Genomic DNA, 143449 nt, shown 5'->3' with positions numbered 1-143449 from the left:
ATGGACCGCGTGGCGGTGAAGCTTGAGCAAGACTTGGCGCCGATGGACGATGCCAACGGTGAAGAGCAAGTAAAGTCAAGATCGATGAACCAATATGATCATGTGATGATATGAAGTGGATCATATCATTGTTGATCATGTTGGTGCATGTGTTGCATCGACATTGGAGGAGATGGAATGGAATACGCAAGGCAAAGGTATAACCTAGGGCATTTCATTTCACCGGTCATAGGTGTGTAGAGAAGTTTATGACCGGGCTTAGGATAGATGGCCGTACTATCAAGAGGGGCAAACTTGTTTGCATATCGGTCATCTAGTGCCACTCGAGTGATCTAACTTTGCATTGTCGCTAGGATCGAGTGGCGTGGCAAGTTGAGTGACTAACATCCTTTGGGAAATGAGTGTGAAAAGCTAACATACATACACATAGTGGTGTACACTTAGTGGTGTTAGCCTATTTTCTATTGCGCCGGATGCAAATTCTTGTGGTTAGCTCATTGGAGCAAGGGTGAAGAAGTTAGAAGTGAAAACAAGTTGATCGCGAAGATGCTGGCGTCGGTCAACTGACCAGACGCTGGATCTGAATGCACCGGACGCTGGTAGGCTGCGTCCGGTCAGGCTGACGTACGATGACGCAGAAGTTGGAGTGTGACCGGACGCTGGCTGCGTCCGATCAAGTGTGACCGGACGCGTCCGGTTGAGGTCGGTACCTTACTGAAAACGACAGACGCTGGGGGTTCAGCGTCCGGTCAGTTGAAAGCTGCTGCGTCCGGTCAAGTCAAGTGACCGTTGGAACCGGGACACGTAGCCGTCTGCGAGCGACCGGACGCTGAGGTCCAGCGTCCGGTCAACACGACCGGAGCGTCCAGTCGGCCCGACCGTTGCCTAGTAAAGGGGTAACGGCTAGTTTAGCCCTTGGGGCTACAAATAGAAGTGGCCTTCGGCCATGGCTGGTGTGGAGCACCTTGGGGGACTTTATGTCCATGCTTGAGAGTGCTTAGGAGCCCTCCATCTCACACATACTTGATAGCGATCATCCGATTATGTGAGTGAGCGATTCTAGTGCGATTGCATCATGAGGTTGCATCGAGTGGCACTAGGTGATCGAGTTGTAAGCCGATGGTGCTTGTTACTCTTGGAGGTTGCCACCTCCTAGACGGCTTGGTGGTGGTCTCCGTCGAAGCGTGCAAGAAGCTTATGCGACGCTCCGGAGAAGTGCTTGTGAGGGGCATTGTGCTCGCCCCGCGGGAGCCGCGAAGAGCAACTATAGTAAAGCGTGTCATTGAGCTACCCTCACTCAAGGGGTAGGTTCTTGCGGCGCCCGACGTGCGGGCTTAGCGGGTGATGCTAATTAGCCGCTGAACCACCAAGTGAGCGGTCGACACAATGGGGACTAGCGTGTTGGCAAACACGTGAACCTCGGAAGAAAAATCATCGTGTCAACCTTATTCTTCCCGTTGGTTTGCATCCCCGTTACACAAGCTTACAATTACTTTTATACATATTAAGCTTGTATAGCTTGCTAATTACCTTCTTACTTGTGTAGCATAGAAGTAGCTCCCTTGCGTGGCTAATTTGGTTTTAGTAACCTTGTTAGTCATATTGCTTAGTTTGTGTAGCTAAGTATTTGCGCTCTCTAATTAGGCATTGGTTGCCTTGTTATTGAGCATTGCTAGCTTAGTTAGCTTTGTGTTTTTGCTTACTAGCATGTGTAGGAGCTCCCTTGTTGCTTAAAGTACTAGTGGCATAGGTTTGTGTAACCTTGCTCCTAGAATTATTTAGGAGAGCTCTAGCTAGCTCGGCACCTTAGTTGCATAATTAGTATCTTTGCAAGGTGCTAGAGAACATAGATAGAGGGGTGTAGTCTTGGCTAGACCGATAGTTTTAATTCCGCATTTGTATCGGTTAGCCGACGCGATTAAGTTTTAGAAAAGACTATTCACCCCCCCTCTAGTCGCCATCTCGACCCTTCAGGAGGGCACTTGGCAGGAGTTAATATGGAACAGGTACCTAAAGAACGAGACTCTAAGTCAAATTAAAAAGAAAAATGTGTTTTCTCATTTTTGGAATGGTTCGTTGGGAGTCAATGTTTTCTTAAGCCTGGGGAAGTTAAAACTCACTCGAACTCAAATTAGATTTTGGGAAGATAAATGGTTGGGCTCCAAAGCCTTGAAAATCCAATACCTGAATTTATTTAATATAGTGCGCAAGAAACAAGCAACAATGGCTGATGTTCTTAATTCCACCCCTCTCAATGTGTCTTTTATAAGGGCGCTAGTTGGGAACAAGCTGTTGGAATGGCGAAGTATAGTTGCGAGAGTTGCTTTTATTAACTTAAATGAGGGTCATGATACTTTTATCTGGAACTTAAATAATGGCATAAATACCTAGTCAATAACAAATTAAGGTTACCCAGGAAATTTGATATATGAAAGTGCCCCTGAACATTAAGATTTTTCTTTGGTTCTTAGAGAAGGGGGTGATACTGACAAAAGACAATCTTGCTAAAAGAAATTAAAATGGTAGTAAGGCTTCTTGTTTTTAGCACATCTAAAACTATCCAACACTTGTTTTTTATTGCCATTATGTCAGTTTTCTTCAGTGTGCTGTGCTTGTTTTGTTTGGCATTAATCCTCTAAGAAACACGAACCATCTTTTCAACAGTTGGTCGAAGCTAAGAGGTTCCAATCATAATCATTTTTTATTGACTGGAGCTACGTCGTTTTGTTGTGTAATTTGGATCACAACGAATGATGTGGTTTTTTATAAAGGTCACCCAAAAACTTTTTTTGCAGGTTCTTTTCAGGGGACACACTGGTTACGACTTTGGGCTCTCTATTGCAGCGCTAGGATGACGACAAGGAACGGATTCTTGACGCTTACAAGCTAGTAGAATTGAGAGCCCAGGAGTTCTTCGCATCGCATGGATGGTCCTTTATGTACCGTCTTAAACTATAGTCCTGAACCTGTAATAAGTTTTAATTATGGGTGTGCTGCTGTAATAAGTTTGAACTGATGCTTCTTCTTCTTAGAAGAAGGCTGAAGCCAAAAAAATTTCCATTATCTAAAAAATGAGTTTACGGAGGTTATAGGATCATTGATGATTCATGTGTGAAAACCACACAACCAAACAGGATCTCTCAAAAAAAAGGCTATGTTGGTTTCGCTGAAATTTAGCTTACATTGATGCTTATGCTAGAGGAAAACACTATTTGTTGGATGAAAAATACTGCTGAAATAGTGCTGAAGAACATGGCGAAAATCTCAATTGCCTCTAAAAAAATCCCAGGTGCCCTAAAAATCCAAAACAACACTTAACATTAATAATTTCTGAAAATCATGGCAGCAAATAGGCACGTGAGATTTCACAAAAGCCTTGTCGTCATTGTTTATGGATCAAGTCAACACGACGGCGTGGTCGACGCTTGAGTTGAGAGGTGCTTCATTCACTTGGTGTGACAGTGAAATAGTTAAAGGTCCTTGTTTTTCCTGGTGTAGCAGCAGCCTACAGTGTAGAGATGCAAGCGAGTTAGCTCGTGAACCTGTATATATATGTTTAAATTTGTAGGTTATTATGAACAACCTACAAAAATTAAGTCTATATAGAAAAATCTGTAGGCTAGTCTACTTACATCCTTACGGCTACTCGATTAGCAAGGGCCTGTTTGGTAGGGCTTCTCTCCGGCTTCGGCTTCGGTTCTGGCTCCTCCAGAGAAGCTCTACCAAACGTTTTTGCTAGAGGGGTTATTTTTCAGTAAAAATCAGAGGATCTGGAGTCATTTTGGAGAAGCCACAAATTATGGCTCCTCCAAAACGACTCTGGCTCCTTCGGAGGAGCCCCTTCGGACCAAACACCCCCTAATTCTACACGGATGAAATTGAAACCGGCATTTGTCATTGATTCCTGAAATTTTAGGTAGCAAATTCTCATGTAACATTTTCATATACTTTTTGTTATTATCGTTTACGGCTCAAGAGGTACGTCAGAGGGATGGGTCCACTTGGATTCGACAGCGAAATAGTGAAAGGTTCTTTCTATGTTTGGCCTGGTTTAGTTCCACCCCAAAATCCAAAAAGTTGCTACAGTACCTGTCACATCGAATGTTTGCGGCTCGTGCATGGAGCATTAAATGTAGACGAAAAGAAAAACTAATTACACAGTTTGGTGGGAAATTGCGAGACGAACGTTTTAAGCCTAATTAGTCAATGTTTGGACACTATTTACCAAATAAAAACGAAGGTGCTACAGTAGTCCTAAAATCCAAATTTCGCGAACTAAACAAGGCCTTTGTTTTATATGATGGGTTACTGAGGCTGGGGATATATATATGCAGTGGCGGAGCCTGGTGGGAAGCGATGCTGGGCATTTTCCCCCTTGGTCTGCCTTCACGCTCCGCCACTGGATGTATGTATGTTATCCACATGTATGAGATGCCATAGAAGACGCTGTATGTGATTTTATACACATACAAGACGTTGTATATGTGTATAGTGGCTTCAATTTTGTGCAAGTGTGGTCACACAACAGTTGTTGTACCTTTACGCTATACACACATTCTAGTTTTTTAATAAATTTATTTGAAGATATAAATGTTGCACGTATTTTTTATCAATCATGTCAAACTTGCGGTACGCACACCAACGGTGACAATTATTTAGGGACGAAGGGAGTAGGATTAGGAGTTTGGTTAATTAATTTGGACGTTGATGTGAAATTGAAAGGCCGGCAAAAGTCTAGTATATCATCTGCTCCACACTACTGAAAAGATTGGTCGTTGAATAAATGAAAGTGACATGGCAATTGGCTCTATATGTGCCACGCGCTGACACGATCTCTTGCGCTACACACGGGTCCTGTTCGTTTCGTCGAAAAGTTAGGCTGCTGTTCACTAATTTATTACGAGAGAAAAATATTATACCATGTTAATAAGTCAGCTAGTACAAGCGAACGGGGCTATGTCCGTGGTCGTCGGCTTCCTACCGCCTGCACTTGACATTTCCTGGCAGCTGCAGAGACTGCAGTACGTGTGGGTTCTAGTTTCTACGGCTATCAGAGACGCGCGCGCACCGGTTCTTCCACGGCACCCGGCCGCGCCCCTCGCTCGCTAGTCACGGTCGCGCAAATCCATTGGTGTTTGCCTGTTTGGGTTGGTGATCATCAGTCAACCGCGTACACCTGTAGCTCCTATGCCGGCCGGCCCTTTTTGAGATGGACGCGCGAAGATGAAAACATGCAGCGCTCGCAACGCCGTTGTGCCTACGCTGCTTGCTCTGTGTTCGCCGGCCTTCAGGTGATCAGGTCAATCACAATCACAATCAGGCTGTAAATAGCTAGTCAGCAGGTGAAAGAATTCACGTTTCAGCATCAGCACCATTGCTTCAATTTGTTTGGTTCCTCCTCCATCACTTTGGGTCTTTGGCAGGCAGGCTTCGTATTCCTACCTACCTAAGAGCAAGTATTATGGAGCCAGCAAGGCCGGCGGGGAGCACAGTCACGTCAGAAAAATCACTGCTGGCGGAGAGAGAAAAGGAGAGAGAGAGTGGAGCGGGCGGCTAGCTAAACGTCGACTGAAAGCCGGCGGATGCGCGCGCATGCAGCTTCATTGGCTGCGCTACTGCTGCACTCACCGTTGGTTAGCTGCATGTGTTGTGTCAATGCTGCTGCTGCATTAAATGTTGTCCACGCTGGCGTTTATCCAGCCGGTAGCCGGCTGAACCATAATACTTGCTCTAAGTGCCTGGCCATCCAGGTTATTACCAACACAGTAATCATGCATGGGGACAGGCGCCGTAGCCCGGCAAGCACCACTACCAACTTCCTATAGTATATACAAATCTTCATCCACGTGCGTTTATAGCGTTGCGGGCTCAACGCAACTCAAGTAAAAGTGATCCACAGCGTTTCAAAAAGAAAAAGAAAAAAAAGTGATCCACAGGCCCCGGACCCGGACGACGCAATTTTGGCTTTACTAAAACATCTTTTAGAGACAATGACTGAATAAAAGGGCCATCTCGATGATGACAACTTAAAGCCTCGAGAGGGAATTGACAAACACGTCCCGTTGTCCTTCTTGACGAGAGATTAATATCTACTTCTGTTTTGTATTGTGCGACATTTCCTGTGGGCTGTGGCTTCCTTCTTGTGCCAGGACAAGTCTGGTGCTACAGCCCACTCGCTTCTCTAACCTGTTAGCCGGCCCAGCCTATACTCCATGAGGTCCATGACACGCTCCCGCGCTGTTGTCTAATAGAGTTGACCGTGGCAATGAACTTTGCTCTTTGTATCCTCACACTATCCTCGATTCCTCGTCAGTAGACGGGTCTTTAATTTGGTGCCGTCAAAGCAGAGATAGATTAGGGCCTTGTTTAGTTGGCGAAATTTTTTGAGAAACGGTACTGTAGCACTTTCGTTGTTATTTGGCAATTAATGTCCAATCATAGTATAATTAGGCTTAAAAGATTCGTCTCGTGAATTTCGTCTAAACTATGTAATTAGTTTTATTTTTTATTTATATTTAATACTTCATGTATGCGTCCAAAGATTCGATGTGACGGGAAATCTTGAAAAATTTTGGAAACTAAACAGGCACTAGGATAGTCTGTCCAGAGCTTGGTCCAGATTCAAGACAACAATGCTTGTCCTTGTAGCCTCTTTCAGCGAAAGCAGAGACAATAAAAGTGGTTGAATTTCCTGTGACAAGGATGATAAATACCCTGTTCATTGATTATTTACTGCTGGCTGGTTTGATGTGAGAGAAAAATACCATTTTAGTTTATAATTCACGATCGTATACGAACAAACGAACAAGTTAAAAAATAATAAGATTTTTTATAGCTCACAGGCATTTGATTTCAAGGACACGTTTGGATCGCAGCATGGGGCATAGCTCATAGACATTCGATTTCGAGCGCCTGGATCCAGATGCGAATGCCTAGGGAAGCGCCCCAGACTAGGGCTGCATTCAAACTCGTCCTCCGTGATATTGCAACCTGGCAACCCACAAACCAACCCAACAAAGAGAGGAGACACAAACAAGTGTTTTTTTAATACTTCGTTCGTTTCAAATTATTATAAGTAACTTTGACTTTTTTTATTCGTCTATTTTGCTATGTATCTGGACATATGAAAAAGATCCTCGGGGGGATCCTCCCTGTGGAAAAAGAGACCCCCTCCCGTGGGTGCGTCAATAAGCAGCCTGTTCGCTTGGTTGTATTCGGCTTATAAACTATGGCTTATCAGCCAACGAATAGTATTTTTCTCTTACACTAAATCAACCAATAGTACTTTTAATCATGGCTTATAAGCCAAACAAGCCCAAACAAACAGGACGAAGGCCGCTTTGTTGCTCCAACTTCCACCGCTTGGCCGCATTGTCCTCCATATGCCGCTACTGCAGGGAGGTAAGCAACAAATACAAAACAAATCACGAGTTCTACTGCAATAGGATAAGAACATAGGTGCTGTTTGGTTCAATGGTGGGTGTGGAAATGGTAATGGGATTACCTGCGGCGCTAACTATTACAAGGGAATTAAAAATGTTACTTGTTTGGTTCGGGAGTGCTTATTTCCATTTCCGTTAAGGCCCATTTGGATCCTTTGAATTAAATTTATTTTAATAATAATTATTTAGACACATATTATTTAAGCTAATATGATTATAAATGGATTATATTTGTATATTATTGTTGGCTATGCACGATAGATACTTATGTGTTGTATTTCTACTGTAGGAGATCGAGTTGAAGAGTGTGTTATAAGTTGTAAAATAGAAACATAGATGATCTATAGAATCAATTTCCTTCTCTCGCACTATAAATTTGAGATAAGTTTATATGTGAACTTTGAAAAATAGTGAAATGTTAAATTCCAAGCCAAATAGTCTAATTTATTAAGTAGATTTTAATTCCTCCAAATAAAACACCCTATGAATTTGAGATAGGTTTATATGTGAACTTTGAAAAATAGTGAAATATTAAATTCCAAGCTAAATAATCTAATTTATTAAGTAGATTTTAATTCCTCCAAATAAAAGGATCCAAATTGCCCTTACATCTTTTGGTTGGAAATAAACAAAACCATGCGATCCACGTAGACAACGAAGACATATTGTATTCTATGCTAGTGCCGAACACAAAACAAATATTTGAACAAATAGAACTGTCAGTGATGTGATGCCAGCTGATGAACAGTGAGCTATATGCTCCCATGCCCTCCTAGGGTAGAGCATCAGTGATGTGATGCCAGCTGATGAACAGTGAGCTATATGCTCCCATGCCCTCCTAGGTAGAGCATCGGTGCATCCGATGCCTAACCCTAGCCAGGGTATGCTTACACATAGCATATGGTCCGATAGTCACCATCGGCCCTGCAGTGTTTTGGTTTTTTTCTCCTTAGTCTATGTCACATCAAATATTTTACACTAATTTAAAATACTAAATATAGACTATTTATAAAACTAATTGCACATATATGTCCTAAAGAAGGGAAACCGATTGGTGGAGGCTATGGTGTTAGAGGAGTTCTTCAACAAGTTTGGGTGATGTTTTAAAAATTGGATCGATCCTAAATTATTTTTATGTCTTTGATATGTATGGATTCTTAATGATTTGTATCACCATATACAGTGGAGTGTGATGCAAGTGTCATTGATTTGTACTAAAACAGATATATTCATTTATCCGTGAATGTTCGTAGGCTGGAATATTTGTATTCCTTAATTAAAAAAGGAAAATTTATTGTTTGTCTGACTGGCGTAGTGAGCATATTTGGAAATGCACGAGTACGTTTTGCAGAAATTTCAGAGTGGGTGCAAGTGTCATTGATTATTAAAAAAGTAAGCCACTCAAATATGCCATTCAACAACTGAGATACATTCATCACCAACGTAGGCACTTCTTCCCATTGACACAGCTGGGATCTATCATTGAGATTTGGGAGGTTGTTTCTACTTCTAACAATAATTCAAACAAACCATATACACAGATACTCCCTCCATCCTGAAACATATGAATTAAATTTGTCTTAAGTCGAACTAGTCTAACTTTGATTATGTTTGTCGAAAAGGAAAATAATAATTACGGAATCAATTGAGTTTTATTAGATATGTATACTATGAAATGGATTTCCATGATTTACCTCTTCAATACACTAGATGTTAATACTCTTTTCTTTTTCTAAAAAAAATATAATGGTTTAACTTAGAGGACAACTGAAAATTCATTTTATTTTAGGGCAGAGGGAGTAGGTCCTATGATTTTTTATCCTCTAGGAAACTAAATAAAGGAACAAACATTATCTTGATTCTTCCACTCAAAAATAGGTCGTCGGAGCTTTCATTCAATAATTAATGATGATACTCAATCATGGTACTATAGGATAGTTTCCATACTCAATCATGGTACTATATATATGGACACTACATAAAAACTATATTCCCAATAAATAATTTCTACAAATTAAATTTACATTCTATCATCTATATTCTCTCTCCTATCAGATTATCTATCTATGACACATCTTTGAAAGGGGCCTGTTCGCTTGAACTTATCAGCCGGCTTATCGGTTAGAATCTACAGTATTTTCTCTCACAAAAAATCAGCTTCAGCCAAGCCGGTTTTAATACCAGCCGACATAGTGTCTTGTATATATACAAATAGCCATTTTCTTATACGTCCTCATTAATTCCAATGCCATATATATATCAGGCACACTTGGCATCCTAACTAATGCCAATGAAACAAACCATTGGGACTGCTCTTATATTGACACTAAGAGAGAGAGAGACAGGCTACCTTCCTCCAGATAGCCTTGTAATGGTAGTAGCCACCGAGGGGGGTGTTTCAAGGACTAGACTAGTATGTGTAATAGCAAGATAATCTGGCGAAAACTCCGTCGAGGTACTGCATGACGAGGCGCATGCCAGGCCTTGCGGCGGGCAGCGGGTGTGAGCACAACAAGCCAAGCTTGAGCATTAGCTCCGCCTCAGCGCAGCATCATAATCTTCCAAGTTCCAACCTTGGGTCCATGGTGTCGACGATAGAGCCAGAGGACGCCCATACCTGGCGCACCCAGTCGACGAGCACCAGCAGCAGCAGCTCGCCGCGGCATCGGCCGCCTCCCGCAGGCAACCTCCAGGACGAAAGCGCCGAAGAAATTGATTTGTTTTCTCTGGCCACGCGTCGACCATCTAGCCAGGGGGCGCACGGTGGCTCCATGGACCCATCGCCCACCCCATTTCCCTCCCCCCCCCCCCCCCCCCCCCCCCCCCCCCCCCCCCCCCTTTCATTACCATCACCAGACTCCGCTAAATCGTGGATGGCTTGCATATTTACAGGTAACGGGAGAGGGCCAGTCCAAGTATTTGATGATCTGCCTTTAGTAGCGACTGTAGTAGCCAGAGCCCAGAGAAATGGTATCAGCCTAAACGGAGAGCGAAATGGTACCAGCCTAAACCGTGAAGGAGTGGATTAAAACCTGCCATGTGTAACATTAACATGCTGCTGTTTGGAACACCTTATACAACAATAGGAGTTATATTACCAGCCACGATCAGCTTAGTACAGCAGAAGGCCACAGCCCTGGGACATGGCGAATCGATGAGCACCAAACACATCACAGCATGCATGTACCATGCCTCCTATAGTCCTATATTCATAAAAAAATGATCCACACAATGCATGATTTCGCCACACAATAATGTTCAATCCCCGAATAAAACAATTCTACAAAAGTTACAGTCAGATGTTGGAACGGCACCATTGCCCACCACCTGTCTACTACCAAACAACACGCTAAACTCTGAAACTGCAGAGAAAGACTGACGGCTTGCGCCCAGGCGGCCCCCCACCCCGCTCCTGCTTCACAAATCCTAAACCTCTGAAGCACGGATGCACGCGGTGCTTCAAATCCTTCCAGACCTCGGGCGCAAAATGGGCGTCAGAATGTTATTGGCGAAACGTTACGACTTGGCATACTTGCCAACATAAGCCTGCGTGCAATGCAACAAAGCCAGAATGAGGTTAGAGCGCACAATGGAGAAAGATATCAGAAGAGCAAAAGACTGATGATGGAGGGGCTGACTTCACCTGCACAAGTTTATTTAGTTTCTCCTTGGAGTAGGTCATGTAGATGTCAATCTTCTCTTTGGTCGGAGGGGTATTTTCTACAGTGCTTGTAACTTTGTCGACAACCTTCTTCACGATGGTTTTATGGACCTCCCTGCTCATCTGGCCATCTTTCCACGTTGGCTTCAGGGCTTCCTTCACAAAGTCTGCAAGTGCAACCTTGAACATCTTCAGTTGCTTAGAGTCCTTGCTCTTCTTATTATTATCACCATCTTCATGTGCCTCTGCGTCACTATTTTTCTTCTCTCCTTTCTTGCTTTCTGGAGGCACGGTTTCCTTCACCACCGAAGCAGCCGCAGCGGGACCAACCGGTGCACCTGCATTAGGTAACAGCATAGAGTTGCCATTACTGCTACCTACGGCGATTGGTGTCTGGAAGCTCTGGGGAGCCTGCTGCTGCTGCTGTTGAGGTGGAACGGGGAGACCAGGTTGGACTATGCCTGTTTGTTGCTGCGCCCAGTGCCACTGATTGGGTTGTACAGCTGGTGGTACAGCAGATGAAGTGGCCATCAGGCTTGCATTAATATTAGGCTGCGATGATTGTAATCCAACGGTGCCAGCGCCAAAAGTGGTATTTCCAAAGTATTGTGCCAAGGATGCAGTAACTCGGCTAACTTCTTCGCTTTTCACAGCATTGTGAGAAACAGGAACTCCAGTCATATCAGCTGAACTGGAAGTTGGCACAACGGGTAACCCCTGCAAGGATTGACTTTGCACATGTGGAGACATTGGCTGGATCTCCACGTTGTGTATGCTTTGAGGACCACTGTCTTGACCCAACCTTGGCATGTCAATTGTCGCCTGAGTCTGCCCAGCATGCACAGCTGTTGGAATATTTGGTGGAACTTGGCTGGCAACATTGAAATTATGCCCATTATGTGCGGAGAGATTTGGCAATGCCTGTGGCTCTAGACCATAGCCGCCATGTTGGCCGTGCCCCATATGAGAAGCAACTGGCTGGCCCTGCATGCTGGGAGTTGAATTATTTGCAGATGCCTGTGGAACTACAAACTGCTCTTGCCTGTTTTGATGTACAGGAAAGTTATTTTGTTGCACGTGGCTATTTGAAGGGAATGAGGATGTAACATTCTGCAATTGTGTGGTGACCGGAAGAGTTGGTTGCCCAGGAATATGAGGAATTGCATCATGCCTCTGAAGTATTTGACCCAGGTTTTGCTCTGCTATAATATTAGCACTATGCACCCCTGATTGCATGCTCAAATCTCCAATGCTTGAAGGAGCATTCTGACTGCCCATTTCAGATGCCTTCTCATTATGCATGCTATGCGCAGTAGTCTGGACAGGAGTCAATAACTGTGGCTGTTGTGAAATAGCAACTTCATGTTTCTTTTGCCCTTGTGAACCAAAATCTTCCTGAGGAATAATTTGGTACTGGTTCTTTCCAGCATCTTTTGAATGCCGATTTTCATAATCATTGCGAGAATCATTTCTGCCAATACTCTGAGAAATAGGATTTTCCCTGTCATCCCTGGATAAAATCTGAGAGGTTGCACGCACAGCATTATTTTGTTCACCCCAGTTTGAATAGTTTCCTCTTGCTGCATGCCCATCACTGTAATTCAAAGCCTCATCAGGTGCACTCACTCCTATCTGACTCTGGGGAGCTTCCTCATGGAGATATGGACAATTTTCACCACGGCGACAACGACCTTCAGCAAAAAACTTACAAGGGTTTTTATTTACCCTACGGTGCTCAGTCCTATTCCCATAGGATGAATCAGGGCCAACTCTATCATGGGCACTTTCCCTAGCCTCATCTCTCCATCTACCATGAGAAGCAGAATCACCATGCGCAAATAGGCAACTAGCACCTCTGATGCATTTCCCTTTGGCAAAATTAATGCATGGTGCAGGATACCGATAATCCCTTCGAGGTTCAGATCTTTCCCAAGGCCCATCATCATGACGATCTCGAGATTGCCTACTCCGCAGATAGTCATTTGGTTCTCTTGTATCCATAAACTCCTTGCTCTGATACCCATACCTTTCCCTTGGGTCGGCAGGATAATGGTCTTCAAATGGCCTGTGCTCACCATCTTCATGAAGGAACCTGCAATTTGAGCCTCTTCTGCACCTACCAGACATAAAATCCCTACAGGGCCGAACAGGTCCTCCAGATGTTCTGCCTCTCTCAACCCTCCACTCAGATCCACGGTCAGCAAAATATGGACTTCTGCTCCTGCCTCTGCCTCGCCCTATACTCCTGCTTCTGCTCCTACTTCTGTTTCTGCTTCTGCTTCTGCTTCTGGAACGACTCCTGTTCCTGTTGAAAGAAACACACATTGTAGAGAAAAGGTACTGCTAGTATACCAAGTCTTTCGATGACATTTCAAACAATGGAATTTTAGAAGTTGTGGCTGAATCTTAAGTTAATATACCATCTTTCAGATCAAGGTTGATTAGAGCAGGAGAGGTAGAGATTCTTTACAAGTAGAACATAAATTATCAAGAACCACATTTTTCAATTCCTTGCTCCTACTTCGTAGTGTCAGGAATACATTGTGTTGCTTGTGTGTTAATACAGGTGGCGAAACTTATGGACCTCAAGTTTAATATATTTTACAGAGTACTCGTAAAGTCCGTATTGGATACTTCCACTTCCATGATCAAAATTTGACACAAAATTTTGCATCTGAGTTGTTTACACACTATACGCAGGGACCACATAACCAAAGTGACAATATTTGTGCAGTCAATAAAATCAGTTGTTCAACCATACCTGCGTGATCTGTTCCAAACACCTCTTGGAGATAGACTTCGGCTGCGCTGCCTCCATGCATCTGGATCAGAAGGTGCCCTAGTAGAAGAATAACCACAACTAGGAGCTGTACCCCATCCATCACCACGTCTTCTGTCATCTGCATATCTGTTCGTGCCTTGGTTACCAGCTGCCTTGCTCCACTCATTATTATCACGCTCATCAGCCATTCTAAGAGGCTGTGATCTTTCAGAGGATGCCTTAGGTTGTATTTCCTTCATATCTTTATTGAACCCATCAGCCTGTTCCTTCTCATGTCCAGCACCTCCGTGGTGCATGGATGTGTCAGGTTTTGTGTGTAAATCGCCACCTTTACGGTGAACAACTGTCTTATCAGGAGACTCATCTTCACTGATCTCAACTACTTCATGAGATCCTTCTTTCGTGTCCCACTTGGAACGCTGTTTCCTAGTTTCACTAGTCATTCCAACCTCCTTTTGCTAACCTCTAAAAATACGGCTATCAAGTAGTTCCAAGTACAAGACCTCCCTTCTCCTTGCAAAAGTTCTTCTGAATCTCTGAAATAGCCAAGTGCTAATATGTATATAGTTACAATTAATCAAAGAACATACTTCTACAACAATAAAATTATCCTCTGAAGTCCCTAGATTCTAAATCTTCAAATCAAAAGTTCAAAACTGTAATGGAGTTTGTAAGTAGAAAACACTTTAAGCTAATAATTTAAAAATTATCAACTATGAACATCCCATTGGCAGGATGCGGCTAGCCAACTCCACAGGTATGCTCCCTACCACATGGCAGCTGTTTGTTGTCCAAAAATTTGGCAGTGGGGTCCAAAATTCTTCACGCCAAAATAAACCAGTCGGTGTCTAAAAATCCAATGACTCTAGCCCTAAAAGTCATCAACCAGAAATAGAAGAACTTTACCAATTAAGAAACTGCTGGGCAAGATTAAATACTGCTAAGCAAGACTAGAATATGCAGGATTCAGGAACGAAAAGATAGTGCAGTATCTAAGTCAGCACCACGGCCAGCACAATCAGGAGACCATCTACCATGCAATGGAGCAACTGCGGTAGCACAGATTGGAGGAAACACAAAGGGATGTGCAAAATCCACAGGAACATTTGTTCAGACTCAACAACAGCCATACACACTGTAATAGTGCCAAGCGCAAAATAGCACAAATGACACATGTGCACAGACATTTGTTTCGGCAATGCATTTTCATTTATTAGTTCTGTTGCTTAATTGATTGTATTTTCTCTCTCTTTATTTAGGACTACTGATTGCATCTTCTTTAATGTCATCAATGAAGGGGACAGCTGAATGGGCATCACAGCATTTTCGACGGAACAGGAACTATCTGACGCGAATATCGCTTAACGGCAAACCAAAGATTATCATCACAAACAATTCAATTTCATTCACCAGAGTATATAGCCTGATAAAGACACGTCAAAGAAATTTCTTTTGTGCAGCTTTTCTCATTACAATTATTTCCCAATCAAGACACGTCAAAGAAAAAAAAATACTTTTGTGAGCTTATCTCATTACAACTCAAATAGGCCATACAATCTTATCTTACAGGTAAAAAGAGGACTACAGTGCATGCTTTCTACACTCCGGCATCTACAAATTTGCCCTTCCTATCAAGAGACTATTTCAAGCAGCAACTGCAGAAATCTTGGGCCGTTCGGCTTGGGCACAAGTAGCATCAAAATTTTCTCCCTCAATTATTGAGTTGCAGAAGTTTTGCCAAACTTGGTGGCTACTTAAGGTTCAGTTGCTACTGGCTCTGATTGTCATGACCTGGGCACTGGTATTGTTAGCATTGCAATGAAGTTTCTCCCTCAACTGCTATTTTCCGGGAATTTTGCCAACTTGGTGGCAATTAACATTTCATTTGTTTCTTTAGATAATTGCTAGCTATAGTCTTGAGGACTAAACCAAAAGGCCAGAAACTCCAAAAAGTGGCATGTACAAAATCCTTCCTGCATATGAGAAAGATAATTCTATCAGCTCCCATGAATTCCTTCCGTTTACTTGCTACGACAACCATCTCTCAGTGACCTTTTTAGGCAAATGACGACCATAAGGTTAAATTGCCTAAAAAACTGTGTACCCACTGACCATAGTTAATTCCTCTTAACGAGATAAATAGGATTGCTAAGTTGGTAAGATTTTACAACAAATGTTTTTTTGTGTGCAATATTTACATTATCCACAGCAACAGTTAGGTCAATGCACAGGCAAACTTAAGAGACTGAACCACGCTTTCTTCGCATTTCCTAAGGGGAGATACTAGACGACCCATTCAGTCAATGATAATTAGAAATAAAGACTACAGAACCAAACAAATACCCTGGTCACAACAAAACTATAAAGGTGCACTGGATTCACTAGTCAATTACATGTTCTCCAGAAACAGCAGTAGTTCAATTTTCAGAGTGAGGGCTGCTTACAAAAAGTTTTAGGGTGTCCCATGGACCAAGTCAAGAAGCTACTAATCTAACCAGGAAATGAACAGACCACACGATTTGCTTGTTGAGAGAGGAAGAAAGAGACGAAAGAGTAGTATAAATACCAACCTGAGTTGTACTTGGCAGTGTCCCTGAGATGATGAGTCAGTCAGGTACCACAGCTCCGGATCTCCCAAAAGAAATCATGAGACCTGATAGCGCTTACTTTCCATCTGACAGATAAGGCACAGAGAAGAGCTTGTTAGAAACCACAAAAGACTTCAAATTGATCATCTACGCCAAACTTAACACCGAAAAACTTACAATAGAAAGCCTGACTAGGACCGATCAGGGACGAAATTCAGGCATATATCCATGGATGGCACTAATAAGATTGCATCATGTGCGTGTGAATCATTAGTCTAGTCTACAGGACTGAGTGCTCAAGACAATGGGGGAAAAGGGAGACTTTGGGATCAACCAAAACGAGAAATTCTTCACGCCGTGCAAAATACAGATGCCCAGCCTATAATAAGCAACAGAAAGGTGCGAGATTCAATAACACGTTCAAAATAAAGCACCTAGGCACAGTGGATTTACAACGAGGACGGCACAGAACGACGAAACTCAGCCTAGGGTACGCGACTCAAGCGCGCGCTCGGAGCAAAGGGAATTACTCGCATCAGCAGCAGCAAAAGCCCCCAACAGTAATGCAACCCTGCCGTTAGCAAACGAGGGGGAACGCGCGTAAACCCTAGGGGGCAAATCTCGGACACGGTTGGGGGCGCAAAAACCTCGACTTTGGATGCAAGAAATAGAGAACCAATTGGGGGGTGATAGCTTGGGAGAGACGGCAAGAGAATATTCCGACACTGGGTGCACGGACGAGGAATCCGTCGACGCAAAGCAAGGGGGGCTAGGGTTCCTTACCGCCTAGCGAAGGAAGCAGTCCGCGTGCGGGCGGATCTCCACGCGTCCGCGCCGCCGACCGGCCCACGCCACCCGGTAGCGGGAGGTGGGAAAGGAGTGCGGCCAATTGCGCGGAGGCGAAGGTAGTGGCGGCGTGAGGTGGAGGGGGTGGCGGCGTGGCGGCGGCGGTCAGGGGTCAGCTGGGGCAGGGGAACGGGGAGAGCGCTCGATTCGTTAGGGCAACAGAGTGGGGAGAGTTATTCCTTGTTTTTATATAAAAAAGGTATTCTTTTCTGCTCTTGCTTTGTTTTCGGGTTTCCAAAAAGTTTTTTCAAACATCCTGTTCACTGGTTGATTTTAGCCAGGCTTATTCAACCAGCCAATAATGTTTTCCTCTCACAACAAACCAGCACCAGCCAGCCCAAACCAGCCCAAAAATCAACCAGCGAACACGCCGAAAAAGTGGTAGCCATCACATCGAATCTTGCGATACGTGCATGGAGCATTAAATATAGACGAAAAAAACTAATTACACAGTTTGGTTGGAAATCGCGAGACAAACGTTTTAAGCCTAATTAGTCCATAACTGAATACTAATTATCAAATAAAAACAAAACTACTACCGTAACCAAATTCCTAAATTTCACCCACCTAGACGAGTCGTCAAACCAGAAATAACCGTTTGGCATATCAGCGTGCACGACGGCTGACGTGAGCTTCTTCCAAATTGGGACACCAGCAACAAAGTTTGAGAGACATTTACATCTTATAGTTTAATTTACAGTGAATTATTATGCGTGTTGTCTTCGCTGTTTTAAATTACAAGTTATTTTAATTTTATCTTATATAAGCCAAACTTTTTTTAGATTTAATCAAGTTTTATAGAAAAAATAGGTAAACATCTACAGCTTCAAACTAGATCTATTAGATACACTGTGACATATATTTCAATAGCGTATTTATTTGATTTTTTTAATAAATTTAGTCAAAATTAGATAAGTTTCATTCATTCGAACAAAGCTAAGATAGCTTATAGTTTGAAGTGGGTAGAATAAAAATTTAGAAAACAGATGTGTTTGCTAACAATGGAGTTCTACCCCCAACACCAACTAACACGGTAGTATATGTCACTAGGGCAGCAACAAACCGACAAGCCTATAAATACCCCTCCATCTAACCCATTTGATCCTAAGTCCAAAACCGACTCTCCCGACTCTCAAGCAACCAGAAGTAGCCAACCTCAACACGAGTACACACAGGGTTAGAGCCAAGGTCCGGTGGGTCCAGCCACCCTGGTCTGCTGGCTGTGCTCCCTTGCCACTGTCGATGCGGGACCCACGGGATACACCGCAAGGAAGAGAGGAGATCTAGTTTGATTAGGATTCCTTCCATGTAATCCTAGTAGTAATACTATCATGTAATCCTACTAGGACTCTACATTGTAAACCGACTAGGACTCTGGCCTCTTGACTATATAAAGGAGGGCAGTGCTCCTTAGATCGGGAGAGCAGAACAACGAAACACAACACTTTACAATCAATCCAACGCAAAGGCTAACGCCGATTGGACGTAGGGCTATAACTCGATCACGGTCGAGGGCCTGAACTAGGATAAATCGACTGTCTCTTGCGTTTACCGTCGAGTTCTGCATACGCTGAAGCCCGAACAAACTGCCTCAGGTACCCCCGTGGCAGGCTATCGGTGGTGAAACATCGACAGCTGGCGCGCCAGGTAGGGGGGTTAGTGAGCGAACCCAAACATCCCACGAAGAGGGCCCTCTACGTGGAAAGCTCAAGAAAAGGCTTTAACTTCGGCCTTATTCTTTTGGCCGAAGATTGGGCTGGGCCGATTAGTGACAATCGGCCGGCCTATAATTTCCTCTTCCGGCAACTGGGCCATTGGCCTTGCCTCTGTACCAACTCTTTTGCCCTCCAATTGGCTGGAGTTACAGACCCGGGTATATGCTCAGGAGCCCTTCAACGAAGAATCAGGGCGATTTCAAGAAAAGATCCTCCAGCTCCTTGTGCCAAACAGCAAGAGGCTCGGGGGCTACACCCAAATAGGAGTACTTTTTTCTTCAAAAAGGTACACACCACGCGAAGATCTCACAAAGCGCTGCACGGTTTCGCTCAAGAAAGCACTCGGAGCGAACCCAAACATCCCACGAAGAGGGCCCTCTGCGTGGAAAGCTCAAGAAAAGGCTTTAACTTCGGCCTTATTCTTTTGGCCGAAGATTGGGCTGGGCCGATTAGTGACAATCGGCCGGCCTATAATTTCCTCTTCCGGCAACTGGGCCATTGGCGTACCACCGATAGCCTGCCACGGGGGTACCCGAGGCAGTTTGTTCGGGCTTCAGTGTATGCAGAACTCGATGGTTAACGCAAGAGACAGTCGATTTATTTTGGTTCGGACCCTCGATCTTTGATCGAGTAATAGCCCTACGTCCAGTCGGCGTTAGCCTTTGCGTTGGATTGATTGCCAAGTGTTGTGTTGTAAAAATTCCCCCGTCCCTAGGAATCCTGCCCTCCTTTATATACTCAGGAGGTCAGAATCCTAGTCGGTTTACAATGAGAGTTCCTAGTAGGATTACAGAATAATACTACTACTGAGATTACAGGGGAAGAATCCTAGTTAGACTAGATCTTCACCCTTCCTTACAGGGTTTCACCACCGATAGCCTACCACAGGGGTACCCGGGGCAGTTTGTTCGGGCTTCAGCATATGTAGAACTCGACGGTTAACGCAAGAGACAGTTAATTTATCCTGGTTCGGACCCTCGATCTTTGATCGAGTAATAGCCCTATGTCCAGTCGGCGTTAGCCTTTGCGTTGGATTGATTGTCAAGTGTTGTGTTGTAAAAATTCCCCCGTCCCTAGGAATCCTACCCTCCTTTATATACTCAGGAGGTCAGAATCCTAGTCGATTTACAATGAGAGTTCCTAGTAGGATTACAGAATAATACTACTACTGAGATTACAGGAGAAGAATCCTAGTTAGACTAGATCTTCACCCTTCCTTGCGGGTGCCTTGTAAACAACTCGGTATATGTAGATTGATGTTTTGACATACTTTCTTGATTTGTCAAGTGCTTGTCTGGCTTTCGTCTGTGACTTGTAAACAACTCGGTATAGATCGTTGTCTCGACAAACTTTGTGTTTTTGTTAGTACCGAAAAGACTTAGGAGAAGATCTAGTCTAACTAGGATTCTTCCCCTGTAATCTTAGTAGTAGTATTATTCTATAATCCTACTAGGAACTCTTATTATAAACCGACTAGGATTCTGACCTCCTGACTATATAAAGAAGGGCAGAGTTCCTAGGGAAGGGAACAATGGTACAACACAACACTTGACAATCAATCCAACGCAAAGGCTAACGCCGACTGGACGTAGGGCTATTACTCGATCAAAGATCGAGGGTCTGAACCAGGATAAATTGACTGTCTCTTGCATTTACCATCGAGTTCTGCATACGCTGAAGCTCGAACATACTGCCCCGGGTACCCCCATGGTAGGCTATCGGTGGTCAAACATCGACAGCTGGTGGTACAACACAACACTTGACAATCAATCCAACGCAGAGGCTAACGCCGACTGGACGTAGGGCTATTACTCGATCAAAGATCGAGGGTCCGAACCAGGATAAATCGACTGTCTCTTGCGTTTACCGACGCGAAAAAATTTAATATGTATTTTATAATACTGGGATATACTTCCAACTTGATATCTTGTATATCAATTATTACATACTTTCGTATGATTACTTTGCAGGGAACCATTTTCTGGACCACGTCATCAAATAAGGAGCTCGCCCACCGCTGGCTGCCTTACTTGGCAAGATCCTACATATCCTCGAAAGAGGTTTTCAGTTCTTTGAACAACTCAGATTCAAAACCCTCCAACTTTTTGTTCCAAATAGCAAGAGGCTCGGGGACTACACTCAGTGAGTGCACTTTTTCTTCAAAAAAGCGCACATCACTCTCAAAAAAGCACACACCACCCGAAGATCCCAAGAAGCGCTACATGGTTTCACTCAAGAAAACACTCGGGCGACGCTTGTTCTTGCTCGGCAAGACCTAGAGGAACAAGACAAGGCTTCCGGAGTTCAACCATGAAGTGCTCGGGGGCTTGTCGATGCGGGACCCATGGGATACACCGCAAGGAAGAGAGGAGATCTAGTTTGATTAGGATTCATTCTATGTAATCCTAGTAGTAATACTATCCTGTAATCCTATTAGGACTCTACATTGTAAACCGACTAGGACTCTAGCCTAATGACTATATAAAGGAGGGTAGGGCTCCTTAGATCGGGAGAGCAGAACAACGAAACACAACACTTTACAATCAATCCAACGCAAAGGCTAACGTCGACTGGACGTAGGGCTATTACTCGATCACGGTCGAGGGCCCGAACCAGGATAAATCGACTGTCTCTTACGTTTACCGTCGAGTTCTGCATACGCTGAAGCCCGAACAAACTGCCCCGGGTACCCCCGTGGTAGGCTATCGGTGGTGAAACATCGACAGCCACTAACACCTTAGATCCAAGCGGGCCAACAAGGCTTAAAAATAGGAGTACTGGGGCATTACAAGAGCAATACCCTAAGCAACACATGCCCTTGAAAACTCATGGCTCCGCCATTGCACAACGACACACACCACATACACGCATCTAATAACCCCCCCTTCCCCCACGCGCCCATCCCCACACGCGCACACTTACAGCCTGTTCGTTTGGCTGTGGCTTGTCGTAAACGATCGTAAATTTCCAGCCGGAACATTATTTTTCTCTCACACAAACCAGCCAGCAGTACTTCTTCACGAACCAGCAACGATACGAACCAGCCAACCGAACAGGCTGTTAGAAATCGAACTGTATATAGCTTAAATTAAATGCACTAGTGGTTTGCGAATAATTTGCGGGGAGCTTGAGAAGAACTTGTAAATGTCTGAATCATAGGTTTGAGACCTTACTTACAGAATTCCTAAAATTAGGCTTTATCTATATATTTTGCAGCAATAGTTTAACCGTTTATTGTCCTATTATAGAGTCTTACATATTTCAATATGCTTATACTGTTTATGATGTTTGGCTTTGTTGAGATCTGAAGCATAGTGTTATATTTGGTATAGACTCCTTGATTTAATATTTAGTTAATCATAAAATTTAAAAGTATATATTGTTCTCCTGTTCGATTAGTCTCATAATTTGTAAACTCTCTCATTAACGTAGAGACTCCTTCAATTTTGAAGCTCTGAAGAAAATGGTTTAGTCTTTAGTGCACTCTTATTTTTTAAAGTAATTTTGTGTCTTATTATTTATCTTTTATACTATACTATCATTTGTTTTACTTGATATATATTAGAATTGAGGCACTCTTTTGAGTGTCTTTTGTCAAAGAGAAAGGCCGGGTAAGAACTTAAAAAAAACAACGAGCCGGAATATGAACCAAGCAACTACCACGGTGACTTTTTGCATTGAGTTGTGTAAAATCGACAAGTTTGCACATATGAGTAGCGTTGAACTATTTTGGCATTGATTGATTTATTATTTATTTATGTGTGTCCGCCTAATGAGTATTACGAGTGACCAGATTTTGCAGCCCAGTGTAGACACGTCACACGTAGTCACGTAGCAAGCCCAGGAATTAGGAAACCGCACTGTTTGGAGTCCTTTTTAAAACAATTAGGAATTAGGAAACGAAACTAGAGTTCTTGAAACATTCGATCATTCACAGTCAGTCATTTTTCATATAAAAATAAAAACTCCAATCATTTCAATACCATTTAAATTTAAATATTGAAATGTTCGCCAGTTTATGCGTGCTTCGTCGGATTAATGTGAGCAAAAATCCTGGATCGGAATCGCGAATAGGAATTGCGGCAGTTTTGTCCCTGTCCGCCGCTAGGCTGTCGATCGCCGTTCGCCGAGGCTTGCGGCGGAAGAAGCCAGCGCCACCCCCTCACGCTCGCGCCGACTAAACTGCAATTTACCGGTTGCTTAACTGTAGCTTCCTTTCCTTGCCGGCGAAGAAACACAGCTGTGAGGAAGCCAATCACGCCGCAGGCCCTCCAAAGTTAGCATGCTTGCGCCGCAATTACCTTTCGTTCGTGAATCTTGCTTGGAGAATTTCGTTAGTTCTTGTCCATTCTTGTCTGAATTTTGCAGCAACGACTCTGTTTAGGTTGTTACTCGTTTCATCATATTTTTCCTCTGAAATAACTTGCTTTTTGAGGAACATCACAAATAACCGACATCAAGAGAACTCTCTCGATGACCCGATTGGGTGTTTTAATCCAGAACAAACAATACAAACATAAGAATCTGTATGAAATTGACGGTTTCTTATGACACCCTTCTCTGATTCTTCCTTGGCAGGGACTGCTGACCAGCTGATTTTAAGCTGCCAAGGTATAAAGATCGATCACTTATTGCCGGCGCCAAGATCAGTTACCCGTACAATCATGTCAACAAGAAACGTGTGGTCTGTGCTGGTGATTTTGATCTGCATCTTGGTTTGCCCTGTGAGGATCCGTGGATTCTCATGGAACATCTCCTCCTCCTCCTCGTCTGCTACGGCCACGGGCGGCGACCGCGCTCCGGTGATGGAGCTCGACGGCGCGGTGGCCGACTTCGCCATGGACGGAGCCAACGACCCCAGAGGGCTCAAGTTGCTGGAGAACGCGCGGGACAAGCTCGCCGGGCCGAGGAACTGCTGGCAGGAGGCGTACCGAAAGCTCTTCGCCAGCTGCGGCGAGATCATGGCCGACAAGGAGAGGCAGTCGCGCCTGGCGTGGCACCTCACCAGCTGCTTCCAGGAGGACTCGGGGCGGCCGCCCTTCCCGTCCTGCGCATAGGGCTCCAAGATGGTGCACTGCCGCAAGCGTCTGAGTGAATCAGAAGGCAAGGTCTTCCTCGAGTTCTTCTTGGGCCCAGTTTAGCCCTTGTTTAGTTCCACTCCAACTTTCAAAAAGTTGTTACAGTATCTATCACATCGAATGTTTGCGGTTCGTGCATAGAGCATTAAATGTAGACGAAAAGAAAAACTAATTGCACAGTTTGGTGGGAAATTACGAGACGAACGTTTTGAGCCTAATTAGTCCATGTTTGAACACTATTTGCCAAATAAAAACGAACGTGCTACAGTAGCCCCAAAATCCAAATTCCTACAACTAAACACAGCCTTAGATGCAAATTTTTTTGCAAAATGAGTACTGTAGCATTTTGTTGTTATTTGACAATTAATGTCCAATCATAGTCTAATTAGGCTTAAAAGATTCGTCTCGTGGATTTCGTCTGAACTGTGTAATTAATTTTATTTTTTATTTATATTTAATGCTTCATGCATGCGTCCACAGATTCGATGTGACGGGGAATTTTGAAAAATTTGGCAAAACTAAGTGGAACTAAACAGGGCCTTGGAGACCAACACCCTGTGCCACCAATTGCAGTAAGTTTAGTGTTTAGTTCTCTCTCCTCGCATTCAAATTTGTACTAAACTTCACGCTATCTCCTAGCATTCAAATTCGTTCAGGGCTGAAGCCTTCAAGCACAGCACTGAGAGACTCATCAATGTGGAGACCAACACCCTGTGCCACCAATTGCAGTAAGTTTAGTGTTTAGTTCTCTCTCCTCGCATTCAAATTTGTACTAAACTTCACGCTATCTCCTAGCATTCAAATTCGTTCAGGGCTGAAGCCTTCAAGCACAGCACTGAGAGACTCATCAATGACCTCACAAGGACATCCAAGTCCGCGGAGGAGAAGCTTGAGGTGATTGAGGAGAGGTCAGATCAGATCATCAAAGAGTCCAGTAAAGCTAAGGACACACTGTCATGGATCGAAATGCAAGCAGACAACCTGGCAGAGGCGACAAAGCACGTCGGGGAGCAGATCAAAGATGCGCTGGTCCACTCGAAGTCCATCTTTGAGCAGTCTAAGGGTGTGTTTGGTTGAGCTGTGGCTGTGGGAAAAAGCTGCTGTGGACTGTGAGCTATGGAAAAGCTGCTGTGGGCTGTGAACTGTAGAAAAGCTGAAAACTGTTTGGTTAAATAAGTATAAAATATACCTTTTATCTTTATCTCTCTTGAAACAACTATGAAAGAGCTTTTTATTCCATCAATTTTAAAAAGCAGAAAGCCAAAAGCCAAAAGTAGGGTCAAACCAGCTTTCAAAAATGTACTACGGAAAAGCAGCTGCTTCTGAAAAAACAGCATCCAAAAACAGCCCCTTTGGTTGGGCTTTTGGCTTTTGGGGCCAAAAGCCAAAGTCAAAAGCCCAACCAAACGGACCCTAAGGAGATCGCTACCACTCAGGCAGAACTGAGTAAAGGGCAAACGGAGATGAAGGAGAAGATTGAGGCCGGTATGGTGCGCGTTCAGGAATCATATGAAAGACTAGGAAATGGGATGGATAAGCTAAAAGAAGAGACTGGATATGTGAAAAGGGAAATTAAAAATGTTGGTGAGTCAATGTCTTCAAAGATGCAGGATTTGCAGCGCACTGCTGATGACATTGGTGTTAGGTTGATCTCCATCGATTGGCCCAACTGGGCCCTTAATCCGTGCTCTGATCGAGGGCGCTCAGCCTTTCAACTGACTGATACCCTCCGTCGCGCAGCACCATGAAAGGACGGTGGGGGCTCGGGCACATGACACGAGGTTCACTGTAGCCACCAGCGCCCCACCGTGGTGTCCTAACCCCAATCCGATCTAGAAGGGGAAGCTGTAAGAGACGGAAAGCGCCATCGCCTTCGCCGCCACCACCAGCACCGCGCTCGCATTGCTGCAACCTACGACGACCTAGCGGGCGCGTATCTGCTTCCCCTACTACTACGACTCCAGTGGTCATGTCGCGGTGGCGTCGTGGCCATGGCTGCGCATGGTGAAGTACATCACCAAGTCTTCCATTAAGCTAAGTTTTACCCACTGATCTACGTCTAGAAGTGCTTTCAGTCCTATCAATGGTATTAGAGCCAGGTTGCTAGTTTGTAGATCTAGTTTGAGGTAGCAGCAATTATAAGGAGGTGAGAGATCCGATTCGGATCTAAGCAAAAGGGTTCGATGCGAACCCTAACCCTAATCGAGGTGAAGAAAAGAACAACAAAGGGGGTCTCGGTTTCGAGAATAACTCAAACCCTAACTCTAACACGCGAAGACAGACGGGGATGATGAACAGTAGGGCTATGTGACACCTCTGGTGTTACAAGCTCGCTTAGCACCTTAACTAAGGCCTAAAAGAAATTAATTAACCAAGCTATCGTGTTTTAAAGTTTTAAACTCACATAAAATGATAAAACGAATTATCCATGTTTGTATAGCTTGATGGTTCCCACGAGTACCTTGGTTTGATGTAGTTCGTAGGTTGGTTTGGCGCTGCGACGTTATCTCAAAAAGATCCCGAAGTCCCGTCGTAACGTACTAGAACTCGTCCTTGCTACTCGACCCGTCTACCTATTGCAGTTGACCACGCATAGGCGGACTTCTTTGGAGCTGTCCGTGCCAACCGACATGCTCTGTCGGCCACCTTGGGCTAAGCCAAATCCTCCCCATCCTTCTCCGCTCTGGACTGCAACATCACGTCACTGCCCCGCAGCACGTCGTGGTCGCTGGGCCACGGCCGGTACCGCCGCCTGTTGTTTCTTCCCTTTTCCCTTCGTGCTTGTGCGTCCTCTGTTCCCCGTGCTGGACGCAGCCCAGCTCTTGCTTTCTTTTTCCCTCTGCTCCTCCGCAGCTCCACCGCACGCCGCACTAGCTCTTCCTCGCACCCGAGCGCGCCCACGCCCTCGGTTCTGCGCCACCATCGGACGCGTCATGCTCGCATGCCGTGCCCGCAGCGTCGCCCCGACGCGAGCACCGGCGCCCCTCCTCGCTTCTCTCTCGCACTGCTCGCGCACGCTCCATTGCCGTGCTGCTCCTCCCGCATCCCGCTGCTGGCCACGCATGCGCGCCCGTGTCGCGCCGAGTCCGCGCGCATCTCCGCAGTCGCTGCCCTCCATTCGCGTTGCCCTGCAGCACCCGCCCGAGCACGTGCTGTCCGCCTGACGTTCCCCTCGCGTGCGCGCACGAGAGCACGGGTCCCCACGATCGTGCTGGAGCACCGTCCCTTCCGCGCTGCCGTGTACCATGTCCGAGCCGCAGCACACGCCAGGGCCAAGGCCGAGCCACCGGGCGCCGCGACCGCCTCCGTCTCTTGCAGGAATCCATCTACGCTAGTGATTTTCATTCCAATTGCTCGCAGCCGTGAATGCTCCTGGTTGTTATATAGCCCTGGACGAGACCTCGTTGCCATCCGTCAACGATACGTAACGAATTTTGGAATCATGTGCTCGCGGTCCGCCATGGTCGCCGGAGATGAAGCTCCACAATTGTGCTGCTCCGTTTCTTCTCGGCCCTGTTCAAGTCGAGTTTTAGCACCGCCTTAATACCTCCTGGGTTCCTTTTGTACAGCTTGGTCTGACGTTGCCGTTCGCCGGGAATGCCATCGACGAGGCAGCACTGCCGCCGCGGCTCTGCTCGCTGACGGCGTTGCCTACTCGCGTCCTGCGCACTGCCGCCTTCACTTCCTGGCCGTGCGGGCCTATGAAGCCCCCACGTGGCCGCCGCGCCTGCCGCTCGGGCCGGCATGCCGTCACCGGCCCGGGTTAGCGGGGCCGTCGCCGCCGGTCATCGCTCGGTTGCAAGCAGAGAAGGAGAGCAAGGTGAGAAATGGAAATAAGACTTTTCCTTGGATCCAGTCGCGTGACGTTAGACTCAAGTAAATAGTGTTGTTGGTTCTAGCTTCAAAAATATAGAATACCACAGGATCGTTTTGCAAAAAGACGCGTGGGCTAGCTCGTCTAGGCCGCTCGGGCCGTTACTGCGCGTCTCACCGTGGCTGGGCCACTGCCCACGGCATGCTCGCTGCCCCGCCCGGGCCGCTGGCCATGCATCGCGCCTGGGCCATCGCCCGCTTGCCGCTGGGCCACCGGTGGCGCTGGTCGCTGGGCCGGCTGGTGCTGCACCGCCTGGGCTAGCCTTGGGCCGCCACGGCCTGGGTTCCGCGTCGGGCTGGCCGGCCTTGTCCGGTTGGGCCTAATGCGGCCAGGAAGGCGTTTCTATTTTTCTGATAGATTTATTATTTGTTTGCAATGGCTGAAGTTTGTAAATCCGTGATAAATCAAATAAAAATCATAAAATGATGAAACTAGTTTTGTTGAGCTCCTAAAATCCTGCCCTACCTGCTAGTATAATTTGTTCACATAGTTGGATAATATTCTTAGGAAGCTATATAATTAATTAGAGATAATTAATATTGTAAAATATAAACTTGTAGGAATTTCCATGATAAGTTGGTAATATTGTTGAATCTAAAATTTGTATAGCAGGCTCCTAGCAATATTAGTTACTCACCGTAATTTTTGTAGCTCCGGAATAACTAGTTGCTAATTAGATAATGATGTCTTATTTCGAATAATGATTAAATCGATAGAATAAAATAAAGAAACACCTTGGTTTATATAACTAAAATTATTGTTGGGAAATAACGCCTTATCCGACAACGTGTATATGTGACCTAAGTCCGGTCGTCGTTAGAACTAGCCCGTTAGCTCGAGAGGCGTACGTCGTATGTTATGAGTCATGATTGCAGTTGATTAATTACATTTTTGCATTGCATTGCATGCATATCCTATAGGTACAATGATGGATCAACGGACCGATCGAAGGATGATTGGGAATCCGACGATGGTGTAATGGCATTCTCTCCAGGAGCTGATGCAATGGGCTTTCAATTCGGATGATGGTGGATGATCTGAAGATGCAGATACTAACTTTTTAATATATCTTACCCAGGCAAGCCCCGGTGCATAACCCCTACTTTTCTGCAGTCTAAATTATATTTGTGCATTAAGTTTTAAGGAGTTGAATGAAACCCACTTGCATATATATCTTTATCCTATGAGTCTTACTAGTATGACAGGATCGTGTAGAATACCATGCTACAGGACTCCGGTAGAAGTCGGGTGATTGCTTGTCACTCGCGAGATATAGGAAATATGTTACTATATGATTATCACTTGGAATATATAAAATGGTGGAAAGAAAAATGGTGACCGGGCAGGGATATGGTTTGGGTATTGGTGGGTGTAAGTTGTTGTCGGTGCGGGACCCATAGGGTACCACGCAAGGAAGAAAGAAGACCTAGTCTGATTAGGATCCTTCCCTTGTAATCTTAATAGCAGTATTACTCTGTAATCCTACTAGAAACTCTCATTATAAACCGACTAGGACTCTGGCCTCCTGACTATATAAAGGAGGACAGGGCTCCTTGGATCGAGAGTTCAGACAACAATTGTACAACACAACACTTGACAATCAATCCAACGCAAAGGCTAACGCCGACTAGACGCAGGGCTATTACTCGATCAAAGATCGAGGGCCCGAACCAGGATAAATCGACTGTTTCTTGCGTTAACCGTCGAGTTCTGCATACGCTGAAGCCCGAACATACTGCCCCGGGGACCCCCATGGCAGGCTATCGGTGGTCAAACATCGACAGCTGGTGCGCTAGGTAGGGGCTTTCGGCGACTTTGCATCCGAGAGCTCGATGGACCTCGATAACATGATCTTCTCGAAGGGATCAATCTTCATCTTCGGTTCATGGATCTGCGAGGCAGGCGATGATGGCAAGCTCCAAGGCCGTCTCCTCGAAGATTCAGATCATCTTCATGACTCTTTCAATTCGACGACAATGACAGATCAGCTTGCCGGAAGATTCACGCAGCTCGTAATGTCCAATCCAGCTCGGATTTCATGACTTCACGCATCCGATTCAGACTCAAGTTCCGTTTCCGAGACGAAGTCTTATCCGAGTTCTTTCGGGAAACTAAGTTCTTTTCTGACAGAGCTCCAGAACATGACGTCAACCTATCAAGAAGACTACTCGAAGTACACTCAGAGTACTTCAAAGAAGTCGGATCCTCTTCCGTTCGGACCCCACAACATGGCGACACCTTATCAGACATGGCGCGAAGGATCCACCTATCCCGTGCTTAGAATGCCACTGAAAGGAGCCCAGGAAGGTCTCGTTTTAACTATAACATCTCAAGACTGCATCGTTCACTGGCCAGATACCGTTCCTGAGGATGACGGCACCCAACTAGTTGACGATACGACAATAGTAACTTTACCCTACCAAGAAGGAGATTTGATCTATAACCTTGAAACCTCTATTGAAGTTATCAACAGCTCTGGCAGTACAGAAATCAACAACGATGACAGAACAACTCACGCTAGAGAAGTATTCATGATTTGCCATCCTCGATCACCATTGATTCCCCCAGAAGTGCCCGACGTAAGGTCTTCAGATGAATCCGAATCCAATATATCACCATTTATCCATGGGCACGATGGTGAGACTGAGAGTCAGAGGCAAGCGAGAGAAAGAAAGAACAAATTGAAGCAAGGACGTTAATGTCGTGCTAAGCAGCGAAAGGACACTTGGATCAAATATGAATCAGACCTAGCTGAGTACAATAGAAGAAAATCAGAACGAGAGGTCGAAGAAGGACGAGCAACGAATACACCCTACGATAAGATCCGAGAAGCACTAGAAGAACTCAGGGCGACCTCATATCCCAATGAAAAACAAGAACAGCTCCGAGACTTTCTCCAATCAACAGTCCTTAGGACACACGACGGAAGGGCAACATCTCATGAACAGGAAGATCAAAATCAAAGGAAGTCTGCTTTCGAAAGACTTGGACCAAGCGGAAGTCACAACGGAGAGAGCCGAAGAAATCATAGTCAAAACAACCGAGTCGAACAACCAAGAAAGGCCAGAAGCAAAGCACCTACTCGGATAGCTACGCAAAACTACTCTCACCAAGACGACAGTTGGCAAGAAGGGGGCACTGAATCGGAATACACAGAAGCCAGAACACACGATAGATTTCCCTATTTCGCAAACAGACTTGCTTCAATACGACTACCTCACAAGTTTAAGCTGTCCAACCACTCCAAATATGATGGCAAGATAGAACCAAAACAATGGCTCAGGATTTACTCACAATCAATTGAATTGGCCGGAGGAGACGATGACATCAAAACCTTGTTCTTTCCTATGGCCCTAGAAACCATACCACTTCAATGGTTTGACAAATTGAATCCAGGATCAATCAGAAATTAGGAGGACTTGCAAAGAGCTTTCTGTGAAAATTTCGCGGGTATTATTACACACCCAATTACCCACGCAGAGTTAAAAGGACTCAAGCAGAAAGGAGGTGAAAGTCTCAGAAATTACTATCGATGATTTGGCGAACTACGAGCTCAAGTACATGACATCACACAATGAGAAGTGATCGAAGCTTTCTCTCACGGAATCATGGCTAGATGGCAATTTCAAGACTTCTACAAAGAAAATCTAAGAAACAACGAAGAATTCAGACGGACAGTGGAAAAGATGATTACTGCAGAGGAGAAGACACAAGAAAGATTCCCGGATAGAAACAACAGAGACAATCTGGACAGGCAAAATCCTCGAAACAACAGACATCAGGAGAGAAAGCGAGGTCCAGACAACATAGTAGCAATGGCTGACAAATCAAAGAAATTTACCAGGCCCAGAAGATATGATGACATTGAGAACATACGTTGCCTCTTGCACTCCAATGGAAAGCACACCATCGGAAATTGCTACACCTTCAACGAAAGATACACTAGAAAAGATAACAAGGGAAACAATAAAGAAGATAATCAGAAAAAAAGGAGACAACCAGGAAGACAAGGGATTCCAAAAATCCAGAGGGACAGTGGCAGTAATCTTTGCCGGGGTTCTAGATTCTAGAAGCAAACATCAAGAAAAACTAGCGTTACGAAGCATCATGGCAGCAGAACCTGCTACACCAAGATATCTCAATTGGTCAGAGTATCCAATCCAATTTTCAAGAGAAGACCAATGGACTAGCATAGGAAACATAGGCCATTACCCACTGGTTCTAGATCCAACCATTACCGGTATGACTATTACGAAAGTACTAATCGACGGAGGAGCCGGACTCAACATTATTTTTTCAGAAACTCTAAGGAAGATGGGACTACAACTTGCCGGGATGATCACACCAACAAGCACACCTTTTTATGGCATAGTACCCGGCAAGGCAGTAATGCCAGTTGGACAAATCACTCTACTGATTACTTTTGGGACTCCCTCGAACTATCGCACAGAGTTCATCAAGTTTGAAGTCGTGGACTTCGATTCATCATATCACGCAATCCTCGGGCGCCCAGCACTAGCGAAATTCATGACAATACCGCATTATCCGTACCTGTTGCTTAAGATGCCAGGGCCTAACGGTGTTCTTTCTCTTCGGAGTGATTTAAAGCGCGTATTTGACTGTGATGTTCAGGCAATCCAAATTGCAGCAAAAGCACAGGCAAACGATGGAAGAAAAGAAATAGCCACTATCGCCACAAAAATAAGCCAAGAAGAACTAGAGATACCGGCTAAAAGACCAACCATCCTAGCACCACCAAAAGAAGCTAACGTCAAGCAAATCGACCTGGGCACAGGTGATCCCTCAAAAACAGCAACCATCAGTGCACACCTATCAGCAAAATAGGAACTCGCGCTCACCAACTTTCTTTGGGACAATAAGGATATCTTCGCTTGGAAGCCGGCCGACATGCTAGGGGTCCCAAGAGAGTTGGCTGTGCACAGAATTGATACCAATGAAGGCTCCAAGCCTGTGAAACAACGACTATGATGATTCTCTCCCGACAAGAAGGCTGCAATTAAAAAGGAAATTACAAAACTAATGGCAGCCAGATTCATCAGAGAAATCCTTCATCCAGATTGGCTAGCAAACCCAGTTCTAGTACAGAAAAAGAATACGGACGAGTGGCGCATGTGTGTCGACTACACAGATCTCAACAAACATTGTCCGAAAGATCCGTTCGGGCTACCACGCATTGATCAGATAGTTGATTTAACAGCAGGATCTGCCCTGTTATCCTTTCTTGATTGCTATTCTGGATATCACCAAATCGCATTAAAAGAACAGGACCAAAGCAAGACATTGTTCATCACTCCGTTCGGCACCTACTGCTACAAGACCATGTCGTTTGGACTCAAGAATGCTGGAGCTACTTACCAAAGAGCTATCCAAACATGCCTTAGTGATCAGATCGGCGAAAACGTAGAAGCATACGTGGATGACGTGGTTGTAAAAACAAAGAACCCAGATGCACTGATTGAAGACTTAAAACAAACCTTCGAAAATCTGAAAAGGTGGAGGTGGAAATTGAACCCAAACAAGTGTGTATTCGGAGTTCCTTCAGGACAACTACTCGGATTCTTGGTCAGTCATCGCGGAATCGAAGCAAGCGCCAAGCAAATTTGAGCCATAACAGAGATAGGCCCTCCTCGAAGCGTCAAAAATATACAAAAACTAACAGGCTGCATGGCGGCACTCAATCGTTTCATATCAAGACTCGGCAAAAAAGGGTTACCTTTCTTCAAAGTACTCAAGAAGACAGACAAGTTCGAGTGGACGGAAGAAGCCAATGAAGCTTTCAAGAGACTTAAGGCATACCTCACCTCCTCACCAGTCCTCACACCTCCAAAGAAAGATGAAGACATGATGCTTTACATTGCAGCAACCTCTACTGTAGTCAGCACGGCGATAGTAGTAGAAAGAAAAGAAGGGCGCGTGTATAAAGTACAACGCCCAGTATACTACATCAGCGAAGTACTGTCAGAATCAAAAATCTAGTACCCGCATGTGCAAAAACTACTCTACGCAGTACTGATCACTTCACGCAAGCTTCGTCACTATTTTGAAAGCCACAAGATTACCGTGGTGATAGATTTCTCACTCAGAGACATCTTACACAACAGAGACGCAACGGGGCGCATATTTAAGTGGGCGGTTGAACTCGGTGCTCTCAACATCGATTTCAACCTACGGAAAGCAATTAAATCTCAAGCCCTTGCTGATTTTGTTGCCGAATAGACAGAAATTCAACAACCCATGTCAAACACCATCCTTGATCATTAGAAGATGTACTTTGATGGATCACTCAAGCTAGGCGGAGCCGATGCAGGCGTCCTCCTAATTTCTCTGGATGGAAAACAACTCAAGTATGTCCTTTAGATATTATGGCAAGCTACCAACAATGAAGCAAAATACGAAGCTCTCATCCACGGGCTACGAGTGGCAATTACCCTTGGAATCAAGCGATTACTCGTATACGGCGATTCGGCAGTAGTCATCAACCAAGTCAACAAAGATTGGGATTGCACCAAAGAAAACATGGGTGCTTACTGTGCTGAAATCCAAAAACTTGAAAAACATTTCCAAGGAATAGAAATTCTACATGTCCTGCGGGATTCCAACATTGCAGCGGATGTCCTCGCCAAGCTCGGATCAGACAGGGCAAAGGTCCCACCCGGCGTATTCATAGAGGAGTTATTAGCTCCTTCTATCAAACAACCCGGTGAGACAACCCTAGAACTCACAGCCAAAGGCAACCAGATTCTGATAATCAACACTTCATGGACACAGGTTTTTATTGATTACATCAATGAGAATAAGTTGCCAGTGGAAAAACAGGAAGCCACACGAGTTGTTCACAGAAGCAGGAATTACGTCCTAGTAGGAGACAAGCTCTACATAAGAGACGCATCATCAGGAGTACTCCTAAAATGCGTCTCATTTGAAGAAGGCAAACAAATCCTAGATGAAATACACTCAGGTTGCTGTGGAAATCACGCCGCTTCAAGAACACTAGTCGGCAAATCATCCGCTGGAGTTTGGAGAACATCGGCAACTGAACGAAAGGATTTCCACAAAGCTTTCCAATTTTCAGTAGCCGTCGCCAACTTACCAGACAAGTCTTCAATAGTTTTTTGGGCCTGCACAAGATCTCTATCAGCTCCATGCCTAATCAACTTAGCAAGCGCATGTTCTTCCTCAGCATGAGTAATTACCTCCTCAGCCTTGTTGTGACTAGAACGAACAAGAGTCTTCATTTCATCAACACCCTCCGAGAGCTTCTGCTTTTCAACTCGGAGAGCTGGACAAGGCAACAAACAACAAGTCAGCACAAAGGAGAGTTTGAATGCAGAAGGAAACAAAAAGAACCCGCAATACCATTGCACTCCTTCTTCACAGCCTCCAAGTTCTTCATGACCTTCTAATTCTTTAAAGCCTCCTAGATAGCGGCATCCCTCTGCTTCTCGGCCTCAACAACCCAGGCACGAAGACCTTGTTCCTCCTTCTGATGCGTCTGATGCTCAGCCTCCATCTTGGCCTGGCAGAGATCCAGCTCTGCCTTCAGGGCACTCAACTCAAAAGACAACTTCTTCTTGTTTTTCGACGAGAAGAAGAAGCCAGTATGGTCCTGAGAGAAGGACTGAACAAAAAGAAAGAGAGAAAAAAGGCATAAGAATAGGAGAAAGATGAACATCCAAAGAAAGAACTTCAGAAAACTTACTTGGAGTTTTTCTCTAAAAGAAGTTGCAAAGGCTCCCCAAGAAGCGGTCAACTCTGACAACCGATGAGTGGCATCAAATTGATGAACCACATCTTCAGTAGAAAGAGGAGTGGAGGGAGAAGACGGCCGATGCGGAGAAGACAAGGTCAAGGACACATCATGGGAAGTCCTGGCTACCTCCCTAGATGAGTCCACTGCAATGGCCACGGTCACCTATGGAGCAACCAAGTTAGCAGCAGCGTCATCACCAGAAAGCCTTGCCGCCCCCACAACCACTTCACCGACAGTGCGATGTGAGTCCTGAGGCTCAGTACTCGGTGGCGCAACAGAGGGCTGGCAAGAAGTCGACGGAGGGACGAGAGAAGACGAAGGCCTGAAAGTTGGTAAAGAAACTCACCAATGAGAACAAGAGAAAAGGAGAACAGAAGCAAAGAGACGAAACCAGAATCCACTCACCCGGCTATATTTTTCTTCGTAAAACAAAAAGAAGACCTCGTAGGAGGAACCATGGCAGCAAAAACGTCCCCGCCACTCGGCGGCAGGAGCGGTGTAGCCGGTACCGGAGCCCCAGAAGAGCTCGGAACCAGAGCTACGGAAGAACTTGGCTCTAGAGCTATAGAAGAACCTGGAGCAGGAGCCTCAGAAGAGCTCATACCCGACGACCGCTTACTACAAAAAGATCAAAACCAAAGTCAAAACAAAAAGAAGGTTTCAAGTGCAGGGAAATATGAAAACAACTCACCGCCGCATGATAAGGGGCACATCATCATCCTCTTCTTCCTCAGTCTCGACCAAGGCCACCATGGCGCCAGCTGAAAAAAGAACAAAAGAACTCGGTTCAAGACAAAAACAAGAAGACAAAGGGACAGAGTGTATTAATATGCTCACCTAAGAGCATGCTAGCTACAACTGGAGTACCTAGATGAGTACTTGGCTGGTAAGACTTCTTAGAAGCAGGTAAACCAGATGAAGAACCATCCGCTCAGCCCCTCTTCGAGACACTACGAGGACCTTGAGGGATTGGACGAGGAACATATTCTTCATATACATCAACAACTCTGGAAGAAACTCCAGGAAACACAGTGGTGATTGGGAACTTACTGGTTATAGAAGCCCCAGCAAGGTTCTCCCCAGTATTCACCATGGTAGGGGGGCATCAAGAGGGATCGGGTCAACAAAGTTGCGCCCTAATTTCTACAAAAAGAATAAAACAACAAGACAAGGAAAATTAAGCAAAAATGGATACAGCAAAAGAAATACAGAAAGTACCCGCACGAAGAGAAAATGACTTATAGCTGGAGGTGGGTTGTTGGTAGAGAACTCAGAGACAGTAAGCGGGACAACGCTTGCTCCTTTCAGCATCTTCTAGAGATGCTCAAGAACCTCCTCGTCGGTTAGTTCAAGAGCAGGGACCATTCGCGAAGGATCCTCGGCCCCAGAGTACTCGAAGCCAAAGTTCTCTCGCTCCTTCAGAGGCTAGACACGACGGTGAAGAAAACTTGAGACGATTCCAAAACTGGTCAAGCCCTGCTGCTTCAGGGTGCTTATTCGCTCAAGGAATGGCTAGATCGCCTGGAGCTCGACTGGAGTTAGGGAGTTCTTTTCCCATCGGTCATTAACCGAGGGACCAGATCTAGAATGTATGGCAAGAGAAGGAATCAAATTGGCAGCATAGAACCAATCAGTGCGCCAATCCCTCACAGAATCAACCAAGTCATAGTAAAAGAACTTGCTTTTAAGACCCTGGTAAAACTGAATCCCACAGCCGCCAAGAACATTGGTGTCTTCACGGCGGGGTTGAGGCTTCAAACGAAAGAAGTGATGGAAAAGAGAAAGAGAAGGAGGAATTCCAAGGAAAGCTTTACAGAGATGTACGAAAACAGAAAGATGGAGGACGACATTGGGAGTTAGATGGTTCAAATTAACCCCAAAATAACCAAGAAATTGATGAAGGAAGGCGGAAGCAGGAAGGCAAAGACCGGCACGGATAAAGGAGACGAAAAGGATAATCTCACCAGGACCTAGAGGAAGGACCCGATGCTCGCCTGGGACTCTCCATTCAGCAATGGCCTTGCTCTGGATTAGACCATCGCCGGCAAGCTCGCGAAGCTAGTCTTCAGTTGTTGTCGGAGCCGGCCAAGCTTTCTGGGCAGCCCTCATGGCCATGAACTCCTGGTTCTCGATCACGGAAAGAGACGACTCCTCGTCGATGAAGGTTGCCTGGGACTTGCTCACAGTTTTCTTCCTACCCATGTACTAACGGAGGCAAGAAGGAACTAAGGGAAGAGAAGGCTTGGACGGCGGCGCTAAGATGGCGGCGGCAATGGCGATGGCGGATTTCTAAAAGCTAGGGTTTCAAGGCAAGAGAAGGGCAGTAAAGAAAAAGAAGATGAAGGGTCTTTAAATAGATTTTACAGCGATAAAAATAGCCCACCAGGCCTGTTAAAGCACAGTGTGAGAACGCAACGGTCCATTTACTGACACAGCTAAAATGACAGAGGGCACAAATCCACACAATGGTATAATTCAATAGGTAGATTTCAGACTTATCCATCCAGCACTACGGCAGAGTTGTCAGATTACTACAAAAAACGACCCGTCAACCATGAAGAAAAGAAGGGCTACCTCACAAGGAATATAAGAACTAGGTTCTTACGAAAAGAACTCGGGAACCTCATGAACAACCAGGACTATAGCAGAAAAATAAATGACAACTCAGAAGACAAGATTCTTTCCATTACAAGTGGCTTCAAAAATAGAAGATTACAAATCTTACAAGACCCAACGAACTCGGTACCACGAAGAGCAAAGTAGCAAAGAGGAACCCGGGCATGGCTAGGCTCTGGAATGACTACGTGTCCCAAATTGCTACTCAGAAGGACAAACCGCCCTCGGCTACACTATTTTCTTCAAAGGACGGATGCAGTGCACCCAGGGCGGAAATCAACAGCACGGCGGGACGACATGGAGCAGAGAAGGCCGGCAGGCATCTATCTACCCAAGACCGATGTGATGCTGGATATGGTATTGATCTACACCGGACAGTCTTAGGACAGGCAACGAGGATCAACCTAGAACTGCCAGATGAAGGAACGAAGCCCACATCACAAGACTTCCTCCAACTACCGCCACGTATATCCTGGTACATTGCTGCTGCGGGATTAGCCTACCTCTAATCCCTATCACAAGACTTCCTCCAGCTACGACAAGACACACAGGAACTACAAAACACGCTCGAGGGCTGCTCTACTTCACAAACTACCATATTCATGACTATGAAGGTTTCAACAGAATGTTCAATGGATGAAAACAAGCACTCCAGGAGGGTATTTATAGATCGAAGGAGTGGTGCACATGGACTAGGAGTACCAACGAAACAAGCCTAACAAAGGACACAGTGAAAAGACAGGGCTCAATAATGAAAGACTCAGGCGAGAGGGAACAGTACTCGAAGACAAGCATATTCGGAAGAATATACCAACACAGTACAACCCGTGAACAAAAGGCATTTACACTCAACCACCACCATACAACTACATCTGACAATAGCAGACTACCAGAGAATACACCAAGACCCTGCATCCAAGTTCTTCCTGAACAAAACAACCCGGATATATGCTTAGGGGCTGCAAAAGGGAAGGTATACAGTTCTTTCGAACAACTCAGATTCAAGACCCTCTAACTTTTTGTTCCAAATAGCAAGAGGCTAGGGGGATACACTCAGTGAGTGCACTTTTTCCTTCAAAAAAGCACACGTCACTCAGAACACTTCTTCAAGACAGACGACTTCAAGGCCATAAGATAAAAAGAACCCGGACATAGCTACATCCGAGCTCTTTCCAACAAAAAAAAACCCGAACATATCAAAATCAGAGCTCTTTTCGACAAAGAACCCGGGTATATGCTAGGGAGCCTTTCGACAAATAATCAAGACGATTTCAAGAAAAGACCCTCAAGCTCCTTGTGCCAAAAAGCAAGAGGCTCGGGGGCTACATCCAAATAGGAGTACTTTTTTCTTCAAAAAAGTACACGCCATGCAAAGATCTCACGAAGCGCTACACGGTTTCGCTCAAGAAAGCACTCGGACGACGCTTGTTCCTGCTCGACGAGACTTGAAGGAACAAAACGAGGCTTCCAGAACTCGACCATAAAGTGCTCGGGGGCTTGTCAGTGCGGGACCCACAGGGTACCACGCAAGGAAGGAAGAAGACCTAGTCTGATTAGGATCCTTCCCTTGTAATCTTAGTAGCAGTATTACTCTGTAATCCTACTAGGAACTCTCATTATAAACCGACTAGGACTTTGGCCTCCTGACTATATAAAGGAGGGCAGGGCTCCTTGGATTGAGAGTTCAGACCATAATTGTACAATACAACACTTGACAATCAATCCAACGCCAAGGCTAACGCCGACTGGACGTAGGGCTATTACTCGATCAAAGATCGACGGCCCAAATCAGGATAAATCGACTATCTCTTACGTTAACCGTCAAGTTCTGCATATGCTGAAGCCCAAACATACTGCCCCGGGGACCCCCGTGGTAGGCTATCGGTGGTCAAACATCGACAGTTGTGTCGCCGCGGATGAGGGTCATAGCTTGGTTACACCGTTTTTCCCTGTCTGGTCGGTTAAGGACCGATCGTTGCATAAGACTCTAGGTAGGTCATAGATTTATTATCCCGAGCACATACTTGTGTATGGGCGCTTGGAAGACTTGTTTCTCTCTTGTCGTGGATCCGGCTCTTTTCGGACCGACTGTTAGGGTTTTATTTTGGTGGAGGAGGTCCTTGCACCGCACTGAGTCCGGAACTCAGGGGCGGGGGCTTGGAGTCCCAGTTTGGACGGGGACCTAGACACTTGGGATAGGAGAGTGATGGGTTGGTCCTGCTTGTGTCTAGGGTACAAGTGGAGTGTGTGTTTTTGGGGTACCCAGCTGGGGGCATTGATTCGCAAATCGTCGGGCGATCCGGTACGGCTTGTCTACGGTTTAGCATCGTAGTAAGAACTGAAAGATGAAAGATGGAAGAGGGAAAAAGGGAAATCTGATTCCTTACCACCTGCTTGAAAGTAGCACATGTGCTTACATAGAATGGTTAGTTAATGAACCAATGCGGCTATTAATAAAATCAGAATATAAGGACGCACGTTTAGTAATGCTTCCTGCAATTGCAATAAACCCACAAGCCAGATAGCATTGCATATCCTTGGAGTCTTTTCTTTTCTCCTATCAGGTAAGTCTTGCGGAGTACAATTGAGTACTCAAGGTTTTGTTCCCCCTGTTGTAGGTAACACGTGGATGCTAGAGCTCACCTTTGTGTGTGGATACCTCCTGGTGGGCTCAGCGAGGATTCCTTTACGCTGCGATCGTAGTTGTTATTTATAACTCTCACCAAATGTTTTTTTATAAATGAAAGTTCATAACCTGGTGTAGTAGTATATATATCAATACTCCGTCATGTCATTAATAGATGTTTATTTCTGCTGTAATTCTGATCACATGTTATATTCCGCTGTATATTAAATTAATCATAACTCTGATAATATGATTACATTCCACTATTATAATAATAAATGTTATACTCTGGTGTATGTGTAAAGTGATGTAATAAATGGTTAAGAATGATGTAAGCTTTATTCTCTCATTTGTGATCCTGATGGCAAAAATGTGGATTTTTGGGTTCTCCCCTGGGGTGTGCCCGACGGAACTAAGTACTTTGGTGTGCTCCCTCGAGTGCTTAGTGTCTAATGGAAGACGAGCACTCCTAGGAGGCATTAGATTAGGCGGTTCTACCACGGGTGGTATCAGAGCATAAATGAGGAAATAAAGCTTCCAAATCCTTTTCTAAATTAAAATTTGACTACCTATTTTTGCAAATAGTTAGGATGTTTGCATGCAAAGTTATATAAGTAGCCCTATTACTATGGTTATGTATCCAGGATAGATGGCACTCTGCTGACTTAGATAGGATTAATCAAGTTTCTACAGGTACACTGACTCGTGCATAGTCCGATAGTATCGACTAGCTACAGGGAGAGAACGATGTGCCAAAAATTTTAGAACGGTTGCCCTATATGTTGGCAACAGTGAAAGGACGTATAGGACATGCATTCATGCATATCCTGTTTATGTATTATAGTGCCGTATTGCTAGTAGATACGCCATCCATAGGTGTCACGTGTGTCGTATTGTGCACGAATGACTCGTTCCAATTCTAGAGTTAGGTTTGCCCTGTGGCTTCATGCTCCGTGTTTGCCCATGGTTCGCGCCTATCGTGACCCACGTCTCCCCATACCCCTTTTCTGTGCTCTTGTCGGACCCTTGCCCTACAGTCGTACTAGTCAGTAATGGCATCGCACGTCGCTCGCCTCGAACGCATGGAATTTAGTCGATTCGCCATAGTGATCCCGTGCGGGAACCCTGGTGAACCGCGCCAGGACCACTGACCGCTTCGCCTTTATAAGCAGAGCCTGGTTTAGCCATTGGTACCACCACCCAGCGCACTTTAGCTCATTTAGCTTTTCCTTTGAGCCAGCCTTTCATTTCGCTCAGCCTTCCTTGCAACCATCGCTAGTGATGGCTGGAGCCTGGGTTAGTACCTACTGCCTGAACGTTGAGGGTTTTCTCAAAATCCTGCATGCCACCCTACAAAAGCTCGGAGTCAAAGATCATCCTGAGTATGAGGGCCGTGAGTATGAGGAGCATGGCACCGAGCAGTGTGAGGTTACCGTCTATATCAGGAAGAGTGAAGAGTTCCCCGACCTCACTGAAGCCTAGAGTGTGACTGCAACTGGGTTTTGCTTCGTCGACACCTACCAGGTTGTGGCCCGCAAAGCCTTGCGGTACCTCTGCTAGATCTATGAGGAGCCCATCGCCCATACCCCCATGCGGTTCTTTCCTCCTTTGGACAAGAATCGGCGGGCATGGAGGGCTCGCATGGAGGCTTTGCAAGGGCGAGATGCGCATGAGGATAGTCCCACCGTGGTGCACTTGACCACGTACCTACTCACTCTGGATGAGCAGTACGACCGTTAAGCTTTGGAACTGGGGGCGTGCCTTCGACGCGTCGAGGAAGCCGAGGTCTTCAACCAGATGCTCTAGGTGCAGCTCGCCAAAGCGCATGCCAGCGCTGCAGCTGCTAAGAGCCAGGAGGCTAGCATGGAGGAAGCCTTGAAGGAGGCTGAAGATCGGCATGTCCATCAGCTAGGTGAGGCCTATCTGTTCACTAGGGCCAGGCGGAGGTCGCTGGTTGATGGAAGGCAGGATGCCCCGATCTTGGAAGGGATCCCTATCCACCCGCCAGAAAGAAGAAGAACTGGTGTTGCAGAACCGCCAGCACCTCCACCATCGGAAGTGTTAGAAGCAGAACCCTTGGTTCCTCTCACTCAGCCATTGCCACAAGAAGATGTAGACTAGTTGTCTTGGGATGCTGTATCCGTAGCAGTAGTGTTTTTCATCGCTGTCCTTCGTATTGTACTCTTGCCGTTGTTGTCGTCCGTAGTTGTTGAGATCGTCCGACCGTAGGCGAATGCTGTGTCGTGAATGAGAGCCTGAATGCCTGTATGATGTACCCGCATAAGACCATTGGAACATGTATTTTATTTAGTTCACTGTGTTTATTGCGTTCATCTACCTTAAGTTCGTTAGATGTGCTTAAGAGTTTCATGGGTGATATTAAGTGGGTTACAAGAGAAGTTGACATTCAGATGCCGGTAGATTAGCCATGAATATAGGCCACTGTGTCGACTAATTATGGATGTCCGAATAGAACACTTGAATCGCTTTAAAACAAATCCGCCATTGGATTTGAATTTCTTATCCCTTGTTGTGAAGGGAACCTTTGTTGTTTGAATTTTTCCCTTGAAATACTCCCCTTACTCTGTGGTCTATGACCCCACCGCCTTCATGGCGTGTAAGTTGGTACTAGTTGCCTGGTTAATAGCTTATGGTGCCATGATGACACCGAGGGCTCCCTGTGGAACAGCTGCCACATGGTAAAGCTACTCGGCACGTGCTGGTATCAAGGTTGTTGACCAAGTACCTTTACCAAGTTACATCGCCGTACCGTTTTGTTTTAAAAATTTTCTCCTTAGAAATGTTCAGGTGTTCAAACGGGAAATCCATAATGGGTCGATGCAGAAGTGTTCTCTCAAGGTAAACAAGAGGTGGTTTTGGAGGAAGAAAGTAGGACATGATCTCAGTCTACATGAAAGACGGATGTGGTCCAGTAAAGGACAGAAAAGGAAGAGTAGTAAGGAAGGTTAGCCTCGGGTAGTCAGGAGTAATAGAAAAGCCTGAGTGAATGTCATGTCCCAAGCCCTGTGTTTAGTTGACCGCGCTACGCATGTTGGGTCATTTCGCTGCGTGCCCTACGAACGCTGTCTGTATCGGGTCCTTAGCTCCCCGTTTTCGCGTGGCCGCAGTATCGTGCCGCACTCGCCGTCCTTGTGCACTATGCGCTTTTCCTTTTTCCCAGCATCCGATCGGCTCTCGACTCTCGTGCCTCGTCCCTCGTACCAGACCCCCCCATTTCCTTCTTCTGGTGGACACGACTACCTGCACGCCTGCCTCGTCGAGCGGACCCCCCCTCTCATCTCCTTTATTTCCCCTTTGCCACCCGCGCAGGAAGCGCATCATAGTTGTGCTTATCCCCACAGCATGAACCATCTGTGTATCCCATCCACTCCGCCTCCACTTTTGGGTGTTGCTCCCCATCTCCATTCGCCACTATAAGTAACCTTTGGTCCTTGCTCTTCTTCTTCATCCCCATTTCCCCTCTCATTCAGAGTAGAGCTACGAAATCTAGTAGACGTTGTGAAGCTAAGTTCGTCAGTTTGAGGTGATGGTGTGATCTGAGAAGAAGAAGGGATCCGGTCCGTTGAAGAAGTTCAAGTTCCCTTTTTGGGTAGTCAATCTTAGGGTTCACAATGTTTTACTTCTCAGTCGACTATTTCTGGATCTGTTGGTGCTATGCCATGTTTTGGATAATCATCTTCTTGTTGATTCTCCATTGTCCTCATCTATCTTGACTTCTGGAGTAAGTCTCAGTTGTACCATGTTGCTCTTAACCATGTATCCCTAGATCCCCGCGTGGCTTAGTATTCAAAGTCGTGTAAACTTTCGTGTAATCCCTGATCTACGGAATGTAATCGTGTTTCCCCTCTTCTATTTCTTGCTTCGAATCTCGGGATGAGATTCTTTTTAAGGAGGGTTCGTTGTAACACCTCTGGTGTTACGAGCTCGCTTAGCACCTTAACTAAGGCCTAAAAGAAATTAATTAACCAAGCTCTCGTGTTTTAAAGTTTTAAACTCACATAAAATGATAAAACGAATTATCCATGTTTGTATAGCTTGATGGTTCCCGCGAGTACCTTGGTTTGATGTAGTTTGTAGGTTGGTTTGGCGCTGCGATGTTATCTAAAAAAGATCCCGAAGTCCCATCGTAACGTACTAGCACCCGTCCTTGCTACTCGACCCGTCTACCTACGTCGTCGCATTGCCGGCCGTGTCGCTATTGCAGTTGACCACACGCAGGCGCACTTCTTTGGAGCTGTCCGTGCCAACCGACATGCTCTGCCGGTCACCTTGGGCTAAGCCAAATGCTCCCATCCTTCTCTGCTCTAGACCGCAACATCACATCACTGTCCCGCAGCACGTCGTGGTCGCTGGGCCACGGCCGGTACCGCCGCCTATCGTTTCTTCCCTTTTCCCTCGTGCTTGCGCATCCTCTGTTCCCTGTGCTGGACATAGCCCCAGCTCTTGCTTTCTTTTTCCCTCTGCTCCTCCGTGGCTCCACCGCACGCCGCACTAGCTCTTCCTCGCACCTGAGCGCGCCCACGCCCTCAGCTCTGCGCTGCCCGTGCCGCGTTCCGCACACCACCATCGGACGCGTCACGCTCACACGCCGTGCCCACAGCGTCGCCCCAACACTAGCACACGCCGAGCCACCGGGCGCCGCGATTGCCCCCGTCTCTTGCAGGAATCCATCTATGCTAGTGATTTTCATTCCAATTCCTCGCAGCCATGAATGCTCCCAGTTGTTATATAGCCCTGGACGAGACCTCGTTGCCATCCGTCAACGGTACGTAACGAATTTTGGAATCCTATGCTCGCGGTCCGCCATGGTCACCGGAGATGAAGCTCCGCAATTGCGCTGCTCCGTTTCTTCTCGGCCCTGTTCAAGTCGAGTTTTAGCATCGCCTTAATACCTCTTGGGTTCCTTTTGTACAGCTTGGTCTAACGTTGCCGTTCGCTAGGAATGCCATCGATGAGGCAGCACTGCCACCGCGGCTCTGCTCGCTGACGGCGTTGCCCAGTCGCGTCCTGCGCACTACCGCCTTCACTTCCTGGCCATGCGGGCCTGCGAAGCCCCCACATGGCCGCCGCGCCTACTGCTCGGGCCAGCATGTCGTCACCGGCCCGGGTCAGCGGGGTCATCGCCGCCGATCGTCGCTCGGTTGCGAGCAGAGAAGGAGAGCAAGGTGAGAAACAAAAATAAGACTTTTCCTTGGATCCAGTCACGTGACGTTAGACTCAAGTAAATAGTGTTGTTGGATCTAGCTTGAAATATAGAATACCGCAGGGTCGTTTTGCATAAAGACGCGTGGGCCAGCTCATCTGGGCCGCTCGGGCCGTTATCGCGCGTCTCACCGTGGCTGGGCCGCTGCCCACGGCCTGCTCGCTACCCCGCCTGGGCCGCTGGCCATGCGCCACGCTTGGGCCATCGCCCGCTTGCCGCCGGTGGCGCTAGTCGCTGGGCCGGCTAGTGCTACACCGCCTGGGCTGGCCTTGGGCCACCACGGCCTGGGTTCCGCGTCGGGCTGGCCGGCCTTGTCCGGTTGGGCCTAATGCGGCCAGGAAGGCGTTTCTATTTTTCTGATAGATTTATTATTTGTTTGCAATGACTGAAGTTTGTAAATCCGTGATAAATCAAATAAAAATCATAAAATGATGAAACCAGTTTTGTTGAGCTCCTAAAATCCTGCCCTACCTGCTAGTATAATTTGTTCACATAGTTGGGTAATATTCTTAGAAAGCTATATAATTAATTAGAGATAATTAATATTGTAAAATATTAACTTGTAGGAATTTCCATGATAAGTTGGTAGTATTGTTGAATCTAAAATTTGTATAGTAGGCTCCTAGCAATATTAGTTACTCACCGTAATTTTTGTAGCCCCGGAATAACTAGTTGCTAATTAGATAATGATGTCTTATTTCGAATAATGATTAAATCGATAGAATAAAATAAAGAAACACCTTGGTTTATATAACTAAAATTGTTGTTGGGAAATAACGCCTTATCCGACAACGTGTATATGTGACCTAAGTCCGGTCGTCGTTAGAACTAGCCCATTAGCTCGAGAGGCGTACGTCGTATGTTATGAGTCACGATTGCAGTTGATTAATTACATTTTTGCATTGCATCGCATGCATATCCTATAGGTACGATGATGGATCAACGGACCGATCGAAGGATGATTGGGAATCCGACGATGGTGTAATGGCATTCTCTCCACGAGCTGATGCAATGGGCTTTCAATTTGGATGATGGTGGATGATCTAAAGATGCAGATACTAACTTTTTAATATATCTTACCTAGGCAAGCCCCGGTGCATAACCCCTACTTTTCTGCAGTCTAAATTATATTTGTGCATTAAGTTTTAAGGAGTTGACTGAAACCTACTTGCATATATATCTTTATCCTATGAGTCTTACTAGTATGACAGGATCGTGTAGAATGCCATGCTACAGGACTCCGGTAGAAGTCGGGTGATTGCCTATCACTCGCGAGATATAGGAAATATGTTACTATATGATTATCACTTTGAATAAATATAAAATGGTGGAAAGAAAAATGGTGACCAGGCAGGGATATGGTTTGGGTTTTGGTGGGTGTAAGTTGTGTCGCCGCGGATGCGGGTCATACCTTGGTTACACCGTTTTTTCCCTGTCTGGTCGGTTAAGGACCGATCATTGCATAAGACTCTAGGTAGGTCACAGACTTATTATCCCGAGCACATACTTGTGTATGGGCGCTTGGAAGACTTGTTTCTCTCTTGTCGCGGATCCGGCTCTTTCTGGACCGACTGTTAGGGTTTTATTTTGGTGGAGGAGGTCCTTGCACCGCACTGAGTTTGGGACTCAGGGGCGGGGGCTTGGAATCCCAGTTTGGACGGGGACCTGGACACCCAGGACAGGAGAGTGTTGGGTTGGTCCTACTTGTGCCTAGAGTATAAGTGGGGGTGTGTATTTTCGGGGTACCCAGCTAGGGGTATTGATTCACGAATCGCCGGGCGATCTGGTACGGCTTGTCTACGGTTTAGCATCGTAGTAAGAACTGAAAGATGAAAGATGGAAGAGGGAAAAAGGGAAATCTAATTACTTACCACCTACTTGAAAGTAGCACAGGTGCTTACATAGAATGGTTAGTTAATGAACCAATGCAGCTATTAATAAAAACAGAATATAAGGACGCACGTTTAGTAATGCTTCCTGCAATTACAATAAACCCACAAGCCAGATAGCCTTGCATATCCTTGGAGTCTTTTCTTTTCTCCTATCGGGTAAGTCTTGTGGAGTACAATTGAGTACTCAGGATTTTATTCCCCCTGTTGCAGGTAACAGGTGGATGCTAGAGCTGACCTTTGTGTGTGGATACCTCCTAGTGGGCTCAGCGAGGATTCCTTTACGCTACGATCGTAGTTGTTATTTATAACTCTCACCAAATGTTTTTATAAATAAAAGTTCATAACCTGTTGTAGTAGTTTATATATCAATACTCTGTCATGTCGTTAATAGATGTTTATTTCCGCTATAATTCTGATCACATGTTATATTCCGCTGTACATTAAATTATTCATAACTCTGATAATATGATTACATTCCGCTGTTATAATAATAAATGTTATACTCTGGTGTACGTGTAAAGTGATGTAAGAAATGGTTAAGAATGATGTAAGCTTTATTCTCTCATTTGTGATCCTGATGGCAAAAATGTGAATTTTCGGGTTCTCCCCTGGGGTGTGCCCGACGGAACCGAGTACTTTGGTGTGCTCCCTCAGGTGCTTAGTGTCTAATGGAAGACGAGCACTCCTAGGAGGCATTAGATTAGACGGTTCTACTATAGGCTAACCCTAACCCTAACCCTAACCCTAAATTAGACCAACTCTGAGAAGAAAAGAAAGAAGATCCAAACAAAGAAGATCAAGGGGAAAGGGGAAGGGCTAGGGAGGCAGCTTACCTCACCTGCCTCCACTCACCGGATCACCCCGGGAAGGGCCTTCGCATCGGTGTACTGCGGCTGTGCTAGGGCACCTTGGCTAGGCCGCTCGACGGCGACGCGCTCACCCGCTAGGGAGCGCACGCGCCGGTGAGGGGGCCAGCGACGGCGCCACCATCCCTCCACCCTGGGCTCACTCAGGTGGCTCTCTACGCTCACTCGCTTGGTGTTGAGCCGCTCAGAAAGAGAATGGGGAGAGAGGAGTGAGTTAGGGTTCGGGGAGTGGAACCGTGCGGAGTCAAGGGAACCGTCGCCTAGACCGCTCGACGATGGCGCACTCAGCCTCGGGCGAGCGAGTTCACCGGCGAGGGGACCGGTGGCGGCGGAACTATGTTGTGCCTCCCGCCTCTCCGCCGCGGCGCTGAGGAAGGAAGAGAGAGAAAGCAAAGTGACAAATGGACCTAGGGTTTCTACGGGAGCGGTCGCAGCGGGGGGTTTTACTCGGGCGAGAAGTGCGGACGACCGTCGGATGCAGATCAACAGCCAGCAACACTTGGGCTGGATTCAGCCTAGGCAGGCGAGTGATTTCCCAGCCCAGGCTCAGGTTGTGGCCTGCGCGCGGGGACAACGTGGCGTGCGCGGCTAGCTGGGCCGGCTTTCGCTGCTGAGCTACGACAGCGCACAGCGTGTGAGTGTTTTCGGCCCAAATGCACAGTGACGATTTTTGTTTTGTTGTATTATTTTTAGAAGCAAATTTTTGAAGATTTTTTTGTCTAGTTTGAATCTCTGTCAAAATTTGAACCAACGGAATAATTTTTTCGGAGAGTAGATGAGTAAAGTAAAATGCTTCTGAAAAGTAGATAAATAATTTTCTCATATTTCCGCTACAAAGTTTAATGTTGTTTATCTTCTAATTAAATTCGAACCAACGAGAGAATTTAATTTGAAGAGCAGTTATATTTAGTAAATTATGATTATGTTTATCCTCTAATTAAATTGGAACCAACAGGAAAATTTAAATTAGAGGAGTAGTCTGTTTTGTTTAAGTAAGATTATGGTATTATCATTTTCCGACCAACGTTGATGATGACAATATTATAACAAATTTAAGTTTGAAGTTTAAATCTCTGGAAAATTTTACACCAACATGGTAAAATTTTCAGAGAGTAGATAAGGACCAAGAAATGCTCATGAACTAAAAGAATATATTTCATTATTAAGTTTCCGCTGCAATGATGTTGATTATCTTCTAATTAAATTTGAATCAATGGGAGAATTTAATTTTGAAGAGTAGTTATATGTATTTCAAGTTGATTTTATGAGTTTTATGCATTAATTCTATTTTCTGCCCAACAATGATGTAGAATTGATGCAGAAGCACCTTATTTATTTTACCGACGAAATCACTCGGCTGCATGCCAACGGGCTGCAATGCTGGGCTATGTAAATGAAAAGGCTTGAGCCAAGCCAGTTCAGGACTGGTTTTTTGTTAGTGTAATAATTTTCTGATTAAATTAGAACCAACAGAAAGATTTAATTCGAAAATGAAGAAATAAGTGAATATTTTAGTCGTCATGACTAAGTTTTCGTTACAGTAAATTGTGTATAGATTTATTCCGTATGGGGAGAAGTTTTGACGTAGTACTTATGCTAGTCAATCCTGCATGGCGAGAAAAGTTTTATGATGATTCACATATTTTGTATCCCACATAGCGAGAGAAGTTTGGGTAGCTCTTATGCTGTCCTAGTATTGCCTGTGGCATAATAGAAATACATCGTCATGGTAAACACTAACCGAAAGATAAGAAAAGATGCAAGCATGACTTGCAAAAGTATTACTAATAAAAGACCTCATTGAGTTCTTGAAGTGAAATAAGAAAAGTGTACTCCTAAACGGATAAGAAATAACTTTGTTTATATGACATAATCCATGTGAATGAAGTAAGTTATAAGTGTCTCCTCATTCACAGGTTTTCTGAATAGTTCTCAAAATTATGACAGTAAAGTTCATGCCATATTTCGAGGGGGAGAATATTAAGATCAATTAAGAAAAATACTCTTCGTTAAGAGTGAGATAAAGATCAATTAAGAAAGATACTCTTTATTAAGAGTGAGATAAAGATTAATTAAGATGAATGCGACCATTGGAGGAGTAAAACGGTCACAACAATGATAACCCTAAGCAAAAAATAGCTAAATTTCTAGACCTTTTAAAGTTTCGACAGGAAGATAACGTAGTCAGCCTCAAAGAAGTTAAGGTGGTGCTTAAAGCGTCATATGAGGTTTTAACAGATTAAACCAAAAATAAGATATTTGAAGAGACACTATCTTTAGAAAAGATGAAAAGATCAGGGGGAGCATGATATGTAGAGGTATGTAGAGACCTAAGACTTGAAGAGAAGAGAGACTGCGTGCCCACTCCAGTGATGCAGGAGCAATAAGTTTCTCCATACCTGTTGATGTTGTATGACTAATACAACACATGTTGTTAGCTCTTCGAAGAAGATAAATAATGTAAACAAGGATCTTGTTATACATGAGCCTATAGAATCAATTGTCTCTTGGCAATGAAGAGCAACAACAGCCCCATATGAAAGTACCAGTAGCTGAGGCCCCAGAAGGTCTCAAAGAATCAGTTTCTGATGACTATAAAGTCTAAGTTAATAAAGAAATTCATTTGAAGAAGCCATGAGAAGCGTTCACTCGTTTAAATGGCAAGAAGCTATGGAAGTTGAAATGAATTCGACGAATACCAATGATGTTTGGGACTTAGAAGTAATTCTTAATGGAGCCAAAACAGTAGGCTGTTGATGGGTCTATAAGACAAAATGTGTCTCCAAAGAGAATGTAGAAAGATATAAAGCACAACTTGTAGCAAAAGGCTTTACGCAAAGAGGATGAATAGATTACGATGAGAGTTTTCTCTCTAAACTCATGCAAGGATTCTTTAGAATCAAAATGGTATTATTGACACATTACGATTTAGAGTTACATCATATGGATGTAAAGACGACATTCCTCAATGGGGATTTGTATGAAAACGTTTACATGGCATAACCCAAAGGTTTTGTCGTGGAAGAAAAAGAACGTATGAGATGCCACCTGTAGAAATCCATTTATAGGTTAAAATAAGTCACAAGACAATAGTATTTGAAGTTGATGAAAACAATAAGAAAGTTTGGGGGTTTTACAGAAAATGAGAAGGACAATAGTGTTTATGCGAAGTTCAAGAATGAAAAATTCATTTTTCAGATCATGTGAATAGATGACATTCTACTCACTAGTAGTGATGTTAATCTGTCATTGGAGAAGAAGTTCTGTCCTCAAGTTTCAATGTGAATGACCTTGGTAAAGCGTCATCGGTTCTAGGAATCAAAATTCACCGAGATAGAAGAAAATGGGGTATTAGGACTATCGCAAAGACATACTTAGAAAAGATTCTAAAGAAATAAAGTATGCATATGAGTAAACCTACGCCTGCTCCTATATTCAAGGGTAATAGATTTGGGGAACTTTAAGTGTTCCAGGAACCAATATGAGATCGATCAAATGAACATGTTTCCATATGCTTCAGCTGTTGGAAGCTTGATGAGTGTACAAGTACAAGTGAGAACTTACACTGACGTAGTTTATGTATCTGGGATATTTTGGTAGAAGTCCAGTCCAGATATAGATCACTGAAATAGAGTTGAGAATGTCTTGCAATTTTGCAAAGTATTATAGGCCTCATGCTGAGTAAGAAAGAACAAGTACTTTCAAATAGTTGAGGGTATAAATGTTAGGTCTTGGCGAGATGTGTAGTGAAATCCACAGCTGTTGTTGACACTCGCAGTTGGAGTATTATTGTGGAAAAGCTCCAAAGAAATAGTTGTGGTGTCATCAGTGATGTATATGGTATAGCTTGACATGAGGCTTAAGGAACAGGCAAAAGAAGGTTAAGGGAATCTGTACCCGGATTTAACAATTGTAGACAACAACAATAACCATTTAAAGTAAGTTAACTCCTAAAACAACAGGTCAAGTATGCTGTCAAATACATTGACACTAAGTTATATGTTGTAAAGGAGAAAATTCAGAATCATTTTGAAAGTATTGAGCACATAAGTACCGAGTAAGTACTTGCGGATCCGCTTACCAAAGGTTTTCCACCCAGTGCGTTCAGAGAACACACAGTCAACATGGGTTTACGGAAAAATCTATGATTTCTTGATACTAAGGACCTAGTTGAGTATCTGTTTCAAAATAGAGAGGTGCATCGTAGCTGATAAATCTAATGGCAACTGACCGTGACGATGAGGCACGCTCTATGCACTGATCTGTGATAGAATGGGAAAAAAATGAAGTTAAGTTTAAGTCATAAGGTGAGATCAAGGGGGAGAATGCCCGCCCTGATCCGTGGCGCTCAGCCTTTCTACTAGCTGATGGGCCCCGTCGCGCAGCACCATAAAAGGACGGTGGGGGCTGGGGCACACGACACGAGGTTCACTGTAGCCGCCAGCGCCCCACCGTGATGTCCTAACTCCAATCCGATCTAGAAGGGGAAGTTGTAAGCGACGGGAAGCGCCATCGCCTTCGCCGCCGTCACCAGCACCGCGCCCGCACTGTTGCTACCTACGACGACCTAGCGGGGGCGTCTCTGCTTCCCCTACTACTACGACTCCAGTGGCCATGTCGCGGTGGCGCCGTGGCCGTGGCTGCGCATGGTGAAGTACATCACCAAGTCTTCCATTAAGCTAAGTTTTACCCACTCATCTACGCCCAGAAGTGTTTTCAGTCCTATCAATTGGGAGTGTTGCTGGCAAATCAGTGGAGAACCAAAAGCAGCTACTGAATGGACAGAACCAGGCCATGGATGGACTGAATAAGCTCCACAGATTTCAAGCACAAGCTCTTGAAGAAAGCAGGTATTATGATATTCATATGTACCGTTCCTTTTGTATTGTTCTTGAATATTGACAAATGCTTGTGGCACGTCTAATAGAAAAAAAAGATATTGATTAAGTTATCAATGGCAGGGAAACAATTCAGAAATTTGCACAATTTGGCCAGCGTCAGCAAGAGGAGCTACTGTCCCGGCAAGAACAAATCCAGCAAGCTCATGAGCATCTCAATCAAAATTCTCACTCCATACTAGAAGCACAGGTTCATTCTTATATCTGATTTTGAAAATATGACTAACTTTACATGTTCGCTTATATTTACTGAACTTTTTTTCATATACACAGGAAGAGTTCAGAGCAAAGCAGGCTAACATTTTTGCTGCTCTGGACAAGCTGTACATCCTGCACAATGCCATTCTAGCTGAGTCTCGCTTCATCAAGGCCTTCTTCTTCTATTGCAGCATTGTGTTCCTCGTCTACATGCTCACCAGCGCAAAGCAAACGTTCGGCATCCGGGGCCAGCTCTACTTTGGTATGATTTCACTACAGAAATTGAAAACCTATCATCAATTAAATTTAATTTGAATGCTCATTTGGCTAACATTTTGCCCCCGGCAGGTCTGTGCATTACGCTTCTATTGGAGATTGGGTTGATCAAAGTCGGCGCCGACGACTTCGACAAGCAGTTCTGGGTCATGTCCAAGGTGTTCTTGGTCCGAATGGTGTTCCTCGGCGCTGCCACTGTTCAGATCCTGCACTCCGTATTCACCTACAGGTAAGTGGTAAACAAAGGCCTCTGCTACAATATTACACAGTGCACATCCACATGCTCAGTGATTGGCCTTCGCTGCAATTATAACTTCTTTTTATTTACCATTCAGGGACTACGAAGTGCTGAACCACGGGCTGCTCCAGACGCTGGTGGAGAAGGTCCGGGCGCTGGAGGAAAACGCCGGCGGGAGGGTGTTGTCGTACGGCTCGGAGTCGGAGGGGGAGGAAAGCCTGAGGGACTACTCGTGGGTCTTCGACGAGCTGGCAGACGAGGTGGACAGCAAGATGGACCCAACATACGTCCTGCCGCCGGCGGAGCGGTCGCCTCTAACCCGAAGGCGCAACGAAATCGTTGTGGCGGAGGAGATCGGCGAGAACTCCATCACGGCGTCTGTCTCCCGGAAATACAATCTGCGGCCACGGAAGTAGGCAGCGGTCTGGTTTTTTAGTTTGGAAAAAAGAGCTATTTTGAGTGCTGCGTCATATGGATGTACCCAGTGCAGAGAGCTTCCGCTCTATGCGGGGTCTGAGGAAGAATGTTAGTGGCAAGTCTTATCATCGTCTGTGCAGTGCGAGGAGACCACGACTCGTTGACGAAAATTTATTTACACATTTTGACGAAGCTACCATTTTCTGAAATAAAATTATGGTGGAGAAATCTTGTGTGGTATTTAGCATTTTGCAATTTTCCTGCTTCCATCCAAGGGGCTTCAGTGATGTTTTTTGTTTTGTTTTGTTTTAGACCGAAGAGGAAGATGTGTGTTATTATTGTTTTTCATTTTATATCTCCTACGACTAAAAAGAACAAAGTGTTGATATTTTTTTGATGCGACATTTATTTTGGTTCGTCCGTCTGCCTACGCCTGCGATCCCGCGGCGCCGGCAGGTGGGACGTCCTCCAAGCTTGGGATCCCGCGAGTCCCCCAACCCTCGCCCCGACGCCTCTCCGGCCCGCGCCCCCCCCCCTCCTGGTGCCCTCGCCCGCGATTGCCCCCCACGCGACTCCTCGGCCTTTGTGTAACCCTAGCCGCCGCCGGTTGACGCGAGGCCATTGTAGGCGCGCCGCCTCCAGGCGTTGGGAGGCCACGGCGGATGGGGCGCCGCCGGGCGACGTAAGGCCACGACAGGGCGCTCCCGACCGAGGACGACATGAGCCGCATCCTGGGCTCCGTCGGTGCCATGGTGGAGGACCGCCTCGACCTACTCTTCGCCCTCATGGAGGGCAAGGACACCACTAGGCTCATCGCCACGGGCAGGGAGCAGCTCACCGACGCTGCCTCTCCCTCCCTGCCCTCGGCCCTCGTGCACCGCGCCGCCTTCTGCTCATCTTCTAGGACAGCGAGACGCAGCGATACGTGGACGTCGTCCCCGCTGCGCACTCGTCAGGGTTGCCGTACCCGTCGTCTTCTTCCTCATGGTAGACGAGGGCATGAAGATCTATGACCCTAATGCCATCTTCTTCCTCGAGGTACCGCCATCTGCATCTCAGGTGATTGATTCCTCCCTTATCTTATTACTTGAGCCCGACATCTCTAGATCTGAGCGTCCGCGACGGCACGACGACCATGGCTGCTGTTGCTGCAACTTGGCCGGGGCCGATGTCTGCTACTGATGGCGACTTAGCTTCAGGTTCTGAGGAGGATGAGGGCGGAGGCAGAGGACCAAAGCACGAATCCGCCGGCGATGGCAGCTGCTTCAGCGCTTCCTCTCCAGCTACGAGCCTACGACACCATGTTCCAGACGAAGCAACAGGCAAGTTTCCTTGTGCAAATTTAGGCTCTGTTCTTGTGTGGTATTTTCAAGCCTTCAACAGCATAGAAGATTAGATAGATCTTGGAAACAAGGAATCACAGGTCTCTGTTCTTGTGTGCAAATTAGGTTGAGTTCATCTGTTCTCAATCTGAAGTACTGTACTTGTGAAAAAAGTTGAATAGGTGCTGCATCACCTGAATATTTATACAGAAATTACTGATAGTGTTTAGCCTGCATGACTTGCAAGTTAATATGATTCTGGTGTTACAGTATTCTGTTCTTGAAGTTTCAAAAAAAATACTCTGTTTTTTAAGGAAAAAAGTACTATGTTCTTGTGTAAATTAGATTGAATTCATAATGAGTAAAACTAAAGAACACTGCTCACTGCTCATAATCGCCACAGTATAGGGATACAGACCTAAAAGAGCATGTTCTGATTTTTTTTTCCATTACACAATCTTGCATGACTATTTGACAGGCCAGAACAAAGAAATTTGATACTCCTTCGCCCCTTCTGTTACTTGCTTAATCTTGGGGTGGCGAAGTCCACAAATCAGCAGCAAGTTTACGGCAACCCTAGCAGCCACAGGTTTGTTTCATTTCTCTCCCTTTTCCTTCCTATCTTGGATATGAGTTCTAATTTGGATTTCATATACAATTTTTTTTGTTAATCAAGGCAAAATAAGCTATACATGCATATTGGATTTTTAGGTTTTGCTTCTTGTGATAAATAATTGACCTTACAGGGCTGTATGCATTCTTTAGTAAGTGAATACATTCCTTTTCTATTTTAGTCATATTATGATAACCAAACAAAGACAATATAGCCTGCGTTCCAGTATAATATATAATTGATATAGATAGGTACCGAGTCATGCAAACGAACTGCACCAATTTTAGCATCATAGTTGCAATGTGATTACTCTCTATTTTATAATTCAATCTGATGCCTAAATATATGTTCAATGCATTCCATTAAAACCAGTCATGTAGCGTCGAACTTTTTATACGATTACTACTGGAAGGGTATGACTATCCCATTAGTATACCAACAAGTGTTACTGCAGTCTTTAGTTATGTCATTAGATGGCTTATGTTACACATAATGAACAGAGACATTAAAACCAGTCAGAGAATTATCTGTACACTGCAATCCTTAATTATTTCTAGCTGCAGCCAACTGCCAGATATCTCTATTAATAAACCAGTCACACTTATTTCATATTGTCATTTCAGCCACACTTATTTTTGACAAAGGAATATATGCAGGCAGCAATACTTTTGCACTACCAAGTGAGCAGGTCAGTACTTAACCACGCATTTGTTTGATTTTTGTTCTGTACATGTTGCTGCAAGTATGTCTGTATCTGCAGCAATACTTTTGCACTACCAAGTGAAGTTTATTTAATAGTTGTTTACTTTCTCGCAAAAATAGCTGTTTAATAACTGTTATGCACTGCTATCTGTGCTTATATGATGATGGCAACGTCAAAAACTAGCTGAAAGTCTGAAACTTCAAATCCATGAAGTTTCCTGAAGAAATTGCATATATATATACACCTATGAAAGCATATAAAGCCATGCATGCTTCAAAATATTTATGTCACTATTGCAACCCTCACTGTTTTGGAGAACATCTTTTCAAGCTTAATAAAGCATTTGGTACCTATCACGAAATATAAAGTAGTAATAAGTATGGTACAACATTATATTACAGCTTTGCTCCACCTAGCTAAGATAACCTTATATTATTTAGATTCATGATACAATATATTTTTATAATATACCTACTTAGTATCATAAATAATGTTGACACTTTTTCCTAGTAAATTGGTTAAATCTGAAAATTGTACGATTGATGACAAACTAGATTATGTTCTTTTTAGGACAGAGGCTGTAGATTAGAACTCTCAAGTAAGACTAGCGCTTGTGGTGAGTTCTAATCCATCTCCTACAACTAAAAAGAAAGAAAGTAAGACCACCGTTTCGTGCGACAATCGTCGCTCCGTCGGTCCGCCCCTCCCCCTTGCGATCCCACGAGCACAGATGGAAGTCTCCATGGCATGCAGATATTGGACTGCTTATTGTGTACTACATATTGTACCCTACTTAGCAACTAGGGATCTGTGTGGTTCCATTTTTATTAGCTTAGTTCATAATATATTAGCTTAGTTCCTAAATTGTTGCCAAGTTTCTGTCAGTTTTTGCAGGCTACTTGCTTTGCACATGCACATGCAATGCGATGGTTTCAGACCTCTGGTATGATCTCTTTGGCCCAGTGCCATGTTGATTGCACTCTATGTCAAGATGCTATTTTGTCCCTTAATTCTTAGTGCATTTTTTTTACTTGTAGTACTTTCTGAACTTCTCAGATATTCCAATAGCCACTAAGATTGCCATCCCTTATTCCGTATTTTACTTAAATCTCCTACAACTAAAAAGAACAAAGCGTGGACATTTTTTTGTGCGATATTTGTTTTGGTCTGCCTCTTCACCCCCCAAGCCTGCGATCCCACGGCACAGGTGGGTCCACCCAAGCCTACGATCGCGCGTCGGGGAAGAGAAAGGAAGGGAAGGGAAGGGAAGAGAGATTTCTAGACGCCACACTGCTGCCTATCGGACCCTGCGCCTGTGCCGCCACCACCGCATCGTCCTCTCCCCGCCCTCGGTTCGCCTGCTTCTTCTTAGGCTCGGACACGACGTCGTCGCTGGACGCCACCGGCGAGGCCGCCTCCGTCGTCAGCACCACCACCGACGCCGGGCGGCACGCTTCGCGACGGCCTCATCCCCATCGCCAGAAGCCGCTAGCTCTCATCACCGCCTCCCGTACGCCACGCATTTGCAGCGCCCGTTTCCAGCCGTCACCACCACCACCTAGTAAGTTGTGCATCTCGCTCCTCTCCCCTTCCATATCATCTTCCTCCTGCTCCGCCAACCCTGACATGCTTGCCCCACAGCGCCCGTCGCAACCAGCCGTCACGATCGCCCGCCCTCCACTCTATGGATCTTGGGGCGCCAGCCTTGACCTGGCCGCCCACCAAGAGAGCGCATAGGAGTCCGTGGACTTGTCGGTGACTACGGTCGCCGCCGGGAAGGCTGCCGTCGACTGCTCCGTGCAAGCCAGCTGGCGTCCGGTCCCCTCCAAGCTTACCACTGTCCGCAAGAGTTCCGCGCTGACTCCTCCATCTCCTGGCAGTGACGGTGATGCACGTCTTCCTCTCCCTCCCCTCTCAAATCTGTAGGCCTTGGCTACATCCTCTATCTAGGATAATGTATTTTGGTTTGATTGAATAGCCTCTACCAGTAGATAGGGCCATCACTGTGTGTTCTTAATCTACAAAGCTAGAGTTTACACACAAGGAATAAGACTTTGTTGTTTTATTAATTGGATTGCGAACAAATGATAAAGCTACAAAGAAAGGATTTTTTTAGATAGCGTAAATTCAGAACATATTTATGGGCATATCTTTTGTTCTTATATGTACACCTGAATTATTGGATTCTGGACATTGGTCCAATTATTATTTTATTTTCCTTGTGCATTGCCAGGTAGATTTTTCTGTAGAAAACCTATACTGATATTTTGGTGTATGCTGATTTCTAAGGGTTAGCCTTTTTTTAGCTTGTATATTTGGTATCCTGGATTTATAGATGCAATCTGTTTACTATATTTCTTTGGCATGACATAAAAGGTGTATTTATTTTATCTCCGCACTGCAAAATGTCTTGTGGATTGATCTTTGTTTATTTTTGAACAATCTGGTGTAGGCAGGCAAGGAAAAGAATGATAAATTTCTCACTGAAGTTAAACCTTGAAAAACAGGGAATGCAAGAACTTTTCTGCAGGTAATAAACTAAACTTGCCCTGAATTGTTGCAATTTTATTGTCATGGCTTATATTTGTAAACTCTACAGGATGAATCAATGGTTAGCATTGATACACTGATGTCATTTATCACAACAAACAGTTTAGTTTTCTGAGAATGTACATATGTGATTAGATTGGTTTAGTGGGGACTAGATAAAGTTCTCATCTTTTAAAAAAATGAAATTCATTCAACAATCTTGATATATTTAGCAAACAAATGCTGACCGTCTTGTGTTATCACACTTAGAACAAGAATTGTCCTGCGAGATTGCCATGTATTGTGGTCGTCATTATACTATAGGAGTATGTTGTATCATTAAGCTACTTTTTCATGATCCTCTTATTGTAAATAAATTAGTCAAAATTACTTTTCTTTACAAATATTATCTTGTTTTGTATTTTACCGTATGCAGCAAGTGATCAAAGCAGTGATAGTTTGATAGAGTAGTGGACCTGATATGTTAGCAGACTTGTGTGTTCAGAGAAAGTAGGCGGAGTCTGAATTTCATGAGAAGGCAGAGGCACTGTACTGCATTAGAGAGGAGAAATGGGCAGATTTAGTGTAGGTGGTTCAAGTAGTGCAATTCAGTAGATGCAAGTCGGAGAGTTTCCAGCTGAAGAAAAGAGTGTTGAAGAAAAGAGTGTTGCTGTGTTTACTTCCTTAGTAGTTGCAGTGCAGATGTGTGAGTGAAGGAGTGATAGAATTGGAGACCGGCATGTATGCAAATGGTGGTTGTCACAAGATCAATATTCAGAGGCTTTCATCAAAGAAGCCCTTTACATAATAGTATTCTGAAGAAGATTTCAAGAGCAATAGAAGTGGTAGAGTGGTGTCTGATCAGTTGTGAGACTGTCATGTTCAGTGAAAGCAAGTAAATTTAAGAGTTCGGAGAAAGAGAGATTTTGAGTCGCAGTTTGAGAGCCAAGAAGATTTAGTTGAGAAGAAATGATAGACTACAGTATATATAGCAAGCAAGTAGAGCCCTAGCATCTTAGGAGGGTGCACAACAGAGTTGTGACTGTAGTTTGATGTAGAAGGAGAAGTCAGATCCCAAGATACAGATGTGTGGGAGAAGATGATGGAGAGTAGGTGGCAGATTGCAGCTGTCTGAGGATGATTTTAGGCCCATGAGGTACATGATTACAAGGCGTTGATAAATGTATAGGCCATGTTCAGCTCATAAGAGAGCATGCACTTTCACTGATTGATGTCAGGAAAATAATTGGCTTCGGTAAAAGAGGGGAAGAAAGAAGAATGTGCAGATTGCAGGATTTACATGATACAAGTCATCAACAACAGTAGTGAGATTCATTGGCTGTCAGCATAATATTCATGAGATGCCATCGTGTGCTATAGCAGGCCAGGAGTTTTTCTTATCCTTTGTGCTATAACAAATCAGTGATGATGCACTGAAACTCCTGAAGAATGCAGTAGTTTAGTGCAGACAAGAAAGTAGCGTTCATGTGGTGATGCAGCCCTATAAATGTGCAGTGCAGTTTAGGCTTTATTGGTGAACAAAAAGGAGAGACCCTGAAACTCCATGCAACCAATAGTAGGGATGATGGCAAGTAGCACAGTTTAGAGGCAATAGCAAGCCCATGAGATCAGTGTTTAGCAGTAGATAGTGATCTTGAAAGCATATAGCTGATTAGTGTAGTGAAGTGGCCTAGACCATTTTTTATGCAGTAGTCTAAGACTGAACGTGTGATTTGGCCTGTCAAAAATTCGAAGTTATCTTATACATGAATCATATATGATGCAACGCTTCTCCGAATCATATGTAATGCTATCTGTTGATTCCATCTGGTAATTCGATGTTATATTACATCTGAACCATGTCATGCCCATTCATTCAAAAAATAAATGAAGAAAATTACATCTGTGCTCGAAGCCCCAGATGACATTAAGCTACATCCTATCTGAGTATACTGGGTTACAAGGTGCCCATTATGTCATAGATGAGTTCCGATCCATTGTTTTGGTTTGTTTGCAAGGTCATTGAGCTGTGAACACAAATATGGTTAAAGTGATTGCCTGAAGTTATGTGTCTTAATAAGTCAGTTTAGTGTCCTAATAAGTCCTCTTTCCATTTAACGATTCACTTGCACTGTTCAATGTTTTATCCTGTATAATCAACCACCACAGTTTTCAATGCAGTGCCCAACAAACCAAACATCTTGATTGCTTGTGTGCACAAGTGCCATCAGAGTCATACATAAGTAGCTATTTTTTTCTCTTATGATCATATTTTCTAGCTGCCGACATGGAACCTTACTGAAGTGCAAAAAAAGAAGAATAAGTTTTATCTTGAATTATTGCATCTCATACATGCTGAATCCCTAGACTGGATAATTTGTTTGCCTATGGTTGTATGCACTTGCAGTTCATGGTTGCCACGTGGTGTTGTCAGCATAACTGCACTGTTTCCATGCAGAACATGTTGAAGCTAGGGACCTTGCAGATCTATTTTTTTATTAGCTGCACTGGTTTGCCAGCAAAGTGAAAGAAAACCTGTTTCTAAAGCCTGTATATACATGTGTCTCAAACTTGTTTTTAGAATCAGGAGGAGCCAGTGGCTCCTACTGCAATTCTTTTTTTTTTTGCCGGTTTTAACAGAGACTATTTGTATTTTCTCCCTTAATGCATATTTGTTAGTTTGGAAGCTTAACTTTCTTTGACATATTACCATTTGCAGGGCTTTGGAGCAATAGCTATCAAACTCATACAGTTTATTCAAACATACGGTGTATCCTGTGGCCATTTAAATAGACCGTTTCGTCAAATACTGTTGATCAGCATGTAGGTTCATTTCAGACAAGCATGACCACTAGCGGCTCAGCAAAACTGCTCTAGTTTGTTTTAATTCTTAAGACAATTTAATTTTCAATTCTGGATTTATTATTATTATTTTCTAACTTGTTGGAGCTATGGACCTTGCGGATGTAATTTATCTATTGCATATGAACCTTGGTGGATGTAATTTGTAATCCATTTATTTAGGCATTGTTATGAGTAGGGGTGAAAACGGTACAGATATTTTTCGACCGTATCCGAGACCGAATCCGTTTAGAGGGTTTAGATCTATTCGTATCCGAGTCCAGATATTCAACATTGGTATTTATTGACGCACGAAAGAAATGAATATCGGAGATTTCTTCCGATCAATATGAAATATTATTTTAGCCACATCACGGAAAATATATATAAAGTAGAGTTTGTGAGCCTGCGACGCCACGCTCTTCGTGACTTGTGTTAATTTCACACACTTTGTTTTTTTGGATTAAATGTCACTTTAACATTAGTATTTAATTTTTATAGTATTATTATCTTATCGTGCGATCTGTGTGTTTTTAGTATAAAATGTTAGCTAGCCCGTAGCAACGCACGACCACGCTACCTAGTTAGAAAGAAGGTGCGGATAGTTAAGTCTAGAAGAAAGGAAAAATATGTCCAAGAAATGCCCGGACCAATATCTTTCTATGGTTCTGTTTGGCTTGCTGAAACTTGACTGAATTAGCTGAAAAATACTGTTCTGATTAAATTATTGTGAGTGAAAAATACTATTTTAACTGAAAAAACAAATTGAATAGTGTAGATTATAAAATAGGCGGAACGGGGCGACGTGGGGACTCGATTTGACGGTGTTCAGCTTGTTGGAACGGCCGAAAGCTGGAAAGGCCGCCGAAGCCCGAAGGGGCGCGGCGTCCATCAGTTGAAGCCGAGTTTCATCTGGGTCTGTTCTCTATTCCTAGAGAAAGGTCTATCATGTCGAGTTTTTTTTTCCTAATAAGAAAAAAGAAAAAAAACGAGGATTATTTGTCCTCTTCTTTATCCCTTCGTTCAAAACCAACAACTCGTTGACAACGAAGCGTATTATTATGACATTAATCAATACTAACAGCAATGAATCAAAGAATAATGCAAATGTGCCAATAAAATAATACAAAGAACCAACTAATGATGAATCGTCGATGAACGAACTCGACGACGGATCGAGCTAGAATCCATGCGTGGACAAGCTAAGCTAGTAGTCTGTCACTCTGTCCTCCTGGCCTTGTTGCTCTCGGCGGCGTTACCGGCGGCGCCGGCGCCGTCCGTCTCCCGCTGCTCCAGCGCCCTCTTGGTCTTGGCCCCCGGGCCCGCGTCGTCCTTAGCCGCCGCCGCGGCCTTCTTGGCCTGCAGCTCGCGGAGCACGACGGCCCTGAGCGCGTGGAGCTGCCTCTGGTGCGCGGCCACCTCCCGCGCGCCCATCGCTGACACGTCCCTGGCCACCGCCCGCCCGACCATGCCCCGCAGCCGCTCCTCCCGCGCGACGCCGATGAGCTCGTGCGCCACCGCGGTGCCGTCGGGGCGGAACGCGACCGTGCACACGGTGACGCCGTGCTCGCGCGCCACGGCCCGGGCCTCCGACAGAAGCTCCTCGTGCTTCGACGCGAACAGCGCCGCCTCTACCTGCTGCTGCTGCTGCCCGGTCACCACAGGGGCGGCTCCGGCGGCAGCCATGCCTCTTGTTGTTCTTGGCGCTTGTCGATGATGGGATTGCCGGCTTGCCGCGCTCTTGCTTCTCTCTCCTGCGTGATATACGATAATAATGACGAAAATCGAAGGATTATGCGCAGCCCATTATTAGGTATTAGGTATGTATATAAGCCACGATTAGTCCGCGTCGGACTAGTTAACCACAGCATTAACGAGTCGTAATTGATAACGTTTCCGGGTATAATTAGGACTAATTAATATTCGTAATTCAATTAAATATCACGATTTTTTTTAAAAGGCTCAACAATTTTTTATAGAGAAAAAACACACCAATCAGAACGGAAAGAGCCGGCCAGGCTCCAGAAATAAAGGGTGTGTTTGGTTTCCCGACCAACTTCTAGCCTAGCCCGAATTCTAGCCTGGATAATCTTAGTCTGCTTCCATCAAACCAATCTCTGGTTGTTTGGTTGGCTGTACTATGCTAGCCTGGCTAGCCTCGGAGTGTGTTTAGTTACCTGGTTTATTTTGATACAGACACATCTTCTCTAAATTGGTAAGGTTACCCCTTTAAGTCATTTCGTCGAACTAAGTGGTGGGGCTAAAACCAGCCATGCATTTGTGATTGCATGCTGAAACTAGCCATGTTCCTCTTAACTATCAGAAAACGGAGACAGTAGCACATACTGCCCTCTATCAGCGTTTGCATGAACAGAACAAGAGAGGGAATTGAACAGCAAGATTCAGGTAGCAAAATGAGCAGCATCGCAGTTACAGCGTTTTATTAAATAACACGACTAGGGCCTTGTTCACTTTGCAAATTTTTTGAACCTGATGAATAGTACCACTTTCGTTTTATTTGGCAAATATTGTCCAATCGTGGACCAACTAGGCTCAAAAGATTCATCTCGTGATTTCCAACTAAACTATGTAAGAGCATCTCCAACAGTTTGGCAAATGCCTTCCCCATCCATAATTTTTTGGCAAATTAAGGAAAAACCCTCTCCAACAGTTTGGCATCCCAATTCCCCATCTTTTCCAACTTGGCATATCTCCCTGTCTAGCGCGCAAATATACGCGCGGGTTCCGTGCTTGGCATCGGTCTTTCTCCGCGCCGCCGCCTCCTTCCCGCGCGCGCGAAGACTTTCTTCCTGTCTCCGTCCCACGCGAAGATATTGTTCCCGTCGCCGGTCTTCATCTTTTCCTCGACGCGAAGCCCAGATCATCGACGACGGCGGCTGCGCGCTAGGGTTCTCGCTAGGATTCAGGTACGATCTTCCCTCTATTTCCCATCGCCGATCTTGATCCTTCATCCACGACAGCGGCTGCGCGCTAGGGTTCTCGCTAGGATTGATCCACGTCGTCGGCTGCTAGGGTTCTATAGGGCCTGCTGGGCCGCCACTGGGTGCTACTCCGCTAGGATGAAAGGCTGCTGTTGCCTGCTTTCTGTCATCGCATTTGTCATATATGTCGAAGTACAATTTAGTTCAGTTCAGTTCTGTTATGTTCGTCAGATACCCAAATGTTTCTTCGTGGCTTGAATTCTGATACAACCAGCATATATATTCTTTCAAAAAGATTGCCAGGACGTGCATGGTACTGTTGTCGTGCATGCTACTGTACTCTGCTACCTGCTGCTCGTGGCCGGCAAATGGTATTGTTGTCTGCTGAATCATCGCATTTGTCATTTTTTTTTGTAGATTCATTCAAATGGAAGGTGGTGGAATCTGGATGAACATGATCAATGGAGATGATGCTGCTGTTGCTGGTTTGGACGACCTCACCTTTCCGATGACACAAGGCACTTATGATATTCATGACTTTTCTTCTGAAGTTCAACAAGTAGATGTGGAAGTGCAGCCAACTCAAGGTACTGAACGCCCTCGCAGTACAAAGGGTTTGTCTAAGAGGACAAAAAATTTTGATCCGAAGGAGGATCTAGTTGTATGCTCAGCTTGGTTGAACGTTAGCAAAGATCCCATTCACGGGGCCAATCAATCTCGTTCCACGTTTTGGAGTAGAGTTCATGCTTTTTTTGAGAAAAACAAGACAACTGCAGCTGTCAGGACAGAGAGTTCCATTATGCATAGGTGGCTGACAATTCAGTTTCAAGTGAACAAGTATTGTTCATGCTACGCGGCGATTGAGCGTAGGAATCAAAGTGGATTGACTATCCAAGACAAGGTTTGTTTTCCACGTTGGTTCATTTGTTTTTTTTTTGTATTTGTTCATTTGAAAAGATATATACATTGACAATTAACATGTACATATTTCAGACGCATGCGAGATGTACAAGGAATTAGACAAGGACAAGAAGACATTTACTCTTATACATTGTTGGAACAAATTGAAGGAACAAGACAAGTGGAAAGCCAAGATGGTGGAACTGGCCGAGCATGAGAAGCTAGCAGGCAAGAAAAAACAGAAGGTTAACATGGACTCGACGCCAAGGAATGTAGAAGCCACAAACACTGAAGATGTCACGGAGATTGCAGCTCCAGAATCCGAAGCAAGGAAAAGGCCACAGGGTGTGAAGAAGGCAAAAGCAGCTCTTAGGCAAGGAGGTGGCGAAACTTGCATGGAGGCTTTGGACAAAATGTGGGCAAAGAAGGAGGCTTTTGACATGGAGAGAGAGAAGAAGAAAGAGGAGAGGTTCCTGGCTTCACTTGAGCTAGAGAAGAAGCGACTCACATTAGAAGAAAAAAAAGCTGAAGCAGACTTGATCAAAGAGGAAAAAGAAATAATGTCAGTGGACATGAGCTCCCTCACTCCGCTGCAGAAGCAGTACTACGAGACGATGCAGCAGAAGATCATCGCTTCGCGTTTGGCAAATTAAATTTAGTTCATGTTATTTAATAATTTGAGGAATCAGTAAACATTTGTTTTTTTGTGTTTTCAGGGAACCTTTTATTTACATGTGATTGAGACAACCTTTTATTGTGGCATTGTGATTGAAAGAACCTTTTATTTATACATATATGCTTGCTATTGCATTCTTGTGTGGTAGAGAAGATTTTGTATTTCATGGGAACGTGCATGGTCCTGTAGATCTTGATGTGACAGAGAAGATTTTGTACTCTGCTGCTTTGTCACGTTAGCTGCTGCTCGTGGCCGGCAGATGATGCTGGATAGGACGTAGAAGATTGCGTGCTCTGCTCCTTGTCTCATAGGTGCTGGTACTCAATGTTTCTACTACATAAACACAGTGTGGGTCCACAATTTTGGGTTTTGGGAAACGCAATTTGCCAAACTGTTGGAGATTAGATCTTTTTTTCCTCCCCATATTATTTTGGGAGTTGGCAAACAACAAGATTTGGGAAACGAAAATTGCCAAACTGTTGGAGATGCTCTAATTAGTTATTTTTTTTACCTACATTTAATACTCCATGCAAGCGGCTAAAAATTGATGTGATGGAGAGAGAGTGAAAAAACTTGGAATTTGGATGGCATCTAAACAAGGCCTAACTAGCTAATTACTACACATTCATGGAGTTCTCTCAGGCGAGGCTTGTTGCAGGTCCCAGACTGAACCCTCTCTTCTGAGTTCATGGCTGCACGCGTGCGGTGTCAAATTTTGTCATCAGAAGCACATCACTCCATGAAGTTATACGAGGAACTCCACCCAGAAATCCAGCCAGTGTTGTGGCTCGTGCTAGGTAAGCCACCCCTCTGAGTACATCCTCTGCTCCAATGGCACTCGCTTCCTCCCTTTCAGCACCTCAAATGCCTCCTCTGTTCGTCCAGCCCGACACATCTCCTCTGGCTTCCTACCGCAATCCAACATATCTAGCAGCAAACCTTCGTTCCAATGCCAATGCTGACACAGCGATCATGTACACGCCTCCAGATGGCACAAATCCCTTCTCCCTCATCTCTGCAAAATACTCCATCCCCTTGTCCGACTTCATCTCTGCAAAATACTCCAAAATCACACGCTGTTCTTCTCCAGAGCTGGACCTTCCCCGCCGCCGCCGCCACCTGGTCCACCTCCTGTTAGTTGATCTCCACCGGCCTATTGGACCCTTGTCTTTGCTCCCAGATCGGAGGAGCCCAACCCTAATACGGTTGGTGGGCCCCTGTCGCACAGCACATATAAAAGGTAAGGTGGAGATCAGGGCTTGGGTTACGAGGTTCAACGGAGCCGTCGTACCCACCTACAGAGAAAACCTAAACCGATCTAAAGCAGTGCTGCCAGCGACGGGATGCCCCACCGTACCGCCGTGACCTCTGCCTCGCCTCTGCAGGCCACGGGATCACCACCGGACTTCGCCACCGAGCCGGAGCTGCCTCGACACCGGCGTCTACTCTGCTGCTACGCCACAAAGGGAAAGGGCGAGGAGGCTTACCCGGATCTACGGTTACACAGAAAGGCACACCAACGATCCTTACATTGGAGAGATCGGGGTGGCGGACGTCACTGTCTACCGGTCACCACTGCCACCGCACGGGGGGAAAAGATGCCGCACCGCCGTTCTCACCGGCGCACGGCAAGAACAGAACAGATCCAGTTCGGATCTAAGGAAAGAAGTACAGTGTTTCCCCAACCCTAACCCTAACTGGGTGAACAGGAAGGGCCCTCGGCTCACGAAGCCGAACCCTAACCGTGGGGAAGAACAACAGTGAACCCGATTCGGATGAACTAACCCATCCTCATCCCAATCGGAATCAAAATCGTGAAAAGAAATCAAAAGAAAAGTGCAAATCCCCATCTCGATCTCGAATCAAAACCGAATCGGGTTCTTGAGAACCCTAACCCTAACTCGCATGAAGAAGGGGAAGAGAATGATTTGGTATAAATAGAAAAGAAAAGAAATCAAAAGAAAAGCGAAACCCCAATGTTAGGATCGTTGTGTACCTTTCTGTGTAACCATAGATCCGTAGGAAGGCTCATTTGCCCTTCGGAGCTTCACCGCAGCGACGTGGACGCCGGTGTAGCAGGCGTCCTGCGCGATGAAGATGAAGTCCAGTGGCGCTGCAGTGGCGACGATGAGGTTGATGGGCTTGTTCTAGGGTTAGGGTTCGGAATCCGACCTTCCCCTTCTCTAATTTGCATTTGAATCTTCTTTCTTTTCTTTTTGAATCTGCTTCTTTCTACGGATTCAACCGATTGTGTTAGGTTTCATTTTCTTTTGATTTCTTTTTTTTCGGAGTTCATCCGAATGGCTTTCCCCTTTTCCCTTTCTCCATGTGAGTTAGGGTTTGGGTTCGGTTGGGAGACAAAAGAGAATGATGCCGATTAGGCAACTAAAGAAAGAGATTTTGAATCCCAAAAGATGTCCTATGACTTTGAGTATAGGAAGTGGGTCACTACCAACAAGAAATGTTTGACTGTGATAAAGAACACGATTGAGCCTGCAATTATGGGCTAAATCCCAGTGTGTGACACAGTCACCGAATACCTCAATAGAATAAAGAGTCAGTTCACTGCTCTTCAAAGACATATGCTACCCAGCTGATAAAGCAGCTGGTGATAAAGAGTCACTTTGAAAATGGTGGCATAAGAGAGCTCACAATGCGTCGTCGAAATTATGGCACTATCGTTTAGGCCATATTTCGAGGGGAGAATAGAAAGACAAGTTAAGAATGATATTCTTCCTCCATTAGAGCTCTCAGATTTAAAACAATGCAGAGAATGCATAAAAGGAAAGTATATATAAAGAAAAGTAAGAAAGATGATAAACGAAGCGCAGGAATTTTATAGATTATTCACACAGACATCTGTGGTCAGTTTCCTGTAAAGAGTGTGGATGGTAATGATTCGTTCATAACATTCACAGATGATTACTCCCGTTATGTCTACATTTATCCAATCAAAGAAACAACAGAAGCATTGGATAAATGTAGATATTTAAGGCAAAAGTTGAAATCCAACGTAATTTAAAGATAAAGATAGTCCGATCTGACTGTCAGGGAGTACTACGGTCGGCATACCCCATATGGCCAAGTTCCTAGACCTTATGCAGGGTTCTTATAGGAGAATGGCAAAGTAGCCCTGTATTCTATACCGGGCGAACTTCAGCATAATAGAGTAGCTGAAAGACACAATCGTACAATGAATGGATATGGTGCGCAGTATGATAAGTTACTCCACCTTACAGTTGAGCCTGTGAATAGAGGCGTTAAAACCGCCATTTATATTCTCAATAGAGTATCAAGAAAGTCGGTGCCCAAAACACCGTATGAGTTATGGACAGAAAGAGTACCCTCACTAAACCACTTGAGTGTGTGGGGGAGCACTGCTGAGGCTAAAGTATTTAACCAAAACATTAGGAAGTTAGATCCCAAAACAGTAAGTTGCCATTTGTTTGGCTATCCAGAAAAGTTAAAAGGTTTTCGTTTTCTACTGTCTAGAGAGACATAGAAAGTTTGAGGAAACGAGACACGCTGTCTTCCTAGAGGATGAATTGATGAGGGGGAGCATGGTAGCTCGAGAAATTGACCTTGAAGTGAAGCGGATGTAAGCGCCCACTCCAATGATTCATGAGCTATTTTTCTCACTACCTACTGTCGCTGCACCGACAGTGCAAGACACTATGGTGCCAGCACCTGTTGTTATCCCACCTGTGGCAACAATGAATGACGATGAGGAACCTGTTCTTCAGGATCCTATAGAACCTATTGCCACACATGAGGGGGAGCAACAACAGCCTCAAACAAAACATGTGCCAAATGTGAAGGCCCCTAGAAGGTCTCAAAGAGTTAGAAAATTAGCTATTCCTACTGATTATGAAGTGTACAACACTGAGGAATTTCAAATGGAGGATGATCCCACCTCATTTGAAGAAGCCATGAGAAGTGATCATTCATCAAAGTAGCTTGAGGCCATAGAAGATGAAATGAAATCAATGAATGCAAATAAAAACTAGGATTTGAAAATAATTCCTAAAGGAGCCAAAATAGTAGGCTGTAAATGGGTCTACAGATTAAAACTTGACTCTCAAGGGAATATAGAGAGATATAAAGCACGACTTATGGCAAAAGACTTTATGCAAAGAGAAGGGATTGATTACAATGAGACCTTTTCTCCAGTCTCGTGTAAAGATTCTTTCAGAATCATAATGGCATTAGTGGCACATTACGATTTAGAATTACATCAGATGGATGTAAAGACGGCATTTCTCAATGGAAACTTGGAGGAAAATGTTTACGTGGCACAACCGAAAGGTTTTGTCATGGAAGGAAAAGAGCAAATGGGATGCCGCCTAAAGAAATCCATTTATGGATTAAAACAAGCTTCAAGACAGTGGTACTTGAAGTTTGATTAGACAATAAAGAATTTTGGGTTTTAAAGAGAATGTAGAGGACAATTGTGTCTATGCAAAGTTTAAGAATGGGAAGTTTATCTTCATTGTCCTGTATGTGGATGATATCTTACTTGCTAGTAGTGATGTCAGTCTACTACAGGAGACAAAGAAGTTTTGTCCTCAAAACTTGATATGAAAGATCTTGGTGAAGTCTCGTTCGTTCTAGGGATCGAGATTCATCGAGATAGAAGAAAAGGGGTATTAGGACTGTCACAAAAGACATACATAGAAAGAATCTTAAAGAAATTCAGTATGCACAAATGTAGTCCCTCACCTGCTCCTATAGTCAAGGGCGTCAGATATGGGGATTTTCAATGCCCCAGGAACCAATATGAGCTCAATCAAATGAAAGTGGTTCCATATGCTTCAGCTGTCGGAAGCTTACAATATGCTCAAGTATGTACACGCCCTGACTTGGCATTTGTTACCGGGTTACTTGACAGATTCCAGAGCAATTCTGGAACAGAACAATGAAATTAGTAAAGAAAGTCTTGCATTATTTATAAGGAACGAAAGGCCTCATGATAACGTATAGAAGATCTGATTCACTCCACATAATAGAAAATTCAGATTCTGATTATGCGAGAGATGATAGAAAATCCACGACGGGATAGTATTCACTCTCGAAAAAGGGAGCTATTTCATGGAAAAGCTCAAATGCAAACCGTCACTACATCGTCCATAATGTATGACAGTTTGTAGCGTTATATGAGGCAACGGGGCAGATAAACTGACTAAAGAAGTTCATACCCGGTTTAAAGGTGGTTGACGACATCTATAGACCACTTAAGTTATACTACGATTATAATCTGACAGTACAGTATGCTCACAACATAAGTCAAGTGGTGCTGCCAAACACATTGACATAGAGTATTATGTTGTGATAGATAAAGTCCGGGGTCAAGTCATAAGTCTTAAGCATATAAGTACAGAAAAGATGCTCGCGGATCCGCTTACAAAAGGCTTACCACCCAACGTGTTCAGAGAACATGTAGCTAACATGGGTTTAAGGGAAAGCCTAAAATTCCTGGACAAAATAAGGCCCAAAGATAAGTATCTATTTTAGAACAGAGTAGTATGTTGTAGCTGTTAAATCTATCGGCAATGGACCGTGACGATGAGACATGCTCTATGTGCTAATCTGTAATAGAATGAACAAAAGTAAATGATATGAAATTGAAAGATGTAATAAGATCAAGGGGGAGAATGTTAGTTGATCTCCACCAATAGGCCCAACGGCCTATTGGGCCCTTGTCTTTGCTCCCTGATCGGAGGAGCCCAACTCTAATATGGTTGGTGGGCCCCTGTCGCACAGCACATATAAAAGGTAAGGTGGGCATCAGGACTCGGGTTACGAGGTTCAACGGAGCTGTCGTACCCACCTACAGAGAAAACCTAAACCGATCTAAAGCAGTGCTGCCAGCGACGAGATGCCCCACCGTACTGCCGTGACCTCTGCCTCGCCTCTGCAAGCCACGGGATCACCACTGGACTTCGCCACCGAGCCGGAGCTGCCTAACCGGATCTACGGTTACATAGAAAGGTACACCAACGATCCTTACACCTCCACCTCGACCCGCGCCACCACCACCACGTCCACATCCACCTAAGCTGCTGCCACCACCACCACGGCGGCCACCTGCTCGCTCCCGCGCCGCCGGCCCACCTCCACGACAACTAGCAGAGGCACCCGGCTCCCTTGCCCAGCACCTACCCGACTGCGGCGCCTGGGCAGCCGGAGCCGCCCCGCGCCGCCGTAAGAGAACGGAACGCCACAGGCTGCGAACGGAACGCCACCGCCGCGCTCGAATCCCCTTCCCCGCGGGCGGCCGAACACGCGGAGGAGCTCGCGGTCTTCTTCGGCATCCTCTTCCTCTGCCTGTGGGCGATGCGGTGAGGAACCGGAAGCAAGGGAGGTGGTGCGGTGGCGAATAGGACGGGAGGTGATGCGAACGAATCACGCGGCTGGCTCTGGCCTGGCCAGCCAAAAACGGCCGCCGCGGGCGTTCTCCCCGGGCCATGCTCCACGAGTAGGGTTGGCCAACCCAAGCCAGGCCCCAGCCCCTTTACGAGTAATCAAATAGAAGCCAGGCTAGAAACTGACAACCCAACCAAACACACCCAGAAAAGCCGGGCTGACCCAAGCAAGGCTCTTCGCTCGCCTGCAACATAACATGGAGCTCTATCAGCAGCTCACTACTCACTTGCTAGCTTTTTGCCCTTCACTTGTTTTTGCAGCATCGATCTGGCATGCCTAGGAGCCAGTCGATCAGCAAGCAAGCAGCCAGATGGCGACGCAGGTGGCTGTCCTCCTACTGCTCCTCATCGTCGTTGCACGTATGTTCGTCTAGCTATACAACATTATTATATACACAGGTGCAGAAGTGCATGACTGCACGTAGCACAAGCACAGCTGCTACGCAGTACAAGCAAACAAAAATATAACAGGCCCACAGCAACAGCCAAGCTTTGCATGAACTGATCATTTATTCATGTTCACTCGTCTATGTGCATTGTTATGATTAGACACGTTACATGTAATAATCTCAGCTTAAGTTTTCGCTTAGTGTTTGTTTCCGTCTATTTTCCAATCATATTTACCTGTTTTCGTATAACCGTATATCCCGCTACCATTTCCGCTCCTTGCTGTCCGACTCCTGCTCCCGTTTCCTAAAAAAATATAGAAACAAAACGGTAGAGGCGTTTTTCGTCCGTTTTCATCCGTAGTGCTAATGTCGTCCATGCCGAATTTAGACTTCTGTGGGCCATTCAATTTCTTCTCTTAAGTAAAAGGTCGATTTGTTACTAGTGTCATGACGTCCGGAGCAGATGAGCGTGTTCGGACGCCTCACGCATGTTGCTGTCCCAGCCCATCTGCCCACGCCTGCCGTTGCGCCGTATCGCTCCTGCACGCACACGTCCACCCCCCGTCTGCCTCGCCTAGCTCCCGTCTGCCTCACCCCGCCCTGCACGCGCAACCCGGCTGCGCCCGCCACTCCTTCCCCCTGACCCCCTCCTCTCTCCATGCAGGCAGGACCCGAGAGCGTGGATGAGGACGAGCACGCCCCGTCCGCGGGACCCCAGGCGTGTTGTGCACCCCATCTGCCAGCCCTCGGCTCATTGTGCCCCTTCTCCTGGCGCCCGGGCCGTGCCCCATGACTCTCTGAACATACCTTTGAAACACGAAACACTTGCAACATGAAACACTTGAATGCAACAAAAGTCTAAAGCAGATGAAACATTTAGAACATACACGTGCAACAATGTGTGAAACATATGCAACATCCAGATAAAACACTTGCAACATGAAAAAACTTACTGCAACATAAGAATGAAACAGCTAAAACATTTGGAACATACTCTTGCAATATATGTGTGAAACATATGCAACATACAGATCAAAACGCTTGCAACATACGCCTGAAATAGATAAAACACTTTGAACAAGCGCTTGCAATATGCCTATGAAACACTTGCAGCATATGCAACATCTCGATATATACTTTTACAACATCCATATGAAACACTTGCAATATACATCTAAAACATCTGAAATATACGTTTGCAACATGCGCTTTCAGCGCAACATCTCCTTGCTGCTTGGGAATAGAGGCTGGCGGGCGTATGGAGTTCACCGGTGTAGAGCTCGCCGGTGGCGTGGAGCTCGCTGCTCTGGTGGAAAAGGCTGCGGCGGGTCCATGCGCTAAAGAAGCCCGCGGCAGGCGGGCGGCGCGGTGGAGAGGGAGGAAAACGGGTTGTCTGGCTGCCGTGCTCTGGCGTGCAGGAGATGCCGGTCGCGCGGAGCGGAAGCGCAATGGAGAGGGAGGCGCGATGGTGAGGGAAGCGCGGTAGAGAGAGCCGTCGAGGCGCTACGGTGAGGTGAATTTTTTTAGAGCAATTGGATGAACAGATAAGATACGGTTGTTGGGCTGCGTTGCGGCCCACTGTCAGCGTTACCGTTAAAAATAACCTAACCCAGCTGATGTGTCACTTTTGAGCCTGTTCGCTTCAACTTATCAGTCGGCTTATCAGCTAGAATCTACATTATTTTTCTCTCACAACAAAACAGCTTCAGCCGGCTGATACCAGCCAAACAGTTCTTTTGTTCATAAAAAAAACTGATGCATATGCATTGACCGAGCTCGGGTCGACGAGAGAGATCGAGAGGGAGAGGCAAAGGAAGGCCACTGGGTCGCGCAGCCTTGCAGGCCACAGTGGCTATGGCAGTACTGGGCCTATCCCGGTTAAATTAGAAACAGGATAAAAACGGGATTATCCCAGACAAATACAGTATACCGCATATACGGACGGAAAAGTCTTCATCCGTTTTTTATCCCGATCCCGATGCTTCCCGTTCCGTTTCCGTATTTTCCCGAAAAAACGAAAACGGTCAGGATAAAACGGTAAACGGTTTCGGATGGAACAGGATCCATCCTGTCCGTTTTCAACCTTAATCGGCACACGCAGATGGCGGAGCAAAGCAGCTCGACGTGACGAGACGGCCATCGTCGCCGTCAACAAAGCGCACCCACCCCACCCGGCCACCCGCTCTTGATAAAATGAAATAGATAATCCCGTGATTCTGCAATCGCAATGTGCCACCCGAATGACACCGTGTTTAGTTTTAGGGAGTGAATTTTGGGCTACTGTAGTACTTTCGTTTTTATTTGACAATTAGTGTTTAAACATGGATTAATTAGGCTCAAAACGTTCGTCTCGCAATTTCCCACCAAACTGTGTAATTAGTTTTTTTTTCGTCTATATTTAATGCTCCATACACGGACCGCAAACATTCGATGTGATAGCTACTGTAGCATTTTTTGGGATTTTGGGTTGGAACTAAACATGGGCTGAAAATAGGGGTAGAAAATCTTAGACAAACATCAGTTTAAGCAAAGTGGGACCAACTGTAAGATTGACGTTGAAGTTGCACTGCTTAAATGGCAATGGAGCCCTAAACGGATGAAGCACTGCTAGCCTAAACTATACTAACCCTAAACTCTGACCATAGTACTAGTAGCCTGCTGGATCATAATAACTACAATCAAATCCCAGCTAGAGCACGCAACGCATGGCGTGGCATGGAATAATCAGATTTAATTAAGGACTGGAAATGTCCCAGTAATGACCATGGCTGGGCCCAGCACTAGCCTACTAAACATCCCTAATAGCTACCACCATGATGAGTCAAAGGTCAAGAGTGCAACAAGGAAGTGTTTAGATGGATGGATTGGGGTGTCCTGGTGCTTCTTCTGCAACAGCTTTGCAAAGCTCAAGTGTAACAGGGCAATGGTCACTTCCATAAAATCCTGCAAGAATGGAGGAAAATTAATTCTTGACATAAAAACACTCACAACTTTTTTAGACATCTGGTCGAAAATATTGGTACGATGGAAAAGTAACTACATGAATTTTCTTGACATGCTTTCTCTAATAATCATGTACTCATATAATAGTATCTCAGAACCAATAAGCATTTACTAAAGACACTGAACTGAAGCATTTTGTAAAAGTGGTAATATTTCCCCTAATAATTATGTACTCATAGATTTTCTTGACAGTCACACTTCGCTCTCGCTCCCTCCCCACCCAAAAACCTAGCTTGGAACTGTGGAATCAATCCAAGCCCAGCACCAATACCAGTTGGTACTTTTGGCACCAAGCAAGACTAAAAAGAGAGAAAACTAAGTGTTCGACCTATATTTTCAAACATTGGATAGTCTCATAGTTTTTGAAGTGTGAGGTTCCACTCCACACAGAAAATTCAAACATCTAGGAAGCCCAAGTTTTCATGCTCTAGCACTGATCATGTACAGATAATGATACGTACATAAACAAGAAAACTGAAAATTACTTTGAATGAGACCCTCCAAAGTTTCGTGTACCATATAAAAATGCCAATAAAGGTGGTAATATTTTAACTTCATACCATCTAATTCAATGCCACGGCCATGCATTTCGCATGAAATTATTCTGTCCTTTAACTGTTCCGAAACAAGGAAGTAGTCGATCCTCATTCTCTTTCCTCGGTACCTAGAGGAATATGCAGAGAAATTAATCTCACTAAAAAGATAAAAGATGCATTCAAGTATGCATGCAGTGTATTGGCACTTTGGCAGCTTGAATACTGGCTTGGATCCTTTAATCATCACATACTTTCAAAGATCATATTTTTGTTTAGAGCAACTCCAAGAGAGATGCTATTTTTTATTTTGAGCCCATTTTAGACAATCTATGATATAAAATAGTCTCCAACAACTATGCTATTCAGGTTTCCAAAATACCCAGTAGGCTATCCCATCTTTTTCGCTAGCTAGAAATAGCAAGCCTGGGGCGCTTGCCATTGGCTCTCTCGCCCTGATTTCATGGGGCTCTGGTGAACATTTAGTTGACGAGATTGGTGGAGCCAAAACAAACAGTAGATGACGTGGCAAGTTTTGACTATGAAACAGGAAATTTACCACGGCTGTTGGAGAATCCATGTTTCTTTTAGGAGATTTTATTTTAGAAGATGGCTAAATCATGGATATTGAAATCTATTTTTGGCTAATCTCTTGGAGTTGCTCTTACACCTTATGTTGAGGACTATGTATGTAAACAACATAATAATAAAACTGCCTTAAAGATAGTACTGGTTACAGCACATAAAAAAATACTAAACTGGTAGGACTTTTTTTAGCCTTGAGACATCTGCAAGAACTTAAGGGAATCAAATTCTAAATAAAAGAACCATATCTGCTGAACGTGTTCAGTTAAACGGTACTCCCTGCGTCCCAAATTATAGCTTGTTTTGGCTTTTCTAGGTATATAGCTTTTGCTAAGCACCTAGATATACGATATGTACACGTAATATAAAAGTTGTGTATATCTAGAAAAGCCAGAAAGAACTATAATTTGGAACGGAGGGAGTATATGCTAAAAATTCAGTCACCCATTGCTTAGCAAAAATGTAGGCTACAGGTCCTAAACATCCATTTAGTCAGCCCAAAAAGGCCCTTTAGCATTTATATGGCGTTTAATCAGCCTAAACACAATTGAACATAAATAAACAGCTTCAAGGTGTACTTTTCGGAAATTTCCAAAATGTAGATTAAGATTTAAGACTAGATGCCTTATGAAGCAACCATATGTATACAGAAGGAGAAAAGATTCCTCAAAGATGCAAATGAGAACAGCAGACAAGTCAGAATGAACATGATTCAGTGAGAAATTGAGAATCCAAAAAATATCTGAGGACCAAATGAAGCCCACTAGCACAGAACAGCCAAATGTTTCTTACTTGCCAATTGGATGACCGGACCAAGAGAAGCCACCGTCTATGTCCTTTTCTTTGTGCAGGTGCCTGTAAGCGTCTACCAGCTTTCCTCTGTATGTCCAAGCCATTCATTTGTAAGATATTAAAACTTCATAGCAACAAATATGAAACAAAACACTACAGTAATGCCACCCTAAAACCAAGCAAGTGGCATCTTGATTTATGTGTTGCTCATAATTTCTCGTCAAAAAAATCTTTGCCAAATACTTGCATCGACTTGAAAACATGTTTTCAACCATATGCCATGTGAGGCGTTGTTCGATTTATTTCTGTGCTGTTTAAACCTGCAACTGGACCTTGAAAAAAGTTCACAGAGAGCTGCGAGTACTAGTTTTTCCATGGTTTTAGGCTTTTAACTCAAATATAAGGTACAACAACCCCCAAGTTGGACCTGCCTAAAGAGAAGCTGATTTTCTATTAATAAAACCATTGTCTCCTCCCGAATTCTCAAATATACAACAACAATAATAACATAGCCTTTCAGTCCCAAGCAAGTTGGGATAGGCTAGAGTTGAAACCCACCAAGAGCCCCAAGTCACGGTTCAGCTGCTTTCCAAGTACTCCTATTCAAACATAGATCTCTAGGTATATCCCGAATTCTCAAATATAATCATAAATAACATGCTTCTAATCAAATATCTTCAGAGGTACTCATGGACACTATAACTTATCATGTTTCAATCTATCTTGTTGGAATTGTCAAATGTCCAAAAAGCCATCTGTTAGACAATCCAGAAATCTGCACATAAAGGCCACTCAGTGGTTTTTAACAACTCTGTTCTTACTTCTTAGCTCCAAACAAGGCCAGCATATAATAGCATCACCGTTTATAGCTCAAAAGTCAAAACGATTTAAGACAGTGTAAACAAGTAGTGTAAGCTAATAATTTTTTTGTGGCCTGATTCCTTAAATGGTACCATAATTAGCTATCATAGTTTGTTGACAGATATTTTTCTCATTAAAAATATTTCAGACTTGTGGCATATTTCCTTTTATTCTGGTTAAATATATTCATAGACTTTTGGCACACAGATATTCTAGTATGCTCAGGCCTATATCAATTTGACAGCCTCAGCAAATCCCCAAACAGGATGGCTGTGGTAGAATGAGTTCCGATACAAAATAGGGCTCATCTGAGTCATTTATTGAAGAGAAACTAACCAATACTGTTATGTATCTTTTGTTAAACATCCATAATAGGTGGTGCACAGACTGGTAACTACATTAAACATGAATTTTCGTTTTTATGAGACCAGTTAGATAAGAACATGATAGAACCTCACAAATTTATAACATCTTTTTTCTTCTCTCTTTTTTTGGTGGAAGAATTGGCTACTAATTTTAAATGCACCACCAGTGTATAGCTAGTTATAATTAGCCATGCATGGCAGAAGAAAAGGTGTTCCATGGTACAAATGTATTAGTTTCACCTACTGGAATAATATGTTGCCAAAGCGCCGCCTCTCTGCTGGGGTGAATCCTGGCTGCCCACAGTCCTGCAGATGCAGAATATAAAAAGACTTCATTGTGCTAATGCAATAGCCAAACATACACACCACCAAAAGGATACCAGAGGCCCAGTAGAACTAAAAGATCCAGTCAAATGTGAAACTTCACATGATGGAGCATACAATGTCCTTTGAAGTCTGAAAGTCTAGTCAGTCATTGTCAGGAACTCAATTCTGAACTTAATCAGAAATGCTCCAAGTCTCCTACAGAATTAGATTGTGTGATATAATAGTAAATGACCTCAGATCAACAAATATTTTTTACAGTATGTTACTGTTTACTTAGTTGGTTTGACACCTAATTATTGGTAATTGTCTGTTTTATTGTGATGCACAAGTTGGCTACAAATACATGGTTTGTAAAAATTATTATGCTCTATCGAACTATTCAGTAATATCAACTAACTGTTCAGTCATTCCACCATCAGTTGAACCATGTTGTATGTACACTGCTTTTTTTCTCAAACAAACAGAAGAGGGAGAGCTGTGTATTGGTGCATTAAGGAGAAAAGTGTGTAAAACTACAACACCCACACACACACACTCAAAAGAACATAGTATGATCACACCGAGTTAAGTTTATGCTACAATTGTAGTGGTGTCGGGTACCATAAAAAGGGGTCCCCTAAGCAACAACCGAAAAAATCGCTTAGACCCTGCCGAAATCAAAGCCAAGAGACAACTACTGGCTAAACCCTGGCCTCGTCCGAGGCCACATACTCTCCGCCTCGCTAGAGGCCTCGCACGAGGGGCCTCGGACGGGGAACCGATTCTCCGATTCGCCCGAGGCCCCGCCCGGAAGGCCTCGGACGAGTTACCGATTCTCCGCCTCGCTCAAGGCCGGCTCGGCAAACAACCCCGTCGCCTCCGCCTCGACCAACTTCTCGGACAAGATGTCACGTCCGACCAGCGCGTTCAACCGCTCCCGCGATATCGGCCGAACGACGGCTTGACACAGCGGAGTGGCCGACGAGACGTAAGTCACATCGGAGCCATGCCTTCCGAGACACGACATAGCAGGGGTTACCGGCCGCTGTGCCTAGCACTGTGCCCACGACCGGCGCCCATACTACACTGTGCTACCTAACCCCTGCTCTAGAAACAACGCGGCGTACGGAGTCAAATCCGGGTTACTATAGCCTCGGAATCAGGGTGCGGGACCAACTGCTCCCTCCGAGCCTCGGCAATCCACTTCAGGGTCTCGACAGCCTTGGGATTCACGCCCGCCGAGCCCCCCACAACGGTTCGGCCTCGGCACCAGCTGAGCCTCGGCTCTTTACGCTATCGACACACAGCAACCAGCACGACGCTTGTCAGGCCCTGCGTCAAGCTATCACTGGAGCTCCCACGTCGCATAGGATCGGATGTGACCGGCGCGTTGCTCCAGTACTTCAAGGGCAGGACCGCTCCATCGACCATGCCGTCACAGTAACAGGCTACAGGGCTCGGACAAGTCGCCTCTGTTCGCACGACGCCATGTAGCTAACACATGTATCACCCATGTCCCCGCTTCAACTATAAAAGGGAGAGACCGGGGCCGTTTCTAGGGGGGAAGTTGAGGAACCCGAGTTCACGAGGTAGACGAACACACACTCGACACTCTGTAACGCGCACGCTTCCCCGCTGCCTGAGATCAACATCTCAAGCAATTCACGCCGTCCCGCGCAGAGACCTGGGACCAGCTCCCTCTCTCGCCGTGCTTGTAACCCCCTACTACGAGCATTTCGGTGCAAGGAATACAAGATTAATCTCTCAGACTGGACGTAGGGCGCCCATTGCCCGAACCAGTATAAACCTTGTGTCTCTTTGCATCACCATCCGGGATTAGGGGCACGCAGTACATTTTTACTAGTTGGTTTCGGGCCTGCCGGTCCGAAACACCGACAAGTGGTTTATAGTGTTTACCGTATACTGTATGGCAGAGACACAAGAACAAATCAATTTTGAAATATAGTATAAACAAAAGCTTATGCGTGGAAAACAAACTCATTGACAAAAACACTTCTTGACTTGTAAATGGATCCTTTACCTAACCTTGCTCAGTAAGACTACCAAGGAATAGGGGCAATGATATCCTTGATTTTGGGGAGAGATAAATCCTTTACTAGCAAGGTTTGCCATGCACAACCTTGCCCACTACCAAAGGCACCCAAGGTAAGACAGAAAGAAAATAGAAATATCCACAACCATGCTTTTGGGGGAGAGCCACATCTTTTGCTAGCAAGATGTCTGTGGCCTGTGGGTTGCAGCATAAAACAAATATTACCTCTTGATTGGGTGGGGTGTATCCATTGAGCTTAGCACTGCTAAAGAAATCAGGATGGCTGACGTCGATTTCTTCATGACTGGAATATATTCAGATACAAGTGAAGTATAGGATGAAAAGTTTGTCTTTGAAAAATGTCATACTGATATAGCAAACATGAACTCCCTGGGCAAATAAATAAAACCAAAACTTCTCTCTGCACTATATATCATATTTTCTTTTAGAATGCAAGATTGCAGATTGCATATGGTTGTTTTGACCAAGTATTATGAGTCATATATGGTTGTTTTGACCAAGTTCTAAGTTGTTAACCAGGACAATACTTTATCTCCATGTTGAATTTAAATATTAAGAAAAGAGTTGCATGAAGTTTAATTTATATATGGTACAAGGAGCAGCATGGGAAGTATTTATTAATAATAAGGTCTATTTTCAATAAGGAGAAATTACTTTCTCGATTACCTGGCATTCAAGTCCCCGCACCAGATTAAGGGTTTGTCCACATGTTGAACAAATTCCAGCATCCTCCTGTCCCACTTACGTCTTCTTTGAAATGAATTTTCCTCCTCCTTCCATCCATTGTTTGGAGCATAAGTGTTTAGTAAGAGGAATGATTCAAATTCCGCAATTATAACGCGCCCATCGTTTTCATGCTTAGAAGCTGAAAAGTGCAGGGAAGTGAAATCTAAGAAAGAATTGTATTACAAGTAAAATTTAGTTATTAAAAGCAAACAACAATTCAATATGCCTATAGTTGTCAAAGAGCTTGCTGGCCTGGACCTTTTCATTCCTTAATTTTAGTTTTTATACACAAAAACGTGCATAGACATATCGAGAGAAGATGAACAGATACACAGAGGCATGCCTTGAGTTTTGTTTTGCAACATATTCTTGCAATGATTATCCTAATTCCAACACAATCTATGAAAGTGACCATAATCTTTTAGGACTTTATAAGTGCAAAATACACCCACATGCTCCTCTAGCCCATGGCATAAAAACATGAGAACTAGCTGTCACGATCAGTAAGATGTTTTGCTCTGTTATGATTTTCAACTAGTAGAATTTTCTTTCTTCTCAAAAAATTCTATATTAAAATATTCAGTAAGTTTGGACAGGTTTGTCATAGACTATGAATACCAAATTACAAGCAGTTACTAAACCAGATCTTGAAATACAATCATAAAACTATAATATGCAAAACAGAATGGCTGTGACATTAGAATAGAGAATAGAAAATTGTGTATGGAGAAAATTGTGTATAGAGCTAGGATATGAAATCATCTCCAAACATACATGTTCTATCCAAGTTGAAAGACACCTTCTTAGGCTCAAACTTTTTCTTTATAAACATAGCTGTCCCAGCATATTTTGAATCTGAAAGAGACCACCAGACACGGTAGTCTTTGAAGGGTGAAGTTGACAAAGCACGCAGAACAACCTGCTTGACATCAAGAAGTGTGACAGTAATGTAACAACTTTGTAGTCGAGCCACTGAATCCAATGTAACAAACGACACTGAGATATAAATCATAATCCAGGAGCTTCGCAGCTTGCTAGTATTAGGAAGTCATATAAGTCTGTAGTAGTTATGAATACTTTTCTGCTTGCACTGCTCACTAAATTTCTTATGTTTTGAATCTCTTGCCCGAAAAATGAAACGCATTCACATGCACAATCAACACATATAACAACAAAAGAGGGATGGCCAGACTGCATGGCTCAAAGGTGATCAGGATATTGGAAGATGGAGTTGCAATGCAAGACAGATTGTAACGGAGTATTAGGTCGGTTTCTGTATGTTTGTCCATGGCCTCAGGAGGAATACGTTTCACGATGTTTGTCCATTGAAAATACCAAGAGTGTAGTTATTGCAACGTTTTCACTACCTATTATCATCTGCAGTTCCAATTAAAGCCATACTGGCGAGGCCCACACGAACAGTAGCAGTTGCTATGCTATTGCATGAGCACATAAGTACTGTATCGCAATAGGAATTATGAGCACATAAGTACTGTATCGCTACAGAAATTCCTGTGGGACTGCTGATGCTAGTGGCGCCATGTCCACAACAGCCTAACTGGGTGCAACTGACATGAATAAAAGTGTGCAAGTTTCAAATATGTAGTATCCTCTAACATAATAAGAAAAAAAAATCAAGATGATAAAACACATTTTTTGTGGCTGCAAGTGATAGTAATTCCAGCTTAGCTGATGATCCAGTAATTTTGAGGAAACACATAACAAAAGTAGCTGTACATATTCACAGAGAGTACATTTATCTTTGCAAATGCCACAAAACCTGCTTTTCATCCCGTGAAGAGCTTGTGTCATCTTTTAGTTCACTGGGGTTTTTAGGTGCCCCTTTGGAACCAGCCGCTGGCATCCGCACTTCCTAACAAAGAAGTTTGGTTTATCTTTATCAGATATACATATATTAATAATCATGTAACTAAGAACAAGATGTGGCCAACTGAGTGAGGAGGCACTGAAAGGACTATGGACTTTTGTATAGCAGACCAATCTAAACCTCCAACTTACTAGGGACAGGATTCTTCTCTTAGAGATAATAAATTGCAAAGACAATAATAACAAGCTAAATAGATTAGAAAAAAATAGTGCTTCATGGATGCACACGTCAGGTAGATTGTGCACATAAAAACTTTTGGCAAATTGTCACTTTCAAGTGCAGCAACCATGGCCACAACCACAGTTCTAGGATGAGTTGTTTCACAAGGAGGGGAGAAGTTCTGAATTCTGATGCGCACAGACCAACCATATGAGCCCATGGACAAGCACCAACAGCAGCATTAGACCATTAGTTATGTAGTACAGCCTCCATCCCAAATTATAGGTCGTTTTGGCTTACGCTATGTCTATACATTAGTAAAAACTAAACTATGTCTCTAGAAAATCCAAAATAACCTATAATTTGGAACAGGGGTAACATTAGCAAGTGTTAACTTAAGAAAAAATAGAATCCAATGTCTCAGTGCTTTTACTTTGCCGGAGAATACGTGCAGGGATAATGACACTCACCACGAGCTGTAAGAGATAAAATCTAAAACCCTTGCTGACCATAAACATTGCACTAGTCTCTACCTAACTAAAGGGAGCACAAAACCGTACGCCCCCAACCTACTCGACAAAATGCCTGCATTGCAATGACACACGGTACGCCTCTGGGGGGGGGGGGGGGGGGGGGGGGGGGCGCCTGCAGGTGGTTCCGAAGAGCGGCTGGCCTTGCAGATTGAACCCCCTCGGGGTCGGGGAGGGACCAGATCGCTCACCTGGACGCAGATGACGTCGGGGTCGAGACGGGCGACGAGCTGCGAGAAAGCGGGCCAGTCGCTCTTCATCCGGAGGAGCAGGCTGTTGGCGTTCCACGTCAGGAACTTGCGCGGCTCCTCGGCGGGCCTCCCCTCTCCATCCCCGCCAGCGCCAGCGACGGCTGAGGCGGGTCCGTCGCCCGGTTCGGCGGCGGCCGCGTGCCGCTTCTTCGACGGGGAGCCGTCCTTGGGCACTGGCTGGAAGAAGCGCTTCATCGCCTGCGGGCTGCGGCGGCTGGTTACGAGGAGGGGGGTCCAAGTTCGAACTCACCAGCTGCGCCTTCTTCAGCAGTAAGGCAATAAAGGAAACTTGTTGGGATAAAAAATGGTAGACAAACTTATTGCCGTGCCTTCTTCAGCAGTAAGGCAATAAAGGAAACTTGTTGGGATAAAAATGGCGTATTGCACGCAGCTGAGCCGTCCAGTGCTGACGTGCCAAACCGCTATTCCCGACTCGAACCAAAAAAAACATTAAAAAAAAAGGAAAAGGAAAAAAAACCGTCACACCCCGTGGCTCCCCGCAGCCCTGGAAAAAAGGAAAATTATAATGAATATGATATTATGGAAGTTGTTAATGATCATTGGTTATCATTATTTGCTTAATCATATGCTTGCTCTAGTATAGGTGCAAATGTAGTCGACAGGTTAATAATAATTAACTTGACAATAATGCTTTTGGAAAGGTTCTTGAAATACTAAAAATGCCTCTTTTTGCAAATGAGTCAGCTACCCTACTATAAAGCCCTTCATAATTCTTGGTGTCACTTTATTTTTGGTTATGTCAGGTAAGTCTAGCTGAGTACCTTCTTATACTTAGGGTTTTATTCCCACTTGTTGCAGATGGGCATATGTATTACGGCTACTGTATCAACTGCCTTTATCCTATGATGGGTGATGCTTAGGACCATAGGCATGGTCATTCCTTACGTCTCGTCTGATGCTTTTGTTGGAGATGATCATTAGCTGGCACTGTATTTAAACTCCGTGTGAGTGTGTGTGGTTTTGAACAAATGGCTTCCGCTACTTCTATTTGAACTCGTTTTGTAATAACTATGTTTAAACTCTGATGTATCTGTGATGCGAACTTTTATGTAATATATGATGGTGACCGCTAAACTTATTATGATCTTGGCTGGTATGTGAGTTGGTTTGAAATCCTTCATGATTTCACGGACTACCGGGTTATACGGGCTTAAGTTCGCTAAATCATCTGCTTTGGCGGATGATTTTCTTACTTAATTTCGTATAATTGGTCGGTTCTATTACACAACGCCGTCGTCGCTGGTAGCCACGGTGCCACCGAAGCCGCGAAGCCTTTGTTCTGCCCTCGTTGGCTCCGATTTGCGATGCGCGCTCCACTCCTCCCTCTACCCAGCTCCGGTGGCCCGACCCTGTTCCGCGCTACCATAGGGGCACCAGCGAGGGCAAACCCTAGCGGTGCGGTTGAGGCCTCTGGTGTGACTAGGTCCTCCTCTACTCCTCTCTTCCCATACGTTGCACGGAGGAGGTACACACGAGCCCCGGCGTGTGGAGGCGCCGCAAAAGAGGCCAGACAGCTCGGCGCGTGACCCCGGTAGTGCGCAGCGTTGGCGGCATAGGAACACGCGAAATGGCACCTCTCCAACCACCTTGCCCCTATGGTCCTCCCTGATGAGCATGCGCTCGCGAAGTCTACCAAGCGCCACCTCGTGCAGCCCCGATGCCAGTGCCTATACCGTCAGAATTGAGCTGGAGGCGCGCACGGTCGGCGGCAACGTGCTCGTCGTGGCGTCGTCGACGCTCGTGGTAGGCTCCCAGCACTACAGTGCCGCCTACAGGTCTGGGGAGGTGCTGCATTGGGTTGTGGCTACCGCAATGCTGCGCTTGGAGATGGTGGATGAATTTGGGGGAGTGGAGGTCAAAATCCCTGTCTCAGCCTGATTCCTATTTTGGGAGTGGATGAATTTGCAGGTAGGTCTTTGGGGAATGCACTAGAGCCACCAAGAAGAGGGACCTCGAGATGCTTGGCATGAATGCTTCCATTTTTTATGCCACAAAGAGCAGGTGTGAATTCGTGCTGATTATCCTACCTCCTTTTCATTCTTACTTGTGTCTAGCCTGCTTTTTTTGGTGCTTAAACATTGATGGTTCATCAGACAAAAGCGTTTCTGAATAATGAATCAAATATAAGGGTAGAAACAACATAAATCATCAATTATTTGTTCAATTCACCTGTACGAACAAGTAAGCAGGTCGGAATCCCCTCCTATAGCCCACTTAGCGTTTCTAACTGATTATTCCCTTTATGATAGGAATCCCACTGGCATACTTGCCTTTTTTTATTTTGGGAGCATCCGGTAGGATTTGCACTATAGCCATTTAGACCATGTTAGCATGTGTCCAAACATTTTTAATACAATAGATACTCTTCTCTATTAAATGAACTTAGCAGTTTTGCACCAGTTAATATAGCTGCACAAAGAATCCAATGACAAAAATTCTTGTGATTGGCCGGTGAAAAAATCATTCGAAAAAAGAGAAGAAAAAATACACCAGAGGAATTCTTGTCAATGGATACTCATTCTTTGGTGTTCACTAGCTAATTAGAAATATATTGTAAGTAAGACTTACTGACCTGACCATGACAAGTTACCATTTGACCAACTTGTCCAATGTCAAGTACTCAAGCAACATGGTCACCTCGCTCCTGCATTTCCCACCATTTCTTGTCCATGTGATTCCTATCACCTTTCATGAATCAAAATGTCTAATAGATGACAGCTTAAAGAAATTATGTTTGGCGTGTCTGTTAGGACTATGGTAACTTATGTTCCTATGGATTTTTGACAAGTGATGTATTGAATTTTGACAGGTCGCAGCACCTCAGTTTCTCAGCGTCGACCAGCACACGCCGCTGCGGTCGGACGGGCCGCTAGGCTGTCTTCAAGTTCAGGGTGGTCGATCTATTAGGTTGTGGAGGCTTCATCCTTATGCTGCTGCTCAAAATTTCTTATTTTTGTCAGCTTATCTATTATGATTCATATGTATTCCCTTAGGGTTTAGGATCATCATGCTAGCGAGGATGAGGAATACGAGAACCTTAAGCAGGGAATCACATTGTTCTTCCTGGCAACATAAGAATTGGTTGTATGTTATTAAGTAAAAGCCTAGGGAAAGTATGAATTTTGTTTTCAGTGAATTGCCAACATATCTGGTTGTTGTCATTGTAGTTATGCTGATGGAGAGCCAACTGAAAATGCAGCGAGGCTTTATAAATGGTTCTCAGAGGTTGGACTACAAATTCATTTTTAATAATTTTTATGTATGCACATGTGTATGGGTCTTTTGTACTACATATTGATCGCCTCTTTTTTTTGTTTGGTTGCAGCCTGTAGAAGAACGGAGGGGAGGTTGAACGGGAGGAGTTGGTCACTGTATTCGAGTGAGAAAATAATGCTTCTGCTGTGTTCTAAAGAAGTGGATTTACTAATTTGAGATGGCCATATAAAACCCTTTTGTTATATTACATTTCCTTTTAGTATTGAAATTGAGTTACTATAGGAGATCAGATTGAGGTCTGAAATATAAATCATGAAAACTGAGACCTGAGATATACATCCCATCATCCTTTCCTGTAATCTGAACTGAGAACTGAAGTCATAATAACCTGCAACCTGATCATTGCAAGGTTTTTGATATTGGCCAATTTAGCTACTCTAGTGCTGGTTTTTTATCATTGCAATTTATTTTGGTATTGCTCAAGAGCTTTTATTCATTGGAAGGGTTTGTGCTTGTGGGTAAATCTGTTGATTTACCTAACCATTCACCCAAAATGAAAAAAGGACGTGAATTTTAAAAAAGATTCTTTTTAGTGAACTATAGAACCCGCTATCAAATTGAATTAGCTCATGGACTCATGCTATAATTTGTATATGTTTTTTTAGACACATGGCAAAAATTGTGATAAATGTATGCGACTGAGGTTACATTGGTGCTTTGACAGGTTCAAAGTGATGATCAAGGTCATATTTTCTGCAATTTTGGAACAGTTGCCTAAATCAGGTATGCACGTATCTATAACATGGAAGAGATATTTTCTAAAAAAATACTTAAATACAGAATTAAGCATCCTGTCAATTATTTCAGAGCCAATCTCAACCTATATCCTTTCAATTATTTCTCTAGACTCTATGTCTTACTGTTGCAGGAAATGAGAGAAGGTTGGAAATGTATAGCAACTTTTCGTTTGCCATCAGCACACACCTTGATTTGCTGGACACGTGTTTGATCCAATCTTGGTAGCATGTTTTTTATAACTATCTTGGTAGCATGTTGATATTTGGTTAAACTTCCATGTGCTTCCTTGATTTTGGAACGGATGGTTTGCAACATTTCATTTATTGCTGCCAATTTTTATTTTTAGGACTTTTCAGGCGGTGGGTAGTTGTTAATATAACCTATTTCTCAGGTTTGTGTTGTAATTTCTTCAGCCTTGATCTGGAAGGTAGTCATTCTACATGTGACTATTGTGATAACTTTTAGATGTAACAATATATATAGGCTAACTAATAATATTTTGAAAGTTTATACATTTGTGCCGAATCTTATGATTAGTCTTTTTTGGGGCAAAAGGAGTCTTATAATTAATTTGACTATGTTGACATGCCCATACCTTTTGGTGCCTTGATATTTGAGCATTGGTGCTGAAAGTTTTTTTTCACTGAAATAATGGCTCACTTGCATCAGTATTGATATTTCAGTTGACTCTAGGTGATTTTTGGGAATCAGTAGAACACATGTTCATATTTATATGATCGTCTGATCAGGATATTATTTTTTCCCGTTGCACTCAAACCATTTTGGTGTTCTTACAGTAATTTTCTTTTGTTTTCCCATATAGCGCTTGTGTGCTAAAGTGTAACACCTCGAGTGTTTAAATACTAAAACCTGACATGTCATCATACGCATTGCAAAGCATTTGGCAATTGGTGAAAACTTTGAGATGCATACACTAAAACAAGTTTATATTTATGTGATATGTGTTGAATTGTATTGTTTGACTCAAGTTCAAAGTTTGTTTGGATTTTGAATTTTTCGAGAAAACCTCGATTTTCAGCATTTAAATCCTACCCTGAAAATCCATTTCAAAATCTAAGCATATTTTGGGGTTGAGCCCAAAAGCAAAAGTGTAGAGCTTGGCAAGTTATACAAAGTTTGTTTTTGGAGTTTTTCAAGTTGTTTAGAAAAATTTTAAGTAATTCAAAAAGGCGTAATTCGTTAAATTTCCCTATTCAAATTCAAAAGTTCATTTCAAAATCTAGACCAAATTTGGAGATGGTTATAAAAGCAAAGTTGTAGAACTTTTGATTTTGAACAACTTTTGTTTTGGAGATTTTTGAGTTGTTATGAAAATTTGGGAGTAATTTGAGTTTCTAACTGGATGACAATTCTGTAATTAAGTGGAACAGTACTCGCCGCTCAAGCTACACCGCCGGCGACCTTCTTCGGCGTTCCAGGCGCGTCGTGGCCGTCCTTGGCGTCGTGCTGGCACGGAAACGGCTTCGTCGTGGCTTCCTTGAGCTTCTGAGTCGCGTTATAAGAACCGAGACGCCGTCGTCGTCGTTTTTCTTCCTCCTCTGTTTTTCCCGTCACCACCGCCGTAGCTCCGTCGAGCTCTCGCCGTCGACCTAGCGCCGTTGCCGTCTTGGCAAAGCCCGTCCCAGCTTCGCCTATTCCTTGCGCACCCAGCCAACCAACCTTGATTGCCTGTATTCGCCGAGAACTTGCTGTGCGTGCTCTTCTTCCTCGCGGCCGGCAACATCTCCGTCGTGGCTGCTCCGTCGTGGCCAGCACTCTATGGTGAGCTTCTGACTTCGGGAAGCATTGTTTCAGCTTCTCCGTGATGCCGTGGTGCTTTGTGCCCGGTTGATTGACCATTTTGTCCACCACAGTCGCCGGAACATCGCCGTCGTCGTTGCGTGCTCTGCCGTGGTTGCTGTGAACGTCGACCAGCGCCTCCGTTGATCATCCAGCTTGGCTCTTGGCTCCAACTCGTTCGGGGTGAGCTGCTGGTGCTTCCTGAGCCATCCGTTTAAGCTTTACATGTCTCACATCGCCGGCGTAGTGCAGCAGCGCCGTCGTGGCCGCCATGGTCGGCGTAGTGCTCGGTTCAGTCCGTAATTGGTCGCGTTAGTGCCATAAATCGATGCGCTGTGACGTAGTGATCATGTTAGTACCCTCGCCGTCGCTGTTGGTCTCACCGGCGGCAAGAATTCGCCGGTCAGCACGCATGCCGCCGTGGTCAACGTCGGAGGTTAGGGATGACAGGTGGGGTCGGGTTGTCAGTGACTCAACGTTCAAATGGAATTTTTCTATTTTTCAGATTTGAATGAATAGTGATGTAATTTGTTATTTTTGTGTAGATTTATTTAGAGCTCCAAAAATTATGAAAATTTTTATATGACCTCCCTATATATTATTTAAGAAAAATATGAAATATTGTTTTTCAGTACTTTTTGAATGTGATAAAAATTACTCAATTAATTAATAAATGGATTTACATGATTTTTCTAGGCTTATTTAGTTGTCCAAAAATTATGAAATTTGTTTTGCCACTTACTTATCATGTAATGAACATTTACTAAAATTTTGAGCTCAATTAGAATAAGTTGATTTATTACATAATTTTGAATTAAATAATTAATTCATAAAAAACAAATAGTAACCTTTAATGATTTAGGTTTTGTTTGAAATTGTGAATTGAGTGATGACCTTGGGTCATTAGTTGGTAATGATCCTTGGCAATTGATGTAAGTAATACGAAAAAGATTTGGTTAGTTTGACTTGCAACTGTACCGCGAAGGAAAGTTGTATTCAAATTCTTAATTTTTGCATCCATCATCGAGCATCATGTTTCGTATTCCGTATCATGTTAAACATGGCATTGTTACTACGTGTAGTGAACGAAGGTGAACACGTGATAGTTAATCAAGTTGTTGAGGAGGTTAATCCGTCTGTTGAGGTCGGATCGAATACTTGTGAAACGTCGCAGGAGCCGGACTTTTCCGTCAAGGAAGGCAAGCCTCGGATGCATACAAACCTACCTTATGTTTTACAAATTAATTTCGCTTTTGCTTTCTGTTACTGCATCAAGTGATTAGGAGTTAAGTAAGAACCTAATTGGTGCATTACCACCCTTGTTATTCCATATTTACCATATTACCAGTTTTAAATTCGTATATGCCTAGTTTTGCTTAGCTATGCGTAGAACGATGAAAGTCGGGTGATTACCTACCACCTGCAAGTTTTAAATGGAACCTTAGTTACTTATGTTATCATGTGATATGGGGATGTAGAGTAATAAATCTAGACTGGGCGGACTCGGTGTGTGTGAGCCACAAGACATGGAGGTCTTATGAGCAGGCTCTTTCCGCCTGTGTCGATTAAGGTCCATCCGTTGTTGAACTGTGTGCGGTGAGACTTTGTAGTACTAACCACATACTCTGGTAAGCCTTAACTTGGGGATTCTATTACGAGAATGGCTACTCGTGCACTTGGAGTGGAGAGATGGCGGGAATAGCATGTACCCACGTGGCAATGGGCTGGATTGGTGGAGTACTATATTCTCGGGTGGCGCGGACCCGTTCTTGTTTTAGAGGATCCGAGAGTAGGTTGGTATATGCAGGTCAGGGACCTGTATATGTCGTGTGGTCTGGAATTCCCAGCTGGGTTTAATCGGTTCAAATCGTCGTTGCTCCTCGGTTATGGAGACTCACTTCTCTGTTCATCATCGTAGTACTAATAACTAGAACTCGAATAAGGCCTGTGAAGGTGTTGGATATGAAGTTTCATGATCTCAACACGGATCGTGTCAACTTTGTATATGATTTTATGAAGTTTTCTATATAAAGAATTTTGTTAAAGAGCTTTTACGTAAAAGAACTGTGATTATTGTTAAAGCTATACCTTGAATCCCTGAGCCTGCATTCCTAAGTTTATCAGTTAATATTTCGGTTAAGTCTTGTTGAGTACTTTTGTACTCAGGGTTCGTTGACCCTTGTTGCAGGTGAGCCTCATGAGCAGATCTGTTTTGGATCGTGCTGCATGACAGTTGTTCCTTGTGATGACGATGAGAAGTAAATATGTGACCCTTGGGCAGGGCAGTTTTATTGTGTGTTTTGTATTATATTATAATGCCACTCCACTACTACTACGGTTGTAATAATTATCGAACTTAGTCTGTAAGGTTTGAAACAACTGGTTTGTAAACTAAGTTATCGTAAGACTTTCGCTGTTTTTACTCTGGTATTGATATTTGAATAAATGTTGTAATACGGCAATGACTCTGTAATGTAATCCTGCTCGGAAATCGTGGATGATTCGGGGTTCCCCGAGGACACCCGACAGACTTCTTAAGTTACCAGGAACATATGCCTAGTTGTCAAAGGTCGTTGGACAGTGACAAGTGCATGTGGGTCCTATAATTTAGGAGGTTCTGCCACATAAAGTCAAACAGGTCTGACTTCTGAGCTGCCTTGAAGCCAAATGCAGTTCTTGCTATTCTGCAAGTTTTGTATTTAGCAGAAGTGAAATAATGTTGTGACATCAGTGGCACCACTAGAAGCTTCAGTTCTAGCTGACACAGGTGAAAGCATTAAGCATTCATTATTTCTTTCCTCTTTTAAAGACAAGAAAATAATATGAATGTCGTGTTTTATGTTTTTAAGGTAGCAGAAAAAGAAGGGTTGAACAGAAACATGTGATGTTGAGCAGAGCAGGAGGTGTTCGGAATCAGTTTCATAGCTTGTCCTTTGACATGGCCAGAGATCAGGCAAAAGAGATTTCACACATAAAAAAACTTCAGTCAAGGTAGGCACCACTTGATAAGACTTATGCTCTTACATATAATTTCTATTCTCCATGCAAACTTGTTTTCATAGCTTCATGGTATTCTTTTCCAATTACCACCTCATGTAAAATGTAATCATTTCATATAGGATTTTTTGAGGAGGGGGGGGGGGGGGGTGAAAAACAATGTCTAGGTTGTAAGAGTTATATGGGCTATGCCATATGCCATTAAGTGAATGAAGGGGCATTTGGAATTGTAGTATATACTAACAAAGGGCTTCCTATATTGTCATCATCAATTTGAGGTATGAAGAAAAGGCCTTGTGTAAAAAGTAATCATTTTATCAAGGATTTTTTGAGGGGGGTGGGTGAAAAACAAAGTCTAAGTTGTAAGAGTTATATGGGCTATGCCATATGCCATTAAGTGAATCAAGGGGCATTTGGAATTGTAGTATATACTGACAAAGGGCTTCCTATATTGTCATCATCAATTTGAAGTATGAAGAAAAGGCCTTGTGATTTCATTTATAGAGTGAATTTTAATTTAGCTTGTGCGGATATTATTTATTGCAGTGATTATGAACATTTCATAGTTATAACATGATCTTCGTTGCTACGATGCATTTTTGACAGGATGCGGTTTCTGAGAATAACTTTCCCCAATAATGCTTATGGATGCTGTTGGGATGGATGAATGTGCCATTGGAACATGGCCTCAGCATACAAGGTTTCACTCACACGATGCTGCTTGAATGGAGCTCAGTCTCACAGAGTTCAAGGCTAGGTGCTGAAGTCATATAGCAATTGTGTATGATTATTCTAAATCTCTTTTAGAAGGAATGTATAGCTGCTTGTCTTATGTGAAATAATTAAAAATGGAGTAAGCTATCAATACATTTGACTTACTATTGTTTGAGCTGGAAAAAATTTGAGGCTTAATGCATCTTATGCTTATTAGTGCATTATTAGTGCTCTGTTTTATTAAGAAGAACTAAAATTGACTAGCTCAATTTAGCTGTCAAGTACTACTATAATTTAAATGTCAACGTTGGTATTTAATTTCACAGTATTGTTATCTTATCGTGCGATCCGTGTGTTTTTAGAGCCTCTTTGGCAGGGTTCCTGCAGGGGCTTCAGCTCCGGCTCCTGCAAGAGCTGTGCCAAACGTCTGTTTTGGAAAGGGCTCCGCATGGGAGCCGGTCAAGAGCCGGAGCCATTTTTTGCCTGCGCAGGAGAAGCCTAAAAAACGAGCTTCGCGCGGCTCCTTACTGTGGGTTCACGTCGTCTAGTGCGAAGGAGCCGTTTTGTCAAACGTTTTCCAGAACGGCTTCAGCTCCTCCAGAGAAGCTGCTCCTTCAGATGAGCCAGAGCCAGAGCCATAGAGCCCTACCGAGCAGGCCCTTAATACAAAAGTTTAGTTGTCCCGTAGCAATATACAAGCATGCTATCTAGTATATAAATAAGCGTATATCTGTTACACCTAAAAAATGTGGAGGGGTTTCGTCAAACTGCCTTGGTGCGCGCGTCACTGGATCCGATACGAGTTTCCACGCGTGTGAAGAATATTTATATATTTACTATTATTATGATGTGAGTGATATAAAAAATATCATATAAGTAACTCATGTGTTAATGATACAGTCTAAGATGCCATATGTAAGAATGGTAAATATGTAAATGGCCCCACGCGTTGGGGGCCTGCGCGGCAGCGGCAACGACGGCCAGGACGCGCTCACGTCTCTGCGCCCGTGTGCGTGGTCGAGCCGGAGCTAACGCCTGACGACGCGGTTGAGAAGACCGGCGGCGCGCGCACACTCGATACCTTGGATCCAGCGGTAGCAGTCGCCGTCCACGACCGCGAGCTCGTCGCACCGCACAACCACCGCGAGGCCTGCCGCGGAGCGCGCTGCTGGCGAGGCGCACATAGAAGAGCTCCTTAGAGTGGCGGAGGATGGTGGTGACGATGAAGTCCATCTCGTACATGGCCAGCACCAGACCCTACTGCAGGCGCTGCTCTCCCGAGGCCCCCTCTCCGAGCGCGACTTCCGTGCCGTCTACGCCGCTATCTCCGGAAAGACCCCGGTAAGCTATCCGCCTGCCCTGTATCCTACTATCACCACTCGCAGCCCAACTGCTCGACGAAATGCTCCTGTAGCCTGTGGAGTTAGCCTATGTAGTCATGACATTCTGTGGCCTTTTCCATGTCCACTGAAATACCTCGGCAGCAGATGCAAAAGACAGGGACGCAGTAGAAAGGTTTCAAGAATTCCTCGGTAGCAGCCCAAGTTGATTGACATGTTGCCTGACTGACTGCCTTTCAGATAAACAACCCAAGTTGATTAATTAATACTATCCTTTCTTTATGGATAAGCACACATGTAAACTGCTAATTTGCTTGATAACTTAATTACGTTTCTGAACTGAATTAGGTCCTCACAAAAGTTCATAAAAGTTGGCTACAACCAATGCAGAACCATTTTTGTATTTCTATCGACTGCTTTCTGTGGATGCAATAATAGCAGTTATCGTATTTCTGCAGTAGCTAGCGTTCCTATCCATTTCAAAACTGTAGTATTGTAGCCAGGATGTATGCCCGACAGTACTCCTGGACTTAATTCTTAATATATTCGTCTAAGCTGCAAGTCACGTGCATCGTCACATGAGAAAAATCCCAGTGTAAGGCACGGGCACATGTCTAGTTGAAAAAAAAATCTTCTTTTTAGCTATGATCTTGAGTTTTCTTTGTGACCACGCAAGCCATCTTTAGCACGGTCATAGTCATGTGTTCTTAAGTTCTGAGTGGTACATCGAGGACAATTGGCCTTGGAGTTGTTTCAAACCTACACAGAAGCGCTTCTTCTTAAATACATACCGTGGACCAATCTTTATTTTTACCGTAGGTAGAGTTTTTTTTTTCTCTCTCTCAGGACCAAGCAAGTGCTAATGCCCCTGCCCTAGTCTCCTTTAAAGCCATTCTCAGTGTAGAGTTTTGTAATGTTGTTTTATAAAAATATACAATGCAGTAAAATATAGATGAAACAATCAATTACGGTGTGAAGTTTCAACTTTTTATTTCATATAGATATAGATATTTAATTCTATGACTCATCTAGACTTGGAAAACCAAGCCAAGAGAATTTTATCTACATGAAACTCACATTTTCCTTCTCTTTTCAAAACATTGTTGTCCTAAATTTTTAGTATAGGTTTGTGCACACACAAGGTAAGTACATCATCACTAATTTGCTTTAGCTTTGCCACTAACATTGGTTTAAGAATTTATTGATAACTGTCTCCTCAAAATTTGTGAAAACCCACACAAACCTCGTCATTTGTCATCCATCATCATCACCCTGCTGATGATGCTACCCAGCCCGCTCGAGATAAAAATGAGAGGGGGAGATCGGAGTTGAACATGAGAAGGTGGAGATTTGAGTAAAAAAGGATATCGAGAAAAGAAAATTAATTTCAAGAACGATACATGTAAATGTGTTTTTGTCCTCCTCCTTTATTCTTTCACCAACAAATCGTTCCCAAGGTGAAAGTGTACAGCACAACCACGGTACACATTAACAAAATAATAATAGTAGTAATAATAATAATAATAAATTAACAAAAAAAATAATGATCAATAATTAGCTCTGTGAGGGCGTTCGGCTGATCCACTCTTGACTGATTTTGGCTGATTATAGTGTTCTGTGAGAGAGAATAAGCTAAATCGAAACGAGCTGAAAGTTGTTCAGCCGAACACCCCAATCCGATCCCAGTACCGATGAGGGAAAGCTAGTCCACCTTGCTGGTCTTGTTGCACCCGGCGCCAGCGCCTGCGTCGCCGTCCATCTCCTGCTGCTGTCCCGGCGCCCTCTTGGCCACGACCACCTCGCCGCCGTCCGTCTCCTTCCGTCCCGGCAACACCTTATTGGCCTGCGTCAGCTCGCCGACCACGATGCCCCTCAGCATCTGGAGCTCCATCCGGTGCGCGGCCAACTCCCCGGACTCCATCGCCGCCACCTTCTTCGCTATGGCCCGCTGAATCATGGCCCGCACCTGCTCCTGCAGCCCGACGCCGAGGCCGACGGCCTCGTCCGCCACCGCGGTGCCGTCGGGCCGAAACGCGACGGTGGTCACGGCGACGCCGTGCTCGCGCGCCACGTCCCGCGCCTCGGACACCAGCTCCGCGTGCTTCGCCGCGAACAGCGCCTCCTTCTCCTGCTCGGGCACCGGGGCGACGTCGGCGGGTTTCTCGGCGCCGGCGGGAGCCATACCTCTCGTTGGCGCTTGTCGATGATACGATTCCCGCGCTCTTGCTTTTTCTCTCTCTTCTGCGTGATTTATATGATAATGATGCAATGTAAATTGAAGGATTATGGGCGCACTCGATATATATAATCCGCGATTAGATCGTGTTTGACTAGTTAACCACACGATTAACGACTCGTTGTTGGTAAGGATTCCGAGTGTAATTACGGTTAGTATTCAAAAGACAAATTAATATTCTTTATTAAGTATTTACAAATACATTAATTCCCGATAAGAAAAAAATAAATTAAATGCTATAAAAAATCATTAAAACGCACGCACACCTAGACGGAGAAGACTGCAAAGCCAGGCACCGGCCTGGCCCATACTCTCTGGTCTGGGCCCTTCAGGCCCACTCCAGGATGAAGTCGGCCTGGTCCAATAAAGCCGCCGGCCTCGCCTCGCCCGCCTGCAACCAGCTAAGGACAGGGCGGAGGGGAGGAAGGAGACGGAGAGAGGTGGAGGTGGGATTCGCCATGGACATCATCACGCAGCTGCAGGACCAGCTCGACGAGATGGCCGTGCTCGCCGTCAACACCTTCGGCACGCTGCAGCGGGACGCGCCGCCCGACCGCCTCTCCAGCAGCTACCCGGACCCACTCAACCCCAACCCTAAGCCCGAGGACGACTCCAAGCCCCAGGTCCAGGCCCAGCCCGGCGCGCCGCCGCCGCCACCGCCGCCGGCGCAGGCGCAGGCGCAGCCACCCGCGCCTGACCTCTCCGAGCAACCTAAGGCCATGAGCCACGCCCTCGTCCTCGCGGCCAAGAAGGTTGATACCCTGCCCCTCTTCTCTTCTCTTCTCGGCCTCGCCACCTGCTCGACCAAATGCCTGCCCGAGGATTCCAAAATGTCTCTGTGGTTTACGGAGAAAATTTCAGCTTGCCTTGTAGTTTCCCTTGTCTCACGTCTGATGCTGCGAACAAGTGAAGGACTAGCTGCTTAATTTTACTTGCTTGCCTGCGTTCTGTGGAGTAAGGCCTAGAAATGACAAAACCACCACTGAAACTGTGTTGCCACTTACTAGTCTTCATCTCTTGCTTATCCATTGCATAAGAGTTTTACTCCAACAGTTGTACAGACGGTAGAGTGATGCATTATGCATACGACAGTCATGTTTCCCACAAAAGATATAGTGGGTGGTATAGTGATTCTGACTAACAACACGACAGTCATTTTTCCCAGAAAAGATCAATCTGTTCTTTGTGTTGATCATAGTTGAAATGTGTTGGAACAAAGACCATTCCTTTGTCCTAGCAAACTTTTGTTCAAAAATGTGCTTGCTGTGATTGCTTTCAACATGGCCTTCTATGCAGTTTGATGCACTTGTTGCGGCATTGCCACTATCATCAGAAGAGGATCAAGTGAAAAGAATCCAAGAGCTACAGGTAGATATCAGTCAGTCAGATTAATTTATTAATCACTGTTTTTTCAAGGATGGGCATCTGTCAAACTCCTACATTAAATTGTATACAAATTTGAAATTTGCAGGCAGAGAATGAAGTCGTGGGATTGGAGCTCCAGAAGCAACTTGAAGCTGCTGGTAACATGATCCTCAGTTCCTCACTATTTAGAGTTCATACATGTAGGTGGAGTTCTTAGCATGATATGGCTAATTACTGATATGGTGCACCTCATTGCTTTACAGGAAGGGAGTTGAAGCAGGTTGAGGTGCTGTTCAATGAAGCAACCGACAATTGTATAAATTTTAAGAGGCTAGATTAATTATATTAATGTAAGTTCAGATGAATTTCTTCGACAACCTCTCAGTGCACTATCAATGTTAATTTTCGTTATAAAAAAATGTTAATTTTATTTTTATTTGGTTCCAACAGTTACTGCTTGGTTTTGCATATATATGGCCAACATTACAAGTGTTGGAAACCGATTTAGCTCATAAGATAAGATGGTTTTTAGGTGTACGACATATGTAACTTGAGCATATGCCATATGATCTAACTTCAATTTTTCCATGAGGCACCGTTTGTGTTGACTAAAATCCAATATCTACCATAACAGGTTTGCTGAAAGGAACTTATTCTCATGAATGGATGAGTGTGGAGAATGAATGCCAGTAGAAACTTCATTCTATCTTTTCAAATTTTCTACTTGTTAACTCTGTAAACAATAATTCCAATTCTGTCTCATATGGCTTTTGTGTACTGATGTTCTGAAAGGACTTGTTGGATTAGGATTAACCTTTGTTGTAAGGTACAATGTTTCTAGTATCAACTTGGTATCATTTCACGCCAGAATTGTGCTTTAGTTTTGTTTGTTTAATGGATCTGCTACCTGCCTTCATTTGGGATTTCTCTAGACATATAAATGCTAAATGTTCATTGGAATTCTAGCAACTCTGATTCTGTAATCCTGCTCACATAATGGACAAATAAAAAAAAAACACGCATCATCATCCCCTACAATCTTATTCAGATCCATCGTTCAGCGCCGCGGCAGTCCCTCTTCCTCCCATGCATCCATCTCAAGCATATTTGCAGGTGCCAAGACCTGCAAGAACACCAGCCGTGTCAGCCCCCAACACAGTTGACAAACACCGAGACGCTCACAGCAAGGCAATCTACTCACTGGGGTCAGTGATGGTGATGAGGCCGGTGCCGTTGAAGAAGCAGTTCCACGAGTTCCTGCCCCGGGCCTGGTAGTAGGCGTTCATGGCCACGGACGCCCGTGACAGGAGGCCGGCCGGCCGGGCGCAGCCGCCGGTGCCCTGGATGGCGCCGCAGTCGCTCTCGGAGCAGGCGAACTCCAGGTTGCCCCGCAGCGCCGCCTCATCCACCGACGGCTTGGCGACGCACCATGTCTTGCTTCTATGGCGCAAGGTTTCTGCTGCTACCGCTACTGCTGAAGATGGGATTTATCAGTGTCAGGTTAGTGAATAAGCTGTGGAATTTATCAGTCCCTGATTACTACAACTTGGCTGCCAGCCAAAATGAGAGACTCTTTACCGTCAGTGTGAAGCACTGATAGTGCGAGGGCGACGAAGATGGCGAGGAATGTGACGTTGGGTGATGCCATCTCTTCAGGCTTCTAGATCAGAGACTGCAAGAAGAAGCCTGTCTTCCTGTGTGGTTTTGTTGCAAATGCAAGCGATGTGTGTGTGTTTTGGCAGAGAACAATAGAACATGACCAAGAATTGGTTGCAGTCTGATCAAATTTATAGGGAGGAAGAAGAAGATGAACCGGAACAAGCAGCAGCAGCACAAAGGGCGTGTGCAGCAGAAACGGTTGGTTTTATCGCGTTTTATGGCCACATTTACACTGAGACTGTAACGGAATTGCCACACATTTAGTATTCCATCATCAAAAGGATATAATCAGTGACGTGAAGCTGAACAGCAGCAGTGTTAACCAAATGTCTTTGTGTTACAGCCAAATGTTTGCCTTGCATTTCCTTTTATTTATTTTTCACCATTGCAACACAACACACACACACACACACACACATACGTGCCTTGCTGAGCTTCCTCTAGTATATATACTTATTACAAACTAACATGACAAGAACCAAACAAATAGAATCAGTCGAAAACTAAAACCTTTTGTCACAAATGAAACGTTGGTTCATGCAAATTCGAGATGAAGGGGACTCGACCTTGACTCGTTGCTTGTTACATGTTCGTTTGACGTTCTGTACATTTTGACGGCGAGTAAGCTATGTTCTTGTTTTTTTCCCCACATGGCCTCTGTTTTAGAATTAACCATTTCATCCTGAATATAGCCTCAGCTTTGACCGTATCGGCTGTCGACAAATCGGGCATCTGGTGAGGCTCTCCCCACACTCCCTGCAGGTCTGTTGCTCGTATGCACAAAATGCACAAGAAAATTAGGATATAAATGAGGTTTTTCTTTTCCTTGGTTTCTAAAGGTTGCAATTGCATTGCATTTGTAATAAATAATGGAAAATAGAAGCTCTGAATCTGTCCTCACCATATGGCCACATCCGAATGCTAGATCCTTGGCATTGGTCAGGCATATTGGGCACACCTGCATCAACAACACACAGACATTGTGTGGTCAGGCCACGAGTTTGCAGCAAACTCAAGAAGAAATTTGAATTCGACCGCCCTGCATTACACACGCTGGCTCATCTGACCTGATCATCTCTTGGCGCTGCGGCGGCGCCAACATTGCTGGCTCCCCTCCTCAACGACGACTGCCTCTGCGCGTGCGGCAGAGGCGGCGGCGCAGGGGACATTCTCTTGGCGTTCCCCGTGGATCGCCTGCATGCGTTCAGGTTCAGGTTCAGACACCACAGAGATTCTATGTTCAGAAAGCTAGCTTCAGACTACTTGTCAAGGCATATGGAGATGGAGGTCCATGACCATGAGCGCATTCTGCAACGCATGCATTACCCCAGGATGCCGAGCTCCATGGTGGCCTTGTACTGGATGGGCACCTCCATGAGCGCGGCGAGCGCGAACGCCGACTCCTTCTGCTGCGCGGTGGCTGCCCGAGACATGATGGAGGTGAAGTTCACGAACTGCATTCAGTGAGGGTACGGTGTCACGTGTTGTGTTTGGCATCTGAACTGAAATCGACCTGAGCATGGTTCATCTTCAGAGCTGATGAGCTCGGATGTGGATGCCGGAGGTTCCGGAGCTAGCTAGCAGCTGGTATTCAGTTCACCTGGAAGTTGTCGAAGTCGCGCGCGGGGAGCTTGTCGTCGAACCTGCGCATGTCGTCCCAGGGCCCGTCCCCGACCCCAACCAGCACAATGGACAGCGGGTAGGAGCTTGCCATGACAATGGAGTCTACCGTTCTCTTCTCCTGCGGGCTGAGGCCGCCGTCACCGGTGTCGACACTCCTGGTCACCTGCCCGTCCGCGACGATGACGAGCACATGGTACTGCCCTCCGCTGCTGTCCACGATGTCCACGGCCGCCTCCACGATGGGCGCGAACGACGTCGGCCCCGAAAGCCTGAGGTGCGTCACGATCTTGCGGTAGCAGGCTAGGACCTCCTCGAAGCCGTGGCACGGCGAGTTGTCCGGGTGGAAGCTGAACACGTTGTAGTCATGGGTGGTGGCTGCAGATGCATGCAAGAAGACTGTTCATCGAGGAGAACAAAAGGACAGCGACACGAGAACGACGCCCGCCATGGGCAGCGTGGAGCTCACCGTCGCCGAAGCCGAAGCAGGGGATGAGGTTGTCCTCGTCGAAGGGAGCCAGCGTCTTGCCGATGATGCTGATGGCCTGCTCGTAGGGGTTGGGCGTCGTGTCGCTGATCCGGTGCAGGCTCTGCCCGCCGAACGACTGCTTCCCTGTCCACTCGTTGCTCTTGGTGAAGTCTATGCCCAGTATCAGGTTCGACGACTCCAGACCCTGCTCCCGCAGCGCCGCCGCCACCTGCAAACACCATGCCAACAATTGACAACCTGGTTTATCGGTTTGCAACTTGCAAGCAGTGCCATCGACAGGCACGCTGGAGCTAGCTCGATGATGGAGATGGATCGGCGGCTGGAACCTGATCAAGCGACGTGAAGGTGTCGGGTATGTACGAGTACTTCTTGGACAGCATCGCCCTCCGGTGCCCGCCGGCTGCGGCGGCGGTGGCGTCGTAGGCCGACGGCTGCCGGGTGAGACCCCGGGGCCGGTGCCTCGTGCCCTGCTGCCCCTGCGCCGGCGGCCTTCCCCCAGACCGCCGGTGGAGCAACGCGCTGAGCACGCCGCCCATGCGCCGCAGACGACGAGGCAGCTGCCGCCGCCGCTGACTGATGATGGCAGCCTGCTGGCCCGCAGTAACATGCGACGGAACACCTTGCAGCGGCAATCGATCGAGACGCCGTGCGCGGCGAGAGGGATCAATCCGCGGCTCGATCGCACGCGAGGAACACGAACAATATTCGGACGAGCAGACGACGGCACGGCAGCGGGCAGAGGGAGATGATAAAGCTGCAGCTGAAAGGAAGGACGGATGTGGAGTAATTATTCTGTCAAGCGAAAGAGATTGTGTGGAAGCTGCAATGAAGCTTCTTGAGCTCTTTCCCCGCTCTGGTTGATGGTTGTAGGGGAAGCAAGGAGAAGGACGGATCGAGAGGAAAGCTACCTAGCTCTTTATTCCATGCTCATCTTTGCTGTCTGAGAAGTGGAAGAGAACCCACGGTCACGCCACCACGCACCGCAGGCTCGCTACGGCCTCCCGTGGTTTTTGCCGCGATGATACCACTCAACGCTCAGGCTAACTCCAACACACCACACTCGCTCTGGGTGTCAGCCCCGTGGTCCACGTACACAGCGAATTAACCTCCGGTTCACGTAGAACAGTGGTCCTACCGTCCTACGGCGCACTTAGCTAACTAGTAGATCATAGCTAATATTAATTGCTATTATCTAGTTTGGTTCAACTAGTAAATCTATTTACATCGAAGAAGTTAATTATTAACAGGTAACTATTACCTTTATAGATCCAAACATGACCTTAATTAGTTGCACGAAGTACTTCATCTGACAAAAGTTTCAAGTGCCCACTCTGTGTATGCAGTATGCGTTACGGTACAGGGTGTGATGACCCTATCACGCATTTTCATAGAGTTGAGAGGAAAGGAATAAAAAAGGTTCCAACAAAAATAGTTGTTTTTTAGTAGAACGCTAGAGAGGAATAGCTTCACGTCCTGTCCGACCTATGTGGGCGCAATTTCTTAGTTGATCGACAGCAAATGACATTAACAACTTGTATTGAGTCTACTCTCGTGCGTCTTATGTAATTATCATAGCCAGTGAGGCCAGATCATATAGATCGATCCATGGCTCACTAGCTATGGGCCCAATTACATCTTTCATTTGATGGTACGAAATATGTTTGTTCCATGTAATCTTGAAACATTTTCGTTCTTTTGATCAATTAAAGCTTTTAAAAACAAGAACTTGCTATATTTCAGGTGCCACCCTAGAGTGCCTAAAGGGTGTGCTGGTGGGCGACCATGACGCACCCATTTTCCCGGACCTTCTTCATGGCTTCATAGATGTACATTCCCGCCCGATGCTTTTATTCGATTACCAAATCTTCCCTGTATTTCTTTCTCTCCTCCGGGTTCAAGTTCATTAGCTTTTCATGAGTGTTTGGTATATCGTAACCCGTGATGGTTCTCTCTGTAATAAGCATCGGAGAGAGATAGATAATACCCTTGCCCAATTCCTTGCTTACATAGGCCTGCATCCTGCAAGGAAAAGTCATCATGGTATTATTAGTTTGTTCCTAAAGTACCTATAGCGATACAGTGGTGTCAAAGTCGTAAGTAACTTATAGGGCAAATAAGGTGACTTGGGCGACGTCGAGGTCCTTTCACCACAAGAGTCTATGCATGTCATGGAAATCTACAATGACTTGACCATCCGTGGGCGTGTGGAAGTACTCCGCCGGAATCTTGATCACGAAGTTTTCCAGGCCCACTTTCGCCACTTCCATGTACCACAGATGGAACCTCCTTACCTCCCACTTCTCTTCAAGGAGGTCGCCCAAGGTCAACATGAACTTCCCAGGCACGTAGTTTCTGGGGCAATCATCCGACTGGGGCCAAAATGACGATGGTATTTTTGTCCTGTAACACCGGGGCTTGAGATGTTAGGGAGTGGAAAAAGCAGCTAGCATCCTGAAATGAATTATAGATTGACTATGCTTGCTAGTAGCATACCTTTCAAACGTAGTTGAGTATGGGTGCTCGTCGGCTGTTTGATAGGCCACCCAACTCGACTTGGTGTGGTTCGGGGGTATGGCCTCCTCTTCATCTGCAGGCTTCCTCGGCGGGGGAGGACATTGGTTTGAGCCTTGCTTCGAACCACTTGTAAGCGGTGGTGTCACATCGCACGATGCTGCCCCTGCGCTTCTCAGTGGACTGCTGTTGTCGGGAGGCGGACTGCCTAGAGGACTACTGCCTGGGCCACCAGCATTGTCGTTGTCATCGTCGTCGCCGTCGTCGTTGTCACCTGGGGTCACCCGGGGGAGACGACAACAGGTGTGAGGGCTGTGACACCGACGTCGGCATATCCAAGACAATGTCGCTCTTGTTCCATAGCACACGCATGTCGATAGTAGCATCGATGAACCTGTACCCCTCTTCAATGGGAATGCCGATTTCATCCTCGTCAAAATCTTTGTTGGTCCATGTCACGTCGACCCGGGCATAGTCGGGCGAGATCGGCTTACCATCGTACATGGCGCCGCTTTCAGGTGGCAGTGCCACTCCCGTGGCCACGTCCTTCTTCCTCTGTGCCCTGCCGAAGGGCACATGGAGCGTGCAGGTCATTGGTTCCATGATGTTGTTGACCGGGTACCTTGGGAGTTGTTCGGTCCCCGTCACCATCTGCCCTTGTACGGTGGCTTGACCCTGTGGCGGCAACACGCCAGCCTGGCAAAACATCTGCGTCCTCAGCTCCACCATCTTGGGGTCGGTGCTCATGAAAGCGTCTTGTATCTTCCCCATGATCATGTCCTTGGCTGCCTCATCGTGGCCTTTCTAGAGGAGCCCTTCCTTGTACCTCTGCCTCGTGTGGTAAGAGTTGGCGTTGGATTGCTAGGCCTCCATGTCCTTCCAGCTCTGCCCTGAGGAAACCCCATGGACTCGGCCGCGGTGCTCAGGGTTTCCCAGCACCTCGGTTAGTACGTCCCTCTCTTAGCGAGGTTCGAACGACCCGCTCTTCTCGACCGCAGAGACTTCCAAGATCCTCTTCTCCACCTCCTCGACCTTCAGCTCGTTGTGCTTGCACTACACCACGACACACATTTGCCTACACTTATCTGTTGGCAAATGATTGGTTTTGACAACACACTATGTGTTGGTAATTGTACAACCTTTTTAAAGTCACGTAAACTGTCGGCAATGATGTTGTATGGCTACATATTAACTGTCGGCATTTCTCTTAGGACAATAAAACTGTCGGCAAATGTTTTTAGACAGAATAAGTGTCGGCGTTTCCTAAACAAGCCAACTATTTAAGTGTCGGCGAAAAGATATACGGTCTTGCCCAGATCTCGATTTTACATCTTTTGAGCGTATGCACGCGCGGAGTCATAGCCGGATGGAGTCGTAGCCCACGCAAAGGGAAATCCAATCCAACCTGCTCTCTCTCTGCTGCCCCTCACATGTTGCCGCCTCCCACGCCAGCGCCAGCGCCCGTGGCCGCCCCCTCCTCTCCTCCCACCGGTAGCCGGCCCCTCCCCTCCTCTCCTCCCGCCGGCGGTCGGCCCCGGCCCCTCCCCTCCTTGCCCCGCGCCGCCCCGGAACCGCCTCGGATCCACCACGCCACCCTGGATCCGCCGCCTCCTCTCCTCCCGCCGGCGGCTGGCCTCGGCCCCTCCCCTCCTTGCCCCGCGCCGCCCCGGATCCGTCGCCTCCCCTCCTCCCGCCGGCGGCCGGCCCCTCCCCTCCTCTCCTCCCGCCATGGCCGGCCCCGGTCCCTCCCCTCCTTGCCCCGCGCCACCCCGGATCCGCCACCTCCTCTCCTCCCACCGGCGGCCGGCCCCTCCCCTCCTCTCCTCCCACCGGCGGCCGGCCCCGGCCCCTCCCCTCCTTGCCCCGTGCCGCCCCGGATCCACCGCCTTGGATTTACTCGATTCGTTCGCATCCCCCAATGCGGTTCGATCCAACTGGTAAGGTTTTACTCGATTGGTTCTTAGTTTTTGCTGCTCGATCAGCTCGATTGATGTGCGATTTTCTCTGTGATTTGATTGAGGGATTGGTTGGTGCCTATAGGCAGGAAGGAGCGTGATGGCCAAGACGAGCTCATTCAAGCTGGAGCACCCCCTCGGTTCGTATAATGTTCCCCATGCCCCTTTTAGGTTTTGTGGTTCTGTAGAAAACCATTGATCTCTGCTGCTTGCTTGTTGGGGGCTTGGACGATTGACTGTAGTACAGATTTAGGAGGGTAATTTTGCGGATTGGTAGTACTCTGAGGAACTAAATAGCTATCCATCTAGTTGAATATATTTATAATCAGTCGTGATTGGTGGAGTTTCCTTATGTGATTTGCTTTGATTTGTGGGCAAGCTTGCCTCTCTTCAAAAGCTAGCAACTGCAGATTAAATTATACATATCTCGTGCCAAAATTTTTGAGCAGCCAATGATTATTGTGGGATTATGTATTTGGTGTTGATTGGGTAGAAGTAATATGTGACTACAATATGTACTTTGACTTAGCGTTCTGCCATTCAAGTTTGTGTTAGACAGTGATATTCAGTAGTTGTACATGATACAAGTAGCTAGTCAACTTGAAAATCTAAAGTGATCATTGGGTTTGTCGTATAAGATTTTTTCTAAAGTGGTTCCTTATCTAGAGGATCATATATTTGAGATTTACTTACTAATTTCTATGAATCACATAATACATTTGACTCAGAAGAAGTTTGTACCCTCACAAGACTTTGGGCAGCTGTAAAATGCGTTTTAACATGAAGCTGCAATTGTCTCTTTTAAAACTGTATTTGGTATTGTAAGGTTGCTGATGGTTAACAATGTGGTCATGCCCTTGATAAGTTACAGGGCAATCTGATTTTATTGTGCTTTGTCCTAAGTTGTTACTATTTCCTAGTTGATTTTACAAAAAGAAAAAAACTATCTTATATGGTTGAATTGACATGAGTTGGTTGAGCTGGTTTCTATCAGTTGATTGACATGTGTGCCCTACTTGACATGGATAATAATAGTTTTTCTGCTTTTCCTTAAGAAGCTGATAAGATAAAATCTGTACTTGATAACATTTCATGACTCTATTAGTTTGAGTTCTCTTTGGACAAAGACAATTCTATGTCTCAGCTAGCTATAATTTCCAACATGTTCTCAGTCGCTATGGCCTTGTTCCATCATTTCCATGTGAGACAATTTAGCTTTTTATTCAGTTTACATCACTGAACCCTTAATCTGACATGCCTCGTGTTGCAGAGAAGAGGCAGTTTGAGGCTAACCAAATCAGAGAGAAGTACCCTAACAGAATTCCAGTAAGCTTCTACCCTCCTGTCTGCACTGCTTCTTTCTTCTTGATCACTTTGATCCAATTTATGACAATATTTTATAATGCAGGTGATTGTCGAGAAATTCTAGAATTGATAAATCACAGAAGGAGGTTGGGATTAGACCATAGCTCTGCCATTTCCTTCTTCCTTCCTTCCTGCACCTCCATAGCCTCCAACAGAGCTAAATCCACGATGAATTCTTGTCCGCCACCTCCGTGTCGCCTTGCTAATCCAAGTTGCTAATCCAACAGAGCTAAATCCATTTGACATGCCTTTTGATTTTATAATTGCTTATTTTTAGGTGATTCTGGCTCTTCTCCACCAAGGCAATCTGATGTTGACTCTACTAACAGGACGGTATGGCTCTTCAGTTGTTTTAGTTACCTTAAAGCACATCTATTTATTGATAACAGTTATACTAGCCTTACTCTATTTTACTTGCTGTTGGACTTGGAATGTTCTCCCATGCATGGCTTTCATCATTAGTTTTTTTTGGTAAAATATGTTTGCAGAAAGATATATCCTCATGCAAAGATAGGTAGCTGAACATTTAAACAACCAGATATTGGACAGGTCAGTAGAGAATTTGTATGTCTTTTTAGAGAATGCTCGTGTGATGGTCTTGGCTGCAACAGTCTCGTTAATTAATTGGTTACACTCAGGTTTGGGGTACTTCCAGTTGCACACTGTCTGCTCTTCCTTATTGGGGAATAGGAGCACTAATAGCAGCATTCTAGTGTAGTACTGGTATCTCAAGCTCACGGTTGGTGCTTTTGGTTTTGTAGGCATCTTCGCGTGCTGGATCTGATTGAAGATTACCTTGAGGATAAAGAGGACGAGCTGGTGGATTGGATCTCCAAGTTCTCAGAGTCCAACACCTCTCTGGAAGGCCATCATAGCTGGAAGGTATTGTTGAAACTTACTTGGAGAGTTCGACTTATATGTGATATAACAGTGTGAATTGCATGACACAAATTTAAAGCATAGAGCATATTGCGCTGATAGTTCAACTTTTTTTCTATGTTAGGTACTTCAGCTATGAGGTGTTGCAAGTATTTTGGGTTGACAAACCTTTTGTGGAACAAGCAAGCAACCGCTCTAAGTGTTTTGGAGTGGTAGCCCTTCTAGCCATAACCATTTAGCTCAAAGACCGATAGCTAATGCATTAGTCCATAACATAGTGTTGCTCAACACTTCTGCTTTTGATTTGAATAATTACACTACAGCTTGTAATAATTTAGTATAAGTCTATGTTTGCGAATAACTCATCTATATTTTGGACATGTATTTGGCTATATGCCTGTGACCTGTATAGAAGATTTAATATACTAGTATGGAAGATCTAATATATTATTTATACAAAAATCAAGTGAATTTGTTCAATGTGATGCCTGCTATATGAGTAAAAGTGGATTTGTCAAATTATTTTAATTGTAATTATATCTATGAAGTTTTGCCGATAGTTTTTTTAGGCAGGGTATGGTTTGTAAAATACCTTAGAAATGGTTTGGCCAACATACAAACTGTCGGGAAAGGTCTTAACTATCGGCGTAGGTCTTAACTGTCGGCAAAGGGTTAACTGTCGGCAAAGGTTTCAACTGTCGACGTAGGTAGACCGTTTGCCTACACATAAAGTGTCGGGGATTCTGTTAACTGTCGGCAAAAGTTTCGCCGACGGCTTCTAGCGTGACTGTTTCTAAACTGTCGGCAAAACTTTTTGCGGGAGGTTATCTGTCCGCAAAGGTGCCCTTTTGCCTACAATAGAAAGTGTCGACAAAAGTATGTTGTGTTATAGTGTTGGTCCTACCCTCCTTCAACTTTTTCGGCTTGCGGGCATAGAGGTAGTTACGAGACCTCTCATCGATGCCCTATAATGGATTCGGCTACCCGGCCATAGCTGCCTCCCTTTCTTCTTGCCACCACTTCTCTATCATAGCGGCGTACCCTATCATGCCTAGGTGGTGGTGGAGCTCGTTCCTCTTTGCGATCTCAAAGAACTTCTCGCCCTTGGCCTTTGCTTCTTCAGTCGATTGTTTCGCGACGAACTCTTTCCAGACGTCACACATGATGAAGTTGTAGTCTTTGAATGGTGTCTTCCCTGTCTGCACATACTCCCTATTGAGCATGGACCTAAAGTTGCAAAGTGCTTTGCCTGCAACAAACAGCGCATGTGAAAGCTCTAGTTTGGTTTTGGTGAATTGATAAAACCCTATGTGCTAATCTAGTTTATCAAGGTGATCATGAGATAGGCAGCACTATTCTAAGTGGTGGAGCAATAGTGAAGATCATGATGATGGTGTGACCATGGTGATGATCAAGTGCTTGGACTTGAAAAAGAAGAAAGAGAAAAAAAAGCTCAAGGCAAAGGTGATATTCCATAGGAGCTTTTTGGTTTGGTGATCGACACACTTAGCGAGTGTGATCACATTTAGGATCGATAGCTGTACTATTAAGAGGGGTGAAACTCGTATCAAAATATGGTTATCAAAGTGCCACTAGATGCTCTAACTCATTGCTTATGCATTTAGATCCTAGTGAGTGCTAACAACCTTGAAAATGTTTGTGAAAATATGCTAACACACGTGCATAAGGTGATACACTTGGTGGTTAGCACGGTTGAGCAAGGGTGGCGAAGTTTGAGACTTGGAGGTGCTGTCCCGAGGTGACCGGATGCTGTTTTGGCAGTGACCGGACTCGGAGGCAGCGTCCGGTCAGTGGCAAGCAGAAGGGGGGCATGCTCGGTTGACTGATCGGACTCTGGTCCAAATGGTGACCGGACTCGATGGAGGTGTGTCAGGTCACCTATGACGTACGCTGACATGAGCAAGAATGAGAGTCAGAGAGGACCGGACTCGGGGCTGCGTCCGGTCACTATCGAACGAACACGTCCGGTCTCAGTTTTTCCTCTCTAGACCCTTACTGGAATCAACCTGACGCTGAGGCATAGAGGGGAGCGGTGCGTCCAGTCATGCTGTGGCCTTGGCGTGCACGCGTGGTGCTTCACACTGATCGACATGTCCGGTCTTGAGATGGGCGCGTTCGGTCGTTAATTAACCGTTAGGGCATTGAGAATCGACTGTTGGGATCAGGCGGCTAATGTTGAATTTGGGGTACACATGGACGAAGATCCATGATCGGACATTGGGGGCCCGTGTCTGGTCAGCGTGACCTGTGCATCCGGTCACCCCATGAAAGTTGAGGGCAGAGAGCCAATGGCTCTATTTCAAGGAGGCCTCTATTTAAGTCCCATGGCCGGCTTAAGCTCACTCTCTTGGCCATTTGCATTGTCATAGCAACCATGTGAGCTTAGCCAAAGGCCTCCCACTCATCTTCATCATTGATTCATCATCTTTATGAGATTGGGAGAGAATCCAAGTGCATTGCTTGAGTGATTGCATCTAGAGGCACTTGGTGTTCGTGTTTCGCTACAGGATTCACTTGTTACTCTTGGTGGTTGCCACCACCTAGATGGCTTGGAGCAGTGAGGATCATCGAGCGGAGGAAGGCACTTGTCTCTGGCTTCGATCGTGGTGATTGTGAGGGGTTCTTGACCTTTCCCTGGCGGAGAGCCAAAAGGTACTTTAGTGGATTGCTCATGGCTTGTGTGATCCTCATCTTATGTTGGTTATGCAGCACCCTATTGAGGGTTTGGCGTGTGATGCCAATTAGCGCATGAACCTTCAAGTGAGTGAATCGCCACAACGAGAACTAGCTTGCCGACATGCAAATGAACCTCGGTAAAAAATCTTGTGTCACCTTGTCTGAGGATTTCATTAGCTATCTTGTGATTGATTAATTGGCTCCATCTTGTGATTGGCTCATACCTTGACACGTCGGTATAATCATCGCCATTCTCTCTTGTATTACATTCCTAGTGTGTAAGCTAAGCTCTTTAGTGTAATTAGTTTTGAGAGCTAGCTTGCGTCGAGACTAGTGGTTAGTGAGGCTCTTTAGTTAGTCTTTGAGAGCTCACTAACTTAGTGTAGTCACATAGCCATTGTGTGGATAAAGACTATATAAATTAGAATTGTGGTAGGTGGCTTGCATTTTTAGTAGGCTAGCGCAACACTCGCTTCACCTCATATTTGTCTAACCGGTTTGCTAAGTGTTGTTGTAGAAGTTTTTAATAGGCTATTCACCCCCCTCTAGCCATTAGGACCTTTCAGCATGCCCCCTGCACTTGTCTTCATCATAGCCCTCCACCGAGTCAGGGGAGAAGCTGGGGAAGATAGAGTCGGTGGAGATTCTTGGTGCGGAGGGAGCACACGCCGACAGTGGACAGTGGCGGCGCTAGGGTTCGGTGAGAGGATGGGTCCGAGGAAGACAATGCAGCGACATGGGGTGGATCTCCATGGCGTTGGAGATGATGATGTGGGGCATGGGGTAGATCTCCTTGATGCAGGAGCACGCAACATGGGAACCCAAGCCGGCAACCGGCCGAAGATGAGGATGGCACGGCGGAGCTAGGATTTGGCGAAGACGGGTGCATGGAAGATGACACGGCGGTGCGGGGCGGATCTCCTCGGCATTGGGGACGATGACACAGGGCATGGGACGGATCTCCTCGGTGCTGTGGCCTGCCAGAGATGAGGACGGCACGGCAGAGCTAGGGTTCGTGGCACCCCGGTGAATAGCGCGATGGAGCTTTCGGGGCAGGGGTTGCTGTAGTGCTCTGGGATCTCGGTGGCGGCTTAGGCGCCTGAGCGCACGAGGTCGAGGGTGGGGGCAGAGGAGCTCGGCGATGGCAGCGGGAAAATTGGGCAGCCCTTTGGGGTCGAATTGAAATGGCCGAAGGACTTAGAAAAAATTAGGGGAGGAGGGGTATATATAGGCCATGGTTTACCGAGGTGGGCGACTTAGGGTAACCGCCTTGGTTAATATTAACTGAGGCCGGTGACTTAGGGTGCCCACCACGGTTAATATTAACCAAGGCGGGGGACTTAGGGTGCCCGCCTCGGTTAAGATTTTGTAGTTTTTATATTTGATGAAATTCCTCGATTATTTTGGTTTTACAACATTTTAAAATTGACATTTAATTTGTAATGCTTTTTAAAATTCATAGGAGTAGTAGTGTAGGAGTAATAGAGTTGTATGAGTACTAGGAGGAGGAGGAGTAGTGTTGTAGGAGTAGTAGTAGTATAGTAGTAGGAGTAGGAGTAGTAGTAGTGTTGTAGGAGTACTAGGAGGAGGAGGAGTACTGTTGTAGGAGTAGTAGTAGTATAGTAGTAGAAGTAGTAGGATAGTAGTAATAGTATATCGACAGAATATCATCGGTAGTCCTCCGTGGGGTATCCCATGAAGGTAGATTGATCGGTAGAGGAGTGTGAGATCAAGAACAAGAAAGCAATAGGGACACACGAGTTAGACAGGTTCAGGCCATCAGTATGACGTAATACCCTACTTCTGTGGTCTGTTGGTTTGTATTAGCTATCGTATGATATGCCGTGATTTTAGAGGGGGTCCCTGCCTGCCTTATATAGTTCAGGAGGCAGGGTTACAAGTCGGTTAGATCTGAGAGATAACCAGAAAGTAATAACTGATTATAGGAATCTTGGGATCATACATATCCTAACAGATCTCGTAGTATCTTTAGGATATCTTCTCGATGTCTTGCGAAAGGCGCCGAGCAGAGTCGTGCCTCGCAAGGCTTCTTCTTGTGGGCTGGGCCACCCCTAGGGGCGCAGCCCATGTGGTCTGCCGTGGGTATCTGGGGTCATACCCCCCACAGCTAGTCCCCGAGCGCCTTGTACCCATTGTGCAACGCCATCTTGAGCTTGTCTGAGCAGGTGCGAACCAAAGCCAAGCAGTCCAACTCATGGTCCGACCACCATGATGAGTCACCGAGCAGCTGTGAGCAGTTGGCGAGCAGCATGCATCATAGCCGAGCAGCGTGGACCATCGCGCGAGTAGCATGCCCCAAGCACGGCTTGCCATAAGGGTGTAAGGAGCTCAAGTCTAGAATTGAAAATTTCCTCTTAGTGGACCAAGTGTGCCCACTTAGAGTCCGACCATGAGGAAAGGAGATAATCTTCTTTAGTTTCTAGAGTAACGGAGTCTTCCAGAAAAATCAAGCACATTCACCGCAAAGTGAAGTGTGCCCACTTAGTCCCCGAGCCTGACAGTAGATGGCATAGTCATGTGGTGCCAGTGTCCAAAGTAGAAGAAATAACAGACGATCGACTGAGCAGTCAGCCAGTCCCCGAGCGTAGCTCTGAAACAAGACGAAACACATTCACCGCAAGGTGAAGTGTGCCCTCTTAGTCCCCAAGCCTGACAGTAGGTAACATAGTCACGTGGTGCCAGGGTCCAAAGTAGAAGAAATAACAGATGACCAGCTGAGCAGTCAGCCAGTCCCCGAGCTGCAAGTGGATATACCAGAGCAATCAAACCTTAGCAAAAAAATCAGAGTAACGGCTGTACAGTAACAGTTACTGAGCCTCGATAAATTGCGGAGAAATCAGCGGTTATTCGGCGAGTAACAACGAATGGCAGCGATAAATGAATGACGTGGGCTATGGTTGCGTGAAAGCCCAAGTTGCAGCCCATTAAACCATGTTGGAGAATTCGGAGCAGCGCAGATCACGGGGACAGTTTCCCAAAAACCCTCAGATGCAAAAAGGGTGGGGAAAGTGCTTTATAACTGTGCCACCGCAGTTCCCACTCCCACCCTTGCCACTTCGTCTTTCTCCAATACTCCCGCATTTCCAGATTCATAGGCACATCTGCCTTCGCCGCCAAACCCTAATCGGAATCTAAAAGATGGCGCTGAAGAAGGGAGCCATGAAATCGAAGAAGACGAGCCCGAAGAAAGTGGGCACCGAGGCCCGGAGGGATGAAGAGTGGGTGTCGTCGCGCACTGGAGAGGCAGAGCTGAACAGACTGGTTGAGGCAGGCGTTCTTCCTGACCGCGCGACCGCCGGATGGTGGCCGGCCCTCGGTGAGCCCTTTCTAACACCTCATACCGATGAAGTTGTGGTATTTGAAGATTACTTTTGGCGTGGGTTGGGATTCCCTATTCATCCATTCCTTAGGGATTTATTGGAGCTATGGGTAGTCAATTTGTGCAATCTCCACCCAAATACCATTCTTCACATCTCTATCTTTATCCACTTCTATGAGGCATTCCTTGGTATCCTTCCCCACTTCAACCTTTTCCGTTATCTATTCTGGCTGAAGAAGAGAGGGCGGTGGTGATTCCAAGGTGGTCGGCGGAGTATACCTTCAACTATGTGATGGAATGGCAGGTGAATATCTTACTGTGCCACTGAACACATCATTGAAAAACGGGAACACAAGGTGGTTCTACATAAGGCAGACTGATCCAGCCATCTGCTGCGACCCTGATCACATCCCAGAGAACCAAAAGAGCTGGTCGGAGATGCCAAGAAACGATGATATGGACCAAGTGAAAGAGCTTCTTGACTTAATCCGGGGTGTGAATATCAATGGCGGATTGGTAGCGGTGAGTTTTATATTGCGCCGCGTTCAACCCTGCAAGGAGAGAGCCCATCCTGCCTTTGAATTCAAAGGGAAAACTGATGGTACCCGGGAGAAACTAGATATGCTATTGAAGGAGGTTATCGAAGAGCGAGCTGCAGAGCTGTTCACTTCGCATGTCTCATTCAACATGCCAGGGTATTCAAAACCCTTTAACTACAGTAACCAGCCACCCCAGGTAAATGTCTCAGCATTATGTTCCTGATGCTTTTAATCTATCACCATTTCCAAACATCTAGACTCATTCACCTGTAAAAAGATCCACTCACAGGATAGAGCCGTATACTTCTCGAGTGTACCGAGGAGTGAATGGCCGACGGGAGTAGACAGCCGACGACCGCCGCAGCCCAAAGAGGAGGGGCTAAGCACCTCATCGGATAGTGCGTCCCTAGTATCAGAGAAAATCCATGGGAAAAGGCCAGCGGTAGACGAGCCGGCTCAGAAGAGGAGAAAGATGGTGGGCACCGCTTCCTACAAACCGGGCGGCATCTCGCTTGGTGATGACCAGGCTACTCGACCGTGAAGGACTGCAGTGTTGGAGTGGTCTGACAATGATGAAGACCTAAAAGCATGTCCACCGAGCACGAAGGAGCCACCGCTCCACATGGAAGTCCCCGTTCAGAGAGTGAAAGAGATTCCTGCACAACCGACGATGGAAGTCCTAGCGGTGCAGACGACCGGAGTCCCTGAGCAACAAACAGGAGTAACCTCGGAGCAGCATGTGGAGAGGGCTCTAGAACACCAAACGGATCGGCGGTCTTCTATAGAAGAGCGGGAACCTCCCCAGCAGAGCACTGAGGCGGACCACGCAGTTGCACCTGGAGGATCAGGCAGGTATCGTCGGTTCAAGAAGTTGAACCAGAAGACCAAACCGTAAGTATATTTGTCTTTTAGTAGTAATGTTGTTCCTTGACCTCTTTTGAATACCGACAAGCCGACATTATGTAGAGCAACGCCGAGGACCGCACCCGCGGTAGAAACAACACCGACTGCTCCTGTCCCAGAGTCCCCGAGTGCTCGGCAACCAGAAGAGAGGTATGCTACCGCTGCCGGCGGTCCCGGCGATGGCGAACCATTAGCGCAAACAACAGGCACGTCGGCGACAGCAACCGAGGCTACGACTAAAACCGTCAGTACTTTGGGAGCGGAAGTTGTAGCTGCTGTTGATGCACCGAAGGCTAGGGAAGCAACTCCGACGATGGCCAAGGAGCAAATTGTACCGCCCGTAGCGACGCCAGGAATGGTCGGAGCCGCTGTCCGGCCACAGAGCCCCCCAGTGGGGCCTCGAGCGACGATGGAAGAGGACGAGGTTAAGGAGATCGAGCAAGCCGAACCTCAACCCCAGTCCATCCGGATTATCCGAAACACGGGGAAGAAGTGGTAGTTATCGAGGAAGAAAACACCACCAAGGAGATGAAGAGGCTGAGATCCACGGTAGCTGGAGTAATGACTCAAATCGAGGTTAGTACTGCAACTATAATATTAATAAATGGTGTTGGAGATCAAAGTTCATCACTGGCATTGTACATCCACAGGGTATAACGCGTACAGCCGAGCAGCGGCATCAACTAATAAAGAGGATGGAGCCCCTTGCCGAAGAGAACAAGAAACTCCGAGAGGCAATGAACCTATATGAGAAGAACATCCAGAGGGCCCGACACGAGCAAGACCTTGCAGAGTCCAATTCGCAAGACCTGGAACATCAGAAGGGGGTTCTATCCGAGCAGTTGGCAGCTACAACCGAGCAGCTGCAGAGGAAATCCAATCAGCTGGCAGCAGCATCCGAACAGCTACAGAAGAAAACCGAGCAGCTGGCTGTTGCGTCAGAACAACTGAAAAATGCTTCTGACCAGTTGGAAAAGAAAAACCAGTAGCTGAAAAGCTTAACCGATCAGAACACAGGTATGATTATCGGCGAATATACTTTGTATTTGGTCGAACAACTATCTTTTATGTGATAACTATTTTGCTTGCAGAGCGAGATGTGGAGCTCGGCTAGCTTCGCAAGACCATCGAGCAAATCCAATAAGAGAAAGCAAAAGAGTCAGAGCGAGCAAACAAACTGGCCAAGGAGCTAAAAGGTGAATACCTTCTGGTCGGAATTACTGCTGAAGTATTTTTCTGGTATGACAGAACATTGTAGCGTTTGCAGGTTATCGCCGTAAAGCCAAGGCACAATTCGATGTGCTGGTGCAGGAAGCCCAGGTCCAAAAAGACAACTTCAATGCTTTAGTTACCGCAATAAAACTGGTGCTTGACTGCGTCGACCCAAAAACAGCACCCCGACTTGACGGTAGGAGGCAAGGGTTAGATACCATCGTCTAGAGGCGCAAGGCAGCATGGGAGAATTTCAAGATCTTCAACCGCGATGCCATTATGACCGTTACTACTCATGTCCTTGCGGTTGTTTGGTCCCACTACCCAACCATCGATGTTCAGTCGATAGGGGGCGGTTTTGCTGAAGGACTGAGCGATGCGGAGACCTAGAAGCTAGAGGATGAGGTGGAGGACGTAGCGAAGAAACTAGCCGGCGACATAGATCTGTTTGGTGAGATAGATGGCAGTGACGTAGCCCAATGATCTGCTTGGCTGATATCATCTGTAATTTCTACGCAATGCAATTAGAACGCACGAAAGCACAAGAACACTTATATATACGATAAATGTTATAAAGTGCATGTGTATGCAGTTAGATTGTATTTCAGCGAAAAAATCTTCGTAGTTATGACCATAAGATATTTATACGGAGTATAAGTAGAGTCCGAGCAGTTAGTTTGCTACTAACCCCCATGGCCTCAGCTAGCCCATAGTCCATGACGTCGAGCGCGGAGCCCGAGCACGTGTAGGGGGAACAGGCGTGACCAAGGAACCGCAGCCGACCACCCATAACGCAGAGCGCGGAGCCCATAGCACGTGTAGGGAGAGATCAGAAACTAGGTCTTCTCCATAGAGAAAAGAGCAAAACGTATGCTGCTCGGCAGTTATCGAAATGACTATAGATGGCATAAACGGCGATCGAGCAATAAATTCTGCTCTGAGCTCTCGGCCTCGGATAGCCCATAATCTATAACATCGAGCGCAGAGCCCGTGCACATGAAGGAAAAATAGGCGTGACTAAGGAACCACAGCCAACCACCCATAACGTAGAGCGTGGAGCCCATGGCACGTGTAGGAAGAGATCGGAGGCTGGGTCTTCTTCGAGGAGAACAGAAAAGAAAGTAGGCTGCTCGTTGATCGGCGAAATATCTTTAAAGGTTTACAATGAATTATTCGGTGGTTTGGAGAAAAACATGTGGCGAGACACGTTGGTGATTTGGAGGAGACGTGTTTGGAGAAAAATTATTCGGCATTTTTTGGCAAAAATGTGTCGGCATTTTGGAGAAAACGTTCGGCGTTTTTTGGAGAGAACCGTTTGGAGATTTGGAGAACTTTATTCGGCGAAATCATGGTCGGTGATTTGGAGAAATCATTCGGTGATTTTGGAGAAACCCGTTTGGCGATTTTGGAGAAAACTGTTCGGTGATTTTGGAGATCGTTATGGAGTATCGTAATGCTCTGAGACCATATGTGGAGATCGAAAGTTAAAGGGAAAAAATGGAGACAAATTATGGAGACCAAAACTTTATTCATCATAAAATGGAGAGTACATATCTGGAGCGTTTCAAGGGTAGAAAGGTATAAGGTGCTCGATGTGCCATGAGTTTGGAACATCAATCCCATCTAAGTCACATAAGTGATAAGATCCTGGTCGGGTGACCTCTTTGACAACGTAGGGCCCTTCCCAAGGGGAAGAAAGCTTGTGCAACCCTTCGATCTTTTGTTTTCTGTGGAGAACGAGGTCACCGACGGTGAATGAACAACCTTTTATGTTGCAGTTATAGTACCTTCGCAGATCTTCTAGATACTTGGTTGTGCAGACGCAGGTGATCAGGTGTTCTTCCTCGGCCCGGTCAATGTCCTCTGTTCGAACAGCCGCGGCTTGCTCTTCAACATAATTTTCCACCCTGGGTGCTCGAAAGGCAACATCTGCTGGTAGTATGGCCTCTGCGCCATAGACCAAAAAATATGGAGACACACCAGTACTACGACTAGCTTGAGTGCGTAGTCCCCAGACCACAGCCAGTAGCTCTTTAAGCCATCTGCCCAGATGCTTTTCTTCTTTCTGATATAGCCTCTTTTTGAGGGCGTCAAGGATCATACCATGAGCCCGCTCAACCTAGCCATTAGCTCTAGGATGAGCAATGGAAACATATTTAACGGAGATGCATCGGTCTTCACAGAAGTCCTAAAAATGATGGCCGGTAAACGTGGTTCCGAGGTCGGTGATAATGCTGTTCGGTAGACCGAACCTGTGTATGATATCTTCAAAGAGGTCGACTGCTTTCTTTGCAGTAGCTGAAATGAGCGGTTTGTACTCGATCCACTTGGAGAACTTATCAATGGCGACATATACATACTGGAAACCTCATGGCACTGGCTTGAAAGGCCCAATCATGTCCAGTCCCTAGCATGCGAAAGGCCAAGAAGCTAGGATGGTTTGCAGTTCCTATGCCGGTACGTGTATTTGCTTGGCGAAGAACTGACATCCTTCACAGCACTGGATGAGGTCTTCTGCGTCGGAGATGGCCGTGTGCTAGTAGAAGCCAGCTCGGAAAGCTTTGCTAACCAGGTTTCTCGAGGCCGCGTGATTGCCACAGGAACCAGAATGAATTTCGTGAAGCAGCTTCACTCCTTCATCTTGAGTGACGCACTTCTGCAATACCCCTTCCTTGGCACTCTTCCTCATCAAGTTACCATCTACCAACACGTAGTGCTTACTTCGGTGGATTAGGCGTTCGGTGTCGGTCTTGTCGGCGGGTACTTCAGAGTTGGTGAGGTACTTGATGAACCGCTCCCTCCAATCGGCGACCGGCGAAGGCACCGCAAGTATCAACTGCTCGGCAGGGGGAACCTCCTCAACTTCCTTTTCTTCTTTAATGGATGGCACCAGGAGATCTTGCACGAAGACCCCCGGTGGAACCGCGGCGCGAGACGAACCTATTTGTGAGAGCTAGTCAGCTGGTTGATTTTGATCTCATACCACATGGTGGTACTCGATACCATAGAACTTCCCTTCAAGCTTCCTGATTTCGACGCAGTATGCGTCCATTTTCTCACTAGAACAGGACCAGTCTTTGTTGAGCTGGTTGATAACCAGTGCAGAGTCCCCATACACCATAAGTCGTTTGACGTTGAGCTTGACAGCTATTCGTAGACCATGGAGACATGCTTCATATTCCATGGCATTGTTGGAGGCCAGAAAGTGAATCTAGAGGACATAGCGGAGCTTATCTTTGGTCGGCGTAATGAATAGAATGCCCACTCCAGCACCGCTGATGTTAAGGGCATCGTCAAAATACATCACCCAATGCTCGGGGCAAGTGGCGGCAATGGGTTCTTGGATCTCGGTCCACTCAGCGACGAAATCAGCAAGCGCCTGTGACTTAATGGTAGGTCTACTTCTGAATTCAATGGAGTAAGTGCTGAGCTCAACAACCCACTTAATGATGTGGCCGTTGGCCTCTTTGTTGCGGAGAATGTCCCCCAGAGGGAACTCAGTAACCACAGCTATCTTATAATACTCGAAGTAGTGTCGGAGCTTTCACGATGTAATTAGAATTGCGTATAACAGCTTCTATACCTGAGGATAATGAGTTTTGGGCTCATTAGGCACCTTGCTGATGAAGTATACCGAATGTTGCACCTTGTAGGCGTGCCTGGACTCTTCGCGTTCGATGATGATAGCCATGCTGATGACGTGAGAAGTGGCAGCGATGTAGATCAATAGAGTTTCATCTGGTCATGGCGCTGTCATGATCAGAGGTTTTGTTAAGAACAACTTGAGCTGCTCGAAAGCTATGTCTGCCTCCTCCGACCAGGAAAAATGCTCGGAGGCTTTAAGGAGCTTGAAGAAAGGTAGCCCTTTTTCACCGAGGCACGAGATGAAGCGACTTAACGCAGCCATGCAGCCTGTAAGCTTCTGTATATCCTTGACGCATGTCGACCGCTTCATGTTGGTGATGGCAGAGACCTTGTCAGGGTTTGGTTCGATGCCTCGAGCACTAACAATGTAGCCCAGCAATCTATCGGATGGAACTCCAAAGATGCACTTTGAAGGGTTCAGCTTCCATCAGTATTTGTTCAAGTTGGAGAAAGTTTCTTCAAGGTCAGCGATAAGATTGTCGGTGGTTTTGGTCTTGACGACCACATCGTCGATGTAGGCTTTGATGTTGTGGCCGATCTATTGGTCGAGGCACATCTAGATAGCCCTTTGATAGGTCGCCCCAGCGTTTTTGAGTCAGAAGGACATAGTGGTGTAGCAGTATGCACCAAAAGGTGTGATGAACAACGTCTTGACCTGGTCTTCTTCCTTGAGGGAGATCTGATGATAGCCAGAGTAACAGTCAAGAAAGGAGATCAGTTCGTAGCCGGTGGTGGAGTCTACAACCTCGTCTATCCGAGGTAGGCCGAAGGGGTCTTTAGGGCAGTGTTTGTTAAGATCAGTATAATCAACACACATTCTCCATTCTTTATTCTTTTTTCGAACGAGAACTAGATTAGCTAACCAATCTGGATGATACACTTCTTTTATAAATCCGGTAGCTAAGAGTCGTTTTATTTCTACCCTAATAGCCTCCTTCTTGTCTGGCGCGAATCGGCGGAGTTTCTGCTTGATCGGTTTGACGGTCGGTGAGACATTCAAGGAGTGCTCGATCTTCTCCCTTGGTACCCCCGGCATGTCTGCAGGTTTCCAAGCAAACACGTCGGCGTTGGCACGTAGGAAGGAGACGAGCGCGCTTTCCTATTTGGGGTCAAGGTGAGCCCCGATCTTCATAGTCTTGGAGGGGTCGTCGAGGCCGAGGCCGACCTCCTTGACTTCCTTGGACTTGGCAGAAGCGCGAGGAAGCTCTAGCTCTGGGATCTCCATGTCATCAGCGGGCACCATCTTGGCTTCGGCGACTACGCTAGCCATCTGGATGGAGAGGTCGGTGGCTTTGGTGAGGGCGAGACTCTCTGTCTCGCAAGCGTAGGCAGGCATCTTTAACACTAGATACGCATAGTGCGGTACGGCCATGAACTTGGCCAGAGCCGGCCGACCAAGTATGGCGTGGTAGGTGGTGTCGAAGTCGGTGACGTAGAAGTTGATATGCTCGATGCGGTAGTTGCTTGCCGTACCGAACTGTACTGGTAGGGTAATCTCTCCAAGTGGTCTAGATGCCCTGCCAGGTACCACGCCCTAGAAGGAGGAATCTAAGGGCATGAGATCTGTTGTCCCAAGACCCAACTCTCTTAGGGCCCCGGCGAAGAGTAGGTTCAAAGCGCTCCCACTGTCGGCGAGGACTTTTCTGAAGAGTACCTTCTGGATAGTTGTGTTGAGGACAAGGGGAAAACACCCTGTGTAGGGTATGTCCGCCCACTGGTCGGCCCTACTGAAGGTGATGGGGACCTTGGACCATGGGTGGTAGCTAGGGTTGGCCGTAGTTTCCTCTGAAGCGACGGTGAGCACTCGTCGGGCGGCGAGCTTCCGTTCTCTTCTGCTCTCATTAGAGGCAAGGCCTCCGAAGATGGTGGTGACCACCTTATCATGATCCTGGAAGGCATTGTTATTGGCCCAGGTGGTCGGCAGCCTCCGTTCCTGTTGGCGTCGTCATCCAGCTTCTTGTCCTGGAACTCCTTGGCCAAGCCAAGGCAGTCTTTCATCTTATGTTTTGCGTTCTTGTGGAGAGGGCAAGGACCATCAAGGATCTTCTTATATTGCTCGTTGTAGTTCCGCTTGGCGCAAGGCTCATTGACAGTACCAACAAAGTGGTCTGACCGGCGGCGACGATTTTGACCGGGCTTGAACCCTTCTGGCCGATCACGGCCGCTATCCCGGTTGAAACCGTGGTCGTCGTAGCGGCGGTCGTTGTGGCATCGGTTATCGGGGCGGTCATCATAGCGGTGAGGCGGGCGATTTGCGACTATATCTTTGTTGAAATGCACCTCTGATTCCTCGATGTTGGCGTACTGGTTGGCGGTCGTGATCATCTCGCCGATGCCTGTAGGCAGCTTATGGTTGAACTTGGACCGAAGCTCTCGGTGGTGAAGTCCTCGGACAAAGGCAGTGATGACCTCAGCTTCCGTAATGTTGGGAATAGAATTCCTCATCTCGGAGAAGCGTCTGATATAGCTGCGAAGGAGCTCGGACGGCTTTTGGGTGATGCGGTTGAGATCATGCTTGGTTCCCGAACGCGTACATATAGCCATGTAGTTGTCGGTGAAAACTTTCTTCAGCTCTTCCCAAGATGCATGGAGTCCGGGGTGAGGCTTGTGAACCAACTCATGGTGGATGGCGTGAGCATGACAGGGAGGTAATTCACCATGACATTGGTGTCGCCTCCGGCGACGCGAACGGCCATGGCGTAAGCCTGCAACCACTGGGTTGGGTTCATCCTTCCTTCATAGGGCTCGACCCTAGTGATTTTAAAACCACATGGACACTGGAGTGTTCGGAGTGCCCTGGTGAATGCTGGAGGTCCTTCAAGATTGTCGGCTCCATCATCTGCGACGTTGCCGGTGGCGATTGGCTCTAGAGCTGAGTCTGGGTTACCGTACTCTCGCTCGTACTCCTAGCGGCAGCATACTTCATCTTCATGGTGACCAAAGCGATGCTGCTCGATACGTCGTCGTGCATCCTAGAGATTGCTAAGGTGCACTCGAGCATCCTATTCGACCTCCTAGTCGTGCTAGCGATGGTGCTCAGCGCGGTGGCCCCCAACTCCACCATGGAGGGGCAGTGACTGGTCGGTGAAATGGCTTTGGCTGGGGCGGCGATTGGATCTTGGCACAGCTAATCGATGAATCGTGCTTGTTGAGCACGAAGGTCTTTGGTCCTGGTGGATATCGTTGACCTGACAGTGCGCCGCTTTTAGCATGGCAATGACCTTGGCGACCTCGGGAGTTTGCGGGAGCCGGGCGAGCTCATTAGCAGCTATGGCCAGGTTAGTGCTTGGAGTTTTGTAGACGTCATGACCATCGACATGGAGAAAATCTTCGTCAAGGTTGCGATGAAGCGGCCTCCCTTGCGAGTCGAATTGGTTGTCGCGAGCGGCCTTAGCCATCGCGAGGGCGCATTCGTTTTCGCGGCGCTGCGCGCGATTGACATTCCTATTTTCACGAGCGACGCGTTCCTCATCGGTTTCACCATTTCGAGGGGGGGCTATCGATACTGACATTGAAGATGGCACCACCTCGAAAAAGGCGGGAGACGAGGTTGCTCGGTGGAGGTTTCGGCGAGGGTCTCCGTGGAGCCCTGAGATTCGGAGTCTGGACTTTCCTCCAAGATGGTTTGGAGGGATGCTCTGAGGCATCAGCTGGCGTGCAGCATGTTGACCATCGGCGGGAGCTGGTCGGCAATCTGGTCAGTGAGAGGATGGATATCCCCCACCTAGTCGGTGAATTTGGCCCTCAGGGCGTCTTGGTACGTGGCGGCGGTGTTGGCGAGCCCAAAGGGTAGGGCCATAACCCTCGGAGTTTGCCGAGCAGCTTCTGATAGATCTGGATCAGAGAGTGGTTGGTGCTGAACGAAAGTGTCCAGAGCTGATTCAGCGACGGAGAGGCAATCGGCGAGCTTCAGGCCGACCCGATCGATGGATTCGATCAGATCGTCATTGTTGATGTGCCTCCTCTGGTAACGAGGAAGCGAATGGCGAGTCGTCGATGAAGGCGACCTTAGAAGTGGATCTAAGATCGGATCTGTAGTTGCAGGTGCGAGGGTGGTCGGCACAGAGCGGATTTGCACCGGCTCAAGGAGCTCTCCGACTCCATCGGCGTTGATGACCCATGAGATGGATCCGACCGTGAAGATTTGGCCAAGCTATGGGAGGGACAAAGAGCCTGCTGAAAAAGTGATCTTGTTCGATGAGGAAACAGCACGCTAGCCCCTACCTGGTGTGCCAACTGTCGATAGAATATCATCGGCAGTCCTCTGAGGGGTATCCCATGAAGGTAGATTGATCGGTAGAGGAGCGCGAGATCAAGAGCAAGAAAGCAATAGAGACACACGAGTTAGATAGGTTTAGGCCGTCAGTATGACGTAATACCCTACTCCTGTGGTCTGTTGGTTTGTATTAGCTATCGTATGATATGTCATGATTTTAGAGGGGTCCCTGCCAGCCTTATATAGTTCGGGAGGCAGGGTTACAAGTCGGTTAGATCTGAGAGATAACTGAAAAGTAATAACTGATTATAGGAATCTTGGGATCATACATATCCTAACATATCTCGTAGTATCTTCAGGATATCTTCCCGATGTCTTGCGGAAGGCACCGAGCAGAGTCGTGCCTCGCAAGGCTTCTTCTTGTGGGCTGGGCCACCCCTAGGGGCACAGCCCATGTGGTCTACCGTGGGCATCCGGGGTCGTACCCCCCACATAGTAGTAGTAGTGTTGTAGGAGTACTAGGAGTAGTATTGGATTAGGACTTGTTAATGAAATACTTGTTTCATTCCTTTCAACAAATATCAAATTATTTTTAAAAACAAACACTTAACACGCACAGATTACGATCTCCCACGATCATATATATATATATATATATATATATATATATATATATATATATATATGATTCCATTACAATAATAATCAGTTACATAAAAGTTTTTGTTAATCAATAAGTGACTACATTATTACATATTTGTGTGGCACACATATCATTTTGCTGCAAGTGTTCCCATGACGGTCTTCTTCTCACCGTCGGGCGAAATCAGGGAATCATCTTGGTCTTGTTGACGTGGGTCTCGACCAACTTGATCTTCTGTGGACAATTGGTAAAGAGCAAGAGCTCAACGTAGTTGTTGTATTCTTTAGGGCTCTGGACTCCATCAGCTCCCACAATCCTCTACTTTCCTAACACAACCACGTGTTTTTTGCTATCTTTGGGCATCGGCCAGTAGGCTACTTGCGCGTAGCGGCTTGCTAATACCCACTGATCATCTTTGTAGCCGACACTTTGGAGCTCCATGGTGGTTAGCCCAAAGTCATCCACAACAACCCCCTTTGGTTTGACCCACTAGCACCGGAAGACAGCTAACTGTAGGTCACCGCCATAGTCAAGTTCCCATATCTCTTCAATCTGCCCAAAGTATGTCTTGGTCTACCCCGTTGACTCGTCAATGCCCTCATATCAAACACCACTGTTTTGTGCCGCACTCTTCTTGTCCTTCTCCTTTGTGTGAAACCTGTATCCATTGATGTCATACCCTTGCCACGTGGTGATTTGGGTGGATGGGTCGGACGCAAGCCTCGCTTCAACAAACTCTCCATGGGGTATGTCCTGTAGCTCTTTGATCCACATTGTGAAACTAATCTTGTGTTGTTTCTAGACCCATGCCTCCATTCGCTGTCCGTCATGAGCAGCGCGGATCTCCTCCAGGTGCTTGTCAACATATGGTTCCATAACCACTAGCTGATTGAGGATGCTATGATGAGCTTCTTGCACCATTTCGTATTGTACATCAGTGCATACTTTCCTCCCCATGCAATCCATTCCTGAGGTTATGCCTTCATGTTGAGGGATGGGCAGGCCAATCGCCCTTCCATCCTGGATGTACTTGGTGCAGCAGTTAAAGGCCTCCTTGGTTGTGTGTGCCTCGATCATAGAGCCCTCTGGGTAGGCATAGTGAGGGACGTATCTATTGAGGGTCGACATGAACCACTCATACGTACACATCTGGTGCAGGTACAAGGGGCCTAGTTCCTATATCAAAGAAAGATGGTGGCAAGCACATCTCGAGCTAGCAAAGGGTCTTCATGATGAACTATTTCAGGCCAGGCAGCTCAGCTTCATCGATTACCTTCTGTGTGATGCAGTTGAAGATGTAGGACATGCGTGTGATGACCATCTTCATGTACTCTGGACCGATAGCCCTAATAACAATTGGAAGGAATATCATGAGCATGATGTGGCAGTCATGTGCGTTGAAGTTGGTTAGTGTGAGGTCCTTCATCGAGACTAGGCTCTTGATGTTAGAAGAGAAACTGGTCGGCACCTTGACACCCCTAAGCCACTAGCACATGGCCCTCTTCTCATCTCTCATTAGGTTGTAACTCACACCCGGAAGGTCGACTTTCCCACTCTGCGCCGCCAGTGTCAAGTGAATTTCGGACCTGATGTCCTGGTCGACAAGATCCATCCATGACTTCAGACCATCCTTCGTCTTAGTCTTGATGTCCAGCAGTATGCCAATGGTGCTTTCAAAGACATTCTTCTTAAGGTGCATGTAGTCGATGGCATGGGTGAAAGGTCCTAATATGGCTAGAGGGGGGTGAATAGCCTATTTAAAAATCTATAAACCAACTAGAGCAATTTGATTAGTATGATAAATAGCGAAAAGCAAACTTGCTCTAGCTCTACAAGGGTTGCAAGACACCTATCCAACAATTCTAGTTACTATGATCACTAGACACACAATTTACTAAGTCACTACTCACTAAGAGCTCTCACACTTGTTACACTAAAGAGCTCCACTAGATGAACTTAAGCTACAAAGCAAGCTCTCAATTCTAGCTACACTAAAGAGCTTACTATAACTAGTTTGTGGGTATGTAAATGAGTAAGTAAGGTGATTATACCGCCGCATAGAGGAGTGAACCAATCACAAGATGAATACTAACTTAATCACCGGGAGAATACCAAACGGCAAGAGACAACTAATTTTCTCTCGAGGTTCACGTGCTTACCAACACGCTACGTCCCCGTTGTGTCGACCGACACTTGGTGGTTCGGCGGCTAAGAGGTGTTGCATGAACCTTGTCCACATAATTGGATACCACAAGAACCTATCCACAAGTGAGGTAACTCAATGACACGAGCAATCCACTAGGGTTACCTTTCAGCGCTCCGCTGGGGAAGGCACAAGTCCCCTCACAATCACCGGGAGATGGCCATGAACAATAACCAACTCGTGCCAATCCTCCTTTGCTGCACCAAGCCATCTAGGTGGTGGCAACCACCAAGAGCAACAAGCGAATCCGGCAGCGAAACACAAACACCAAGTGCCTCTAGATGCAATCACTCAAGCAATGCACTTGGATTCTCTTCCAATCTCACAAAGATGATGAATCAATGATGGAGATGAGTGAGAGGGCTTTGGCTAAGCACACAAGGTTGCTATGTCAATGCAAATGGCCAAGAGAGTGAGCTTGAGCCGACCATGGGGCTTAAATAGAGAGCCCCCATGAATAGAGTCTTTGGCTCTCTATTCCCTAAAAAAATGGGGCAACCGGACGCGCCGATCATATTGATCGGACGCTGGACCCCAGCATCCGGTCCTTAGATGTTTGCCATGTGTTGCTTGCTTCAAATGCTGATCGCCCAATCTCAATGGTCATCAGTTAACTTAAGTTGTGATCGGACACGCTGCTCAAAGTGATTGGATGCACCATCATTGGCATCCGGTCGTTTCCAGTAAGGTTCTATTCACGATTGGACACATCCGGTCACCCCCGACTAGACTCGCCTAGCGTGCGATCACTCACCCTCTTCTCTGTGCGCTGCCACATCAGCATGACTAGACACTAAATAGTGTTCAGACAGAGTTTGGTCACCTACTGGTCAAGAGACCTAGGGCGGCCTTCACTGCGCGCCACTGACCGGATGCAGGGTCAGAGTCCGGTCACTGCATGACCAGCGTCTGGTCACTGTTTCTTAGTGACTATCACTTCTTTCATTTCACCAACTTCTCCACCCTTGCTCAAATGTGCTAACCACCAAGTGTATCACCTTATGCACGTGTGTTAGCATATTTTCACAAGCATTTTCAAGGGTGTTAGCTTTCCACTAGATCCTAAATGCATATGCAATGAGTTAGAGCATCTAGTGGCACTTTGATAACCGCATTTTGATACGAGTTTCACCCCTCTTAATAGTACGGCTATCGATCCTAAATGTGATCACACTCTCTAAGTGTCTTGATCACTAAAACAAAAAACTCCTATCAATTTCACCTTTGCCTTAAGCTTTTTGTTTTTCTTTCTTCTTTTCCATGCCCAAGCATTTGATCATCACCATGCCATCACCATCATCATGTCATGATCTTTATTTGCATCACCACTTGGAGTAGTGCTACCTATCTCATAATTACTTTGATAAACTAGGTTAGCACTTAGGGTTTCATCAATTCACCAAAACCAAACTAGAGCTTTCAATCTCTCCCTTTTTGGTAATTGATGACAACCCTTACACAAAGATATGAATTAAAATTTAATTGAATCCATGTTGCTTGCCCAAGCATATTTACCATGTGTAAAAGGATATGGATAAGTTTCATGAATCCCATATGGTAGCAATTGCCCCCCTACATATGTGCTAAGAGTTTGGATTGTAGCTTGCACATATGCTTAGATAGGAAATATAGGAGACAATGTCTACCAAATGATGCTAAGTTATAAGAGATGGACCAAGCATGATACAAATCGGAGTGCACCAATATACCATCCTTAGCACCATTAGTAACTAGACATACACAAAAAACTAGAATACCCCGTGAGATCAACATTAGAAGTAAGGGTCTAGTTTTCATAATATGAGCATGAGTCTAGTTACTTAACCTATGCATGCTAGTTTTTCATTTCATCATTCAAACCTACAACTAGCATACACCACACAAGCATGGCTATTTAAATTTAAAACTTGTGACATGTAAGCAAATATATGTAATGCACATTCAAATGCAATATACAAGTTTATGAGCTTGCTCCCCCTACTTGTGTATAATTTTGATTGATCCCCTTACAATGTCATTTCATTTGTTTGCTCCCCCTATCTTACTATCTGTGTGAATTTCTCTCCCCCTTTGTCAATAATTAGCACAAAAGGTGAACTCAAATTTTAGATAGGTTGGGGTGAAACCATGTGAAGTGAGGATCATTTTCCTAATTTGGTTCAATCTAGATCACTCGCAAAAGATATTTAACTCGGTTTGATCCAAGGACAAGCTTCTTCACACCTCCAAATAAGGGTTATCTTGTACCATGTTGAGTTAAACACTTAGAGCACATTTTCTAGATCAAACACTAGGTTTATAAGCCCACAAACAAGTCATATGCTACCACTAGACCAAATTAAGCATAGAAGCAATAGTGGTACCATACAAACATCTAATTCATTTGATTTTCATGAATGAGCCTATGACATGATAGGAATGACTAGATGTACTAAACAAGTCCTTAGCAATGGATGAATGACATGTCAATCAACTTTACCTTGCTTTGCTTGAAGGAGAGGCATGTCATATAATGGGGGATGCATCAACACATATTTGAGAAGTCAAGTATATTCAATTCATTTCTTAGCTTACAAAACCTTTTCTCATCAAGTGGCTTGGTGAAGATATCGGCAAGTTGATCTTTGGTGCCTACACTCTCAATGCAAATGTCTCCTTTTTGTTGGTGATCTCTTATGAAATGATGGTGGACATCAATGTGCTTTGTTCTTGCATGTTGAACCGGATTATTGGTTAACTTGATTGCACTCTCATTATCACATAGCAATGGCACTTTCTTGAACTTGATTCCAAAGTCACTCAAAGTGGCCTTCATCCAAAGTATTTGTGCACAATAACTACCGGTGGATATGTATTTGGCTTCGGCGGTTGATAATGCAACACTATTTTGTTTCTTTGATGACCATGAAACAAGTGATATTCCCAATAATTGACATGTGCCCGAGGTGCTCTTCCTTTCAACCTTGCATCCCGCATAATTCGAGTTGGAGTAACCATCTAGCTCAAACTTTGCTCCTTTGGGATACCATAAACCAACATTTTGTGTATGCTTCAAGTACCTCAATATTCTTTTTGTTGCTTTCAAATGACTTTCTCTTGGTGAGGCTTGAAATCTTGCATACATGGATACACTAAACATAACATCCAGCCTTGATGCGATCACATAGAGTAGGCTTCCAATCATAGACCGATACATCTTTTGATCCAACATGTTGCCACTAGCATTACTATCCAAGCTTTCATTTGTCCCCATTGGTGTAAGCATCATCCATTCCAAAGTTCTTGAGCATGTCTTTGATGTACTTGCCTTGACTCATAAATGTGCCATTCTTCATTTACTTGATTTGAAGACCAAGGAAGTAACTAAGCTCTCCAATCATGGACATCTCAAACTCACTTGCCATCATCTTGCCAAACTCCTCACAAAAATCTTAGTTTGTTGACCCAAATATGATATCATCAACATAGATTTGCAATACAGATAAGTCATTTCCAAGCTTCTTAGTGAAGAGTGTGGTGTCAACCTTTTCCATCTTGAGTCCCTTAGAGAGTAGGAAATCCCTCAATCTCTCATACCATGCTCTTGATGCTTGTTTCAATCCATACAAAGCCTAGCTTTCTCAACTTGTAAACATGGTTGTGTTTCTTTTTATCTTTAAAACCAGGAGGTTGCTCAACATACACAAGCTCATTGATGTACCCATTGAGAAATACACTCTTCATATCCATTTGGTACAACTTGATGTTGTGGGCACAAGCATAATCTAACAAGATCCTAATCGCTTCCAATCTTACAACAGGGGCATATGTTTCTCCAAAGTCAGGACCTTCAACTTGAGTGTAACCTTGAGCCACTAATCTTGCTTTGTTCCTTACAACTATCCCATCTTAATCTTGCTTGTTCCGAAAGACCCACTTGGTTCCAATCACATTATGTCCCTTTGGTCTCTCTACCAATTCCCATACTTGATTTCTTGTGAAGTTATTCAATTCTTCATGCATAGCATTCACCCAATCAACATCCTTCAAAGCTTCATCTATCTTCTTAGGTTCAATGGATGACACAAATGAGAAATGTTTACAAAATGATGCCAATTTAGATCTTGTTTGTACACCTCTAGAAATATCACCAATTATAGAGTCCAAAGGATGATCTCTTGCAACATTGGTTGGTTGGAGCACTTGCATTTGATTGCTTGCATTTGATTGATTATTTGGTTGAGATGATGAACTAGCCACTTGTTGATCTTGCACTTTGTCAACACTAGCACTAGCTTGACTTTGATCTTGAGAACCACTAACTTGTACATTTGAGTTAGAGAGCACTTGATTCTTGTCATCTTCAACATCAATCACCTCTCTAGGTCTTATATTACCAATGTCGATGTTCTTCATTGCATTGACTAATTGAGTGCCTCTCACATCATCTAGATTCTCATCTTCCTCTTGGGAACCATTTGTTTTATCAAATTCCACATCATGAACCTCCTCAAGAGTACCACTAGCCAAATTCCAAACTCTATAAACCTTGCTAGCAGTGGAGTAACCAAGCAAGAAACCTTCATCACTTTTCTTTTCAAACTTGCTCAATCTAGTGCCTTTCTTCAATATGTAGCATTTACAACCAAAAACCCGAAAGTATGCTATGTTGGGCTTTCTTCTATTCAATAGCTCATTAGGTGTCTTCTCCATCATGGGATGACAATAGAGTCGGTTAGCCATGTTGATTGCTTCGGCCCAAAAAGAATGATTCACATTGTACTCACTCAACATTGATCTTGCCATGTCAATCAAAGTTCTATTCTTTCTTTCAACTAGGTCATTTGATTATGGAGTATACTTGGCCGAAAATTGATGCCTAATTCTAAATTCATCACATAAATCATCCACTCTTGTGTTCTTAAACTCACTTCCATTGTCACTTCTCACTTTCATGATGGTTGTTTTAAACTCATTATGAATTCTCTTGATGAATGTCTTGAAGGTTTCAAACACATCACTCTTGTCAACAAGAAAGAACACCCATGTGTATCTAGTGAAATCATCCACAATCACAAATCCGTATTTGTTTCTACCAATGCTAGTGTATGTGGTTGGTCCAAACAAGTCTATGTGCATCAACTTAAATGCCTTAGATGTGCTCATCATGCTCTTCTTAGGATGTGTGTTACCCACTTGTTTTCTAGCTTGACATGCACTACATAGCTTATCCTTCTCAAATGTGACATCTTTCAAGCCTCTAACTAAGTCATGCTCGATCAACTTGTTCAATTGTTTCATTCCAACATGACCAAGCCTTTTATGCCATAACCAACCCATGCTAGACTTAGTGAGCAAACATGTTGATAATTGAGCTTCTCTAGCATTAAAATCAACCAAGTATAGATTCTCGTATCTAAATCTTTTGAATATCAAGTTAGAGCCATCTACACTTATGATCTCTACATCATCCACACCAAATATACATTTGAAACCAAGATCACATAATTGAGCTACCGATAATAGGTTAAAGTTCAAGCTCTCTACTAGTAGAACATTGGAAATGCTCAAGTCATTGGATATTGCAATCTTACCAAGACCTTTGACCTTGCCTTTGCCATTATCACCAAATGTGATACTATCAATCCCATTGCTCTTATTTTCATTGATTGAATTGAACATTCTTGGATCACCGGTCATGTGTTGTGTGCACCCACTATCAAGCACCCAATGCCTTCCTCCGGCTTTATAATTGACCTACAAAAGAAGATCAATTCTTTTTAGGTATCCAAACTTGCTTGGGTCCTTAAAGGTTAGTTACCAAGGTCTTTGGTACCCAAATAGCCTTCTTCTTTGGGCCTACAATTGGTGTACCAATGAACTTAGCCTTTATACTATTGGCACCCTTAATAAGCATGTAACAAGAATCAAATTTAATTGAGGATACATATGTTGTTTGTTCTTGTTAGTCTTGCAATATTGCTCTATATGCCCAACTTGCTTACATCTATTGCAAAACCGACCATTGCCCTTCACAAAGCTAGCTTAGGAGTGACAAAGGCCACCTTGCCTTTCTTGGAGGTATAGCCTAATCCCTCTTTGTTGAGAGAAAACCTTTGGCTACCCAAGCACTTTAGCAAGCGTGCATCTCCACCATAGGCATTGCCTAAGGTATGAGTGAGCTCATTCACCTCCTTCTTGAGGATCTCATTTTCCACCATTAGTGAGGAATCACAAGTGAAACCATCACTCAAAGGTGAAGTTAAAGTAGAAGTGCTACAAGAAGGGTTAGTGGAAGCAACAACAATGGGCTTATAAAGAGATTCATCAATAATATCACATGTTAGTCCCACATCACAAGACACAATCACTTGCTCCTTCTTAGCTTCCTCCTTCTTGACTTGCTCGATGAGAGAGGAGTGAGCCTTTTTGAGCTTAGAGTGAGCTTTGCCAAGCTTCTCATGAGCTTCTAATTGCTTCTCATGAGTGGCATTAAGCTCATCAAGAGATTGCTCAAGAAATTTGACTTTCTTGTGTAATTCTTTGCACTCCTTTCTCTTCATCTCAAAGCAAGTGTGCACTTGCTCACACATGTCCATGAGCTCCTCCTTGGTGTACTCCTCCTCCTCATCATCACTCCTACAAGCATCACTTTTACATTCATCATCATCACTCACATTATATTTTACCTTGGTAGGCTTTGCCATGAGGCACGTTGATGGAGTGTCGAAGATGGAGGGCTTGTTGTTGATGGCAATGCTTGCTAGTGCTTTCTTGCCATCATCACTATCAGAAGAACCATCACTATCCCAAGTGACCACATAGCCTCCACCCTTCTTCTTCTTTTGAAAGGTCATCTTCTTCTCCTTCTTCTCCTTCTTGTGCTTCTTCTTCTTATCCTCATCATTATCACTATTATAGGGATAATCCGCTACAACATGATCGGGGCTCTTGCAATTGTAGCATCTTTTTATATATTCTTTGCTTTTGGTGTGATCTCTTATCTTTCTTGCACCATAGCCCTTCTTCATGAATTTGCCCATCTTGCTCACAAATAGAGCCATGGCCTCATCATTAATGTCACTAAAATCCTCATCATCACTTGATTCTTTCTTGGACTTGCCCTTGTTCTTGGATTATGAGTTAGCCTTGAATGCTACACTCTTCTTTTTCTTGTCTTCGTCTTCCTTCTTGTCATCCTTGTCAACCCCTTCCCTTTCCACACGGTATGTCTCTTGTGTTATGACATCACCTAGTACTTGGTTAGGGGTAATCTCCTTCAAATTGCCTCTTATGATAAGCAATCTCAACATCTCAAATCTTGGAGGTAAGCACATCAAGAACCGATAAGAGACATCATCATCATTGATCTTTTCTCCCAATGCCTTCAAATCATTGACATCACTTGCAATCGATGGAACATCTCCAGAATGCTCTTATCTTCCTTCATCTTGAAGCTTGTCAACTTGTCCTTGAGAATATACAACTTGGCACTCTTCACCGCCGGTGTGCCCTCATATGTTTCCTCTAATCTCTTCCACACCTCATTAGCTCTCTCACAATCCTTGATTTGCTCAAACACCTTGGAATCAATGGCATTGTATATAGTGTTGAGAGCCATTGTATTGCATTGCTTGTTGGTCTTATCTTGGTTGGTGAGATTGTCGGGATCAATGATAGCATAGTCACTCTCGGTCACATCCCATACTTGATCATTGATTGAACCAAGATACATCCTCATCTTTCTTTTCCAATAATCATAGCTTGTGCCATCAAAGAACGGTGGTTTGCCCCCCACATGGTTCAACATAACTTGAGCCATAATTTGACACTGAGGTTGTTAAGCCTTCAATCAAATGATGACCATGGCTCTGATACCACTTGAAAGGTCCTAATATGACTAGATGGGGGTGTGAATAGCCTATTTAAAAATCTACAAACCAACTAGAGCAATTTGATTAGTATGACAAATAGCGAAAAGCAAACTTGCTCTAGCTCTACAAGGGTTGCAAGCCACCTATCCAACAATTCTAGTTACTATGATCACTAGACACATAATTTACTAAGTCACTACTCACTAAGAGTTCTCACACTTGTTACACTAAAGAGCTCCACTAGATGAACTTCAGCTACAAAGCAAGCTCTTAATTCTAGCTACACTAAAGAGCTTACTACAACTAGTTTATGGGTATGTAAATGAGTAAGTAAGGTGATTATACTGCTGCGTAGAGGAGTGAACCAATCACAAGATGAATACTAACTCAATCACTGAGAGAATACCAAAGGGCAAGAGACAACCAATTTTCTCCCGAGGTTCATGTGCTTGCCAACACGCTACGTCCCCATTGTGTCGACCAACATTTGGTGGTTCGGCAGCTAAGAGGTGTTGCACGAACCTCGTCCACACAATTGGACATCACAAGAACCTACCCACAAGTGAGGTAACTCAATGACACAAGCAATCAGTAGGGTTACCTTTTGGCACTCCATCGGGGAAGGCACAAGTCCCCTCACAATCACCAGAAGATGACCATGAACAATCACCAACTTATGTCAATCCTCCTTTACTGCACCAAGCCATCTAGGTGGTGGCAACCACCAAGAGCAACAAGTGAATCTGGTAGCGAAACACAAACACCAAGTGCCTCTAGATGCAATCACTCAAGCAATACACTTGGATTCTCTCCTAATCTCACAAAAATGATGAATCAATGATGGAGATGAGTGGGAGGGAGGGCTTTGGCTAAGCTCACAAGGTTGCTATGTCAATGCAAATGGCCAAGAGAGTGAGCTTGAGCTGGCCATGGGGCTTAAATAGAGAGCCCCCACGAATAGAGCCGTTGGCACTCTATTCCCTAAAAAAATGGGGCAACCGGACGTGTCGGTCGTATTGATCGGACGTAGGACCCCAACGTCTGGTCCTTAGATTTTTGCCATGTGTCCCCTGCTTCAAATGCTGATCGCCCAATCTCAATAGTCATCAGTACACTTAAGTTGTGACTGGACGCGCTGCTCAAAGTGACCGGACGTACCATCACTGGCGTCCAGTCGTTTCCAGTAAGGTTCTATTCATGACTAGACGTGTCCGGTCACCCTCGACCGGACTCGCCCAGCGTCCGATCACTCACCCTCTTCTCTGTGCGCAGCCACATCAGCATGACCGGACGCTGAACAGTGTTCAGACAGATTCCTGTCACCTGCGTCCGATCAAGAGACCGAGGGTGGCCTTCACTGCGTGCCACTGACCGGACGCAGGGTAAGAGTCTGGTCACTGCATGACCAACGTCCGGTCACAGTTTCTTAGTGACTATCACATCCTTCATTTCACCAACTTCTCCACCCTTGCTCAAATGTGCTAACCACCAAGTGTATCACCTTGTGCACATGTATTAGCATATTTTCACAAGCATTTTCAAGGGTGTTAGCTTTCCACTATATCCTAAATGCATATGCAATGAGTTAGAGCATCTAGTGGCACTTTGATAACCATATTTCGATATGAGTTTTACCCCTCTTAATAGTATGGCTATCGATCCTAAATGTGATCACACTCTCTAAGTGTCTTGATCACTAAAACAAAAAACTCCTATCAATTTCACCTTTGCCTTGAGCTTTTTGTTTTTCTTTTTTTCCATGTCCAAGCATTGATCATCACTATGCCATCACCATCATCATATCATGATCTTCATTTGCTTCACCACTTGGAGTAGTGCTACCTATCTCATAATTACTTTGATAAACTAGGCTAGCATTTAGGGTTTCATCAATTCACCAAAATCAAACTAGAGCTTTCAATGGGGCGTATCTAGCTCCTTCTAGTACGACAGGTACTTGAAGAAACATGACTGCTTCTTGAAAGGAATGGGGCGACAGGTGGTTTCTCTATCTTATCCCGCTTCCTCTTCTTCCTTGTCGTGGTCCCAGCTTCCTCTTTCTTCTTCTTCCCAAACTCAACGTCTATGCCCTTCACCATGTTAAACACCTTTTGCCCGTACCTCATCCTTTCTGGCTCATCAAGTTGAGGCTCATCCTGGTTGTCGAAGTACTTATTCATCATAGCTGCCTGGTACCTGTGCTTTTTGACGAGGAATCGCCTATGCCTCATGTACACCATCTTCTTGGATGCACTAAGGTAATTGTAGCAGGTACCATCAATGCAAACTACACAACTTGACTTACCTTTGATCTGCCCCGATAGTGAAAAAGACCAGGGTAATCGGTGATGGTGACAAAGATGATGGTTTTTAGAGTGAACTCCTTCCTTAAGAACACATCCATCATCTTAACCCTATCTTCCCATAGTATCTTCATGTCCTCCATGAGTGGCTCTAGGAACACATCTATATCATTGCCTGGCTGCCTAGGTCCAGAAATAATCATGGTTAGTAAAAGATACCTGTGCTTCTGACATAGCTAGGGAGGTAGGTTGTAGATGGTGAGGATGATCGGCCAAGTGCTGTGCGAGCTGTTGAGGTCACCGAACGGAGTCATCACATCGGTATTCAGCACGAACCTTATGTTCCTTGCCTTGTATCCAAACACTGGGAACTTGGCGTTGAAACACTTCCACTGCTTACCATCGGAAGGGTGCCGCAGCTTGCCATCGTCCTTCATGCACTTATCAGATGCATGCTAGGACATCAGCTTGGCATCCTCGGGGTTCCCGAATATATTACGTAGGCGATTGATCACGGGTAGGTACCACATCGACAGGGCTAGACTTTTTCTCTGCGTGTAACCCTCTTCTTCCTCATCCTTAGGAGACGGGATCTGTTTCTTCACGATACTCTTCTTGGTCATCGTCTTCTTCTTCGGCCCTCTCTTGTCGTCCGCATCCGCGTGACAACCGGCATTCCTCTTGTACCGATTTGCGCCATAGTGCAGATAGCTCTGCAAGTTCTCATACTTGCCCTGATATAGGATATAGTGGTTAGGGCAGGCATGGAACTTTTTAAGCTTCATCGCCACTGGTCGGATCAGCTTCTTCGCCCGATAGGTATTGGTGGGCATCTTGTTACCCTCTAGGTATGTGTCAGCAAGGATACGTAATAGGTCGTTGAAGCCAGTGTCGGACCAACCATGGCGAGCCTTTAGCATCAACATCTAGAGGTTAAAACGCAGCGCCGTCTAGTGCTTCGGACAATCCTTATAAAGGGGATGAATTGTCGCCTGCTTCATCTCTCTGAAATTCTCCAGCCACCTCGGGCTTCCAAACAAAACATCATCGTGGTCAAGATAGTTAGCGATTGACTCAAAAAGGTCTGCGGTCTCTGGATCCCTCATAGGCTCACCGCCATCCCCATCATCGTCGCCCCCACCGGCGTCGTCGTCAACCGTGTCTTGGAGCAGATCATCCATCATGATGTAATCACGATCTGCATTATTGATGCCAGTAGCAGCATTGTCGTGCCCGCCGGCCGCTGCTGATGAGGTTTGTTGTTCTGCATTCACCGCTATCGTCGTCGTTGTCGACGAGTTTCCTCCAGATGCACTGGCACTCGGATCCTCTGCTTCCCCGTGAAACTTCCAGATGGTGTAATCCTTGACGAAAACCATACCGGACCAAGTGAGATTTCACCACGTTATCTTCGTGCAATAGAAGGTTCTTGCAGCTCTTACATGGACAGACGGTGTGTTCCCGCTTCAGACCCAGACGATGCCTTTTTGCAGCGGCAATAAACTTTGTCACATGTTCCAAGTACGAAGGATGCAGCCTCGATGTCTTGTACATACATTCCCTGTCCATGACCGTGAAACCTTGCACACACAAACAACGAAAATGGCGCATATAAGCAGAGCGGTATGGAAAAAAGCAGTCGAGAAGCTCTAGATCTAATTTTCTCTCTCCTCCAAATAGATCTAGATCTAGATCTTGAGAAAAAGCACCCAAATCATGGAAAAGAGAGAGGATTGAGGGTTTGAGAGCGAGAATCAACCTCTTGCGGTGCCCCCCTTTACCAAATCCAAGGGCAAAACCTCTTCCTCTAGAAATGGTCATTTTTTAGGGTTTTGAGGTCAAAACCCGAAAAAATGGAGGAGAAGCCATGGGGAAGAAGGGTGGGTGCGGCTGCATTTATAGCCTAGGCTTAACCGAGGCGGGCACTATAAGAAAAACCGCCTCGGTTAATCGCCTGTTAACCGAAGCGGTTGCATTAGACCAAACGTCTCGGTTAATTGATTAACCGAGGCGGTTGCCCTAAGCCAACCGCCTCGGTTAATACAACCGAGGCGGTTGGCTTAGGGCAGCCGCTTTGGTTAATCCTCATTAACTGTGGCGGTTTCTTTAAAGCGCCTGCCTCGGCTAAGGATTAACCGAGGCGGTTGCTGGCCTGGCTGCCCTGTCTCGAATAACCGAGGCGGGCAACCAGGCCAACCGTCTCGGAGCCTATTTGTGAAACGCTGTCGAAAAGATTTTGTGCAGTAGTGTGTGTCAAATGGTCCTTAGTTAGCGGTGATTACCGGAAGTAAAATCAGACACATTTCTTCTGAAAAGGTGTTGGTCCTCTTTGTACTATGAATAAAATCAGACACAGTTCTTCTGAAAAACTCGTTTGCAGTTTTGCACCGAAGATTATCTTCCCCTGAAGATTAGATCATTTCTCACTGTCAAAATACCCCTACAGATAATAACGAAGACCTCCATGAGAAGGAAATTCTGAAGAATAATGACTTGAAATCTTCTAACAAA

At 45.3% G+C, this 143449-nt stretch overlaps 6 protein-coding genes, 1 long non-coding RNA gene and 1 pseudogene across 10 annotated transcripts; 4 read left to right on the top strand and 4 right to left on the bottom strand.

Annotated features, from left to right (window-relative positions):
- Positions 1-10523: 10523 nt before the first annotated feature.
- Positions 10524-17465, bottom strand: LOC136476522 (zinc finger CCCH domain-containing protein 55-like). Of its 3 annotated transcripts, XM_066474394.1 has the most exons (6): positions 17257-17465; positions 16651-16852; positions 16456-16559; positions 13865-14421; positions 11086-13408; positions 10524-10988 (listed from the first exon to the last, which is right to left on the bottom strand). In XM_066474394.1, exons 4-6 carry the CDS (start codon positions 14326-14328, stop codon positions 10959-10961), a joined length of 2817 nt encoding a protein of 938 aa, XP_066330491.1. In that variant the 5' UTR covers positions 14329-14421; positions 16456-16559; positions 16651-16852; positions 17257-17465; the 3' UTR covers positions 10524-10958. The 3 variants fall into 3 exon arrangements, with proteins under 3 accessions (XP_066330491.1, XP_066330490.1, XP_066330489.1); XM_066474393.1 differs by lacking the exon at positions 16651-16852 and having other exon boundaries at positions 13865-14437; XM_066474392.1 differs by lacking the exon at positions 16651-16852.
- A 6210-nt stretch (positions 17466-23675) lies between these two features.
- LOC136476526 (protein GAMETE EXPRESSED 1-like) lies at positions 23676-55007 on the top strand (annotated as a pseudogene).
- Positions 55008-55738: 731 nt separating this feature from the next.
- On the top strand, positions 55739-58834 carry LOC136476543 (uncharacterized). The gene is made up of 3 exons (XR_010763644.1): positions 55739-56067; positions 56208-56330; positions 56809-58834. It is a non-coding gene; the product is annotated as an uncharacterized lncRNA (long non-coding RNA).
- A 6771-nt stretch (positions 58835-65605) lies between these two features.
- On the top strand, positions 65606-68018 carry LOC136476539 (uncharacterized). Its single transcript, XM_066474416.1, has one exon. The coding sequence runs from the start codon at positions 66963-66965 to the stop codon at positions 67509-67511; it is 549 nt and encodes a 182-aa protein (XP_066330513.1). The 5' UTR covers positions 65606-66962; the 3' UTR covers positions 67512-68018.
- An 8848-nt stretch (positions 68019-76866) lies between these two features.
- LOC136476534 (DNA-(apurinic or apyrimidinic site) endonuclease-like) lies at positions 76867-86703 on the bottom strand. The gene is made up of 9 exons (XM_066474410.1): positions 86359-86703; positions 85371-85463; positions 84365-84509; positions 83531-83729; positions 83069-83147; positions 80729-80790; positions 79259-79345; positions 77909-78012; positions 76867-77288 (listed from the first exon to the last, which is right to left on the bottom strand). Exons 1-9 carry the CDS (start codon positions 86611-86613, stop codon positions 77197-77199), a joined length of 1116 nt encoding a protein of 371 aa, XP_066330507.1. The 5' UTR covers positions 86614-86703; the 3' UTR covers positions 76867-77196.
- Positions 86704-99915: 13212 nt separating this feature from the next.
- On the top strand, positions 99916-101821 carry LOC136476538 (mediator of RNA polymerase II transcription subunit 21). The gene is made up of 5 exons (XM_066474415.1): positions 99916-100292; positions 100837-100908; positions 101012-101063; positions 101169-101255; positions 101540-101821. The coding sequence occupies exons 1-4, from the start codon at positions 99999-100001 to the stop codon at positions 101243-101245; spliced, it is 495 nt and encodes a 164-aa protein (XP_066330512.1). The 5' UTR covers positions 99916-99998; the 3' UTR covers positions 101246-101255; positions 101540-101821.
- Positions 101822-101892: 71 nt separating this feature from the next.
- Positions 101893-102775, bottom strand: LOC136476542 (major pollen allergen Ole e 10-like). 2 transcript variants are annotated; one of them, XM_066474419.1, is made up of 3 exons: positions 102484-102775; positions 102107-102379; positions 101893-102028 (listed from the first exon to the last, which is right to left on the bottom strand). In XM_066474419.1, exons 1-3 carry the CDS (start codon positions 102551-102553, stop codon positions 102003-102005), a joined length of 369 nt encoding a protein of 122 aa, XP_066330516.1. In that variant the 5' UTR covers positions 102554-102775; the 3' UTR covers positions 101893-102002. The 2 variants fall into 2 exon arrangements, with proteins under 2 accessions (XP_066330516.1, XP_066330517.1); XM_066474420.1 differs by having other exon boundaries at positions 102107-102376.
- A 120-nt stretch (positions 102776-102895) lies between these two features.
- On the bottom strand, positions 102896-105616 carry LOC136476532 (E3 ubiquitin-protein ligase RGLG4). The gene is made up of 7 exons (XM_066474402.1): positions 105001-105616; positions 104654-104882; positions 104165-104562; positions 103891-104018; positions 103632-103758; positions 103466-103522; positions 102896-103328 (listed from the first exon to the last, which is right to left on the bottom strand). The coding sequence occupies exons 1-7, from the start codon at positions 105208-105210 to the stop codon at positions 103242-103244; spliced, it is 1236 nt and encodes a 411-aa protein (XP_066330499.1). The 5' UTR covers positions 105211-105616; the 3' UTR covers positions 102896-103241.
- Positions 105617-143449: the final 37833 nt, after the last annotated feature.

This window comes from Miscanthus floridulus, chromosome 8 (assembly GCF_019320115.1).
Source record: "Miscanthus floridulus cultivar M001 chromosome 8, ASM1932011v1, whole genome shotgun sequence".
NCBI lineage: Eukaryota > Viridiplantae > Streptophyta > Magnoliopsida > Poales > Poaceae > Miscanthus > Miscanthus floridulus.
Note: the sequence above shows the minus strand (reverse complement) of the source record. Positions and strands in the feature narration are given on the sequence as shown.

Bases quoted from the DNA above. Each gene is read 5' to 3' on its own strand.
- LOC136476532 (XM_066474402.1), bottom strand. From the start codon at position 105,210: ATGGGCGGCGTGCTCAGCGCGTTGCTCCACCGGCGGTCTGGGGGAAGG. The intron at 103,759-103,890 runs GTAATGCATGCG...GAACGCATGCAG, and splicing joins ATGGAGCTCGGCATCCTGGG to GCGATCCACGGGGAACGCCA. The intron at 103,329-103,465 runs GTGAGGACAGAT...TACGAGCAACAG, and splicing joins CATTCGGATGTGGCCATATG to ACCTGCAGGGAGTGTGGGGA.
- LOC136476522 (XM_066474394.1), bottom strand. From the start codon at position 14,328: ATGACTAGTGAAACTAGGAAACAGCGTTCCAAGTGGGACACGAAAGAA. The intron at 13,409-13,864 runs GTATGGTTGAAC...TTCTTTCAACAG, and splicing joins GTTTGGAACAGATCACGCAG to GAACAGGAGTCGTTCCAGAA. The intron at 10,989-11,085 runs GTGAAGTCAGCC...CATTGCACGCAG, and splicing joins AACTAAATAAACTTGTGCAG to GCTTATGTTGGCAAGTATGC.
- LOC136476538 (XM_066474415.1), top strand. From the start codon at position 99,999: ATGGACATCATCACGCAGCTGCAGGACCAGCTCGACGAGATGGCCGTG. The intron at 100,293-100,836 runs GTTGATACCCTG...CCTTCTATGCAG, and splicing joins TCGTCCTCGCGGCCAAGAAG to TTTGATGCACTTGTTGCGGC. The intron at 100,909-101,011 runs GTAGATATCAGT...TGAAATTTGCAG, and splicing joins AAAGAATCCAAGAGCTACAG to GCAGAGAATGAAGTCGTGGG.
- LOC136476534 (XM_066474410.1), bottom strand. From the start codon at position 86,613: ATGAAGCGCTTCTTCCAGCCAGTGCCCAAGGACGGCTCCCCGTCGAAG. The intron at 80,791-83,068 runs GTAATATTTGTT...CTGCATCTGCAG, and splicing joins ACACCCCACCCAATCAAGAG to GACTGTGGGCAGCCAGGATT. The intron at 77,289-77,908 runs GTATGAAGTTAA...CCATTCTTGCAG, and splicing joins CCGTGGCATTGAATTAGATG to GATTTTATGGAAGTGACCAT.
- LOC136476542 (XM_066474419.1), bottom strand. From the start codon at position 102,553: ATGGCATCACCCAACGTCACATTCCTCGCCATCTTCGTCGCCCTCGCA. The intron at 102,380-102,483 runs GTAAAGAGTCTC...TCCCATCTTCAG, and splicing joins ATCAGTGCTTCACACTGACG to CAGTAGCGGTAGCAGCAGAA. The intron at 102,029-102,106 runs GTGAGTAGATTG...GTGTTCTTGCAG, and splicing joins CATCACCATCACTGACCCCA to GTCTTGGCACCTGCAAATAT.
- LOC136476539 (XM_066474416.1), top strand. From the start codon at position 66,963: ATGTACAAGGAATTAGACAAGGACAAGAAGACATTTACTCTTATACAT.